The sequence below is a fragment of the Bufo gargarizans genome, chromosome 3 (genome assembly GCF_014858855.1).
Source record: "Bufo gargarizans isolate SCDJY-AF-19 chromosome 3, ASM1485885v1, whole genome shotgun sequence".
NCBI lineage: Eukaryota > Metazoa > Chordata > Amphibia > Anura > Bufonidae > Bufo > Bufo gargarizans.
Window position 1 is genome coordinate 161,121,787 of NC_058082.1, and position 144,179 is coordinate 161,265,965.

The following is a 144,179-nucleotide window of genomic DNA, read 5'->3' on the forward strand; positions in this document are numbered from 1 at the left end:
CGGGACGACCCCTCAGGAGGTGGGTCCAGTGTCGAAGGGATAGAAGAATCGCCCTGAGCTCCAACACATTGATCGGGAGCTTGGACTCCGACCGAGACCATGTGCCTTGGACTGTCCTGGGAGGGAACAATCCTCCTCAACCCAGGAGACTGGTGTCGGTAGTAACAACCGTCCAGGATATCAGAAGGAAGGGCCTTCCTGGAATTGGAACCGACAGCCATCAACAAAGGGACGACCTCACCAGAGGAGAGGGGCAGATGGGACAGTCCAGGCTCTCTGAAGATTTGTCCTAGGAGGACAGGATCGCTCTTTGGAACTGGGCAAAGGGAATCGCCTCGAAACAGGCGACCATCTTCCCTAACGTCCTCATGCAAAGTCGAATGGACGGAAGCCTGCAGTCGAGAAGGACCCACACGGAGCGATGTAAGGTCAGTCACTTGTCCGGAGGAAGCGAATCCGTGTCCAGAAGCATTCCCAGAAAGATCAGGCCTCTGGAGGGAGTTAGGGATGACTTCTGCAGATTGACCAGCCACCTGAAACGTGCCAGTGCTTCCAGCATGATTTTTACGCTGCTCGATGCCTGAGCGAAGGAGGGAGCCTTGATGAGGATGTAGTCCAGATAAGGCATAAGGAAGATGCCTCTGGAACGGAGCAGAGAAGAGGGGCTAAAATATTTGTGAAGGGTTGTGCCCGAAAGGACTTTTTTTGCATCGATCTTGGGAAGTAAACCCGCCTCCCCCAGCGGATGAGCTCGCCACAGGGCGGGAACTAGCGAATCAATGAAAGGGCCTGCCACATGGGGAACTTGACCTATCTTGAGAGGCCCGTCTGACCCTAGGCTGTGGGAGATGGGTGCTCTTGCCTCCCGTGGCCTCAGAAATAATTTAGTCCAGCTGAGAACCAAAGAGACGGGTGCCGGCAAAGGGGAGACCGACTAACGAACACTTGGAAGTCGTGTTCGCTGTCCACACCTTCAGCCAATGTTCGCTACGTAAGGTGACCGCAAGTGCTGAAGAGCGCACGATGAGGGCGCCAGCGTCTAATGACGCCTCACAGAGGAACTTCCCCGTCTGGATGAGCAACTGCGCTAAGGAGCAGAGAGCCTGAGCAGGGACCTCGGATACAAAGTCCTGGTCCAGCTGGCTGCCCCACTCACAGATTGCCTTTGCCACCCACACGGAGGCGAATATGGGGCTAAGGGCTGAACCCGTAGCTGCGAAGTGGGACTTCGTCAAGGATTCCATCCAACGATCTTCAGCGGAAGGAAGAGAGGATCCATCGGCTATAGGAATAGTCATATTTTTGGCTAGCCGTGCCACTGGTGGGTCCACCTTAGGAGGGGAAGTCCACATGAGAACACAGTCCGCTGGGAAAGGATATCCAGCTTTTTGGCGGCGGAAAAACGCATGTCTTGATGATCCCAAGCCTTGGAAACCACCGCCGAAAAATCATTATGGCAAGGAAACACCTTTGAGGCCTGTTTAGGATGCAAGAAGGATACCCCCTGTTGGTCAGTGGGGGGAGGATCATCCTGCACCCGGAAAGTGTGGAGGATAGCAGCAATGAGGCTATCCACGGTGGAAGCCAACTTAGAAGGCTGCTCTGTATCCAAATCCGAATTCTCAACCTCTCCTTCGGACAGCACGTCCCCAGGAGAAGAAAACCCTGAGTGTGACAGTACACGGGGTGGAGAGGGAGACGCGTCACAGGAAGAAATGTGGTCTACTCTGGAACGCATTTGTGAAAGCTGTGCACCGACGGAATCACCAGAGGGAAGTGACCTGGGGGGGGGGGGGGGTCGCCCGAGCAAGAAGCCCTAGAGGGTGCAGCCGGCGTAGGTGGTGGATTCTCAACCAAGCGACTCACTATAGATAGGGTGGATTGGGAGATTTTGGCAAGGTTTTCCACTGCCTAAGAGAGAGTTCTGGCCCAATTAGGTAACTCAGCGGGTGGAGGGGGAGGCAGCATGACGGGCTGAAGGGGGCCCCCTGCCTAGGTGTCTGACAAGCAGAGCAGACAGAATCCGGTTTCCCGCAGGGGAATTTTGGCTGACATATAGAGCAGGCATAATGGACAATTATTGGTAGCAGCTCAATGTGGCCCCGCCCCCTTGCACCCTATGCCGAAGTGCGATTCCTCTGACTAGTCTCCCCGAAGAATAATTCTCAGCAGCGCTGAGTAATCGTCAACTTGCAGCCAAGAGAAGTAAGCCGACCTGCATGGTGTAATTCCCTTTCCTGAGAAAGGATCATGCCAGTGGTCGGGCGGGCATTGAGCTGGCATCACTTATCTGTCCGGCCGTCTTCACCCTTCCTCTGGTCCAGCAGGGTCACCCCTTTAGTTACTGGCACCGTAGTGGCAGGAAGCTGGGAGAGGGACTTGATGTGTGACCCTTCTGCTGGCGGGATGCAGGGGAGCGAGGCTGCCCTGGTCCCCTTCTCTTCTTGTGGGGGAGGAGGCAGCGTGACAGACCAATGCTGGCGTGCTCCCCCGGGAGAACAGGGAGGTCTTGCCTCCTAGTGACACTAGAAAAAACTGAAGCTCTCTCTCCAGGCTGTAGGGGGTATAGCTGCCAGGGGAGGAGCTAACAGCTTTTACTAGTGTCAACGCCTCCTAGAGGACATAGCTATACCCACGGTTCCTGTGTCCCCCAATTAATATGGGCGAGAAATAAATTTAACTCACCCCATCCACTTGATCGCGTAGCAGATCTCCTTTCTACTTTCTTCAGGACCTGGCTAAAGAACCTTTGATGACGTCACTGCGCTCATCACATGGTCCATTACCATGGTGATGGACCATGTGATGAGCGCAGTGACGTCACCACAGGTCCTTTTCATCAAAAAAAGAAAGAAGACATGCCAGGCTGAGCGCCCAAGTGGATTAACGTGAGTTTATTAATTGTTTTTTATTTTTTAACCCCATTCATCACTATTTTACTAAGCATTCTGTATTAAGAATGCTATTATTTGCCCTTATAACCATGTTAAAAGGGAAAATAATAAAGATTGGGTCCCCATCCCGATCGTCTCCTAGCAACCATGCGTGAAAATCGCACTGCATCTGCACTTGCTCGTGGATGCTTGCGATTTTCACGCAGCCCCATTCACTTCTATGGGGCCTGTGTTGCGTGAAAAACGCACAATATAGAGCTTGCTGCAATTTTCACGCAACGCACCAGTGATGCGTGAAAATCACCGCTCATGTACACAGCCCCATAGAAATGAATGGGTCCGGATTCAGTGCGGGTGCAATGCATTCACCTTACGCATTGCACCCGCACAGAAATCTCGCCCGTGTGAAAGGGGCCTTAGAGTTGTCACAATACCAGAATTTTGAGCTTGACTTCCATACTGAGAAAAGTATTAAGATACCGTATTTTTCACCCTATAAGACGCACCGGCCCATAAGACACACCTAGGTTTTTGAGGAGGAAAATAAGAGACAAAAATTTCAACCAAAAGATGTGTTTTTGGTGAGCTTTGAACTAATGGTAGCCTGTGAATGACACTATTATGGGGGTCTGTGGATGGCACTGTTATGAGCATTTGTGAATGGCACTGTTATGGGGGTCTGGGGCTGACACTGTTATGGGGGTCTGGGGCTGACACTGTTATGGGGGCATCTGTGGATGGCATGACACTGCTATGGGGGGATCTGTGGATGACAGATAAAGAGCATCTTATGCTATTTGACATCCACAGATTCCCCCCCCCCCATAACAGTGGCAGCCACTGTGAATGACCCCCAATACAGGGGGTGGGGGCTGGCATTTACACTAGTTTTTAAATGGCAGCGGGGACCAGTGCAGTCACTGTATTCTATTGCACTGGGCCCCGCTCACTGTACTAATCGTATCTACTGTAACTGCAGGCAGGCAATGTTTAACTATAGATATGTTTGATCCAGCAGCCTGTACTTACGATCATGGAGGCAGGAGGCAGGGCGAGCACGGGACGTGCCTGCGCCATTCATAAAGTGGGCGGAGCAGGCACGGGACGTAGGACGTTACGCTGCCAGTGCCCGCCCGCCCTGCTATGATCGTAAGTATAGGCTGCCGAATCGAACATATCTATAGTTAAACATTGCCTGCCTGCAGTTACCGTAACCGTAGATACGATACTGCCATTACAAAACTAGAGGCTGGCCCCCAGACCCTCCTCGCTGATACACATGCCGGCCGCGATGTGCAGGCGGTGTATATCAGTGTAAAAATGGCAGCATTCGCCCCATAAGATGCACTGCCATTTCCCCCCCAATCTTTTTTTTTTGGGGGGTGCGTCTTATGGGGCGAAAAATACGGGTACTCAAAACCATTTTGATGCCATACAAAAAAATATCCACACGTGAATAAGTAGTTTTATTTAGAAGGGGGGATCAATTGCTCATTATATGAGGCGGTACATGATGGGGTCACTTACTAATAATATGAGGCACATGATGGGGTCACTTACTAATAATGCGAGGCACATGATGGGGTCACTTACTAATGTGAGGCATATGGAAGTCTAAATTGATAAAGCCATGTGCCTCACATTAATAGTAAATGACCCCATAATGTACCTTCTCACATAATGGACATGAGGTTAATGTGAAGTATATGATGGGGTTATTTACTATTAAGGTGACGCGCATGGAGGTCCGAATTGATAAAACCATGTGCATCGCATTAACAGTAATCCCAACAAGTACCTCCTCACAACAACGCCTGTTTAGGACATTTTACTCTCTGAAAAAAAGTCTTAGGTGTACCAATACGCCTTAAGCCTCTTTCACACGAGCGTGACGGATTGGCTCCGGGTGCGTTCAGAGTGCATTCAGGGAAACTCGCACCATTTTTCAAGCAAGTCAGTTTTGTCTGCGATTGCGTTTTTCACGCGCGTGATAAAAATCTGAAGGTTTACAAATTACATCTCTTAGCAACTATCAATGAAAAACGCACTGCATCCGCACTTGCTTGCGGATGCAAAACGTTTTTCACTGAAGCCCCATTCACTTCTATGGGGCCAGGGCTGCTATAGTCAGTTTGGGTGCTATGCGTTCACGTCACTCATTGCACCTGCACGGAAAACTCTCTCGTGTGAAAGGGGCCTTAGGCCTCTTTCACACGAGCGTGATGGATTTGCTCCGGATGCGTTCAGGGTGCGTTCAGTGAAACATGCGCCATTTTGCAAGCAAGTTCAGTCAGTTTTGTCTGCGATTGCGTTCAGTTTTTTCCACGCGGGTGCAATGCGTTTTGATGTGTTTTTAACGCGCATGATAAAAAACTGAAGGTTTACAAACATCTTGCTTCCGGATGCAATGCGTTTTTCACGCAGACCCATTCACTTCTATGGGGCCAGGGCTGCGAGAAAAACACAGAATATAGAAAACACAGAATATAGAGCATGCTGCGATTTTCACGCAACGCAGAACTGATGCGTGAAAAACAGCGCTCATGTACACAGACCCATTGAAATTAATGGGTCAGGATTCAGAGCAGGTGCTATGCGTTCATGTCACGCATTGCGCCTGCGCGGAAAACTCGCTCGTGTGAAAGGGGCCTTAGACTTTCCCCATCAGTGCAGGGCGCTCTGAATAGTGCAGGCAGTGCAGCGATGCTACCTGTGCCTAAAATAACCAATAGCAAAGCTCCGTAAAACAAGACCCCTGCAGCAGGGAGCTGTAAGGAGGAGGGGCATGCTCCCAGGCAGGCAGTGTAGTCAGGAGAGTAGGGTGTAGTAGGTGTGCTGTGCCCGAGGACACCAGAGAACATGGCGGCAGTGGTCCTGAAGAGGACTCCTCAGTAGTGGGAAAACTACAGCCCAGACATCCAGTGCAGAACAAGGTGACAACAAAGGGTGTAATGTATGGAGTGCAGTGTGTGATCATCACACGCTGCCCCACATACATCACACCATGCCCCACATACATTGCACACATCACACCCTACCCCCGCATACATTGCGCACATCACACGCAGTCCTGCATACATCACAAGCAGCCCCACATACATTGCGTACATCACACCCTGCCCCGCATACATCGCACCGTGCCCCGCTACATTACACCAAGTCTGCATACATCACATCCTGCCCCGCATACATCACACCAAGCACTGCATACATCACACACTGCCCCGCATACATCACACCATGCACTGCATACATCACACTCTGCCCCACATACATCACACCCTGCCCAGCATGCATCACAACTTGCCCCGCATGCATGGCACCCTACCCCACATACATTGCACACATCACACGCTGCCCCGCATGCATAGCACACATCACAACTAGCCCCGCAAACATCACATGCTGCCCCGCATACATCACACCCTGCCCTGCATACATCACACATATCAAACTTAGACTCGCACACATCACACGATGCCCTGCATACATCACTCGCTGCCTCACATAAATTACACCTTGCCCCGCATACATCACACGCTGCCCTGCATACATCACACCCTGCTCCGCATACATCACATGCTGCCCTGCATACATCACACGCATCACACCCTGCTCCGCATACATCAAACTTAGCCCTGCATACATCGCACACATCACACGCAGCCTCGCATACATCCCACCCTGCCCCGCATACATCGCACACTTCACACGCTGCCCCGCATACATCACACCTTGCCCTGCATACATCAGACCATGCCCCGCATACATCGTGCACATCACACCCTGTCCTGCATACATCACACTCTGCCCCGCATACATCATACCCTGCCCAGCATGCATCACAACTTGCCCCACATGCATGGCACCCTACCCCGCATACATTGCACACATCACACCCTACCCCGCATACATAGCACACATCACAACTAGCCCCCGCAAACATCACAACTAGCCCTGCAAACATCACATGCTGCCCTGCATACATTACACGCAGCCCCGCATACATCACACACATCAAACTTAGACCCGCACACATCAAACGCAGCCCCGTATACATCACAGGATGCCCTGCATACATCACACCCTGCCCCGTATACATCAACCTTAGCCCCACACACATCACACGCAGCCTCGCATACATCACACCCTGCCCCGCATACATCGCACACATCACACCCTGCATACATCGCACACATTGCACCCTGCCCTGCATACATCACACCCTGCCCAGCATGCATCACACGCTGCTACGCATACATAGCACACATCACAACTAGCCCTGCATATATCACACGCAGCCCCACATACATCGCACACAGCCCCACATACATCACACACAGCCCCGCATACATCACACGCATCAAACTTAGCCCCGCATACATCGCTCACAGCCCCACATACATCACACACAGCCCCGCATACATCACACGCATCAAACTTAGCCCCGCATACATCGCAAACAGCCCCACATACATCACACGCATCAAATTTAGACCCGCATACATCACACGCAACCCCGTATACATTACACGCTACCCCGCATATATCACACACAGCCCCGCATAGATCACACGCTGCCAAGCATACGTCATAAACATCAAACTTAGCCCTGCATACATCACACACAGCCCCGCATATATCACACACATCAAACTTAGCCCTGCATACATCGCACCCTGCCCCGCATACATCACACGCATCACACCCTGCCCCACGTACATCACACCTTGCCCCGCATACATCACATGCATCACACCCTGCCCTGCATACATCAAACTTAGCCCCGCATACATCGCACACATCACACACAGCCCCGCATACATCACATGCTGCCCCGCATAGAGTTGTGTTCAAAATAATAGCAGTGTGTTTAAAAAAGTGAATAAAGCTTTAATAATAGCTTTTATTTCCACACACACAAATGCATTGAGAACACTAAACATTCTGTTGCAAATCAAAACATGAAGAAAAAGATATCAAATTTGTGTTGTTTCTATAAAAATTTTTTGAAGAAAAGTGAATATTAGACTTTAAAAAATAGCAGTGTTTGTATTCTTCTTTACAAACTCAAACATTCACTATACAAACTGAAAAATGTTTGTAGATTTTGTTTTCCTTTGAATCACTTCACTAATATTTAGTTGTATAACCATTGTTTCTGAGAACTGCTGTACATCTGTGTTGCATGGAGTCAACCAACTTCTGGCCCCTGTGAACAGGCATTCAAGCCCAGGATGATTGGACTACATTCCACAGTTCTTCTCTATTTCTTGGTTTTGCCTCAGAAACAAATTTTTTTATGTCACCGACAAGTTTTCTATTGGATTAAGATACGGGGATTGGGCTGACCACTCCATAACGTCAATCTTGTTAGTCTGGAACCAAGATGTTGCACGTTTACTGGTGTGTTTGGGGTCGTTGTCTTGTTGGAACACCCATTTCAAGGGCATATCCTCTTTAGCATAAGGCAGCATGACCTCTTCAAGTATTCTGATGTATTCAAACTGATCCATGATCCCTGGTATGCGATAAATAGGCCCAGCACCGTAGTATGAGGAACATCCTCATATCATGATGCTTGTGCCACCATGCTTCACTGTCTTCACAGTGTACTGTGGCTTGAATTCAGTGTTTGGGGGGCGTCTCACAAACTGTCTCTGGCCACTAGACCCAAAAAGAACAATCTTACTTTCATCAGTCCACACAATATTGCACCATTCCTCTTTAGGCCAGTCAATGTGCTCTTTGGTAAATTGTAACCTCTTCAGCACATGTCTTTTTTTCAACAGTGGGACTTTGCGGGGGCTTCTTGCAGATAGCTTGGCTTCACATAGGTGTCTTCTAATTGTAACAGTACTCACAGGTAACTTGAGACCTTTGATCTTCCTGGAGCTGATTGTTGGCTGAGTCCTTGCCATTTTGGCTATTCTTCTAACCATTTGAATGGTAGTTTTTCGCTTTCTTCCACGTCTTTCAGGTTTTAGTTGCCATTTTAAAACATTTGCAATCATTTTAGCTGAGCAGCCTATCATTTTCTGCACTTCTTTATATGTTTCCCCCTCTCCAATCAACTTTTTAATCAAGGTACGCTGTTCTTCTGAACAATGTCTGGAACGACCCAATATCCTCACAATTTCAGAGAGAAATGCACTGTAAGGCCTCATGCACACAGACTTTTTTTTTGCGGTCCGCAAAAATGGTTTCCGTTGTTTCCGTGATCCGTTTTTTCTTCCGTGGGTCTTCCTTGATTTTTGGAGGATCCACGGACAGGAAAAATGAAAAAAAATCTAAGTAAAGTTTGCCTTTAAAATGATAGGAAAAAACGGACACGGATCACGGACACGGATCATGGATGCGGATGACAATCTTGTGTGCAGCCGTGATTTTTCACGGACCCATTGACTTGAATGGGTCCGTGAACCATTGTCCGTGAAAAAAATAGGACAGGTCATATTTTTTTCACGTAATCACAGGGTACAACCTGTTATAAAACGTAGCCTTTAATCTAATTTACACATAAAATAACAAACTCCCACAGACAAACATAGAAAAAGAACAAAAAAAATATAACTATGACGACATAAGGGATAATACTGTAACGTCCGATGGCATGGGTCAATGATAGTCATGGATTCTGATCTGTCCCTGTACCTAGCCCTAGACTCGGCACCCCTGCCTATGAACGGAATAGCCGCCCTGATAAGGACGATCCCGTGTTCTGGAACCTCCTTGTGGGTCCTAAATTGACCCTATGATGTTGGCAAGTCCCTAAATCGAGGCCTACTCTAGGTACGCAGAACAAAAAAGAAAATTATAAATTACAGTATGAAGATCAATGGACCACCCATGGATGCTGCATCTTGTGGGTGGACAAATGCTTGAAATGTTACGTCATGGATGGTACAAAGACAACCACATGTGTGATTATCTATGAATATATATATCATCAGGTAAATGATGTTAATGTGTAACATTCACACACCAAGATTATTAATATGTGATGTTCATACACCAAGAATTGCCATACACATTTGTACATGCGGATGTATAGTCAAGATATATATACACGCTAGGCACCAGAGCACTGCCTCCTAGGTTGGTGGCATACAGTCAGGCGCCACAAGTCCCAATATTTTTTTCACGGACTAGAAACATGGATCACGGACGCGGATCCCAAACGGTGCATTTTCCGATTTTTCCACTGACCCATTGAAAGTCAATGGGTCCGCGGAAAAAAACGGAAAACGGAACAACGGCCGCGGATGCACACAACGGTCGTGTGCATGAGGCCTAACCAGCATGTACAACATTTGCTGCCTTCCTTCCTTAAATAAGGGCAATAATTGCCACCTGTTTTTCAAAGAATGAATGACCTCACTCATTGAACTCCACACTGCTATTATTTTGAACATGCCCCTTTCAATTAGTGATTCGATTACACAGAATCAGCAGCATGCATGTCATGACTGTTGGGTTTCTATTACTCTACTACACCTGCTAGTAAATTATTTGCCATGTAGAAATATCTTTTCTACCAAAAACAGTGATTGATCAGGTTAGTGATGTCTGACTGCTATTATTTTGAACACAACTGTACATCGTACACATCACACCCAGCCCCGCACACATCACACCCTGCCCTGCATACATCGCACACATCACACCCAGCACTGCATACATCACATGATGCCCTGAATATATCACACACGTCACACCCAGCCCCGCATACATCACACGCAGCTCCGCATACATCACACCCAGTCCAGCCTCCTTCACACGCAGCCCTGCATACGTCACACACATCACACTCAGCCCCGCAAACATCACACACATTACGCCCGGCCCCACATACATCACACACTGCCCAGCATACATCGCACACCTCGCACCCTGCCCCGCATACATCGCACCCATCACACCCTGCCCCGCATACATCACACACATCTCATCCTGCCCCTCATACATCACACACATCACATGCAGCCCTGCATTCATCATACACATCACACGCAGCCCCGAATACGTCACACGCATCACACTCAGCCCCGCATACATCACACACATTACGCCCGGCCCCACATACATCACACACTGCCCAGCATACATCGCACACCCCTGCCCCGCATACATCGCACCCATCACACCCTGCCCTGCATACATCACACACATGTCATCCTGCCCCTCATACATCACATGCAGCCCTGCATTCATCATACACATCACACGCAGCCCCGCACACATCACGATGGATGTCTGTAGTGCAGTGTGTAGTGAAGGGAGGCTATTATAGCCAAGTGATAAAGTACAGGGAAGATCCACTGTATTGGACTGAACTTGGCTATAATTGCCTGCTGTTATTTAGACCCCTGCATACCCACCTCTAAGGCCACGTTCACACCACAGCTATTTATTTCTGTTGTTCTGCTCCATCAGATGAGCAGAACAACAAAAATAACAAAAGTGCTGGATCAGGCACTTAAGTCTGGGTTCATATCCGTTTAACATATACAAAAAACATATACATTAAACTAATGCCTCAGACCAATGCCATACAGTGGCATCCGTTCCACATAGAGTTCTATTTAAAAAAATAAAACGGGTTTGTGCAAGACACAAGAACGTGGTGTGCTGCATTTTTTTATCTTTTAACGTGTACGTCAAACAGGCATAAAACGTGATGTAAATCCACCCTTAGTGACAAAAAAAAAAAAGGATACGTTAACGGATGCCTCAGACAGGTGCCATACTGTGGCGTCCGTCAACATACAGATCCATTGTAAAAAGAAAAAAACGTATACTTTATTTTTTTGCAGGACTCTGCAGAAATGGAAAGTGTAGTGTACCACGTTTTTTCTATCCTGCAAAGTCCAGCAAACACTTTTTTTTACAATGGAACTCTAGTGACGGATGCCACACTATGGCATGTGTCCGAGGCATCTGTTAACGTTAAATGTGTGACAAAAATGTGATGTGAACCCAACACTAACTGACAGGAACAGAGCTGAACAGACCACATTGACCATGATGGAGTCCGTTCAGTTTCTGTTCGGGATCTGTCTTTTTACCGGACAAAAGTGCTGCATATAAGGCTTTTTTTTATCCGGTCTCTGACAGAATTTGCAACAAAGGCTCCAACTCCAAAGCAGATGTGAACAAGTGCAGGCCTACATGTTATATAACTGAATTACTGCAACTTTTGTACTCCCCTTGAGGTAAAAATGTAGTGCGACCTCTGTTATGGAGTTATTATCATTGTGAAGGTCATGGCTTTATCAGTTTGGACCTTTGAACATTAAATGAAAATACTTAAATATTACTTTATCATAAATATATTCCCAAATACCTTTCATTAGTTATAATGGCTCTTTTTTTTCTAGGGAGCAATCATTAGGAGAAATAAAAAGGTGCCGTCCTATTATTACACACAAAACCTGTCCTAATCACATAGCAAGACAAGTTACTTCACAGCACTGAGCTAAAGAGCTGCCTCATCCTCCTCTCTGCTCTACTTGTCAAGGATTATGATCCTGAATACCGTTTAATATGATCTTCAGCTTAATCTCCATGAGAATGGAGTTCATGAGGAGACATGAAGTACAGAGAGGACGGACAGGACAGACTGTGGTAATGGAGACTGCATACAAGTGCTGCTGCTCATTACTACTCCTCATGAACTTAATTCCTACAGAGATTCAGCTGACGATCATATTAAATTGTATTCAGGATCATAATCCCTGACAAGCAGAGCAGAGAGGCGGATGAGGCAGCTCTTTACCTCAGTGTTGTGAAGTAACTTGTCCTGCTGTGTGATTAGGACAGGTTTTGTGTGAACTAGGATGGCAGCATTTTATTTTCCCTGATGATTGCTCCCTAGACAAAATGAGTCATTATAAGTAGTGAAAGGTAATTGGGAATATATTTATAATAAAGTGATATTTACATATTTTCATTTTCCTGGAGAACCCCTTTAATAGTAAATAACTTCATCATGTACCTCACATTAACCTCATTTTGCCCATTATGTGAGGAGGTACTCGATGGAGTTACTTGGAGTTACTTATTATTAATGTGAGGGGCATGGTTTTATCAATTCAGTGTGCCTCACATTAAAGACTCCTACACACAAGCTTTTTTTTCCGTTTATGTTCCATTTTTTGCTTTCCGTATACGGAACCATTCATTTCAATGGATCCGCAAGAAAACGGAAGGTACTCCGGATTGCTTTCTGTTTCCGTATTTCCGTTCAAACATAGAAAATGTCTTATTATTGCCTGCAAATCATGTTCTGTGGCTCCATTTAGGTCAATAGTTCCGCAAAAAAAAAAAAAAAAAACTGAATGTATATGAAATGCATCCGTATGTCTTCCGTATCCTTTCCGTTTTTGCAGAACCATCTATTGAAAATTTTATGCCCAGCACAATTTTTTTATGTACTTACTGTTTAAACATTGTATGCTTCCGTTTCCGGATCATAAACGGAAACCAAACGGAAAAACGGAACAGCAAAACGGAACAGAAACACTACTGAAACAAAAAATGGATCAGTTTAAAACGTAACGCAAAACCATACAGTCGTGTGCAGGAGGCCTAAGGGTACATTCACACGACCATATAATTTTATCTGCGTCCGATCAGTATCCATTCCACATTTTGCGGAATAGATGCGGATCCATTCATTCCTATAGGTGAATAAAATGTGCGGACAACGTTCAGTATGTTGTCCGCATCCGTGTTTCCACATTTCTAGTCCGCAAAAATATGAAGCTTATAATACTATTGTCCGCACAGATCGGTCCGCAGCCCCATTCAAGTCAATTGATCCGCATTTCCATATTATTAAAGGCCTTAATAATTCATTTTTTTCCCTCTCTTTTTTTTTTTTTCCATTTTTTGAGGACCATAAAAAACGGAAGACATACGGAACACAAACTGAAGTCATTAGTTTGCAAAATGCTGACACACGGTTCCATTATTTGCGGACCGCAAAACGGAAAGGATTACACACGGTCGTGTGAATGTACCCTTATACTAAGTAACCTCATCATGCACCTTACATTACCCCATGTTTTCCATTATTGAGGTGGTACATGATCAGGTTATTTACTTATTAATGTGAGGCACATAGAGTTACTAAAGTAATAACACCACGTGCCTCAAATTAATACAGCCATACAGCAGTGTCTAGACTTCATGAGGTACACACCTCTGTTACCTCTTGTGAGGTATCTCCACAGAAGGAAATGTCTCCTGCAGCAAGGCCTGCTGGATGCTGGTACGATAAAGGACCTGTGATGACGTTTTGCCATGTCACCGGTAAGATATGGATGTTACTGGTCACATGGCAATTACGTCATCATAAGTCCTCCTTTATCCTACCAGCATTCTGAACCGTGAGGAGCATAGATCCCTCCTATACATAATGGTCAGTGACATGTCCCCTGCACTCCTATTCTTCACCCTCCTACGCCCCCTCTGCTCTTTCATTGGTGTAAGTGGCCGGCCCCCGTCACAGTGGGAAGGGAGGGATGCTCTCCCTCCTTCTCCACTGTGTGGCCGCTGATGAGAACATGGTTTTATCAAAAATGCATAATACCGTAATCAGTGTATGGAAAAAGTATTCAGACTTTGATACCCGGTGCAACCCTACCAACAGCTATTCCTCCAGACTCCACCATATACAGGTAAAACTAAAAAATTTGAATATTGTGCAAAAGTCCATTTATTTCAGTAATGCAAAATTTAAAGTAAAATTGAATTAATTCAGCTTAAAATTCGAATTTTGTGAAAAGGTTCAATATTCTAGGCTAATAAAATTTTACATGAACTCACCATGCCCCTCACGGAATACCTTGGGGTGTCTTCTTTCCAAAATGGGGTCACATGTGTGGTATTTATACTGCCCTGGCATTTTAGGGGCCCTAAAGCGTGAGAAGAAGTCTGGAATCCAAATGTCTAAAAATGCCCTCCTAAAAGGTACTCATTGGAATTTGGCCCCCTTTGCGCACCTAGGCTGCAAAAAAGTGTTTATATTTTCTATATAGTTCTGGCAATGTGTGGATCCGCAAAATGCGGAAAGCACATTGCCGGTGTCCGTGTTTTGCGGATCCGCAAAACACATACGGACGTCTGAATGGAGCCTTACAGGGGGGTGATCAATAACAGGGGGTGATCAGGGAGTCTATATGGGGTGATCAGGAGTTAATAAGGGGTTAATAAGTGACAGGGGGGCTGTAGTGTAGTGTGGGGATTGGTGCTACTTACAGAGCTGCCTGTGTTCTCTGGTGGTCGATCCAAGCAAAAGGGACCACCAGAGGACCAGGTAGCAGGTATATTAGACGCTGTTAACAAAACAGCGTCTAATATAACTTTTTGGGGTTAAAAAAAATCGCATCTACAGCCTGCCAGTGAATGATTGCTGCTGGCAGGCTGTAGATCAACTTCTCAGGTGCGCGCGCGTTCACACGAAATCTTGCCTCTCACGAGATGACGCATCGATACCTCTAGGAGGAATAACCCGTCCGCCCGCAGGACGCATCCCTGCGTTAGGCGGTCAGGAGGAGGTTAAACTACTTGAGTCTTATGGGAGATTGTCCGGCTATAAAGTTAACACCGCCAAAACTGAAGCCCTTCCCCTTAATTACCCCCCTGATGGATTAGATATTCTGAAGGCAAATTACCATTTTCACTGGACAGATACTAAACTCCACTACCTGGGCGTTAATCTAACACCGACTTATTCCTCACTCTATTCACACAACTTCCCTGCCATTTTCAGTGAGCTTAAAAACCTCATGAGCAAATGGATGCCTCTTCCCACATCCCTATTGGGTCGTATAGCATCTCTCAAAATGACTATTTTTCCCAAGCTGCTTTATTTATTTGAGACTCTCCCAATCCCTGTCCCGGAGAGGAAGTTGCATACCTTTCAGTCTTGCATGCTACGGTTTGTATGGAATGGGAAGAGGCACCGAATATTGTGTGCAACCCTCATAGCACCTAAGGTGCGGGGGGGCTTAGCGGTCCTGGATATCAAGTACTACTGGGCTGCCATCTTAGAAGACTACCTGATTGGTCCAAGTTATTTGCGTATTCTAGATGGTTAGAAATTGAGAAATTATGGATAGCACCTGTACATCCTAATTCGCTGCTTTGGTCTCCGCTCCCACCTTTGTTGCCCGATTTGTTGGGACCAATGTCCTTCACACACCGTATCTGGTTGCGTTGCAATCGTTTATTCTCTCTAGCTTCAGAAAAGTCCTCTATGGTTTCTTTTCTATTCAATCTATTGTTTCCGATGGGCATGCAAGCTTCCTTCCTTAGGTCATGGTTTCCCAACAAATTGTTCCATTTTGCAGATGTTATAGATTATAAAACCCTTGGATTTCTGCCATTTGATAGATTGCAATCCTTCTATCATTTTCCAGAAAATTCTAGATATCAATATATACAGATAAGGCACCTATTCTCTAGTGTATCCAACTCGAGCAGTGCTTCCACTCCTACGTCCTTTGAGAAACTATGTAAACTATCAGGTACCACACGAGGAGGCGACTCCCACGCTCCAGCATTCATACATGGCTAAATGGGAGACCATTGTTGGGCGCTCAATATCGTCTGCTGAATGGACCATGATATGGAATAGAATAGGGAAGACATCATCTTGCATTACTCACAGGGAAAATTCTTATAAAATCCTAATGTTTTGGTATTATACATCGCAATTGCTGAAACGCCTCAATCCTGCGCTCTCTGATAGATACTGGAGATGTGTGACAGGCGAAGGATCCCATATCCATATTTTTTTGGGACTGTCCGTTGATTCGGTCGTTCTGGAGGGAGGTGAGTTCAGTCCTCTTCCAGGTGCTGGGGACTAGATTTCCATTAGACCCCATTTTCTATCTATTAAATATGCTGCCGAGTAAATTGAAGAAACACTCCATGTCTATAACATTGCATGTTCTGACGGCGGCTAGACGTCTCACTGCGGGATTCTGGAGGAGGACTGATTCGCCTACTCAGCTAGACCTTATCGCGAGTGTTTTAGAGGTCAGAAAAATTGAGTATCTGGAAGCTAGTGTTTCTAATACGTTGGATAAGTTTAAAGTATAACTGTCATATATTTTTGGGGGGAGTATTGAATTGTGGTAATTAATATCTCCTTGGTGGCCCTATTTCAACTTTTCCCTGTACTGCCTATTTTTACCTGTGCTTAAAATAGGGTTGCTAGGCATGATCCGTCCATGTGCTGAAGGACGGAGGACGCAGAAGCACGCAGCTGCAAGGTCAGATTACTGACAGGTCCTCCCCAGCAGTTGATAACAGTGCCTGGGCTGTGTGCACTTCTCCCTGTCCCTGCGCTTGGCAGACGCTCCCTCACTCAGCAGACTAGGAGAATGCAGAGCTGAAGCAGCGCAGAGCAGGGAAGGGAGATCTGCCGTCTGCTCAGTGTATAAATGAAAGCAACATGTGGTAAGAGGACCCCTTTGTGCTGCAGGAGATGACTATGGGATGACTACATGGATCTCTGCGAGCAAAGAGCTGACTAAAGCCTAGATATGCTACCCTTCCCCCTCCGTGTCATGTCTTGCGTCTTTACCCCAAATGTCTTTTTTCTTAATTCTTTTTTTCTCTTTGTGTGATATTTTGAGTCCTTAAGGACTATTATCTTTTATAGTTGCATAAATGCATTTCTGTTCCACTGTATGTTTCTATCCATAGCCATTGATTGAAAATTATTTTGTCTGCTATGTATGGTTCTTTTACCTATACACTTGCAGTAACTATTGTTCACCTATTATATTTCATACCATGTGATTATTATATTGGACATATAGTGTAAGCCAATAATACTCTGTATTTGAGATTTGAATCTGTTTGGAAGGAAAAAAAAATGAAAAATTACAATAAAATATACAATTATAAAAAAAATTGGGTTTTGAAAATTTCTGAAAAATTTCTGAAAAAAAGCCTTGTAACATCCCCAAAAGATAAAATGTCATTCCCAAAATGATCCAAACATGAAGTAGAGATTTGGGGAATGTAAAGTAATGACTATTTTTGTAGGTATTACTATGTATTATAGAAGTAGAAAAATTTTAATTAGCAAATTTGCTAATTTTTTCTAATTATTTGGAAATTTGCAATTTTTTTTTATAAATAAAAATGATTTTTTTTTTTACTCCATTTTACCAGTGTCATGAAGTACAATATGTGATGAGAAAAAAAAACAATCTCAGAATGGCCTGGATATGTCAAAGCGTTTTAAAGTTATCACCACATAAAGTGACACTGGTCAGATTTGCATGGCCATATCCTTAGGGGTTTCGCACGCTGGTTGATCAATAAACACGGATTTATTTGAGAAGCTGGAGTGCTGCGTTTTTTTCCTACAATCTCTGCACCTGGGGGAGGGGATCTTTGAGGCCAGGATCTGACACCACAGGTACTGCCACTGTTTGGACCTACTGAGACAACTCAGCAAAAGGTAGTGCTGTCCTTATCTCTTTTTTTATATGACTTTAGCCTGAGGACGTGCACACCTGAACTCTGGATTTGGACTATAAAGGATCCAGGGCCTATGTGGTATTCTCTAAACTTGATTCAGCCAGCAGCCTGTTACAGTCAGGTCCATAGATATTGGGACATTGACACAATTCTAACATTTTTGGCTCTATACACCACAATGGATTTAAAATTAAACAAACAAGATGTGCTTTAACTGAAGACTGCCAGCTTTAATTTGAGGGTATTTACATTCAAATCAGGTGAACGGTGTAGGAATTACAACATTTTGCCTATGTGTCCACTTGTTAAGGGGCCAAAAGTAATGGGACAATTGCCTTCTCAGCTGTTTCATGGCCAGGTGTGTGTTAATCCCTCATTATCCCAATTACAATGAGCAGATAAAAGGTCCAGAGTTCATTTTAAGTGTGCTATTTGCATTTGGAATCTGTTGCTGTCAACTCTCAAGATGAGATCCAAAGAGCTGTCACTATCAGTGAAGCAAGCCATCATTAGGCTGAAAAAAACAAAACAAACCCATCAGAGAGATAGCAAAAACATTAGGCGTGGCCAAAACAACTGTTTGGAACATTCTTAAAAAGAAGGAATGCATCGTGAGCTCAGCAACACCAAAAGACCCGGAAGACCACAGAAAACAACTGTGGTGGATGACCGAAGAATTCTTTCCCTGGTGAAGAAAACACCCTTCACCACAGTTGACCAGATCAAGAACACTCTCCAGGAGGTAGGTGTATGTGTGTCAAAGTCAACAATCAAGAGAAGACTTCACCAGAGTTAATACAGAGGGTTCACCACAAGATGTAAACCATTGGTGAGCCTCAAAAACAGGAAGGCCAGATTAGAGTTTGCCAAACGACATCTAAAAAAGCCTTCACAGTTCTGAAACAACATCCTATGGACAGATGAGACCAAGATCAACTTGTACCAGAGTAAGGGGAAGAGAAGAGTATGGAGAAGGAAAGGAACTGCTCATGATTCTAAGCATACCACCTCATCAGTGAAGCATGGGGGTGGTAGTGTCACGGCGTGGGCATGTATGGCTGCTAATGGAATTGGTTCTCTTGTATTTATTGATGATGTGACTGCTGAAAAAAGCAGCAGGATAAATTCTGAAGTGTTTCAGGCAATATTATCTGCTCATATTCAGCCAAATGCTTCAGAACTCATTGAGCCAATGACCCAAAGCATACTGCAAAAGCAACTAAAGAGTTTTTTAAGGGAAAGAAGTGAAATGTTATGCAATGGCCAAGTCAATCACCTGACCTGAATCCGATTGAGCATGCATTTCACTTGCTGAAGGCAAAACTGAGGGGAAAATGCCCCAAGAACAAGCAGGAACTGAAGACAGTTGCAGTAGAGGCCTGGCAGAGCATCACCAGGGATAAAACCCAGCGTCTGGTGATGTCTATGCATTCCAGACTTCAGGCTGTAATTGACTGCAAAGGATTTGCAACCAGGTATTAAAAAGTGAAAGTTTGATTTATGATTATTATTCTCTCCCATTACTTTTGGTCCCTTAACAAGTGGGAGGCACATATGCAAACACCGTTCACCTGATTTGGATGTAAATACCCTCAAATTAAAGCTGACAGTCTGCAGTTAAAGCACATCGTTTCATTTTAAATCCATTGTGGTGGTGTATAGAGCCCAAAATGTTAGAATTGTTTCGATGTCCCAATATTTATGGACCTGACTGTATATACAAGTGAACAAATCTCGCATACCCTGCTTGGAAAAGAAGGAGAGGGAGCCTTTCTAATCACAATTGATGTGATTAAACGTAAGTGGGAGAATAAAAAGAAACACTATATCAACTCGGAGTTACAACTCTCAACACTAAGGGAGTACTACAAAATGGAACGTATCCCAAGGGGACTAAGGACACATCTCAGACCAATATTGTTTCCAAACAATCCGGATTTTTATGCGAAATTTACATACATCGCAAACCGATTCTCTATGGATATGATGCTGCTCAATATGGAATTTCTTCAGAAAGACCTGTTGGATATCAATAAAAGGATAGTGGACTATGAGATCCAATTAAAAGGTCTAATGAAATGGACAGGAATTCACAGTGCTACTGGAACAGTCTACAGTAGAGTTGAACAAATATCGCCTGAGACAAGTAAGCAACAAAAATGGTACAGAGACCAGGAGGACTATAATAAAGGAGATGTCTAAAAGAAAGAAGGACCAAAAGATACAAACGCCGGGGTACCCAGGGAGCGAAGGGATGCCAAATGAACCTCACGGATACAGAATCTTCAGGCGAGCAAGGGGATAAGACAGGAGCCGGAAGCGCCCAAGGAGGGGTGGACGCAAACACCGACAGAGGGAATGGACCCACACAGATAACTCGTTCGAGGAAACCACCGATGGGGAACCAGATACAGACACCACAGAGGGAGGGACAACACACAGAAGATATGCAATGATGAATGACTCTTCTTTAGTGGTAAATATTTTCTCATATGAACTTTCTCAAGGGGAACTGCAACTGTTAGGCAAGGGGTTGTCATTTTTCCCTCAAATAAGCGTGGATTGGTTTCAGAATGAGATTGATTTGGGACAATTTTTTAGACGGATTAGACTAAGTGTTTTTTAATGACAGAAATAATCAAGAGTTCCCAACTAGGGACCCTAACGGAAATAGATAGTAATATGCTAACATTAAAAGGGACAGGTCTTTACCTTAAAAGCTACTTCCAACCACCAATTAGCCACAAGGCAGTAGATACATACATTTCCTTGGTCAAATCGGAAATCAATGAATTGAGGAGGCAGTCAGTGAATGACTATGGTTCCAATTTGACCAAGGAAGAGAAAAGGCCCTTGGATTCACTTAAACAGAGGAGGAAACTAACAACCAAGGAAGCAGATAAAGGGGGCACCATTGTAGTAATGGACAGTTAAATATATAGCTGAGGTAAATAGACAACTGCAAGATAGGGAGATCTATGAACCCAAGTTTAAAATTATGTGTAAAATTAGACTGTTAGTCAATGATGCATTTGCCAGTAATGTAATTGATGAAAAACGACATACATATCTCATCGAACAACATCCTGTGACCCCTATTTTGTATATTCTTCCCAAAATACACAAGGACTTGGAGAATCCCCCGGGTCGACCCATAGTCTCAGGGATAGACTCAGTCTTCGCACATGCAGCGATTTTCCTTGATAAAATACTCAGACCCTATGCTATTGGAGTCAACTCATATGTCAGGGACACCACCAATTTTCTTAACAAATTGGGTAGTGTGGAATACGAGTCAGGAGACCTCTTGGTGTCCCTTGATGTTACTCGTTTGTACACAAGCATTGATCATGACCTAGGACTCAACGCAATTAGGTGGGCATTAGAACACTACAGAAGTACAAGACTTTTTATTGGCCCTTTTGGAAATTCTTTTGACTTGTAACTATTTTCGTTTTGGAGACCACTTTTATGTACAGCGCCGAGGGAGCGCGATGGGGTCAAACGTGGCCCCTACATATGCAAATATCTACATGGCCTGCTTTGAGGAGACACATGTATACCCATCCACCCTCTACAATCTAGTGAGGGGGTGGATGAGGTATATTGATGACATTTTCCTGATATGGAAGGGCACTGAAGTGGAATTGTATTGGTTCTACAGCTCCCTTAATGGAGTACATGCACAGCTAAAGTTCACTAGAGGTACACTCTAGACAGTCCTTACAATTTTTGGACACTTTGGTCTATGTGGAAGGTAACGGATTGAAGACAGATATGTATGTTAAGCCTACGGACCATAACAATGTATTAAGATTTGATAGTGCGCATCCCAGAAACATGCTTGACTCACTCCCATATAGCCAACTACTTAGAACCAAACACATATAGTGTCTGATGAGGGACGGGTGGACAAAAGATTACAAACAATGGGACGGAAGTTTGTTAATAGAAAATACCCCAAGAACCTGGTGAAAAGACATGTGGAAAGAGCCAGACAATTAGAACAGGTGGAACTTCTGACAGTTAGAGAAAGAGAAAAAACGGAGAGCAGAATCCAGTTTCTGTCAACATACACTAAGATTAGTGGACAGATTACAGGAATTCTAAGACGTTATTGGCATATCTTGACACAATCATTCCCAAGCATAGAGTAATTTCAATCCCCGCACTCATGTCCTATAAGAGAGCCAAGAATTTGGGTGACAGAGTAGTCCGCACAGACACGACAGACAAAGTGACAAAAATACACAATAGAACAGGATGCTACCCCAGTCTCAACTGTTGCAACTGCAATGCCCTCGTAAAAGGCAACACGTTCCCACACCCGAGAACAGGAAGGCAATACAGAATAAAAGACTTCTATACATGTTTATCTGAATATGTGATCTACACATTGCAGTGCCCGTGTGAGCTACTGTATGTTGGTGAAACTACACAAGCATGTAAAAATAGGATCAACCAACATCTGTACTCTAGCCATAAGATTTTGGCAAAAAATAATAGCAGTGAGAGTGAGTTACCGGTCCCTGAACATTTTTTTAAATACCATCATAGTGTTGCCCAGTTAAGGTTTAGGATCATAGACGGTGTCCCCCTCCTTGAAGAGGGGAAGGGATCGGGACCAGGTCCTAAAGAAATTGGAACTCAGGTGGATCTTTGAGTTGAACACTTTGGAACCTAACGGACTGAATCGCAAATTAAAAGGGGGTACCCTCTTTTAAACTACTCTTGTAGGATATGCTAAGATATATTGTAAATCAGAAAACAAAAAGGCGACCCAGGGGGGGCCACAAGGAAAGAGATGGGAAAAGGCAAGGGACCGTGCCCAACCTAGTATATCCACCAAACCACCCCTGTGGAGTAACTCGGCAACAACTCCCGAGTGCACATATCAGAAAACAAAAGAAAAGGAGCCAAAGCGCCGGAAGGTAAATATAATAAATCCTTTATTGGAATGAGACAAATATAAAATACATGTAAAAATGCGGGGGAACAAGAAGAAAGGGAAGCAGGGAGGTGAAAAAGAGCGTTACCCTGGTAGGACCACTCCGGTCTGGATAATAAAGTATGTGAAAGGTCAACGGGATGGAGAATATATAATGAGTAAATAACCTGCCCGCTGACACATATGATGGTATGATAGACAGGTGGGTCAAGAGAAGTAGCAGGGCCGAAAGACCAGGCTAGATATTAACACCCGGCCATGCAAAAGTCGAGCATAAAGATAGATGGATACATAAGTAACGGCCGGGGTAAATAATAGAGCGAGACCTCACCTTAGACAGAACCAGGAGTGGACCGACCAGGATGGCGCTACCCCAACGCGCGTTTTCGGCGTGCCTTCGTCAGGGGGTAACGCCATCAATGCAGATAGGATGTTTTTAAAACCTGTACCAGCCAATCCAAAAACAGCAGTTGCTGTTCCCCGGGTGCATCTGATTAGCGGCGTGCAATCACTCCGATGAGACCGCGTCCGGCCACCCCACAGCCGGCGTCAGGCCACAGACACGCCCACATCACATGGCTACATGACCGGGCGGAAATGACGTATGACGCACGAGCATGGGGTGCCGGAGGCGGCTCCAGATGATGCGCGCACACATCACACCGGGGGAGGAGCAATGGATGTCCATCCACCAGAATAGAAGTTTCGGAACACCGCAATTCATAAAGTATCCAAGGTAACAATGATACATAATGGGCAACAGGGTAAATACAACAGCAAAAGAGGATATTAATATAGACACGTGTGTCATATGTATATATTGTCTGGTCCGTTAGGAATACAATAATCATGATAATAAAGAAAAAATGAAATAAGCAGCAAAAAACAGTAATGTCATAGATCAACAATACATATGATATAAATAAATAAATAAATAGAAATATAAAATACATATATATACAAAAAGGTATATATGTAACATGCACAAATGTATACATGACCAGATTATGTGCATGTGTATGCAATAAAAAGGTACGAAAAAAATATATGGAACAAATTAACAATAAACAATAACAATAATAAAGAATGATCAAGAATGGCAGGCAGAAAGTAATGGAAAGAATTGGGAACTGGGGGGTGCATGTTATATAGGCCAATTCATAAGTTAATGCATAAAAGAATATTAGCATGATTACAAATCACACAAGTGAATCAATAGCTCCATGATAATACAGTGTCTAAACAGGAAACAACAGATGATGATCATCAAAGTGAAAAAAACACAGAACAAAAAAAAATATACAGACGTGGACAAAATTGTTGGTACCCTTTGGTCAATGAAAGAAAAAGTCACAATGGTCACAGAAATAACTTTAATCTGACAAAAGTAATAATAAATTAAAATTCTATAAATGTTAACCAATGAAAGTCAGACATTGTTTTTCAACCATGCTTCAACAGAATTATGTAAAAAAATAAACTCATGAAACAGGCATGGACAAAAATGATGGTACCCCTAGAAAACACAGAACATAATGTGACCAAAGGGACATGTTAATTCAAGGTGTGTCCACTAATTAGCATCACAGGTGTCTACAACCTTGTAATCAGCCATTGGGCCTATATATATGGCTCCAGGTAATCACTGTGTTGTTTGGTGATATGGTGTGTACCACACTCGACATGGACCAGAGGAAGCAAAGGAAAGAGCTGTCTCAAGAGATCAGAAAGAAAATTATAGACAAGCATGTTAAAGGTAAAGGCTATAAGACCATCTCCAAGCAACTAGATGTTCCTGTGAGTACAGTTGCACATATTATTCATAAGTTTAAGATCCATGGGACTGTAGCCAACCTCCCTGGACGTGGCCGCAGGAGGAAAATTGATGACAAATCTAAGAGACGGATAATCCGAATGGTAACAAAAGAGCCTAGAAAGACTTCTAAAGAGATTCAAGGTGAACTTCATGCTCAAGGAACATCAGTGTCAGATCGCACCATCCGTCGTTGTTTGAGCCAAAGTGGACTACATGGGAGACGACCAAGGAGGACACCATTGTTGAAAACGAATCATAAAAAAGCAAGACTGGAATATGCCAAACTACATGTTGACAAGCCACAAAGCTTCTGGGAGAATGTCCTGTGGACAGATGAGACAAAAATCGAAGTTTTTGCCAAGGCACATCAGCTGTATGTTCACAGACGAAAAAATGAAGCATATCAAGAAAAGAACACTGTCCCTACTGTGAAACATGGAGGAGGCTCTGTTATGTTCTGGGGCTGCTTTGCTGCGTCTGGCACAGGGTGTCTTGAATCTGTGCAGGGTACAATGAAATCTCAAGACTATCAAGGAATTCTAGAGAGAAATGTACTAGCCAGTGTCAGAAAGCTTGGTCTCAGTCGCAGGTCATGGGTCTTGCAACAGGACAATGACCCAAAACACACCGCTAAAAACACCCAAGAATGGCTAAGAGGAAAAAATTGGACTATTCTAAAGTGGCCTTCTATGAGCCCTGACCTCAATCCTATTGAGCATCTTTGGAAGGAGCTGAAACATGCAGTCTGGAAAAGGCACCCTTCAAACCGGACACAACTGGAGCAGTTTGCTCATGAGGAGTGGGCCAAAATACCTGCTGAGAGGTGCAGAAGTCTCATTGACAGTTACAGGAAGCGTTTGATTGCAGTGATTGCCTCAAAAGGTTGCGCAACAAAATATTAAGTTAGGGGTACCATCATTTTTGTCCATGCCTGTTTCATGAGTTTATTTTTTTACATAATTCTGTTGAAGCATGGTTGAAAAACAATGTCTGACTTTCATTGGTTAACATTTATAGAATTTTAATTTATTATTACTTTTGTCAGATTAAAGTTATTTCTGTGACCATTGTGACTTTTTCTTTCATTGACCAAAGGGTACCAACAATTTTGTCCACGTCTGTATATATATGTATACGCATGTATATACAAAAAATGTGACGCGTGTCACATGGCATGTGAATACATAAAAGTGCTATGTGCAAGGAGAGATATCCAGAATGTGAAAATGAATAAATCGATGGTGGAAAAACCATCGTTGGAAAAGGGGGAGTGTATAAGTCTGCCTGCCAAAAGGTAAAATGATGATAATAAAAAAACAGATCCAGTCTGGATTTACTCAAAAGCATCAATGATGTGATATATAAACCGGCTGACAAGGGAGGGAACCTGGTGATTTGGCCACGGAGCATGTATTTGATTTGGCCACGGAGCATGTATTTGACGGAAGCCTATCGACAACTTAACAACTCTATATGTTATAAAAAACTCACCTTTAATCCTACCATTTCTTTTAGAGGTGAGCTAATGGACATTCTGGATACCGCTTTGGAAAAGAATATCATCTCCAAACAAATGCATGAAGCCCTTATTATCCACGAACCTCTATACCAACCTTATACCTCTTACCCAAGGTCCACAAGAATGCTTCTGTGCCCCCAGGTAGGCCCATTATATCTGGATGTAATAGCATGGTGGAGAACATCTGCAAATTGTTGGACTTTCATTTAAAACCCATTGTAGAAACCCTGCCGTCCTATGTCAGAGACACCTCTTATTTTCTACAGAGGATACAGGGGATCACTCTAGACGAGGACAACATAATGGTCACGTGTGATGTAGAGTCCCTGTACACTAGCATCCAATATGTAGATGGCCTACAAGCAGTGGAGTTTTTCCTCTCTGCCAGCAATTTAGCGGGAGACTTTGCATCTTTCTTGCTCAGACTCCTTAAATTTGTGCTCATGAGAAATTTCTTTTCTTTTAACGGGTCCTTTTTCCTGCAGCTCCAGGGGACAGCTATGGGGGCGGCGTGCGCGCCGTCCTACGCGAACCTGTTCCTGGGGCTGTGGGAAAGGGACCTGTTCCTGTCAGATAGACATGTCGTCATGGACCGTGCCATTTTATGGGCGCGGTACATAGACGACGTCTTCTTAATCAGGGCACGGAGACCCAACTTCATGATTTCTTTAAACTTCTGAACACTAATTCTAGAAATATAAAGTTGACCTATACATACCACACACATAGGGTCGATTTTCTGGATGTATCAGTTCTCAGAGACATTGGTGGTCGACTTAGGACAGATGTCTTTCGCAAAGAGACAGCCGTCAATGCGTACTTACACGCAACCTCGCTACATCCCAAGAGCACTATTTCCGCAATTCCGGTGGATATGCTCCGACGATGCGACGTTTGAGAGACAGGCAAGTGATGTAAGGATATAGTCATCGGTCAATCAAAAAAGCCTACTGGCGGGCAAAGAAACAGTGCCAATCTCAATTGTTGCTCCCCAAAAAAGAAAGAGAACCGGACGGAAAAATAAGATTCATCAGTACCTATCATTCGCATTGGGATGTGATGAGGAATTGTTTGGCGGCGCATTGGCCTATTCTTCGTACGGATTCAGTCCTGGAAAAATTGTTGCCTGTACGACCCCTTGTCACAGCACGCAGGGCTAATACCCTGCGTGATAACCTGGTAAGAGGATACTTACAACGGCTCCTCCCCAACTTTTTCCCGGACAGGGGGGTCCTAGGAATGGCTTCAGACCATGCGGTAAATGTGCCGCATGTCCGAATATGGAACGTTCCTTTGATTTTGTTAATTCATCTGGCACCAGGACCTTCAGAATTAATCAGTCCCTCACGTGCTTCAGCACTCAGGTGGTATATTATGCCATATGCCCGTGTCCAATGATTTATGTAGGGCTGACCACGCGGGAGCTTAGGGTCCGTGTGCGGGAGCACGTGAGGGACATTCTGAAGGCGCAGGAATTGGAGGAAGTTGAAGCCACAAAACCCATTGCTAGACATTTCAAGGCCTTCCACTCATGTAATCCGAGGCTCCTTAAGGTGAGGGGCATTGATTGTGTTCGGGTGGATTTGCGTGCCGGTAACACATCTAAGAGACTGGCCCAACGGGAGAGCCGTTGGATATGGACCCTGGGGACACTTCGTCCCAGGGGCCTAAATGAAAACCTGGGTTTCTCTGCATTTTTGTAGTCGCTGGGTCCACAACTGTGGATTCCATCTTTCCAATTTCTTTTAACAGTTTGTACGTAATTATCTTAATCTGTACTGACCTTTGTTATTTTGCTTATTTTTCTCCTCTTTCAGCACTCCACCAGTTTTTCAGAGGACACCATTTCTACTGCTCCTTGTTTTTGATTTACTCATCTGATGTCTCCATGTGGCTCTTCTATTAATATTTGTGGCAATACTTTGGGATTTTGTACAACATGCATTTGTTTTTTTTTCCTTCCCCCCTTTTTTATTGTTTATTCTGTTCACCTTACGTTGTTACTCATATTATCTTATTGCATTTTATTTTGCTGCATGTCCCTCCCTCATTTTCTCCTCCTTTTTCCCCATTTCCTCAATCCCGCCTTCCATTTCCCCCCCCCCTTGTTCCATTCTCCTTCTGTTTTTTATTATCATCATTTTACCTTTTGGCAGGCAGACTTATACACTCCCCCTTTTCCAACAATGGTTTTTCCACCATCGATTTATTCATTTTCACATTCTGGATATCTCTCCTTGCACATAGCACTTTTATGTATTCACATGCCATGTGACACGCGTCACATTTTTTGTATATACATGCGTATACATATATATATATTTTTTTTTTGTTCTGTGTTTTTTTCACTTTGATGATCATCATCTGTTGTTTCCTGTTTAGACACTGTATTATCATGGAGCTATTGATTCACTTGTGTGATTAGTAATCATGCTAATATTCTTTTATGCATTAACTTATGAATTGGCCTATATAACATGCACCCCCCAGTTCCCAATTCTTTCCATTACTTTCTGCCTGCCATTCTTGATCATTCTTTATTATTGTTATTGTTTATTGTTAATTTGTTCCATATATTTTTTTCGTACCTTTTTATTGCATACACATGCACATAATCTGGACTCAGTCATGTATACATTTGTGCATGTTACATATATACCTTTTTGTATATATATGTATTTTATATTTCTATTTATTTATTTATTTATATCATATGTAATGTTGATCTATGACATTACTGTTTTTTGCTGCTTATTTCATTTTTTCTTTATTATCATGATTATTGTATTCCTAACGGACCAGACAATATATACATATGACACACGTGTCTATATTAATATCCTCTTTTGCTGTTGTATTTACCCTATTGCCCATTATGTATCATTGTTACCTTGGATACTTTATGAATTGCGGTGTTCCGAAACTTCTATTCTGGTGGATGGACATCCATTGCTCCTCCCCCGGTGTGATGTGTGCGCGCATCATCTGGAGCCGCCTCCGGCGCCCCATGCTCGTGCGTCATACGTCATTTCCGCCCGGTCATGTAGCCACATGATGTGGGCGTGTCTGTGGCCTGACGCCGGCTGTGGGGTGGCCGGACGCGGTCTCATCGGAGTGATTGCGCGCCGCTAATCAGATGCACCCGGGGAACAGCAACTGCTGTTTTTGGATTGGCTGGTACAGGTTTTAAAAACATCCTATCTGCAGTGATGGCGTTACCCCCTGACGAAGGCACGCCGAAAACGCGCGTTGGGGTAGCGCCATCCTGGTCGGTCCACTCCTGGTTCTGTCTAAGGTGAGGTCTCGCTCTATTATTTACCCCGGCCGTTACTTATGTATCCATCTATCTTTATGCTCGACTTTTGCATGGCCGGGTGTTAATATCTAGCCTGGTCTTTCGGCCCTGCTACTTCTCTTGACCCACCTGTCTATCATACCATCATATGTGTCAGCGGGCAGGTTATTTACTCATTATATATTCTCCATCCCGTTGACCTTTCACATACTTTATTATCCAGACCAGAGTGGTCCTACCAGGGTGACGCTCTTTTTCACCTCCCTGCTTCCCTTTCTTCTTGTTCCCCCGCATTTTTACATGTATTTTATATTTGTCTCATTCCAATAAAGGATTTATTATATTTATCATCCGGCGCTTTGGCTCCTTTTCTTTTGTTTTCTAAGATATATTGTAACCTAAAATGATGTTACCCAACATATGTTGTGTTTTCTGGCTGTGAGTGATTAAGTTAGCCCATTATGTTTGGTAATTGTATCACAGGCAGAGCCCATTGTGTTTTGGTAATTGTAGGGTGGTGCCCTTGTTGGAAAATGTGTATATAAGTCAATGCTTGTGTTCAATAAAGAGACCTGCTTTACCCCTTCATGAAGTTTTGGCTCATGTTTGGGGGTAACTACACTCTTGGGGATTGCTATATCACAATACTCCCCTGAGTATAAGCTCTTGTAAGAGCTTGTTCATGGTTCCTGCTCTCTGGATTTAGGAGAGATTCACCCACTGGAAACTGAAGACCGGTCTTGGGTCCAGTGTGGGTGGAGGATGGTGAGACTCCAACCAAGTTGCAGCGGTTCGTGGGGTCTGTGGTGGTTATGGTGTCAAGTTGAGTGCTTGGAGCCCTCGGGAAGCACTAGGAGCATCCATCAACGGAGGTACCCAGTCAGGGTGCCAGGAGATCCGTTACAGAGATCATGTCTGTAGTGCACACTATAGTTTAAAGACAGCCTCTGACAGCAATGATTATACCTCCCGTTTGCCAATACACTTTATATGAGGAGACGGTAGCTAGGCAACGGGAAGCTTTGCTTGTCATGTAGCCGGGAGTTACTCAGCGCTATTACCGGAAATACCGCTAGCGCTGGAGCCGGAAACTGCAACTGCATGTGCTATGGGACGCCGGCAGGTGCACCATGTGTTACGAAACGCCGCTCATTAGCAGGCATTTGTATGATCCCCTTCAGCCTCAAGTAAGTTGTAGATTGAATTAATGTCTCACAGTAACGCATATTGATGATGTCACCTCCTAAGGATATGTGGGTTGAGTCAAAATGTGGGAGGGACTGGCACTTTAGGGGTGGACCTCCCACCCAATCAGATTTAGGTGGCATGTATATATTTTGGTTATTGATGTATCACACTGAGCTTGATAAAGACTCATTTGAGTCGAAACGTCGCACGCTGGTTGAGAAATACATATGTTTAGTTTACCGGTAAATGGCTTTCCAGGAGTCCGGAATGACAGCACCCATGGAGGATGTCCTTATTGGCTTCTGTAGGGACAGGAAGAGAGACAGTTTAAAAGGCCCCTCCCCACCCCCTTTCTCCAGTGTTTATAACTTACTACACCGGATAGGCTGCCACATCTTTATTTTGAGAACAATGTTAATTCACACTGTATACAGTAGCAGTATAAGTCATACAAACCAAATAGTGTACCGGAAGGAACAAAATGGGGGGGTAGTATTGGGTACTGTCATTCCGGACTCCTGGAAAGCCGTTTACTGGTAAACTAAACATATGTTTCCAGGACATCCTCCATGACAGCACCCATGGAGAACTAACAACTTAGAACGTAATCTTAGGGGAGAACCACTGCCTGTAGGACCTTACAGCCAAAAGCTAAGTCCTGATTGGCCATTGAGTCCAGTCTGTAGTGTCTGACAAAGGTAGTGGAGGAAGACCAGGTTGCTGCCTTGCAGATCTGATCGATGGAAGCTCCGGCTTTCTCCGCCCAGGTTGTAGCCATGGCTCTGGTAGAATGAGCCCTCAACGCTATCGGGCAAGACAAATTCTGCAGTCTATAACATTCCCTGATGGTCTCCTTGATCCAGCAGGCTAAAGAGGTCTTAGAGGCTTTGCATCCCTTGTTTCTACCACCGAATTGGATGAAGAGGTTTGGTGATTTTCTCCAAGGTTTCGCCCGCTTGATGTAGGCGAGGACTGCTCTTCTCACATCCAGACAGTGGAACCGTTCCTCCTGTGTGTTTTTGGGGGCGGTACAAAATGAAGGGAGAATTATCTCCTGTTCTCTGTGAAACACTGAGACAACCTTGGGAAAAAAGGAATGATCCAACTTAAGAACTATCCTATTGTCTAGGACCTTCAAAAAGGGTTCTCTAACTGACAGGGCCTGAATCTCGCCTATCCTACGAGCAGTAGTGATGGCTAATAGAAACACTGTCTTGAAGGATAGAAGTTTGTCGGATATATCCTCAATGGGTTTGAAGGGAGAATCACATATGCTGTTCAGTACTACATTTAAGTCCCACGTGGGAACCGTTTGTCTTAGGGTCGGTCGCATTCTGGAAACTGCCCTGACAAATCTCTTGACCCACCTGTGTTCTGCTAATGGAAAGTCTAAGCAGCTACTTAAGGCTTAGATCTGTACCTTAAGTGTGCTTGGTTTTAACCACTTCAGCCCCGCTAGCTGAAACCCCCTTCATGACCAGAGCACTTTTTACACTTCTGCACTACACTCCTTTCACCGTTTATCGCTCGGTCATGCAACTTACCACCCAAATGAATTTTACCTCCTTTTCTTCTCACTAATGGAGCTTTCATTTGGTGGTATTTTATTGCTGCTGACATTTTTACTTTTTTTGTTATTAATCAAAATGTAACGATTTTTTTGCAAAAAAATGACATTTTTCACTTTCAGCTGTAAAATTTTGCAAAAAAAACGACATCCATATAAAAAATTTTCGCCAAATTTATTGTTCTACATGTCTTTGATGAAAAAAAAAATTTGGGCAAAAAAAAAAAAATGGTTTGGGTAAAAGTTATAGCGTTTACAAACTATGGTACAAAAATGTGAATTTCCGCTTTTTGAAACAGCTCTGATTTTCTGAGCACCTGTCATGATTCCTGAGGTTCTACAATGCCCAAACAGTAGAAAAACCCCACAAATGACCCCATTTCGGAAAGTAGACACCCTAAGGTATTCGCTGATGGGCATAGTGAGTTCATAGAACTTTTTATTTTTTGTCACAAGTTAGCGGAAAATGATGATGATTTTTTTTTTCTTTTTCTTACAAAGTCTCATATTCCACTAACTTGCGACAGAAAATAAAAAATTCTAGGAACTCACCATGCCCCTCACAGAATACCTTGGGGTGTCTTCTTTCCAAAATGGGGTCACTTGTGGGGTAGTTATACTGCCCTGGCAATTTAGGGGCCCATATGTGTGAGAAGTACTTTGCAATCAAAATCTGTAAAAAATGACCTGTGAAATCCGAAAGGTGCACTTTGGAATATGTGCCCCTTTGCCCACCTTTGCATCAAAAAAGTGGCACACATCTGGTATCGCCGTACTCAGGAGACGTTGGGGAATGTGTTTTGGGGTGTCATTTTACATATACCCATGCTGGGTGAGAGAAATATCTTGGCAAAAGACAACTTTTCCCATTTTTTTATACAAAGTTGGCATTTGACCAAGATATTTTTCTCACCCAGCATGGGTATATGTAAAATGACACCCCAAAACACATTCTCCAACTTCTCCTGAGTACGGCGATACCAGATGTGTCACACTTTTTTGCTGCCAAGGTGGGCAAAGGGGCACATATTCCAAAGTGCACCTTTCGAGTTTCGCCGGTCATTTTTTACACATTTTGATTGCAAGGTACTTCTCACACATTTGGGCCCCTAAATTGCCAGGGCAGTATAACTACGGCACAAGTGACCCCATTTTGGAAAGAAGACACCCCAAGGTATTCCGTGAGGGGCATGGCGAGTTCCTAGAATTTATTTATTTTTGTCACAAGTTAGCGGAAAATGATGATTTGATTTTTCTTTCTCTTTTTTCCTTACAAAGTCTCATATTCCACTAACTTGCGACAAAAAATAAAAAATTCTAGGAACTCGCCGTGCCCCTCACGGAATACCTTGGGGTGTCTTCTTTCCAAAATGGGGTCACTTGTGGCGTAGTTATACTGCCCAGGCAATTTAGGGGCCCAAATGTGTGAGAAGTACCTTGCAATCAAAATGTGTAAAAAATGGCCTGCGAAATCCGAAAGGTGCTCTTTGGAATGTGGGCCCCTTTGCCCACCTAGGCTGCAAAAAAGTGTCACACATCTGGTATCGCCGTACTCAGGAGAAGTTGGGGAATGTGTTTTGGGGTGTCATTTTACATATACCCATGCTGGGTGAGAGAAATATCTTGGCAAAAGACAACTTTTCCCATTTTTTTATACAAAGTTGGCATTTGACCAAGATATTTCTCTCACCCAGTATGGGTATATGTAAAATGACACCCCAAAACACATTCCCCAACTTCTCCTGAGTACGGCGATACCAGATGTGTGACACTTTTTTGCAGCCTAGATGCGCAAAGGTGCCCAAATTCCTTTTAGGAGGGCATTTTTTGACATTTGGATCCCAGACTTCTTCTCACGCTTTAGGGCCCCTAAAAAGCCAGGGCAGTATAAATACCCCACATGTGACCCCACTTTGGAAAGAAGACACCCCAAGGTATTCAATGAGGGGCCTGGCGAGTTCATAGAATTTTTATTTTTTTGAATAAGTTAGCGGAAATTGATTTTTTTTGTTTTTTTCTCACAAAGTCTCACTTTCCGCTAACTTAGGACAAAAATTTCAATCTTTCATGGACTCAATATGCCCCTCAGCGAATACCTTGGGGTGTCTTCTTTCCGAAATGGGGTCACTTGTGGGGTATTTATACTGCCCTGGCTTTTTAGGGGCCCTAAAGCGTGAGAAGAAGTCTGGAATATAAATGTCTAAAAATGTTTCCGCATTTGGATTCCGTGAGGGGTATGGTGAGTTCATGTGAGATTTTATTTTTTGACACAAGTTAGTGAAATATGAGACTTAGTAAGAAAAAACAAACAAAAAAATATATATTTCTGCTAATTTGAGCCAAAAAAATGTCTGAATGGAGCCTTACGGGGGGGTGATCAATGACAGGGGGGTGATCAATGACAGGGGGGTGATCACCCATATAGACTCCCTGATCACCTCCATCATTGATCACCCCCCTGGTAAGGCTCCATTCAGACGTCCGTATGATTTTTACGGATCCATGGATACATGGATCGGATCCGCAAAACACATGCGGACGTCTGAATGGAGCCTTACAGGGGGGTGATCAGGGAGTGTATATGGGTGATCACCCCCTGTCATTGATCACCCCCCTGGTAAGGCTCCATTCAGACGTCCGCATGATTTTTACGGATCCATGGATCGGATCCGCAAAACACATGCGGACGTCTGAATGGAGCCTTACAGGGGGGTGATCAATGACAGGGGGTGATCAGGGAGTGTATATGGGTGATCACCCCCTGTCATTGATCACCCCCCTGGTAAGGCTCCATTCAGACGTCCGCATGATTTTTACGGATCCATGGATACATGGATCGGATCCGCAAAACACATGCGGACGTCTGAATGGAGCCTTACAGGGGGGTGATCAATGACAGGGGGTGATCAGGGAGTGTATATGGGTGATCACCCCCTGTCATTGATCACCCCCTGTAAGGCTCCATTCAGAGGTCCGCATGATTTTTACGGATCCATGGATACATGGATCGGATCCGCAAAACACATGCGGACGTCTGAATGGAGCCTTACAGGGGGGTGATCAATGACAGGGGGTGATCAGGGAGTGTATATGGGTGATCACCCCCTGTCATTGATCACCCCCCTGGTAAGGCTCCATTCAGACGTCCGCATGATTTTTACGGATCCATGGATACATGGATCAGATCCGCAAAACACATGCGGACGTCTGAATGGAGCCTTACAGGGGGGTGATCAATGACAGGGGGTGATCAGGGAGTGTATATGGGTGATCACCCCCTGTCATTGATCACCCCCCTGGTAAGGCTCCATTCAGACGTCCGCATGATTTTTACGGATCCATGGATCGGATCCGCAAAACACATGCGGACGTCTGAATGGAGCCTTACAGGGGGGTGATCAATGACAGGGGGTGATCAGGGAGTGTATATAGGTGATCACCCCCTGTCATTGATCACCCCCCTGGTAAGGCTCCATTCAGACGTCCGCATGATTTTTACGGATACATGGATCGGATCCGCAAAACACATGCGGACGTCTGAATGGAGCCTTACAGGGGGGTGATCAATGACAGGGGGTGATCAGGGAGTGTATATAGGTGATCACCCCGTCATTGATCACCCCCCTGGTAAGGCTCCATTCAGACGTCCGCATGATTTTTACGGATACATGGATACATGGATCGGATCCGCAAAACACATGCGGACGTCTGAATGGAGCCTTACAGGGGGGTGATCAATGACAGGGGGTGATCAGGGAGTGTATATGGGATGATCACCCCCCCCCCTGTAAGGCTCCATTCAGACGTCCGCATGTGTTTTGCGGATCCGATCCATGTATCCATGGATCCGTAAAAATCATACGGACGTCTGAATGGAGCCTTGCAGGGGGATCAATGACAGGGGGGTGATCAATGACAGGGGGTGATCAGGGAATCTATATGGGTGATCACCCGCCTGTCATTGATCACCCCCCTGTAAGGCTCCATTCAGACGTCCGCATGTGTTTTGCGGATCCGATCCATGTATCCATGGATCCGTAAAAATCATACGGACGTCTGAATGGAGCCTTGCAGGGGGGTGATCAATGACAGGGGGTGATCAGAGAATCTATATGGGTGATCACCCGCCTGTCATTGATCACCCCCCTGTAAGGCTCCATTTAGACGTCCGTATGTGTTTTGCGGATCCGATCCATGTATCTGTAGATCCGTAAAAATCATACGGTCGTCTGAACGGAGCCTGACAGGGGGGTGATCAATGACAGGGGGGTGATCAATGACAGGGGGGGTGATCAGGGAGTTTATATGGGGTGATCAGGGGTTAATAAGTGACGGGGGGGGGGGGTGTAGTGTAGTGTTTGGTGTGACTTCACTGACCTACCTGTGTCCTCTGGTGGTCGATCCTAACAAAAGGGACCACCAGAGGACCAGGTAGTAGGTATATTAGACGCTGTTATCAAAACAGCGTCTAATATACCTTTAGGGGTTAAAAAAAATCACATCTCCAGCCTGCCAGCGAACGATCGCCGCTGGCAGGCTGGAGATCCACTCGCTTACCTTCTGTTCCTGTGAGCGTGCGCGCGTTCACAGGAAATCTCGGGTATCGCGAGATGACGCGCCGATGCGTCCAGGAGGAACAAATCAACCACCTCCCGGACGCATCGGCGCGTTAGGCGGTCGGTAGGTGGTTAAACCCATATCAAACCCTCTCTGAAGGAAATCTAGTATGTGGCCTATGGACGGATTTCTAGACCCTGAATGATTTTGAACTAGCCAAGATGAGAATTTCTTCCATATTTTAAGATATATGGCCGAAGTTACTGGTTTACGAACTTGTTGCAGAGTTGATATTACCTGATCGGAGAGACCCTTCTTTCTCAGGGTGGGTTCTCTTCTTTTTAAACAACTCCATCTTTTCTCTTAAATTGATTTGTTTCCTCTCCGGTAGAAAGGAGTGTTGTATCCTCGTATCCAGGAGAGTGCCCAGGAATTCTTTCCTCGTGTCTGGTACCAGGTCCGATTTTGGATAGTTCACGATCCACCCCAAATCTTTGAATAGGGCTAAAGTCTGATGGATGTCCCCCTCCAGCTTTTGTACTGAATCTGCTATCAGTAGAAAATCGTCCAAGTAGGGCACGATTGTAATCGAACTCTGGCGAAGGTAGGCCATCATTTCTGATACTATCTTTGTGAAGAGACCGGGGGCAGATGAAATCCTGAACGGCAGGCACTAAAATTGGTAGTGAAGGATCTCCTCCTTGTACTTGACCGCAAACCTTAGATACTGTTGATGTTGAAGATGTATGGGGATGTGGTAGTACGCATCCTTGAGGTCCAGTGTGCAGAGGTGAGCACCTGGTGGGATCAAAGGAGTAGTGGATCTTATTGATTCAATCTTGAACCTGTAGTAGGTCACCCACCTGTTTAGGAATTTTAAATTGATGATTGTCCTCACCGACCCGACTGGCTTCTTCACAAAGAATAGTCTTGAATAGTGACCTGTGAACTGCTGGGGAGGAGGGATCTGGGTGATAGCTCCCAGAACCAGAAGCTTTTGTATATGTGACGGCAGTTGTTGCTGAAGGAGAGGAGATTCGAAGTAAGTGACCTGGAAGGTTTGTGGAGGAGAAGTTCTGAAATCTATCCTAAAGCCGTCCCTGATGGAGTCCAGGATCCATTGATTGTGAGTAACTCTCTTCCATCTTTCCCAAAAGTGACGAAGTCTCCCTCCTACCTGTCTGGCGTCATGGCTTCCCTGTGTTGGTATTGGGGTTGAAGAGGAAACCTCTTCCCCTACCCCCTTTGGGGTAGCTCCAACGGCCCGATTTACCTTTCCCTCTATAGGCCTTGGCCTGACTTTGGCCCGAGGGTCTACGAAAGGGCTGGGGCTTTTTAGGTTTCTCCTCAGGGAACCCCTTCTTGTTATCCGCCGCATTCTGGAGGATAGAGTCCAAGACTGGGCCGAACATGAAAGAGCCAGAGAATGGAATGGAGCAGAGTCTGTTCTTAGACGCTACATCCCCAGACCAGGACTTGAGCCAGAGGGCACGTCTAGCAGCGTTAGTCTGAGACTGGGACTTGGCTGCGAATCTAATAGTTACCGCTGAGGCATCCGCCAGGAAACTTGAGGCCATCCTTAGCAGAGGGAGAGACTCTAGGATTTCTTCCCTGAATGTCTTAGCCCTGAGGTGACTCTCCAGTTGATTAATCCACAAGACTAAGGCTCTGGAAGCTGAAGTGGCTGCAATGTTATTGTTAATTGTAGCCGCCCCTGACTCCCAGGATTTTTTCAGCAGACCATCCAACTTCCTATCCATGGGATCCCTCAGCTGCGATAAATCCTCAAACTGTATTGAGGTCTTTTTACGACCTTGGCCACCTGGACATCTACTTTAGGGACCTCGTCCCAGAGATTAGTGTCCTTCGGATCAAATCGCAGTTGATTTTTAAAATCTCTGGGAATGAAGAGCTTCTTTTCTCCATCTGCCCATTCTTCTGTGATGAGATCTTTTAGATTTTTATTTACTGGGAAGACCTTCCTTTTCCTGACTTTAAGACCGTTGAACATCTCCTCTTCAACTGAGCGAGTTTGTTCCTCCTCCTCAATAGCCATGGTCTGCCTAATGGCGGTGAGTAGGGGATCTAAATCCTCGGATGAAAAGAAATATCTCCTTTGTTCATCCTGAGAAAAGGACACTGAGTCATCGTTGTCTGAAGCACATAACCCCTCTTCCTCTGAATCAGAGCCTGACTAGATCCTGGCTCTTTTGTAGGGGGGGATGGTACTGGGTCTGGGTTCTGGCTCGAGGTTGCCGCCTGCACCTCCTGTCTTACGATATCCCTCAAATCTGACAGTAGGGATGACCGTTCATCTTTCAGAATTTTGGAAATGCATTCTGGGCATAATTGTTTTTTATATGACTCCAGAAGTTTTGTTTGGCAGGTCGCACACTTCTTTCCCTTCTTTTTAGGGTCTCCATGTGGTCTGTGCCCTGACTCCTTAGTAGTCTAAGGGAAAAGGGAATAAGACTAATTTAGGGGATTGCTAAAAAATGCCCCTGTTAAAGCACATGACGCAGCTACTTACAGGGGCCTGGACGGGGGAGTCTGAACAAGTCTCCTGCTTGTTGGACACCTGGACCTCCATGATGCAACCTCACCAGGCTGCCATCAGACATTTAAATAAGTTTCCATTTACTTACCGGTCCACCCGTCGCCGTCTGGCTCCGCCTCCTCCTGCTCTTCCCAGGGGGACTCATTCCAGGGAAGAGTCAACCCCCTAGACATGCTAGACCTCCCGATTTGGAATGTCTCCAGCATGCCGATGCGCGCCGCCATGACACTTCCAGTGACGCGTGTTGGCTTCCGGTCACGTGGGAGCACTCGGAAATCCAGACCTAGCGTGCGCAGGAGCCGCTGCTGAGCCCAGAGCTCCGGAAGGGAGAAGCGACTACGGCGTCCCCGATTCCTGCGGCCAGAGAAGGGAATCGGGGACCTAACCAGGGGACCACTTCCCAGAGGGGTGCTGGTTCAGGGGCTGCAGGAGTCTGAAGAGGAGAGGTAAGCACCCCCCGACCAGACTCGCCCCATTCCCTACCTAACCTGCTAGAAGGGAACTGTCTCACTCCCCCTATCCCAGTAGGGACAGGAAGAACACTGGAGAAAGGGGGTGGGGAGGGGCCTTTTCCTGTCCCTACAAAAGCCAATAAGGACATCCTCCATGGGTGCTGTCATGGAGGACGTCCTGGAAAAACACAGATCTATTTAAGAAGCTGGAGTGCTGCGTTTTTTTCTACAATTTCTGAATCTTGGGGGATCTTTGAGGCCAGGATCAGACACCAAAGGCACTGCCACTGTTTGGACCTACTGAGACAACTCAGCAAAAGGTAGTGCTGTCCTTATCTCTTTTTATTTTATTTTATATGTCCTAAGAGGAAAAACAATATTACTTACCGGTAATTTCCTTTTCATGAATCCGCCATGACGGCATACCATGAGAGATGACCAGCCTCCATTCAGGTAGGGACAGTAAGAATAAATTTGACCCTCCTCTGGCTCTTCAGTGTCTTTCTGAACCGACAGCCTAGAGAGTCTTTCCTCTTTTTCTTTTTTATTCACACCAACACATACCGCCACCTATATACAATCCCATACCTATATAAAAGTAAATTACCGGTAAGTAACATGGTTTTTCCCCTTCATCCTCCATGACGGCATACCATGAGATATAACAGATTAATTTTCGATTTAGGGAGGGACTATGGCCTGCAACACCTTCCTACCAAAGGAAAGCTCCTGACTAGCGCTAGTATCTACTCTATAATGTTTAGTAAACGTAAGGGCTTGACCACGTCGCTGCCGTACAGATCTGCTCTAATGAAGCGCTTGCTCTTTCCGCAAATGATGTTGCGACAGATCTTGTAGAGTTGGCTGTCAAAGACTTTAGGAGTATCTCCACCTAGGACCTATAGGATTGATATGGCCATCTTTATCCATCTGGACAAGGAATTATTTGTGGCCTTATGACCTTTATGTGCCCCACTGAATTGTACAAACAAGTAATCCGATTTTCTGAAAGGCTTTGTGGTTTCTAGCTAGAACAAGATAGCCCTACGCACGTCCAGTCTGTGAAACTGCTCTTCCCCATTTTTGGATCTGAACAAAATGATGGAATAATAATTTCTTCCTGTCTGTGGAAATTGGATACGACTTTAGGAAGAAAGGAATTATCCAATCTAAGGTCTCTTGCATACAAACGTATTTTCATTCAGTGTACATTCCGTTTTTTTTTGCGGACCGTATACGGTCGTGTGCAAGAGGCCTAAAAACAATCCTGTCCGGGAAAACTATATAGAATGGTTCCACTATTTTTAGAGCTTGGATCTCGCTTAGGGTACTTTCACACTAGCGTTTTTCTTTTCTGGCATAGAGTTCCGTCCTGAACTGATCAGTTTTATCCCCATGCATTCTGAATGGAGAGCAATCCGTTCAGGATGCATCAGGATGTCTTCAGTTTAGTCTTTTTGACTGTTCAGAACAGAGATAAGGCTACTTTCACACTAGCGTTCGATCGGATCCGTTCTGAACGGATCCGATCATAATAATGCAGACGGAGGCTCCGTTCAGAACGGATCCGTCTGCATTATATTAGCAAAAAAAAGCTAAGTGTGAAATTAGCCTGAGCGGATCCGTCCAGACTTTTACATTGAAAGGCAATGGGGGACGGATCCGCTTGAAGATTGAGCCATATTGTGGCATCTTCAAACGGATCCGTCCCCATTGACTTACATTGTAAGTCTGGACGGATCCGCACAGCCAGGCGGACACCCGAACGCTGCAAGCAGCGTTCAGGTGTCCGCCTGCTGAGCGGAGCGGAGGCTGAACGCCGCCAGACTGATGCAGTCTGAGCGGATCCGCATCCATTCAGACTGCATCAGGGCTGGATGGAAGCGTTTGGGTCCGCTCGTGAGCCCCTTCAAACGGAGCTCACGAGCGGACACCCGAACGCTAGTGTGAAACTAGCCTAATACTGCAGCATGCTATGGTTTTCTCTCTGGCCCAAAAAACTGAACACTTGCCTGAATGCCGGATTCCATAGGAATGTATTAGTGTCGGATCCAGCATTTAAAATACCGCAATGCTGGATCCGCACAGACCGAAAAAAAGGTGAATAAAATAAATGCTGGATCTGTTTTTCCAGATGACACTGGAAAGACAGATCCGGCATTTCAATGCATTTGTAAGACGGATCAGGATCCGTCTTACAAATGCCATCAGTTTGCCTACCTTTTGACGGATCCAGCAGGCAGTTCCGGCGACAGAACTGCTTGCCGGATCACTCTGCCGCAAGTCTGAAACTACCTATACTCTACATGCTGAGGTAATTGCTATGAAAAATAGGGTCTATAGTGAAATATACTTCAGCGAGGCTTCTGAAAGGGGTTTAAAGGGGGTAATTGTCAAACCTGATAGAACTATATTAAGATCCCAGGGAGGAACTGTAGTATCTGCGCCTTTCAAAAAAAACTGATAACCCATGGGTGGTCCACCATTTTTTCATCAAGCACCGAACTTAATGCTTATATATGTACTCGTAAGGTATTTGGTCGTGGTAAAAGGCTTATCAAGCTTAGGAGTAACAGATAGAAAAGATTTAATCTCTTGTTGAGCCATTAGGGCTGTTTCACACGATCGGATGCCGTGCGTGGCACCCGCTCCGTGAAAGAGTGCCAAGACCCGATGCAGACTTCCGCATCGGGTCTTGGCACTTTTTCACGGAGCTCGTGTGAAACAGCCCTTAGTGGTACCTTGGAACCGAACCCGAGTTTAGTAAAACGTTTTTAACAGTAGAAATTCATTTCTGAAGTTATTACGCAAAGTCTCGCCAGACTTCGCGAAGTAATAACTTCGGCTCATCGGACCCAATACATTTTAATACTGTACGGAGCGCTCACTCCGTACAGTATTCTAGCAAAGTTTTATGCAAATCGACTTCGGAGGTTTCATTTGAAGTTGATTCGCTCATCCCTAGTGGTCATCAAACAGGAGGGAACCACAACAGTAGGCTTACCTTCCGTCAGAGCAAGAGAAAGGTGAAAAGGGGAGGCTGGGGACCCACTTCAGAGAAGAGGAGTAAAGCTGTGCACCAGCAAGCACAGCCTAAGGCCTTATGCGCATGAACGTATTTTGTTTCCATGTCTGTTCCTTTTTTTTTGGCGGATAGGATGCGGAACCATTCATTTCAATGGGTCCGCAAAAAACGCGTGCTGTCCGCATCAGTATGTCCGTTCCGTTGCCCCGCAAAACGCAAAAATAGTGCATGTCCTATTTTTTTCTAGTTTGCGGACAAGGATAGGCATTATTACAATGGATCCGCGAAAAAAACGGATGCCATACCGAACGTCATTCGTTTTTTTTCGCAGATCCGCAATTTGCGGACCGCAAAACACATATGGTTGTGTGCATGAGGCCTAAGGCCTAGTTCACGCTAAAGTCATTTGGTTAGTGTTTTCTATCAGTGACTGTGAGACAAAACCAGTATTGGAGCCTCCACAGACATAAGGTATACAGGTCCTTCTAAAAAAATTAGCATATTGTGATAAAGTTAATTATTTTCTGTAATGTACTGATAAACATTAGACTTTCATATATTTTAGATTCATTACACACCAACTGAAGTAGTTCAAGCCTTTTATTGTTTTAATATTGATGATTTTGGCATACAGCTCATGAAAACCCCAAATTCTAAAAAAATTTGCATATTTCATCCGACCAATAAAAGAAAAGTGTTTTTAATACAAAAAAAGTCAACCTTCAAATAATTATGTTCAGTTATGCACTCAATACTTGGTTGGGAATCCTTTTGCAGAAATCACTGCTTCAATGCGGCGTGGCATGGAGGCAATCAGCCTGTGGCACTGCTGAGGTGTTATGGAGGCCCAGGATGCTTCGATAGCGGCCTTAGGGTCCATTCACACGTCCGTTTTTTCTTTCCTGATCTGTTCCATTTTTTGCGGAACAGATCTGGACCTATTCATTTTCAATGGGTCCTGAAAAAAATTCTATTCTTTTCCGCAAAAATCGGATCCTGGTACAACACAAAGTCAATGGATCCGCAAAAAACGGAAGACATTCGTATGTCATCCGTTTTATGCAGATTCCGTTCCTGGAAATTAAATCCTGCAAACAGAAACTTTTTTTTTCTATTTTTTTTCAAAGAAATCCAAACAACTTTATTTGTTTATTGAAATTTATACATGTTTCCGTTTTTTGCGGATCCGCAAAAAACGGATGCCATACGGAAACATTTTCAGGAACAACGGATCCGCAAAAAACGGTCCGAAATTCGGGATATAGAAAAATACTGACGTGTGAATGTAGCCTTAAGCTCATCCAGAGTGTTGGGTCTTGCGTCTCTCAACTTTCTCTTCCCAATATCCCACAGATTCTCTATGGGGTTCAGGTCAGGAGAGTTGGCAGGCCAATTGAGCACAGTAATACCATGGTCAGTAAACCATTTACCAGTGGTTTTGGCACTGTGAGCAGGTGCCAGGTCGTGCTGAAAAATGAAATCTTCATCTCCATAAAGTTTTTCAGCAGATGGAAGCATGAAGTGCTCCAAAATCTCCTGATAGCTAGCTGCATTGACCCTGCCCTTGATAAAACACAGTGGACCAACACCAGCAGCTGACATGGCACCCCAGACCATCACTGACTGTGGGTACTTGACACTGGACTTCAGGCATTTTGGCATTTCCCTCTCCCCAGTCTTCCTCCAGACTCTGGCACCTTGATTTCCGAATGACATGCAACAGTCCAATGCTGCGTCTCTGTAGCCCAGGTCAGGCGCTTCTGCCGCTGTTTCTGGTTCAAAAGTGGCTTGACCTGGGGAATGCGGCACCTGTAGCCCATTTCCTGCACACGCCTGTACACGGTGGCTCTGGGTGTTTCTACTCCAGACTCAGTCCACTGCTTCCGCAGGTCCCCCAAGGTCTGGAATCGGTCCTTCTCCACAATCTTCCTCAGGGTCCGGTCACCTCTTCTCGTTGTGCAGCGTTTTCTGCCACACTTTTTCCTTCCCACAGACTTCCCACTGAGGTGCCTTGATAAAGCACTCTGGGAACAGCCTATTCGTTCAGAAATTTCTTTCTGTGTCTTACCCTCTTGCTTGAGGGTGTCAATGATGGCCTTCTGGACAGCAGTCAGGTCGGCAGTCTTACCCATGATTGCGGTTTCGAGTAATGAACCAGGCTGGGAGTTTTTAAAAGCCTCAGGAATCTTTTGCAGGTGTTTAGAGTTAATTTTTCATGAGCTGTATGCCCAAATCATCAATATTAAAACAATAAAAGGCTTTAACTACTTCAGTTGTGTGTAATGAATCTAAAATATATGAAAGTCTAATGTTTATCAGTACATTACAGAAAATAATGAACTTTATCACAATATGCAAATTTTTTTAGAAGGACCTGTATAATGGAAAGGTCTGCACCTGTTCTGTGTTTTTGACCTGCACCTGGGTTTGACTCACAATCACTGATGGAAATCACTGATTAAACCCTTTAGGGTACATGCACACGTTCAGGATTCATGTGCGGAGAATCCGCACTGAAATCCGCAGGCAACTCTGTGCGGTCAATCCGCATCAATTGGCGCGGATTCGGTCCGGAGTTTCCGCATACGGATTCTGCTAAGTGATTGAAGAAAATCCAGTCAGGAAAAATAAAATAAATTTACATGCTGCGGATTTAAAAATCCGCACCACAGGTCAAAATCTGTCCGGAAAAAATCTGCATCATGTGCATTAAGAATTTCAAATTCTCATAGACTACAACGTACATGACCTCCAGTGTGGATTTTCCGAACGCAATCCTGATTGTGTGCATTTAGCCTAAGGCGCCATTTAGACATCCATAGCGTATTGTGAATCCGCAATACACCCGACCAGCACCCCCATAGAACTGCCTATTCTTGTCCGCAATTCTGCCCCATATAACTGCCTATTCTTGTCTGGAGCTGCGGACCGGAAGATCGGGGCTGCGCTCCGGAAAAGCGGATGCGGAGAGCACATAGTGAGCACATAGTGTGCTCTCCGCATCCATTCCCGCATCCATTCCCTAAGGGCTGTTTCACACGAGCGAGTCCATTGCGGGAATCACGCTCCGTGTGTGAGTGTGATCCTCCGCTCTGGACTTGCAGGAGCGCACGGCATTATCATGATTTATAATGCTATGTGCCTCTGCTTGACCTTATTTCTACAGAATCATACTGACCGCTTTATGTCACTATGATTCTGTAGAAAAAAGGCCATGCAGAGACACATAGCATTAAAAATCATGATAATGCCGTGCGCTCCTGCAAGTCCAGAGCGGAGGATCACACTCACACACAGAGCGTGATTCCCGCAAATGGACTCGCTCGTGTGAAACAGCCCCTAAGTATGCACTCCACACGGAGAAAACAGGGAAAGAGCAGGCTAGTAACTGAAGGAACGGGAAGGGAAAAGAGGCTCCGATCGATCCCGGCTCCTGCTGTCACAGACAGAACAGCGCAGGAAAACACTGGCAGCAGGAGGGATGGGTGGGGTTTTTAAAGGGATTATCCAAGACGTGAAAGGGTTGACCTATCCTCTGAATAGTGCTTTTGAACCAAAATGAGATGCAGCTCTAAAGACATAACGGGTGCAGATCTTTCCCTTATAATCCTGGTTTGGGCTCATAATCACCGATCATACACTGACGTGTGAATGAGCACGGAGGGCTCATGCACACGGCCATAGCCCGGCCTTGCCCATATTGCAGCCCGCAAACAGTGGGTCCGCAATATATGGGCCCCGACCGTTTGTGCACTGCATCATGGATTGTAACCCATTCACTTGAATGGGTCTGCAATCCAGAAGGTCCGGTGCTGAACGGAGGCGCGGAACCCCACGGAAGAACTAAGGAGATCTTCAATGGGGTTTCTCTCTGTGCCTCCGGGTGCGGACGGATCACGGACCCATTGAAGTTGAATAGGTCTGCATCCGTCCGCTGAAACCGAATGGATGTTACCGAAAGGCCGGGCAACAGCTGTCTGCATGAGGCCTAAGGCCACATTCACACGACCGTAGTGTTGTGTGGATACGCAGATTGTGGATACACAAAACAAGGATACCGGCCTGTGTGTGTTCCACACATTGTGGACCCCCCCCGGCCACCGCTGCCATAGAAAATCCCTATTCTTGCCTGAAATTGGGCATGCTCAATTTTTTAGTGGGGCCACGGAACGTAACTACAGATGCGGACAGCACAAGGCGTCGGTATCTTTTGCGGCCCCGTTGAAATCAATAGGTCTGCACCCGTTACGCAAAATTGCAGAATGGATGCGGACTCATTCATACTGTCGTGTGAATGTAGCCTAAGGGCTCATGCACAAGACCGTACGTATTTTGCAGTCCGCAAAAAATATGTATGACATCCGTGTGCATTACGTATTTTGCAGAACGGAACGCTGGCCCCTAATAGAACAGTCCTATCCTTGTCCGTAATGCGGACAATAATAGGACTATTTATTTTTTTGCAGAACGGAAATACGGACATACGGAAACGGAACACACACGGAGTAACTTCCAGTTTTTTTGCGGACCCATTAAATTGAATAGTTCCGCATACGGTCAGCAAAAAAAATGAAAAAATGAAAAAAAAAAAAACACACGGAACGGACAGAAAATACATTTTTGTGCATGAGCCCTAAGGCTGAGACAAAACCAGTGGTGAAGCCTACTCCGAGAAAAGGTATAATGGAAAGATTTCCTCCGGTCCTCTTTCGGATCTGCAGCGTGCTCTCAGGCAGAGTTCTCCGGATCCGGCGTAGCCAGATGTAGATATGACTATAATGGGATTCAGGCCAACAAAAATCATTGTGTTAAACGTAGGGCAATAACTTATGGTCCTTGGTAGCGGAATCCATAACTGAATTCTTAGATAACACGAACCTTGTACGCCGAACTCGAAAACACAAGTTCGCTCATCCCTAGACACGTCCCGTCTTAGCTTTTAACCGCCGGGTTGCAAACCGCAGCGTTGCCTCCCATTGATAACAAGGGGAAGCAGACCCACTGAATTGGATAGGCATGAAAATCCAAGTAAAAAAAAATAGAAAATATGCCAGGAAAAAAAAAAAAAAGTATCCAAATTAACCTGATGCTCCGTGTGAACGCACCCTAAAAAATGAATGTCCTCAAGCGCAGTTATTTGCTGCGGTTTTGCTTATAGAGCGGGGACGTGTGGACTGACATTTCTGTCAGAGAGGCTGCAGTGTACACTAGTAATATTCCTGTCAGGTTTTTACTGAGGCGCCCGGACGCTCGCACTGCCACACGCAGCAGCCAGCCGTTACTAGCTGCGTCACTGCTCGTCTCCGCCAATCACGTTGAAGTTCCCAGTCTCCGGGTAATACCAATAGGTGGAGAAGTGGGCGGGGCCTGTGAGCCTAGAGCAGAGCCGATGTAAGCAGATACTGAGGTACAGTCGCAGCTCGGCGGAGACGTTGAGGTAAAGTGTCGGGGAGCAACGGTCCCTCTCTAATCCTTCTCTGGAGGGTGCGGAACCAGCTCGGGGGGCGCCATGCTGCCGGAGTATGGAAGCTGATCAGGATGTGTCGCTTAGAGAGCAGCTTTTCCACGAGTGGGTCCGGGAATGCATCGTAAGTGCGGGGTTTAAACTGTTAAACTGTGCGGGGAGGGGGCTGGGTTAACCCTTTGAGCTCCTGGTGTGTGCGTGCGGCTGCAACTGGTGCGAGTGCAGAGGAGTATCACTTTATCTCCACAGAGGGCCGGAAGCCTGTTGCTGCGAAGACCCCAGGACAGTGTTTGCTGGGACTTGTAGTTCTCCACCACCTTACCTGTTGGGTTTATATCTGGAGCTCTATTGTCAAAAAGTAGGAGGAATAGCACCAGTGCTGGGGCCTGACCTCTGTTTGCTGAGGGGCCTGGGGCAGCATCTGGAGGACAATTGTTTTTCTGCAGAGTGGGGGGCAGGGCCCCTCAGGTCACATCCTGTATCTTTACTAGTAGTATTTTTATTATTGTTTTACATTTGTCCTGTATAAGGCTACTTTCACACTGGCGTTTTGGCTTTCCGTTTTGTGAGATCCGTTCAGGGATGTCACAAGCGGTCCAAAACGGATCAGAATGCATCAGGTTGCCCCCGTTCCGTCTCCCTTCCGCTTTGGAGGCGGACATCAAAACGTCGCTTGCAGGGTTTTGCTGTCCGCCTGACGAAACTGAGCCAAACAAATCCGTTCTGACACACAATGTAAGTCAACGGGGACGGATCCGTTTTCACTGACACAATAGAAAACGGATCCGTTTTGAATGGATGCAGACAGTTGTATTATCTGAACGGATCCGTCTGTGCAGATCCATGATGGATCCGCACCAAACACGAGTGTGAAAGTAGCCTAAGGCATATTTCATCCGTCTGCTTTTGTGATTTCTGCGGATAGGGAACGGATCCGTTCTTTTCTGTCGGCTGTGCACACATCCACTAAAAATCCGGATCTACTGGCCGCTCTGCCAATTGTAGAGCGTCCAAATTATAGACCAGAATAGTTCTTTCTATACAGGGGAGCGCAAAAATATGGAAGATATTCATATTTTGCAGACCAAAACGTGAACACAAACGTTTGGACGAAACGCAGATCATCCCTGATTTCTAGAACGATTGACCCTCTGTTCACCGGAACTTATCGGCCAATTATTAAATATTTGTCACATCCGCGTGATCTGTACAGTGGATTTCTGATCCGTGTTCACTCGTATAGTGTCGTCAGTGGACATCTGTCAGTGTATCTACATGTATATGGTGGTGGCGGCATATAGCATGCACGGTCTGTAACCCTCACCAGCGCTGTCCATTCATGGTATCCTCCACTTACCAGCATTCTGTGCCACGCTGCAGAGTCGGCTATTACGTCTGACGAGTCCTACATGATCAGGGTTAGGTAAATGTCACTGACGACGAGAAGGAGATAAGCAGGAGAGTGCATTGTAGTAGCATTCATGGTCTGAGCAAAGGTACGGGGGTTACACAAAATGCGGTGATCGCCCCCTCTGTGTCAGGGAAGACGCTCCATACGGAGGCCTTTTTTGCCAATTACATTCACCTTATGTTAAGGGCTCATGTGCCGTCCCTTCCGTGCAAAATTGTGGCCCCCATTGCACGGGCACCATCCTTGTGGCTGGCACAGACGGATCCAGATCCATTCAACTTGAATGTGCCCGTGATCCGTCTGCACTGCAAAAAAATTGAACTTTTTTAATTTTCTTGTGGCACGGAGGCATGGGCCGAAAAGCCTTCCGCTCTGTGCCTATGCAGCGTATCTTCTGGATTGTAGACCCATTCAAGTGAATGGGCCCACATCCGTAATACGGTTTGCATGCGGCCAGTGCCTGTACATTACGAACCCGCAATACGGGCACAGGCCAACAACAGTTGTTGTGCCCTAAGCCCACAAGGACAGAGTCTGAAAAGAATTGCATTTTTTTACTATTTCCACATCCGGTGCAGGATTTGCATTTATTTTTTGATCTTAGGAGTGACCAGGAAATGTAGATGCCCGCCGCTCACCTTCACGAAGTTCTCCAACCTTATGTACGTTTTATGTCATTACGGCTCAGTCGTTGTGTACTGAAAAGTACGGCACGTTTTCTAATAGGATTTGTGATCGCAGTTTTCAAGATCTGCTTTTGCTGTCAGTGAACGGCAGCATTCCTGTTTACATCCAGAGGCTGCAAACCTGTACGGGCATTAGAGTAGAGCCAAAGGAGTTTTGTGTTGATCTGTCAGATCGGTGGGCGGTCTGCCGCCAATCAGCATGAACCTCTTAATTGTGGCACGTCTGATGCCAGCGCGGGACAGATTAAGACGTGTAATACGCTGGTCTTAATAAGGGCTCATGCACCCGCGCGTCAGAGCGGTCAGCAATATATGGGCACTGGCTTTGTGCACTCTGTGGCGCCGATGTTGACCCGTTAACTCGTACGACTGAAGATAGGCATTCACCTATCTTTTACGGATCAGAAGCACTACAAAGTGGTTCTGAGGGATTTCGGTCCGTGCCTCTGCACCACAAACAATAGAACATGTTCTGTTTTTTTGCGTTGCGGAACTTATCTTATGGACCGATTTCAAGTTAACGGGTCCGCATCTGCAGACGGCGTGCACTCTGCCAGTCCTATGCATTTCAGACCGCTATTTGCAGTCTGCAGCACAGGGCGCACGCACTTGTGTGCATGAGCTCTAAGGGTACATTCCCACAAAATGCAGATCCGCAAAAAATATGAATAACCTACTTTTTTTGCGGATCCATTGGAACTATGTCTATCCTTGTTGCAAAACTGACAAGAATAGGACATGTGCTCTTTTGCGGTGCTACGGGTGTGGACAGTGCACCGAGTGCTGTCTGCATTTTTTTTGAAGACCCATTGACATGAATGGATCTGCCTCCTATCCACAAAAAATGCGGATCAGAAGTACGATTGTGTGAGTGAGGCCTAACTGTAACACTAGACCTATAAAGGGATGTTCCCATTCACTGATACCAAGCAGACATTCTGAAAATACAAGACGAGAGATTGGAACAGAATGTATATAAGATGATTAGAGGGTCGCTGTCACTTTTATTTTCCTTTCTGCCTACATGGCCGTCTCAGATTTGTCTTGATGTAATAGTCTTCTGTCCCAGTATCCTTCCTTTGCCTGACTGCTAACCGCACCCCGGTTTCAGCTGGTGTTCCCTCCGCTCGTGCAGGCTTTACTTCAGCAGTTTCTCTCTGTCTCCCCCTCTGTACAGGACACGGAGTTCTTGGCCGCAGACCCTCAGAGTCCGCTCAGCTATGTCCTAATTTGGCTGCAATTAAAGTTGGTCCTCCATCATCCTGCGCTAGATGTGCACTGCCCGGCCACTAGCTTGGCAGTCTTCTTCAGGAGCCCTGACGCTGCAGACACCAAGGAGTATTTTGCAATCTCCAGTGTATATAATATATGCGCTGTAGAAGGGTTGGCTGTGACCTTACAGTACCCTATAGGATCTTATCTGTGAGTGCTCAGTGCAGGCAGCATTTTACCGCTCTCAGAAGGTGTCGCCGAGCCCTGGGCAGCTGAGAATGTTCCACAGACGTCACTCGGCCTCATACTTTGTGAACTGGCTCGTCTGTCTGCTGCGTCTAGTCTTCAAGTTGTGTTGGTCACCATATGTGTAAGCAGGGATGAAGTATTTTTTTAAGCAGCAGTAATGTGGTTGCTGTGCTTGGCTAGCTTTATCTGTGCCAGGGACCTTGGATGGAATTGCTCCGTCCAGACTCCTCTAGCTGCACTCTTGTGGCCGGCAGCCCTAGACCCTCATGTGTGATGTTCATATGTCTGTGTAGAACGTGGACCTGGAGACGTGGGCATGCTCTGAGTTTTTTGGTGTAGACCATCACTTGTGCCGAGAACGGTGGTGTAAATGGCACCCCTTACTACTATGGCTCTAGCCGCCGTCCATTTACTGTCATGTACTTAAAAATTTCCCCCATTTGCTGTGAGAGGAACGCAGCGTAAATTAACCCGTGATGTGGATTTTAACCCCCAACATGTGAATTTATGCTGTAATTTCAACTTTTGCAGTTCACAGGGTGAAATCTGTGGTAAATACACACAAAATCTGGAATTCGTGGAGATTTATCAAAACTGGTATAAAGGCAAACTGGCTTAGTTGCCCATAGCAGCCAGTAAGATTCCACCTTTCATTTTGCAAAGGAGCTTTAAAAAATGGTCGAATCTGATTGGTTGCTATGGGCAACTAAGCCAATTTGCCTTTACACCAGTTTTGATAAGTCTCCCCCAGTATGTCCTGTGTAAATGATACATTTAGGCTTTGCAGTCAAGTTCTAGGAGTTGAACCATGTGATTGGGCGAGGGTAGGGACACCTTATGACGTCCACATGCAGCCAAAACCCCCATCCACATGTGGTGGTCGATAGGCAAATGATTTTGCTGGTAAAAATAAGGTCTTCAAAAATGTGTGACCATCAGCCCCTACATGTGTGCACTTCCCGTGACGGTGAAGGGACAATGAACTGGAAGCCTGATCCGGCAGCAGATATCCTCCATATACTGGGATTCCCTGCCCCCACCCTCAGACCTGCACAATGTACACAGTTCTTCTGTAAACTGCTGACATGTTATCCCTGAATGTCCTGCCCGAGATACAGCGATACTCAGCATGTGAAGTATTGTGGATGTCACAGTTGACATGTTCTATATATGGGTCTGGGAGAAGGTACACTAGAGCCTGTATCCTCTGGCCTCCATCTTGGTAGCTGCAGGATGGTATATCGGGCTGAACTTTTACCTAATCTGTTGGAACGCCGTGTCTAATCATTTCCCAAGAAATCCTGGTCACGGTGCTCTGTCCTGTTAACCTTTGACACCTTCGCTTATAATATGATAAGGGTGTTACAGTTCTCGGCCCTGGGTCCACTCTGTCCAAACCCAGTTTTAGGTTTATTAATTTCCTATACACTGAAGTTGTTTTGTTATAAGTTTCCCAGATAATCCAATATTATTCTATGGTTGAAATTGCAAAATGTGAATTGGGATTGTCTCACTTCAGCAGATGACATTTATCATGTAGAGAAAGTTAATACAAGGGACTTACTAATGTATTGTGATTGTTCATATTGTCATCACATTATACATTGCTTGTTTCCAGTAGTTTTGGCCACCCTTGCAGCGCAGATGTGAGGTGGCCATGATGGGAGGTGCTGCGCATGCGTGGCTATGTGTGATCCCACGGTCCTGACTCGGCGTTCCATTTGGCTGAATGTAAACAAGTGGCCCCTCAAGATACAATGGCCTCAGGATGCAACAATTTCAACATACAATGCCACAGACTCCAGTCCAGCCAATCATCATGGCCATTTCTCTGGTAAAACGCCTGTATTGGTGTCTAGTAGCTCCTCTTTACAGTACAAAGCGGGGGTACATGTCCTGCACTCACCACGATGAGCTGCTCCTTTTAAGGTTTCGGGTGACAGTGTTTTTCTGGTGCACTGTGGGCTATACAGGACCCTGATAAAGCTCCTGTCCTCATCATAGAAAGTGAAGTGATTTATAGGCTCCAGAATCTATTCCTACCTGTTACATGTAAGGACGTGCTTCTTCTGTCTTATATGCTTATTTTTCTTAAAGGGAACCTGTCATCAACTTTATGCTGCCCATACTAACTTCAGTATAAAGTAAAGACAGGTGAGTTGATTTCAGCGGTCTGTCATTTATAAGTTAAAAGTAAGTGGTTCACGAGAAGCAACATCACAATCATTGCAGACTGGGCCTGGAAAAGAGTCCTGGCCACCTGAGAAGAGTCCTGGTTATTCATGAAGTCCTGGTCTTCTGCCCACCTGCTGATGGATGACAGTCTTCTACCTAGTTTTCTCCCTTTCTCTCTAGGAGAGAACTGCCAATCATCAGCAGATGGGCGAGAGAGCAGGAGATTATGGATAACCATGACTCTTCTCATGTAGATTTTACTCTTTTTTTCCAGGCCCGGTTCTCGGCAACCACTTGCTTTTAACTTATAAATGACCGCTGAAATCAACTCTACTTTATTCTACTGTTAGTATGGGCAGCATAAAGTTGATGACCGGTTCCCTTTTTAAATCTTCATTTATTTTTATTTTTATTATTTTGGGGTTTGGAACCAATTCCTATTTTTCCATAAAGTTATGGACTCGGGTTACAATAGTTTCAACATACAGTGGATGTCCAAGAACCCATTAATATTGTAACTTGAGGGACCACTGTGTGTATTCATCTGGAACGGGCGGCTTGCCTCCCGAGAGACCAAAAGGATTGGGCACTCCCCACACACATTAGACTGTTTGGCAGCCTTTAGATGTGGCTTGAATTATTATTTACTAATTTGAATGTAAGCACCAGAGGTCACGGAGTTACTTGGCAAACTTGCACCCACTGACCAAAAAACGCCATTAGGCATACAGTGGGCTGTGTCAGTCTGTTTTTAGGTTACTGGAAAAAATTGTAAGACTTATATAAATAATTTAGCAGTAAATGCAATTGGCGCACCTTTTAAGTACCATGTACTTGGCTCCCAAGTTAATGGACTCAAGTAGGACGCTGGAAACAGTCTATAGAGATTCTCCTCCATGTTCACATAATGGTATCATTTAGTTGCTTCAGATTTGTTGGCTGCACTGGCCATACACATTAGATCCTGGTCTAGCAAACTCGCCCCTTCACCAGGCTAATGTGTATGGTGGCCTTCTGAGTCTCCCCTGACGACAGATGTTGGAGAAATAAGGATCAGGCATGTTGTATTTCAGCTGGTCAATTATTTCGTTCTAGGGGAGATAAGTGGCTGCCAGTGGTGTCTGTCAGCAGTTTTTCCCCTGTTCACTATATATGTATGCTCAGCCGAGCATACATAAGTTTGAGAAGAACAGATGAGACGGAGTTCAGCCAAAGGTTCTCATGTTTGGCCAGCTTTACTATGACACATTCTTGAATCCTGCTTGAGATGATGTGAGCAGTGAGACATGGTGGGTCTAATGCAAAAAACAGAGTTAGGCCTCATGCTAACAATCATATTTTTTGGGACCATGTCCGTTGCACATATTTTGCAGTTCGCATGTGGGACCTTTTCATTTCTATGTGGCCTCAAAAAATGGGGACAGCACAACGATATCCTCTGTGCCGCCGTTCCGGAATTATAGAACGTTTCAATGATAGGAACTGAGGAGACTGTAGGATGCCCTCAGCCAGGATCCGTGGTTTGCGAACTGCAAAATGCATCCGGTGGTGTTCATATATTCGTTGGAGGCTCCATCAGCTCTGCTTGTATCGTCAGTTGGCAGATTGGCAATAAATGGGGTCTTCGGTTGCTGCCGGTGTGTATCGTGCAGCAGATCTTGGACCATGTTGTGTCCATTAATGTTGGCAACCATGACGCAGATGTGAACAGAGCCAAAGTCAGCACCTCCTAACAGATTGAAAGAAATGGGCAGGAGATCTGCTGTGACTACAATCTAAAAGCAAGCAAACACAAATATGTAGCTGAACTGTGTGAGCGTTAAGATTAGTGCAAGCTTGTAATCGTTTTATTACTTTTAATTATGTTACTGCTGTATTTAATATACGGTATTTAGAAAGTTATGGTTCTTGGCACACGTTTTTATTAAATTGTGTGAGCCCACCTACCACGGGGTTATCCTGCCTAGAGTATGGCTACTTTCACACTTGCGGCACGGACCTCCGGCAGGCTGACTATAATGGGGGCGGAGTTCCGGCTCGGCGAGAGGCTGCTGGAATAAATGTCGGACATGTCTTAGTTTTATTCCGGCAGCCTCTTGCCGTGCCTCCATGAGTACTCCGCCCCTATTATAGTCAATGGGGACGGACTGGCAGTCCGGGGCCACACTGTCACTAGCGGCAGGACGTATCTGACAGGCTGTTCACCCAACGGAGGTCCGTGCCGCTAGTGTGAAAGTAGCCTTACCATTAGATTATGGGTAGTCTGTAGCATTTTAAGAAGGATTAGTTGTTACAAATGTGTACAAAATGAAACTGTCTGGATGTAGACAGTATTAGGGCTCATGAATACGGCCATTCCCTGCGGACCTATTATTATTATTATTATTTTTTTTTTTTTTGCGGTGCGGACGGATCACAAACCCATTCAAGTTGAATAGGTCTGCATCCTTCTGCGGTCCCCAATGCACAGAACTGCCGGGCGACAGACGTGTGCATGAGCCCTTAGGCTGCTTTTACATGAACGATACGAATTGCCGGACCTCGCTGGATCTGGCATTGCCAGATTCTTCAGATCACCGCCAGATCCCTATTGACTATAATTTGATCCAGTTGCTTTCCAGCAGAAATGCTAGGCTTCTGGCTGACAATAACCTTTGCGTGCATGTCATGTGTGCTGGGTCGGCTTGCTGCAGATGACAACGTGGCCTAAGAGCCTGTGGTGATCGGCTATGTGACCTACTAACCTACTTGTTTCACTGGAGACTAGAGACTGACTGTACCAACCTTGTGGAAGACGATATGCATCGTTCATATTCGGGAAGTAGCCAGACCTGCAAGTCCCAATGAATACCGGCCGGCAGGACTCGCATTACAGGTCATGAAGGTGTTTGAGAGGCTAATGTTAGCTGGTCTTGGAAGCCACCCTCGTTATGGGCCAGCACAGCTTCTTCAGCAATAGACTTATCTGTGTCCGATGTAACAGAGCGGTACTGGAGGTCTTCCTACCCCTGGCAGTCTTAGGGTATCTCAGACTATGAATGGAGGGGGGATTGGTACCTATACTGTCTTTAGGTGGGTGTTCATATGTGAGTCTTTGTAATTGCATTCGTAGAGGTGTTTTTCATTTTTCTTTCATGTGGGAGACGGAGTGTATATTGTTACTGTGTAATAAATCTGCTACGTGTGCTGTACTTCCACTGCTATTTCCCAAGACTGAGATCAGTGACGTTATCTTGTATTACGGCTCTATATGCCGATGACTTGAGGCAAAACTGTGTATGTTGTTTGACCTCATGCAAACTTTGCCCCATCTCAACTACTGCTCTAAAACCAGTGTCCAGAGTTGTTTACGAGATGCCTCTGAAAGTCTTTCTTCCTGCGCTACATCTACAGTTTAAGGGCTCATGTATTACAGATAGGGAACGCACAGCCAACAGTGTCTCCATGTGTCTGATTTTACCTGGAGGCACTCCCTTTTCTTCTTTCTTACACATTATATGTGCATTCATGAGACAACAGAAAACATGGCATGCTCCATCTATGGGAGAATACAGAGCTGTTAGGATCCTTGTGCTTCTGTGAAGGGTCTTTGCCTGCTGTAGTGTCATGTGTATGGGCTCTAAACATCACCCACGCCTGTCCACCACCTTTGGTCCCTCTCTTGTTGTTCAAACAGCTTAGATTGTATATTTCATCATGAAGTAGTCGGCAGTGGTTCAGACATGAAGATCTTATTACTGGTGGGATAGTGCGTGCTGAGTAGTCACATTCTCTGCATACCTTTTATATCACACTCTGGTTTTTACATTTTGTGTTGTCTAAACATCTCAATTTTTTTACAGTTTTGAATTCATGCTACCACTGTGGCTTCCATTTATAATCAGAGCCACAGCGCTTTGCCAATTCTTCATGTGACTGATAACCGACAGACTTCATGGGGTCCATTGGGTTCTGTTGTGGCATGTAGCACTATTCTTTTCTTAACCCCTTAGTGACCACCCATACGCGTTATTACAGCGGTCACTAATGGGGCCTTAGGTGGGGCCGCCGCACGGCGGGGACCCGGCAATGGCGCCCGCCACATGTAAAGTGGTGACAGAGGGAGCGGACGCCCTCTGTCTCCCATTGGAACCCCTCAAATGTGATCACGGGGTGCCCCAGACGAGCCTTCAGTAATTTCCAGCCAGCTGTGCCTCTGGAAATGTTAGAATAGCATTGCCATTAAAATGCAATGCACTATAGGGATAATGCATTGCATTTTAAAAGCAATCAAAATACTGTCTATTATAGTCCCCTTGTGGGACTAATAAGTGGTGAAAAAAACACATTTATTAAATAAATGTAAAAAAAAATACGCTCCCCCCCCCCCCCTTCCCCAATTGAAAATGCACTTTTCAATAATAAAAAAAAATCTCCCCCCCCCCCCCATATATTTGGTATTGCCGCGTCCATAACGACCCGGACTACATAAATTATCCACTACGATGAATGCCGTAAAAAAAGAGAATTGCTAATTTATTCTTAGTAGCCACCGAAAAAACATAATAGCAAGCAATTGCAAAAAAGTACTAAAACTTAAAAAAAAAAATATTTGCATTTGGTAACTCTGTAATCGTACTGACTCAGAGAATAAAGATGATATGTTATTTATACAGAAAAATTAATGCCATAAAATTTATAACGTAAAAACACAGTGGCAGAATAAAAACAGTTATAGCTTCTGGAACGCGGCGAGGAAAAAAGGAAGAAAAACGCTTGGTCAGTAAGACCAAAAACAGGCTGGTCACTAAGGGGTTAAAGAAGCACTCCCACAAAATATTTTTTTATTCTCTGACCTGTTAGTATTTGTGAGTTATAACCTCCCTTCTGAGTCTCAGCTGTGTCATGTGTCTAGCACTCGGACTCTCCAGACAACACATCATCTTATCTGTGGACAGGAAGTCAGTTTCTCTATGTATTCCTATGGGAGCCTCAATGTCAGTTTCATAGGAATGACTAGAGAAGTAACTGACTTCTTGACTTCCTGTCCTGTGTCAGTTGGAGATCAGAGGGCTGGTCACATGACACAGCTGAGGATCAGAAGGGAGGTTATAACTCACAAATACAGTCACGGTAAGATTACCTTCACTGCAGATTATATCATGTACCTTTTCTAACAGATCAGAGAATACAAATTTTTATGAGAGTGCTCCTTTAAAAGTCTAAGGTGGCCACACACATAAGATGACTGTCGGTCAAACCCACCGATCCACTAACCAGCTAATGTGTATGGGCGAGTCCCGACTCTTTCCCCAATGCTTGTTTCTTTGTTCTGCAGCCACTTATTCTCTGCATTTGTATGAGGGGCTCAGAAGGAATAGCTGTTGATTGAGCAAGCATTCGGCTGACTGCTATCTAAGGTGTATGGCCAGCTGTAAATAAGTGTTTTTCTTATTAGACAGATATGCCTTGTGAGAACAGATCTCATTAGGCCTCTTTCACACTTGTGCTATTAATTTCTGTTGTGCCCCATTATAGGAACAGAACAACAAAAATAACAAGTGCCGGATTCTGCACATAGCTGACCCGCACACATCCCAATGACTAATGGGGTCCGTTCTGTTTCCGTTCCAGAGTCCGGTTTGTTAGCAGAGCGAAGAGTCCTGCATGCAGGACATCTCTCTGTGCTGCTTTTGATGGAATCAATGGAATGAAGCCTCTAATGCGGCTGTGAACAAGACCTCAGCAGTAGACTCCATGGAAAACTCCAGTTCAGATGACACGTTTTTTTATTTTTTTTTATGTTTAGGTTAATATTTGCTTTTCTTTTAGGATAACTTTTATTTTATTTTTGTAAATAAAAGGCCTCATGTTCCATGGTGTTTGCGGCACCATGTATGGACAGTCAATAATTCTGGTTACATATTTGTTCTTCTGCCACACAGTTTATGGGAGCCGTTTGGCGTGGAAAGTACTTAAAACGCAGATTTTTTTTTCTATTGAGTAATTGTATGTTTGTCTTGGTCTGTTTGTTGCCTATGAGATCGGAAGCATATGGAGGCACTGTGTGGTCACATCCTGGAGACCATTCTAGAAGCTCTGCATCAGCTTTGCCCCTCTTAATATTTTATTTAATATCCAGATAAAATTCACTATAGACAAAAACGCAAGTCCCCTAAGCACTACAGGCTGATATCGCCCTTATTCGTGGCATCGGTTGTGTAGCCTGTTATGCATAGGCTACATATTAAGTGCTTTTTATTTTTAACAGCCAGTGAATGGTGGCCGTCAGTTTTATTTTTGTTCGTTTTCACGGCCGGACGGACCCCTCTGAAATCAATGGGACTGTTTTTGATGGCCATTAAACAAAATTCCACCCCTCTAATGTCCATTAAAAATGGGTACACTAGTGCAAAATGGTCCTTTTTAAGAGTTTAAACAAAATGCCTTATTTTTCGGACTATAAGGTGCACTTCTTTTCCCCAAAGAGTGAGGGAAAGTGGCAGTGCGTCTTATAGTCTGAATGCTTCCATTATGGACGTGGTCATTGGCATGCGTGGGGAGGGGAGCGCTATGCAGTACTCCCTGGTTTTCTTCTGGGCCCTGCTCTGCACTATAACCCAACGCTGTGTGACATCAGGTTACAGTGGAGCGCTGTCAAAAATAAATAAAACTTCTCATTTGTTTCGAACGTCTGACCTAGGGGCTGATGGGTGTCTGATGTCACTCGTGTAATGACTGACATCACCACGCACTCCCAGTGATCATACTGCATTAGGAGAGGATTAACTGCCTCTGTGTGCGCAAGTGGATGAAGTGAGAGAAAAAAAACATTTTTTGGGGGCTTAAAAATAAAATACATTATTACAGCTGAAGACCACTATTGGGAGACATTACTGCTGGGGGACATTATACTGAAGGCACTGCAGGGGTTAAAAACGGATTCAAAACAGCCAGATGGTCAGAAAATGGATGCAAGAGTAGTTAAAAAATGGGTATAAAAACAGACAGTGTGGCCATTTTTCATGGCCATTTTTTTTTTTTTTTCACTGGGTTTCTTTTTTTTGCCTAAAAATACATGAATCACTACATGAGAAATCTGATTTATGTTGCTGATGTTTTCCTGGACAGATTTGTCTGAGTAAAATCCCATTGAACTGAATTGATCTGTTGAGGGGTTCTGCTGATTGTTTTTGTATTTTAATGATCCGGGTGATGAAGAGAAGCCTGCACAGATACAGTGAAGGAGCTGTGCATGTTCCCATTGGTCTGAGTCTTGCTGCATTGCTGTGTCCTGCTATCAGACAGCTGGAGGTCATCACATCTCTGCTACTTTCCTGCCTGGGCTGTAATCCTCTGATGTGTACTCATCCCTAGACAGCCTGTCGTGGGCCCGAATATCAATGACTCTGTGACCCATTTACTAGGATGAGAACCACCACCAACCACTGTTGCGTTCTCTATTGCCGAATGGCAAGTGGTGATTATTATACATTGTGTCTGTTACTATTTGTTTTCATGTCTAGATGACGTGAGCGGAGTCCTGTCGTTTTCGGTGTTCTAATCCTTCTGTCAGATGAGCAGAATTCCGATTCATCAGGTTGGGTGTTTCCATTATCTTTCTTCCTGTGGTGCCTCTTGACCAAATAATGTAACAATTAGGCCTCATTCACACAACCGTATATTCGGTCCTCATCCGATCGTAACTTTTTTTTTTTAAGACTTCATGCGGACCCATTATTTTCTATCAGGCAACAAAAAAATATGGAAAGCACATCGACGACATCTGTGCAGCCGTATTCCGCAAATTATAGAACCTGTCCTCTATTTGTTCGTTTTACAGACAAGAATAGAGTGTGGGATGCAAACGACCGGTATGTGCTTTTTGAGCCTTCCAAAAAAGTTAAAAGCTGGACAACCCCAGGAGAGGATATCCTGAGTGTGAGCTTAGCAGTCTGGACTATGTATTTTAGCGCAGCTTTGCCAGCATGGAAACTGGGGAGTATGAAGATGCAAAATGTCCATCCGGAATCTTTATCGATTGAGGACAGTCTGGTCAACTTTTGATACTTCACAGCGATTCCAGTCTTCACAAATGGCACCTACACATAGCAGGTCTCTGAGACAATCGCCCACAGTAGAGAATGTAATGCACAGATGCTGGAAGCACAGCACATGGGGCCCCTATGTGAGATATTGAGCAGTTTTGGGCACCTACCTGGCCACTTGTGAGCAGTTTTCCCAAAGGAATAAGGCCTGTTTCATGTTTGTGTTGTGGCCTTCTGATTTTGAAATCCAGCAGAGGATCTCAAAACTGGGCCAAAACGGATCATTGGGGACAAAACTGATCAGCATTTGTTCCGTTTTGTTGTGAAACGTAACAAACCAGCTTAAAATTTGTTAGCAAAAAAAATATGATCTGGCGCCCATTGACTTAGTGATTTTTCATACCGGATCCAGTCTGTTCAGTTTACATTTAATGCATCCGGATTTATTAAATGGCACCGATCTGTTTTAATTCCAGGTTTTTAGATCCTCTGCCAGCTCTCAAAACTGGAATGGCAAGTGTGAAACAGGCCTAAAACTGCTTTTCCTGGAGATTGCATTAGCCCACAAATTATGCAGGTATATTAGCAATGCTTATCCAATGTTCTGATGGCCATAACTTTTAGTTAAAAATAGAAAAATTAGGTGACAGACTCCCTTTAAGGGACATCCTACTGTGAGCGGGGCACTTAGGAGCATCATACTGCATAGGGGAGACACTAACGAGGCATCATATTGTGAGAGGGGGCACTAAAGGGGCATCATTACTGTCTGGGGGGCACTAAGCGGCATCACTACTGTGAGGTGGCACTAAGGGCACTCTTATTGTGTTGGTGCTCTAAGGCTAACTTCACACTTGCCCGTCGGTGTTCTCAAGATCCAGCATAGCTGGATAGCGCTACGTGCCGGCCAGACTCCATTGACTATTATGGAATCCAGCCGCTCCCCACCATAAGAGGCCGGATCCCATCATAGTCAGTGGGGTCTGCTGGGCATGCTGCACTATCTGTTCTCTGCTGGATAGCATTGCCACAAGTTAGCCTAAGGGGACAGGGTAAGATTAGAGGCATTTCTGCAGAGCGCTACACTCCACTGGTGTTCCTTCTTATTTTTATTTAATATTTTATTTTTTGTGTGGCTCGGACCTTCACCCGGTTGCAGACTCCAATATTTGGACTTTTACAAAAAGTACTTGAGTACCCCTGCCCTAGGAGATGTCTTTGCATAATAAAAGCCTAAAAACTTTTGTTCCAGTGTTTTTTCCCTGGAAAACATTTTTCCACATTCGAATCAGGAAAAGGGAACAGCCTTTGGAACCTGTCCAGTTCTTTGTAAGGCTCTCGCCTTCTCTATTACATTATACTATACGAATACACCCTGTGTATCAGAAGGATCTCTGGTAAAATGCCAGTCCACATTTGATCATAAATATTGAATGGACTGGCACTCTAACACAGGTGATTCACATGGATACACTGTGGATGTACCGTATATTTATTAAGGCATTAAAAATCTGGTATATAGATATATAAAAACAACTTTAAAACCAATACTAAAATATGCAAACTAAAAACATGTATATGGGTGGGTATACCCAAATATATAGTGGAGAGTCACTCTGTATATATCCTGTATCTCCACGTATATAAGAGCACCTATAGTCCCTTATATTAATAGACTTTGCAGTATTTCTTTAATTGTAGGATGATATGGTTGGTTCATATATAGAAAAAAAAACAGGAATGCAGCTTGTACTGTCTATTTTGGTATTATGTCTCTTGAATCAATATATGCCCGTTTAAATGGGTTACTCAGAGTTCCGTCGGTCAGCCCGTTGTGGCGTCCCACTTCAGTGGGCTTAGGCTGCTTTCACACTAGCGTTCGCTGGTCCGCTCGTGAGCTCCGTTTGAAGGAGCTCACGAGCGGACCCGAACGCAGCCGTCCAGCCCTGATGCAGTCTGAATGGAGGCGGATCCGCTCAGACTGCATCAGTCTGGCGGCGTTCAGTCTCCGCTCCGCTCGCCTCCGCACGGACAGGCGGACAGCTGAACGCTGCTTGCAGCGTTCGGGTGTCCGCCTGGCCGTTCGGAGGCGTGCGGATCCGTGCGGATCCGTCCAGACTTTCAATGTAAGTCAATGGGGACGGATCCGTTTGAAGATGCCACAATGTGGCTCAATCTTCAAGCGGATCCGTCCCCCATTGACTTTACATTGAAAGTCTGGACGGATCCGTCCCAGGCTATTTTCACACTTAGCTGTTCTATGCTAAAAATAATGCAGACGGATCCGTTCTGAACGGAGCCTCCGTCTGCATTATTATGAGCGGATCCGTTCAGAACACTAGTGTGAAAGTAGCCTTACCTGACACTGTACAGAGTATTTAGTATAATCGATGTTGGCAAGTGGGGAGATCAGGTCTCGGCATGAAGTTTCAGCCTGTAATGCGGCTGTGTCCGGTCTTAGCATCTCACGCTTTGCCTCGGCGTCTCACGTTATGCTCGTTGTTGGCGGTTCACGTGGTGAATCGTGTAATCGTAAGTATCTGATTTCTTTAAAGTTTGCTGAAGCGCTTCAGTTTTCAGAGCTTCTAGTTTGGGAACTATAGACCGAACAAATGTGGGAATAGAAAGAACATATGAAAATCGAATAAGTCTGAAGCGCTTCAGCAAACTTTAAAGAAATGTTTGTTTATAGGACAGCAATTACATAGTAACATAGTACATAAGGCCGAAAAAAGACATTTGTCCATCCAGTTCGGCCTGTCATCCTGCAAGTTGATCCAGAGGAAGGCGAAAAAAAACCCTGTGAGGTAGAAACCAATTTTCCCCACTTAGGGGAATAAAAAATTCCTTCCTGACTCCAATCAGAATAACTCCCTGGATCAACGACCCCTCTAGTAGCTATAGCATTGTTGGTTAGTTTAAATACCAGGAACAGTCACGCTGGGGTTTGAATGGAGGAACCATGCTGGCGATCCATGATTATAGTATATTGACTGTGTACTTTACTGTATGGTTGGGAAACCACATGAATGGGGACCGTGCTCTCGGACGCCGGTGTCTGTGACTCCGTACCTTCCTTGTCCCCCTTTTTTTTTTGGAAACTTGGACGATATGGATTCGTGATATGGTGGTCCGTTTTATAAAACAAAGTGATATAATTTATTTTGCTCTAAATATTAGGTTTATCCACACCAACCCCTTGAATTGGGTGGGTGTCTGGGATCACACAAAGGTGACACCCTGATACCCAGCCCTAATTGGTTTTGGAGGTACTTTCAAGTAGCCACTTGGGGGTTCTCTATATACCCTTGGGATTTGGCATGGTTGCAGAGATGCTGGCAAATCTAGAGGGATCGGCATTGTGGTTTCACACTCCATGATGCCCCCCCTGACATATACCTAGACACAGAGACTGATGATCACTCGTGGGTCTTCTATGGTCTGGCCAGTGGTATTCTGCTTTAACAATGGAGCGTTGAGCTAGCAGTCTCACTTTGATCTGTTTCTGCACGATTTCCACGTAAGACAAGGGGTGTGCCAGCCACTATGGGCAGGAGCATGCGTCCTGTACACAAGTGAGCAAGTGGACATTTTTGATGTGGTTCCCACACCTTTGATGTATAATCTCGTGTCTCGCGAGAGCATGATCAGCACCTCTAAGCAGGTTCCATTTGGCCATCGTGACCGAACGTGACGACTCCATATGTTTTTAAGATTTTAATCATGCTGTAATTTACACCTCCCTGAGTACTTTGTTTTCACTTTACAATCATGTGTTTTTACCAACATTACTATTGTATTTTAAAACGAGATGCACTTTATTATGAGGTCACCATTATGAATTATGTTAACACTATGGACAGATGAATTATGTTTTTTAAAATTTTATATTTATGATTTATTTAGCACTTTATTAATTATGGATGTTAATTGCTATTTATGTATGACACTGTGCACATGTCATTCTGCTGGACAAAGGCTCCATAGAGAGAGCTGAAACGTTGCTGCTAGATGGGTTAATAAACCATCCACTTCTTTCATCACAATTTTCTGGAGTGCTGCCTTTTTTCTTCCATATATGCATTTGGGACCTTGGTCCCAGGCCCCTAAAAGGAGTTGCACCCGTGTCTAATGTGTGCTGCTTTTTTCTATATAGATGAGAGATAGAGAATGAATGAAAAAAAAACATATATATATATTTACATTCATTCTCTATTATATAAAAATAATCCTTATCTGCAGCACTACTCATGTATTACTATGGATAATAGTCCAAAATCTACTATTCTGGGAGCAATCATCAGGGGAAACAAAATGGCCACCGTCCTATTAGTACACACAAAACCTGTAATCATAGTGGAGGATAAGTTACTTTACAAAACTCTGGTAAAGAACTGCCTTATCCTTCTCTCCTACTTGTCAGGGAGGATCCTGAATACAGATGGTAAGAACTTGAGGAGACATGAAGTACAGAGAGGACGGACAGAACAGCCTGTGGTAATGGAGCCTGCATACAAGTGCTGATGCTCATTAGCCCCTCCCAATCCACCTCTCATGTCTCCTCATGAACTTCATTCCACAGAGATTCACCTGTATGCAGGATCATAATCCCTGAAAAGTAGAGCATAGAGGAGGCTGAGGCAGCTCTTTAGCTCAGTGCTGTGAAGTAACTTTGCTTCCTGTGTGATGAGGACAGGTTTTGTGCCTACTGATAGGATGGCGGCCATTTTATTTCTCCTAATTGCTCCCTAGACAAAACTAGCCATTATAACTAATGAAAGGTATTTGGGAATATATTTACCGTAAAGTATTTTCATTTTCTTAATTCCGGGAGAACCCCTTTTAACCCTTCGGATACCAGCGCCGTACATGTACGGCGCAGAAATGCCGGACAGAGATTCTAGTGCAGTACAGGTACGGTGCGCTGATCGGGCTGGTGCAGGAGCTACCCACGCCCGATCAGAGGCAGGGGCCTGGCTGTCACTGATAGCCGGACCCTGGCTGTATGCTCAGGTATCGGTGAAAACATCGATACCAGTGCATTAACCCTTGCACAGCCGTGGTCAGGTCTGACCGGCACGTGCGGTATGCTCACGGGTGCCGGTATCCATGGGGTCCCCACGCTGCTGTGACCCCATGGCAGGGAAGGCAGCCCGATGCCTTCCTTAGTCATCGTGGCTGCCTTTCAGGAGGGCCTGTGAGATCCAGCCCCCTAGATCTCACAGGCAAGCAGGCTGTAAGTATATTACGGTGGTAATACACTTACAGCCAATGCATTACGATACAGGTAAAAAATAAAATAAATAAAAAACGTCCTTTTCCCAAAATAAAGCTTATAAAAAAAAAAGACATATTAGGTATCGCCACGTCCGTTTCGACTGGCTCTATAAATATATCACAAGACCTAACCCCTCAGATGAACACCGTCCATCACAAAAAGTGTAATTCCAAGCGATCAAAAAGTCATATGCACCCCAAAATAGTGCCAATCAAACAGTCATCTCATCCTGCAAAAAATGAGCCCCTACATAAGACAGTCGCCCAAAAAAATAATAAACTATTGCTCTCAGACTATGGATACACTAAAACATGATTTATTTATTTTTTGTTTCAAAAATGCTTTTATTGTGTTAAATGTAAAAAATAAATAAAATAAATTTACATATTGGGTATCGCCGCGTCCGCAAGAACCTGCTGTATAAAAATATCACATGAACTAACCCCTCAGGTGAACACCTTAAAAAAAATGTAATAAAAACGGTGTAAAAATTATTTTTTTTTGTCACCTTACATCACAAAGAGTGCAATAGCAAGCAATCAAAGTCATATGCACCCTAAAATAGTACCAATCAAACCGTCATCTCATCCCACAAAAAATGAGCCCCTACATAAGACAGTCGCCCCAAAAACATGGCTTTCAGAATATGGAGACACTAAAACATAATCTTTAATTTTTTTTCCAAAAATGCTTTATTATGGAAAACTGAAACAAACAACAAAAAAGGAGTACTGTTTGGTATTGTCGCATCCGTAACAACCTGCTATATAAAAATACCACATGATCTAACCTGTCAGATGAACACTGTAAATAACAAAAAATAAAAACTGCCTCACAAAAAGTGTAATATAGAGCAACCAAATATCAGAAGTACCCTAAAATAGTACCAACAAAACCGCCACCTTACCGTAGTTTCCAAACTGGGGTCAATTTTTTTTTTTTGTAGTTTCTACTCTAGGGGTGCATCAGGGGGTCTTCAAATGTGACATGGCAGCTTAAAATTATCCCAGTGAAATCTGCCTTCCAAAAACCATATGGCATTAGTTTCCTTCTGCGCAATGCCGTCTGCCCGTAAACTACAGAATCAGGGCAATAAATATTGAGTTTTGTTTGGCTGTTAACCCTTGCTTTGTTAGTGGGGAAAAATTTATTAAAATGGAAAATCTGTGAAAATTATGAAATTTCATCTCCATTTTTCCATTAATTCTTGTGGCACACCTAAAGGGTTAACAAAGTTTGTAAAATCTGTTTTAAATACCTTGAGGGGTGTAGTTTCTAAAATTGGGTAATTTTTGGGGTGGTTTCTATTATGCAAGTCTCCTACAGTGACTTCGGAGCTCAACTGATCCTTAAAAAGTGGGTTTTGGAAATTTTCTGAAAAATTTCAAGATTTGCTTCTAAGTCTTCTAACGTCCCCCAAAAATAACATGGCATTCCCAAAATTATCTAAACATGAAGTAGACATATGGGGAATGTAAAGTAGTAACTTTCTGGAGTTATTACTATCCATTATAAAAGTAGAGAAATTTGGGTTTATTTTATAACTAAAAATGAAGAAAAAAAATGTTTTACTCAATTTTACCAGTGTACAAGTACAATATGTGACGAGAAAGCAATCTCAGAATAAGTAAGTGTTTTTTAAAAATATTACCACGTAAAGTGACACATGTCAGATTTGCAAATATCGGCCTGGGGTTTAAGGTGGCTCGGTAGTGAAGGGTATAGAATACTATATTTTGTATTATTTATGAAGAAATAATAAAACCTACAGTCCATGGAAGAAAAGACCCTCTGACTCCTTGATTTAGGACAAAGCCTATGTAACAGACCAGGTGGTGGAATAATCCTGGAAGGAAGCGGTCAAGTGTTTACTCGCTCTTGTCAGTGCTTCCCCATGTCTTTCGGCTGGCTGCACTGGGAACATAAGATTCAGTATTTTCTCTTTAGCACCCTAAAAATAGTTTAGGACTGTCGCCTCCTCGTAGCACTCGGGTTTATGTATGTTTGCAATGCAGATGAATGATTTTGACAGTTACAGTTACCTCCTTGGCTTGTGCTTATGGCATCGTATGAGCTTAGGTTCAGGGCCGGTGCTACCATAAGGCAGACCAAGCGGCCGCCTTAGGGCGCACCCTGGGGGAGGGCGGAAAAATGTGACATGGAGGGGGAGAAATGTGACATGGGGGTCTGATGGCTGACATTGGGGGCTGATGGCTGGGGGATGATGTCTGACATGGAGTTCTGATCTGAGGTCTGATTAACATTGGGGGTCTGATTGGGGCTGTGAGCTGAGGTCTGATTAACATTGGGGGTCTGATTGCTGATCTGACCTGAGGTGTAATGGAAAATATTTTTTTCTTATTATCCTCCTCTAAAACCTAGTGTCTTAGAGGGAAAAAAATATGGTACTTAAAAACCAGCGATTGTCTGAAGCCGAGAGAAGATACCTGGACCACAGAGAGGAGAAGCGTGGGAGGGGGGGGGGGGGGGGGGGGCGCCAAAATGTAGCTTCGCTTGTGTTGGCAAAAATCCTTGCACCGGCCCTGCTTAGGTTCACGCCTTTGCTGCCAGAACATGCATGCTTTTTAAAGGGATCCGGTCACCATGAAAATGCAGAAATGGCTACAGGCTGCATGTTATAGAGTAGGAAGAGCTGAGCAGACTAATCTATAGTTTTATGTAAAATTATTGGGCACAATTTATACATTTAAATCCCTGCACATTCTGGCCTTTGTAGTCACAGAGGCGGTCTGATCAGTGACCGACAGCCTGTCCTCTGACTGTGTATACACAGCTGTCAATCACTTATAGGACCGCCTCCTGGACTTCAAAGCCCAAAATGAGCAGGGATTTAAATCTATAAAATACAAGTTTTACAGAATCTTCTCCCATAAAACTATGTTAATCTGCTCAGCTGTTCCTGCTCTATAACATGCTGCCTGTAGCTCAGACATCATATTCAACGTGACAGGTTCCCTTTTTAAATTTTCATGGTAGATTCATATAGGAAGAAGCTTTACTATAAAACAATAGCTAGAAGGAAACTCTCCCCGCTGGGTACTCTGTTGACCTGCAGTTCTGCGTTTTCGTCTGCATCCTGTTTTGCACTAATGGCTTTTTGTTGCTGTAATAGGAAAAGAGTGTAACAACCTGTTCCTGTTCTCTTGGCAGATCTGCACCTTACTCTTCTCCGCTCTCTACCTCCTCTCGTACATGGTCATCACCAAGTTCAAGAAGCACGCTGATTTCACCACCGGTGAGTCACAAGCTACTGCTAACAGTGCAGCCTTTAATCTGGTTTCTTTATTTCTGCAAATGGCTGAAATTTATCGTTCTTTATGAACATGCAAGATTCTTATTTAAAGGGAACCTGTCACCGGGTTTTTGTGTATAGAGCTGAGGACATGGGTTGCAAGATGGCCGCTAGCACATCTGCAATACCCAGTCCCCAATGTGCTTTTATTGTGTAAAAAAAAAAAAAAAAAAACTATTTAATACATATGCAAATTATCCTGAGATGAATCAGGGACAGGACTCATCTCAGGTTAATTTGCATATGTATCAAATCGTTTTTTTTTTTACACAATAAAAGCACACAGCGCTATGGGGACTGGGTATTGCGGATGTGCTAGCGGCCATCTAGCAACCTATGTCACACAAAACTATATACACAAAATCCCAGTTACAGGTTCCCTTTAAAACTGTCTCCAATGTGTTTTCTATTGGGTCATTGGTATTTGCACACTTACAGCAGCATGAGGGTTTGTTCACACGGAGAAAGTCCACTGCATTAATGAGATGGTGTGTGTTTTTTATTTTAACCACAATTACTTTCTAGGGGAAATGCAGCTAAAATCCACTTCAGAGAGGTGACATGCCACTTCAGAAGCAGATTGGAAATCTGGGCTGGAAGAAAAAACTGCCGCCGCGTGAACAGGGTGGCATTTCTCTCACTGAAGTCATTGGGAAGCTGTTGGCGTTTTATTTGCGGATCACGTCACAGAAACAATTTATTTTCCACAACTTAATTTTGTTTCCTTGTAAGCCTACTTTCACACTGGCTTTTTGGTTTCTGTTTGTGAGATCCGTTCAGGGCTCTCACAAGCGGTCCTAAACGGATCAGTTTTGCCCTAATGCATTCTGAATGGAAAAGGATCGGCTCAGAATAAATCAGTTTGTCTCCATTCCGCTTTGGAGGCCGACAGTTTTGGTGTCCGTCTGATGAAACTGAGCCAAACAGATCCGTCCTGACACACCATATAAGTCAATGGGGACTGATCCGTTTTCACTGGCACAATAGAAAACTGATCCGTTCCCCATTGACTTTCAATGGTGTTCAAGACGGATCCGTTTTGGCTTTGTTACAGATAATACAAACGGATCCGTTCTGAACAGATGCATGCGGTTGTATTATCTGACCGCATGCGTTTGTGCAGATCCATCACTGATCCGCACCAAATGTGAGTGTGAAAGTAGCCTAAACATAGCCTGGCTATCTTGTAGAGGAAGTAATTTACAAAAAGAGACGTGTCAGGAGTGGTGACAGGTCCTCATTAAGAATAATAGGCTGAAGTTAAATTCCTAGTTACTGAATGCTTAATAATTTCAGTCTATTAAATGAGTCATGTTGTTGCATCTGAGTCAAGGCTGTCCATCTTTCGGGTTGATCTAGCTCTAAGCTCACTTTGAACAGTGTACTGATTTGCTCAACATTTCTCATCATCAATCAGTGCTCTAGATCTAACGTACAACTGCAGAGCAGGGCTTATTTCTATTACATATACAGAGTGAAAGAGGTTGTCCGGTCTTGGAGCCTCCAACCCCCATGGGTCCTGTTCCCCTGAACATGTAAAGGAACACTCACCTGTACGCGGTCCTGCTTCTGCTCTGTTCCTGGCCCCTGCTTAACCCAGAAGCGGCTGGGTCCAATAACCTCTGCTGCCTATCGCAGGCCTCACATTCATTTGAACATTCTGTCACAGCTGTAAGGTACCATTCAGGCCGGTGATTGGCCTGATTGGTCACGAGACTCAGCCGTTTCCTGTTCCTGTGGGGACCAGAAGCAGCCGGGAATGGTGTAGAGGCTGGACCGTGGACAGGTGAGTCTTGTGTTTTGTTTTTTTTTTGTTCAGTGGCACAGGTCAATAGCATTTAGGTTTTTTACTCCAAGGCTTTAAAGTAAGAGTCTACAAAACGGCTATCCAATAGGTTATATATCCTTAGTGGTTACCTGTTTGGTCCAAGGGCCACCGTATGACTTAAAGAGGTATTAACATCAAAGGTATGCCATAAATGGCTGATAGGTGCAGGTTCAACTTCCAGAGCTACCACTTGTCAGGACAGTTTGGGTTCCCTCCTCCCCAGTTAGGGCTCCAAAGTGGAGGAGACCATGCATGCAGGAGGCTCTCTGGATTGTAGATTATGGGTGTTGTGGTTTTTGGTAGCAGCACAGCATTTCACAACGTCCATAAACTACAGTGGAGAGAGCCGCATGACTAGACAGCAACTCTTATACTCTGTTCTGTAGTGTCAGAACTGTCAAGGGACCCCATTCCCCCAATACATGGCAGACCAGAGATGGCTACACAGTATACCACGTGCACCTGCTTTGTGTTGCGATGTTAGCAGCAACATAAGACAAGCATCTCTCCGTCCAGACAGTTGAGGGCTGCGCAGGATGGCTTGGTGGCCATGTGACCCCCCCAGGGCACAGGTTGTGTACCCCTGCTTTAATCAGTAATGTCTATATACCAGTGAAATTTCCTTTGGTTACGATGTCTGTGGTCAACTAGAACAGCTGTGTTTTTAAGACATGGGCCCCATTGGAGACTTGTAGTGGATTGACGTTTTGCATCCGTATTTCATGTTGGGGCTGGAGTCAGCTTCCTCAGATCATTGGGAAGCATGTGGCCTTTGGAAAGTCAAATTCGGCTGCATCTGTGATCTGTCTGCTCTTCATTACAGCTAGCTAATCAATGCTATCTGCTCTCTTACAGTTGATGTCGAAGATGCTGCCGTTAACAGAATTGCGTAAGTGTTTTATTTATTTTTTTCTCTCTCATCTCCCACTACAACTAATGAACAGTAAATATGTGATTCCTCACTCTGGTCAAATATTTATCAAAGCGTTTTCTGGGGTTTAATGAATGTCTGCCCTCTCTAGAGAAGTGAGTTCTGAGGGTGTTTGGCTGCTGATCATCCTCCATGTCACAATATAGAGAGGGGTCTGATACATTTCATTGTTCCCTCTCTCCCTTTTTTTTTGGGGGGGGGGGGGGGGGGGTGGTGGTGGTGAGGGGGTACTACCTCTCCTTGTGAAGAGCGCCTTAATAGGTGTGAGAAGACATATAAGCCATACACGCTCCTCTGGAATTCTGGGAAGAAAGGGATGCAAATGAGCTCTTGACAAGCTCTGCCTCTAATGCCACCAGATGTAAGATGGCCTTCTTACATCTGGTGGCATTAGAGTCAGAGTTTAAGAGCTCATTTGCATCCCTTAGGGCTCTTTCACACAAGCGGATGCCGTACGGGTAATCTGCTGCGTGACAGAGCCAAGCCGCGCTCCATACAGCAGAGACACCCCCCCCCCCCCCCCAGCTGTATGCAAACTTCTCTGTGCTCTTTTAGATATATGGCTATAGCTAGCAGAGAGGGGTCGTTGATCCAGGAAGTCATCTGACTGCCTGAATAGAGTCGGGAAGGAACTTTTTTTTTTTTTTTTCTTTTTTTCTTTTTTTTTCAAGTAGGAAAATTGGCTTCTACTTCACAGGTTTTTTTTTGTTTTGTTTTTTTGCCTTCCCCTGGATGAACTTGCAGGATAACAGGCCAAACTGGTTGGACAGATGTCTTTTTTCGGCCTTATATACGATGTGAGAATGAGAACCTTGGGAAGGAGGACAGCAGCTCCACTTTGTACTGTCTTGTGTGTATTCATGCTGATTAGCTGTGATACTTCACTACCTGGTATAGAGGCGGCCACATTTTTATTAAAATCGTTTTTTAGTCCAAAAAATGCAATTGAGCAAAAAAAATTGAACACAACAATATCATTCTTTCAGGGATAGGCCGGGTTATGGCCACAGCACTCTTCCAGATGGCTTTTGTGGGTGCACGTCCCTGGGTTGGTCTCCTTCCAACTGGGGATCAGTATGCAGTTGCACTTTGATACTTATGATGGGAGACGGCACACCAGTTATTTGATTTGCTTCTTTTATTTAATTAATTTCATTTTTTTCAACACCAGTGATATAAAGTATATATCAGTGCAAAATTTACATCAGAGCAACGTTTCAGACCCTTTTAGTAGGTGGCCTTGTTGAAGCTGTTCCGATGCTCGGCCGGTGGTCAGTGTAATGTATCGGGGTATTGATGTTGTAGACTTGAAGTTGGTTTCTAAGCTGATTAAGATGAAACTGCTGAGAGGTGGAGTTGTGGAGATCTTGAGATCACTAATCTTATCTCCACACTGTCACTATTCGCTCTCGATCCTCAAGGCAAAGGACACGTGTGGCACCTAGATTGGCCATAGCTCGGATTTAAAGGTGTTGTCCAGGATTAGAAAAACATGGCTGCCATCTTACAGAAACAACACTACCCCTGTCCACAGGTCGTGTGGGGTCTTGCAAGCTGCAGTACCAGAGATGGCTCATGGTGCTGCTTTTGGAAGAAAGAAACCATGTTTTTCTAAGGGCTGTTTTACATTTGAATTAAATCTCTCTGTATTCCGGCATTGCCAGAAGCAAACATGTCGCCGTCCGGCCCCATTCACTATAATGGGGACCAGCGGCGGTCCGTCCGGATGTCTGCATGTTTTCCAGGTTATGACCAGATCTCCGCCGGTCTAATGGGACTGCCGGATGTCGGTTTGCATCCTGCAGAGCTGGATCAAGACATCTCCTGCTGGAGATGTATAACGCAAATGTGAAACGAGGACGATCCCTTTAATCTGACTTGACAGGGGATGCAGAAGGCACACCGACCCCTCTTGATGCCAGAGAATTCTATGAATTGTCACCGCTGGTAAATAGTAGCAAAAAACGAAACCTCTTAACGACCGGTAAGAAGTCTGCCCATGAATGCAGTGAATGTGTCCTGGTTTTGCTGTGCTTTTAGGCAGTTGTTTTGCAGTTGTTGGCAGGTTGCGGTGTGCTCATCGGGCATTGATGTAATAACTGCTGTGTTGTCATAGATGTTGATCTCTTCCTATGTGTCTGGCCTTTGCTCTTCCACGCAGTCCTAGGATCTGAGCTCAATGATCTGGCTTTAGACTTTAATCTTGCTGCTGTGTGGCTTCCCTTAGACTCCTTAGCCAGCTGATGTTAACCCTGTATGTGCTTACTGATCATCATGCATACTATATGTTTTTTGCACTTCTGCTGATGTGTGTTAAATATAATTTACTGCACTTAGTGAAGGTTTTAGAGGTCAGTAAGGGGCCTATTGGACTGCGCAATTGTCACTTGAATTCTTGTATAATTGTTTCAATTTCAGAAAGTATTGGCACATGTAATACTGTGCAGGGATGGAAAGATGAGCAATAAGTTGTTTGTTTTCTGTGAATCGGACGAATCTGCCTGACTGAAAAATTATCATTAGTCATTATCGCATTTCCTCGTCTAATCAGAAATCTGATAGTCCTCTGGATAGGTCATCAGTATCTGATCAGTGGGGTCTGACACCCGGGACCTCCGCTAGAAAGCTGTTTGAAAAGTCACCGGCACTCGCAGTAGTACCTCAGCCTTCTCCAGCTATTCCTAGGTCGACTGATGTCACGTTCATCAGTCACATGGCCTATGCAGTTCGGCCATATTGAAGTGAATGGGGCTGAGCTGCAATACCAAGCACAGCCACTATCAAATAGACGGCGCTGTGCTTGGTGAGCAGAGAGAAGGCCACATCGCTACAGCGAGCATCGGCGCATTCTCAAACGGCTGATAGGCTGGGGTCCCACATGTTGGACCCCCTCCAATCGGATCCAGAGAATAAGTCCTCAGTGTAAAAATCTCGGAAGACCCCTTTAATAGTTTGTTGCTCATTTACTCTCAATAGTGAACAAAGGATTTATTTTGTTTAATTGAGCATCTTTAAAATGCAAGCAACTTGCTAAATCGGCAATCACTGCTCATTAATAAAAAATTATCCTCCCGGTTTTATGGGATTTTTTAGGGCTCGTGCACAGCGAATCCACAAAGCATGAGCCCCGGAGGTTTTTGCACTTTTGGATCACGAATGCAGACCCATTCACTTGAACGGCTCTGCAATCTGGAAGGTGCGGTGCACTATGGAGTGCTTCCGTGGGGTTTCTGTCTGTGCCTCTGCACTGCAAAAAAGTAATGCATGCACTACTTTTTTGTGGTGCGGACCGCTGGATACAGATTGCGGACCCCATTCAAGTGAATGGGCTGTCACACAGGGAAACTATGGTCAGTGCCCGTGCATTGCAGCATTGGACCGGCCACCGCACGTTTGTGTGCATGAGCCTTTAGGCCAATTTCACATGACTGTATGTAGCCCGTGTAACGGAAGTATTTCCCGGACTGAGCATTGCTCCTGCGACAAGAGCTTGCAGCATTATACTGGCTTGGCTGTACTGAATTGTATTTACATAATGTTATCAGTACAGTTCAGTGCAGCCTGAATACATGTGTGAAATTGGCCTAAAGGCAATTAAGGTAAGCGATTACACAGCCTGATGTGGCAGCCGGTTGCCGGGAAGAAATATTTCCCTCCTGACAATCGGCTGCTCGCTAGCGTAGGAGACCGCTGCTATTGCATGCAGTGATCTCCAACGCAGATTGGGGAGGAGCGATCATTATGCCATCGCTCGTCCCCATGCTGTACAGTGGTTTGCCGGCCACAGATCGCTATTAGACACCACAATCTGTCGCCTGCAAACAATGATAATTTTTTTTATTTGGATTACCCAATGATCGAGCATTCATCAGGCAATCAATGGCAGTATTACACTGCCAGATGACCGCTAATGAGCAGTCATGTGAATGTTTGTTAGTGATTATCTGCTGAAAAATCGGGCATTGTAATACAGGCTTTAGTGTGTTTGCCCAAGTGGCAAATGATTGACTATATTCACCTGGCTATGCCATACAGGTTACAGCTAACAATGGCATGAAATATGACCTGCCAGATCACAGGAGCCTATTGTCTGAACAATAGGAAATGTCAGATAAATTGATGTAAATCCAGCCCATTGACTACATTTCCTCTATTGTCTGCCATGACGTACTGAACTGTGTTATAGTGAGGCTACACTTCACTGTATACCTGCAAAAAATGAGCATCACAAATCCATGGAGCTTCATAGTAACACTGCAGACTTCTGAGGTTCACGTGGCACACTGACCCCAGGGCAAAATACTTCTGATACAGCATGTGAAAGGGCACACTATGGTCTACATGGTTGATAACAAAGCCGTGCGTATGGACCCTTGATACCTCCGTCGTTTAGTTTTTTTCTTTTACTTATGGTCATTACTTTTAGTCTTTTCCGTCCCTCACCTCTCATGGCACCACACTTGGTGACTATTTATTTATGGCTTTATTGGTAGTCCGCATAAATGGCACCACTTCTTCTTGTCATTTCTGCTGTTTCCTTTCTTGGTGATCCATGACGATTTTTCAAGTTCTGTCGTTGTTTTCATTCTCTGGAGTATGAATACTTTTCACTGCACTTCATGTCTCTTGGCTTTTTAAGATGTCTTTGAAATGTGATCTGTTCCTGCCTCTTGTAATCTTCATGCTGGAAGGAATGAAATGTTGAGTGCAGTCATGGAAAACTTTTGTGCGTTTTATGCTTTAGACTATAGTTGTGTCACGCAAAGGACGGGCCTATATGTTATACACTTCTCTGGCATGATCTTAGCGGGGTCATTTTAATACATCAGAACGTTCATGAGTGGCCCCTCCTTACTGTCCACACACTGTAGAATGCCCCCTTCGTGCTTCCTCACATCAGTTATGCCCCCTAAGTGCTCCCTCACAGTATCGCTGTCCCTTAAGTGCCCCAATAGTGATGCACCTTTACGTTACGCTAAAGCCCGCCCATCAGTGCCGGAGACATCCCCGGGTACACTGCTTGGTGAAAATGGGGATATGCACAACCCCTTTAAAAGCGATGGTTTGCTATAATCTATAACACGGATCAGCAACCTCCAGCACGCCAGCTGTTCAAAACTACAACTCCCCAAATCCTCCTTTTGCTTCTATGGGAGTTACAAGACCAGCTAAGCAAGTGTGCATGCTGGGAGTTGTAGTTTCACAGCAGCTGGAGTGCCGAAGATTGCTAACCCCGGATCTATGTTGTACATTATATTTTTAGATACATTTTGCTGTAGTTGCACCAGAAAAGTCATGTTATTGTGTTGATAAATTTCCCTAATAGGTAATAAACGGTTGAATTATGAAGGCCACCCACTTCTCTAGAAGAGCTATGCAGAGGAGGCTAATATGACTTTTTGTGGAGGCGGCATACAGAATAGCAGAGCTGAGGTTTTTAGCCAGTAATTCTGTGACGGGTATGTCCGTCATCTCTTGTTTTTAAGCCAGAAGCCCAACTTGTGGACCTATTGACGCCCATATGTCAGTCCTGCTGCATCGACTTGTTTGTTGATGAGTCAAACCGCCTACCTCAAGGGTTACTGCCCTAATTAGTGATGATTTTTACTGTCCAAAAATGAGGTGCAGGGACTGGATGATCTGGGTGTGACCCCCTGAATAAAGTTCTACACAATTGAACATAGAAGAATTGTGTTTGGGAAGTCTGATTGCTGGGCTGGTAATTATAGTATGAAACAACACGTATTCGACGTACGCTAGAGTTTACCTTTAAAAAAATAAAAAATCATGTTAGCTTCTCGTCCCAGTAAAGGCCCTTTTTACATGGCCCAATGTACAGGCAAATTGAGGCAATTATTGGGAATGACCCAAACGTTCCTGGTAATTGCCGGATTGTATTTACGTGCAGCGGTCATCTCCTCTGTATGGGAACAAGTGATCGCTACTGTGATTCATCCCCAACCAGTTTTATTGTTTGGCGGCAGTATATCTCTGTTTGCATAGGATGTGCTACTGGCATACAGTTATTTTATGTGGTGCTATCACCTAATGTATGAGGGATCAGTGCCACATTTAGATAGGGCAGTTATCAAAAATGAGAATTCAGACAAAAGTTCGTCCTTGTTAATTTGTTACAAGCGTCAGCCCATACCATCTATAGTGAGTATGGAACTATTGTATTTACTTTATTTGTGCTGTTACATTGTGTTTGTTTTTGCTTTTTTGCCTTCAGCCATGGCAGTGTGCGCCTGCGCATTGGGATGTGCTGACTAACCCTGGCACCAGGAGAGGTATAGGACAGTGTATGCTCGGCATGCATGTGGCACCAAATGAGGTAGTATTTAATTGTAGGTTCCTGTCCTAAGGAGGCCACGTTACCATTAGTACACTTTCTATAGTGAGTATGGCACTATTACTGTTGCATTGTGTGTGTTTTTGCTTTTGAAGCCTCAGCCCATATAAAGGTGTCATAAAGGGGTTTTCCAGCCTTATGCGCATTTTTAAAAAGCCCCAGCTCTCCTGCTCCACACTGCTTTATTCCAGCTACCTGGCTCTACGATGATCTGGTCCTCTGATCTTTAAACTCCTGGATGGGATCCTGTGTGTGACTGCAGCCATTGACTGGCATCAGCTGTAACGTGTCCCCAAGCGGGACCTCACTGCTGAGACGTGTGCTGCTTGGGGGCACGTCACAACTGATGCCAATGGTTGCAGCACCACACGTGATCCTATCAAAATATTTATAGGCAGGTGGCCCAAAGATCGTGGAACGGAGTGGCAGGGAGAAAGTGAGTGCTGTGTGATATTGCTACCATATGAACTTTTACGGTGGTCATTGGGCCTGTTTGGGGATGAAGGATCGCTAGTACGGTGTTTACACAGGGTGATGTGCTGCTGACAATATTTTTAATTTTTGTGCTACATAAACTTAGATGCCTCTACATGAAGCGTTTTGCTTGTTCGTCAGGTGATCGGGGGCAGTCATCTCGATAATCATCACATCTAAATGGGCCCTTAAGTGTTATTCTTACTCAGGGTCCCTCTTAAGAAGCGTGTGCGGCCAGTGCAGTTCTCTGACAGATGAACCCTACCCCACTGCAGTTTGGCGTTATGTGCATGGCCATCACATGAATCATTAATGATGAATGCCTTATACAGAGCACTCTCTCTCCTCTCTGTAAGAGACGAGCACTAGACAGAATCAGACTTTCTATTGAGCCCATCTCCAGGAGAGAGGGCGCTCTTTGTGAGCACTTCTCTCTCCTCCTAGCCATTGGTTGGGATCTCAGCACTGATCAAAACCTTTGATATGTCCCTATGGAATATCAAAAGTGTGTGTGTGTGTGTGTGTGTGTGTGTGTGTGTGTGTGGGCTATTACCTCCACTACTTCATGAGTAATACTGCAGAAAAGAAGTCGCACTTCATTTACCTACTGCCCCCTGTCCCCCCACTGTTAGCTTATCAGGACTGCTGAGCACACAGGAGTCCTCTCCGTTACGTGAGCACAGCAGTCCGGACTGTGTATTTCAGTGCAGCTTTAAATACTGACAGCGGGGGAATGGGGGGCAGTAGGAAAATATAAAATGGCAAACTAGAGGCCTTATCTGTAGTACTGTAGATAATAGTCTCAGATCGTGATGACCGATTGCCTTTTAAGGGAACAAAGAGAGCCCTGTGGGCTTCCATTTCCCACCTAGATATGGCAGCCAGCAGCCCCTTCAGGCTGGAGACGTCCGTCCTGTAGTGCCCACCCACTAGTCATGACTTGAGAATATCCCACAGAATGAATACCTGACGTAAGTCCTGATGAACTAATTTCTCGCACATTCCATTGGGGGACACAGACCATGGGTATAGCCTAGGACCTAGGTCATTACTAGGAGGAGACACTATGCAAATAAAAAAAAAAGAGCTCCTCCTCCCCGGGCTATACCCCCATGCTCCACCGGGAGGACCCCAGTCTTGCTTGGTGTCGGATAAGGAGGCGACATTTTAGACTCTCTAAGTTTAATTTTTTTTCAGCAGAGGATGCAGGGTCGCAATTTTGCTTCCCTGGTCTCTCGGTGGAGCGAGCGCCGAGGTCGAACTGGTGTCCCCGGCTACCTCCCCCTCCCCGAAGAAGTTAAGTGGAACTGGGCTCGACCTGCAGCTCCGGTGGCCTACCAGATCTGGGGTCACCTATCATGCCCTCCTACCAGATCACTGCCACTCCTTGTGCCAGCTGACTGAAGAGGTGACCCCCGCTGGTGTGGAGCAGAGGGCGATGACTGCAGGACGCAGATAAGTACACAGCACTCCTGCAGAGCCCCCTGCCCTCCCTCTGTCTCCCGGTGTGACACTTAGGGCCGCTTGGTGGGTGGGTTGAAGGGGGGGAAGGATTTCTGTCTGGGGCAATCGCTCTTGCAGAAGTGGCAGCTTCCTCGGCTCTCCCACAGCGGTGCTCTATAGGAGCTGGTTCTCCTACCCTTCTGGCGGCCGCGACTCTATTATTTTTCATACTTCCCGCGGTTTTTCGTGCCATCCTTGATGCAATTTTGTGGGTGGAGCCCTATTTCTTCAGCTCCGGCGCTTCCGTCTCGGGGCTCTCCACACGCGGCTGTTCCCGGCTCCACACTTGTCGTGGTAGGATAGTGTTTACTCAGCGTGCTGCAGGAACGGTAGGAGACCCTGACCCCTTTCTTTGCAGGGATTGCTGCCATCATGCCGAAACCTGGGACCCCCCAAAAAACCAAGTCTGCTCCTCAGGCCCCACTGGGACCATGTAAGGTCTGCTGTTTGCCATCGGTCACTGGATCCTGTGACTCTTGCCTTGCCTCTGGACAGGATCATCCTCCCCCTTCTCCTCTCACTCAGCCCAGTCCTCCTTCCGCCCCGTCTGAGCCCGCAGAACCCGCTTGGGCCTCTGCCATTTCTAGGGCGGCCGCTGTTTTAGCCCAAGTCTCTTGGGCCGCCATGGCCTTCATGGAACGCATGGCGTCCACGGATCCTGTGGCTAACACCAATCCACTTCCCAATGGTTCCCACAGAGGACGCTCGGCCGCTAAGAGGCAGCGTACACAGCAGCATCCTTCCTCGGATGATTCTGCTTCCCCTCCTCGCCTGGAGGCCCATTCAGACACTTCTCCTTCTCGCAGGGACCATAGATCGGAAGGGGAAAGATCCAGTTCTGACGAGGACACAAAGCTGAAACCCTCGCCCAAACTATCCACTATAGTGGCAGACTTGGTGGCGGCGGTCCAGGATACTTTTGATATCCAGGGGGAATCTCCTTCCGCTGGTAGCCAGGAATTCCCTCTTTTCTACTCTAGGAAACCACAAACGGTTGTTTTCCCCATCCATGGCGAATTCGACAAGGTCCTCTCTAAGGCCTGGGACCGCCCTAATCACTGGTTTTCTGCCACGAAACGCATGGATACTCTTTATCCATTTCCGGCAGAACATGTGCAGCAGTGGTCTTCTCCTCCTAGGGTTGACTCGCCGTTTGCCAGATTGGCTAAGAATACGGCCATACCTGTCTTGAATGGTTCATCTCTACGGGACTCGGTTGACAGGCGTTTGGATTCTCTGTCTAAAGCCATCTTCACTCTGGCAGTCACAGGCCTGCGGCCTGCTTTTGCCTCGGCCTGGGTATCCAGAGCGCTTTCTGTATGGTTGCAGCGCCACCATCAGGACCTAGCGGAGAAAGGTGCCTCTGCGGACACCTTGAACTTTGTCCTCCTGATGTCTCAGGTGACGAAGTTTCTCTGTGAAGCTTCCTTTTGATGTTGGCATTCTCTTTGCGCGGGTTTCGGCCCTTTCGGTCACTCAGCGCAGAGAAGTCTGGTTGAAGGTTCTTTGAGTCTTCTCACCTGGAAGGTGGTCTTTTTGGTGGCCATCACCTCGATCAGGAGGGTATCAGAGCTGGCCGCTTTTTCCTCTAGGGAGCACTTTTTGCTCTTCCACCAGGATAAGGCAGTGCTATGCCCGATCCCTTCATTTTTGCCCAAGGTGGTCTCCGCCTTCCACCTTTAATGAAGATATAGTCCTGCCCTCTTTTCGTCCATCCCCGGCGAACCGCAAGAAGCGCGCTCTCCATTCCCTGGACGTTGTCCGTGCTCTGCGGGTGTGCCGGTCGGTTACTGCCCCTTTCCGCCGTACGGGTGCCCTTTTCGTGATTCCTCGTAAAGGTCTGGCGGCTTCCAAGGTCTCGGTGGATTCGGTCGGCTGTTGCCACGCCCTATCGAGCCCGTGGCAGGGTTCCCCTAGCTGGGGTTACCGCGCCCTCCACCAGGGTGGTGGGGGCCTCCTGGGCTAGGCGTAATTGCGCCGCGGCATCTCAAATTTGTAAGGCGGCCACCTGGTCGTCCTTGCAAACCTTTACAAAGTTTTATCAACTGCACTCTTTGGCATCGGCTGATGCTGTCCTTAGGCGCAAGGTATTGCAGGCGGTGGTTCCTGTTTGACCGCTGGGCGTTTCCCCCTGGAGGTGCTGATCTTTTTCCCACCCCATGGACTGCTCTGGGATGTCCCATGGTCTGTGTCCCCTTAAGGAATGTGCGAGAAAAGGATATTTTTTTTATTTTTTTGTAGAAATCACCTGTAAAATCTTTTTCTCGTTTTTTCCATTGGGGGACACGGCTCCCTCCCATTTTTGCCTGTTGCAGGAGGGGGTGGCTTAGTTCTTCGGGACCTTAGGGTTATCTGTCCGATGGCGGTATTCCTTTGTTCTGGTCTCTGTAGTTTTTTGTCTCCTCCTACTGCTTTTGGACATGCTGGGGTCCTCCCGGTGGAGCATGGGGGGTATAGCCCGGGGAGGAGGAGCTCTCTTTTTTATTAGCATAGTGTCTCCTAGTAATGACCTAGGCTATACTATACCCATGGTCTGTGTCCTCCAATGGAAAAGACGAGAAAAAGATTTTACAGGTGAGTTTCACAAAAAAATCTCCTTTTATATCACCTAGTCAATAATAAAGAAATCCCGAAAACATGACCAGCAGGTGGGCTTTGGGGACTGGAGTTGAGGAACCCTGCTGGAGTGTATGCCAGGAATGCCCTGTAAGCCAGTCTGACCATGCACCATGCGCTACTGGCACACAGGACTGAACAGAGTGCCTTATTTGTAGAGCTTTCATGGCGGGAATATATTTTTTCTACGTGATGAGCTGTTACTGTCCTGTGCTCTCAGCCTCAAAGTCCAGACACGAGTTCTCTCTGACTTGTTTAGGGCTGGTAAACCACAGCAACTCTTACTCTTTCATAACCTTAGTAAGATACCACAGATAAAAGGATTTCTACCAGTTTATGAAATTACACAATTTACTTTTAGCATAAGATGGTAAAGGCACAAGTATTGCAGGATATGTTGTCTCCTTACCCATACACCATTATTGTATATGAGCTGCTAATGACTTTACCCACTGAATCAGTTCATCCTGGTCTTTCCATATCATTACATAGTAAAAACCTCATGGTGCTCTTGCTGTGGAAGGCTTTATGTCCTGAAAGGAGGACATGTTGCCTCTACTGACATTGTGTTTTCTTCTAGAAGTTATGAATGAATTGCTAGCACTTTGCAATGAAGGTCCAGATGGATGTTTCCAGCTGGGGGCCGTGTCTTTGGACAGTCTGACACTGGCCGCACTGATTTGGATAGTGTCGGACTGTGGAGGGACACACCCACAAGTGGGTAACACCTAGTTGGATCTTTAATGCAAGCTACTAGAAATTCATTCATACAGTCTAGCAGGAATAATAAAGGAATGGTACATTATGGTCAGAAGAATAGATCCTCCCGCTATTGGATCCACTACAGATTGCTAGAATGGGAGATCCCAGACCACAGGGAGACCAAGGGGCTATAGCCACCACGTTCCCCAGACTTGTCCACATTCCATTTATTTATTTTTTTGTGGGGAAATTTAAATAAGTGTCTGCTAACATTCCACATCCCCGGGATGAACTCAAGGAGAACTTCACAAACGCCATCCTCAGCATTGCAAGCCGTATCATCTTCATGCTCACTGGCCTCCCATAAACTGGCAGTAAAATGCATAGAGAGGAATCTGTGTGAAACTTGAAGTCCTCTCCATTATATGCATGCGCCCAAGAGTCCTGTGAATGCATGTTACCGCCGGTTTATGAGAGCACAGCGTTGAGATGCCAATGAGTATGAAGATTAAATTACATAATCAAGATTGGTGTCGTTTACATCATAAACCTTCTTACTGTGGTTTGGCCAGAGTGTTTCTGAGCTGACTATTCGCTTTAAAGGAAATCGGTCACCAGGATAATCGCTATTTCCAGATGTGCCATTGTTTCAGCAATGGAGGTTTTCTATCTTCTGAAAATCCAGTTTATTTGGTATGCAAATGAGCCAGTAAGGTGCCCAGAGGGGTGTCGCTCGTGCCTGGGCTCCTTCCTGCCAAAATGTGTCCACCCACCCCTCCTACGTCACATTCAAGCCATAACTCTGCCCCCCTTTACTCCCTGCTCCCAGCATGAGGGTGGGCTTGGGCACTAGCAGGGGGCGTGTCTGGGCTCCTTCCTGCAAGAGTGACGCCCCTCTGGGCACCTTACTGGCTCATTTGCATACCAAATAAACTGGATTTTTAGAAGATAGAAAACATCTATTGCTGGAACAAAGGCACATCTTGAAATAAGGTACTAAGTGCTATTAGGCCATGGCTTTACTTCAATAGCGATTATCCACGTGACAGATTTCCTTTAAAGGGGGTTTCCCATAAATGCCATTTATCGCCTTTACCGAGGATAGGTGATAAATGTATAACTGCAGGGGATCCCACAGTGTACTCACTATTTCACTTAGTCCCATACACGGTGAATGGAGCAGTGGTCCATTCACACCGGGTACTCGTTGGTTCGATGTTTAGGAGTTGCATATTTAGCACCAATCATGTGGATTGATGCCAAATTTTCTTATGGAAGTACCCCTTTAATGAAGCTAGAACACAATACACCACAGTATTCTGAATATCTTCAGCAAGTATCGCGGTGCTGAGCATGAGAAGTGGAGATTTGGGGGGGGGGGGGGGTAGGTAGGTAATCGTAGTGACGTAGATTTTAGTCCACGTCCTGTTAATCCCTTTGACGACCAGTCCGCCTGTACTTCACCTGTAATGGCTGGTAAATAGGAAACCATACACTGTATTCAACTGCTCTGCAAATAGCTGTGACTAATCTTTGAAGCTGATGCGTAATGTCCCTTTAAAAGAGAATTTTTAGAAATGAAGTCGCAATGACCTCTCTATGAATATCCTACTGAGGTAATTACTTGCGTTCATTTCCTCAAAACTGCTTTTACTGGCTTGACTTGAACTTCTGCTGAGCTTTACCTACCTGTGACAGATCACACCCAGTGCGTGAACAGGCGGCGTGTCTCCGCTTCCTGTTATTTTTCTGGCTCAGCGAGCGTACATGGCCTTGCATCATCACTCTCCCCTAGACGTCACGTTGCTCTCTCAACTACTTAGCACTAGCCATTGTCGGCAATAGTTCGAATTCTCTCCGTACAAGACGTTCAATCACAGTGATTGTCATATTGACCCATGGAATCTCCTCTCGGCTGTGAAATGTGATCCTTTACTATTCAGGTAAAATGCATTATAACTATAGCGTAGTAATGCCTTAACGTAACCTCTATCAACTTATCTCATATATATATATATATATATATATATATATATATATATATATATATATATCTCTTCACCAAATTTGGCACACAGGTACATCAGGTGTCCGGGAAGGTTTTAAACCGGGTCTCGGCTCTTTAGCACTTAACGTTCCTGAGACTTTTCCCCAAAAATTACCTGTATTAGCCAATAGAAGTCAGCAAGTCTTTCACCTAAATCCGAACTGCCATTTACACAGTCACATGTCTCTTATCAGCCAATAGAAGCTCACAGGTCCTAATCCAGGTTGCCATAACAACTGATCCCAGGTTTTAGCAGTTCGGAGGTCCTTAAATATTCAGTCATATGACGTATGATGGCACAACTACACTGCTACATGCATGGGGGGCAGGGGCCACTATTAAACATTTGGGCGCTGTGGAGGGCATTCAAAAAAAGGGGGGGTATTGTAAAGGTCACTGTTATGGGGGAAACTGTTGATATCTTTTTACGACACAGGGAAACATTAAAATGAAATATACCCGTGCAAAGCCGGGTCCTTCTGCTAGTGGGTAATAAATCCTGCATTAACAAAGCAGCCATGCATCATGATATGGGTTCTACATCCTTAGGCTTTATCGGCATGTGGTTACGAAATACAAAATAATTCGCTTTTGGCTAAGCAGTTCTCCGAGCACAGCCGGCAATGGGCGTCTTTATTCTTGTTGCTATAGGTGTACTCCGTCTACCATAGCATGTATTGTGTTGTAGACTATAGGTATTTGCTCTTTGTAATATGCAGCCCATTTATAAAAATTGTAGGTTGACTTCTATGAACTATGAGGAGGATTGACCTGTCTCATGTTCTAACATACTCTGGTATTATGGACTTATTTTGTCTATACTGTAGTGTGAAGGATTTAATATTAATTACAGTAAATGGCCCGCTTGATCTCAGGATGGCTACACCCACAATTTCAAGATGCTACATATAGGATTAGGTGAGTCACAATGTATTTCCATACAGCTCTAAAAAAATAGAGAACCGGACTAATTATCTGCAGTACTTTTCATGTATTATTGCAGTTAATACTCCAAAATTGTAGTGACAGAGTCCCTTTTAACACAAATCTGGTCAAACCATTCCTCCATGTATATACTGACATCTGAGTGTAAGTGTTTGTGGGTGGTATCCAGCTATAGCGCAGTTCACATCTACGGTGGAGGTTTCTTTAGGAGCCTTCATCGCGGATTCCAGTAAAAAAAATCTTGACAAAATACTACTGCGGCAGTGTTTTTGTCTGGCAGCATGCTTGAAACCCAAAAGACCTTGTGATAGTCGGTGGCGTTTGAGAAAGTCTGGTTAGCCGAAACGTTGCATCTGGTATAAACCAGAGGAGTTGCATTTTCTCTGGAGTGCCACCTCCGATTCTCTTCCTTTTAGTCAATGTCGTTTGTCGGGTGCTGTCTGTGTCATATAGGCATATACTGGATCGGGCACATCCAATAAAAAAATATTTTGGTTCTCTACCTGAACAGGTATGCAGATTAGCTCTTTTTCCAACAGAAAAGGAAGATGTACCTATGGTGGCACGAGCTGGAAAGTAGCTTTTCCAGAGATTAATGTTCAACCTTTTCAAGCAGGCTTTGAGACATAATTTAGGATTCTAGTCACGCCAGTACCTCATCTGCAGTCATCAGTGCAGGAAAGAGATCTGGCTTTCAGAAAATCTAAAATGTACCTCATGTGTGAGCCTAGTCTTATCCGATTGTCGGGCAGATTAATGGGGGTGAACGTTTCTACGAAAGCGGAGTCCCAATAATCTGCCCATTAAAAATCTGCCACAAAAAAAACCTTCTGGTAAAGAGAAAAAAACAGAACCCATGGGCTCTGTGGTCATGTATTCCTAAGCCACCCCTCCCAAGACATTTTAGCGTTTGCAAGATTTGAGTATAACACCCCATCGTGTACGTGCCTGCATTGTGCGTTAATGCACAACAGGTCATGTCTAGTAGAAACTGCCCAGGAGATGGGAGAAAGCGGACATGTGCTCTGATCACAAATATGTGTGCCTTATAGCAGTCATTCTCTAAATGTACCTGTTTGCTGTAGTAATATGATCTTGTGTGTCTATACAGGCTCTGGATGTGCACATTTACACTTGCTATCTCCGTGGGGGCCGTACTCCTGCTGCCCTTCTCCATCATCAGTAATGAGGTCCTACTCTCCATGCCACACAACTACTACATCCAGTGGCTCAATGGATCCCTCATCCATGGTAAGTGCAAGCTAAACATTCTTGGTACTTTTATGGGAAAATAAAAATACCGATCACTGGCTCTTCAGAGTAAAGCCTCTATTACACTGACTGTTTTTCGGCAGATGATCGCTAACGAGCGTTCACATGAAGTCTCATTAGTGATCATCTGTCAGTGTAATACTGCTCAATCATCGGGCAATCCAAATCTTTTGACATGTTAAAAAAAAAAATTATCGTTTGCATGCGGCAGATCGTGCTGTCTAATAGCGATCTGCTGGCAAACCACTAGACATTATGGGGACGAGCAATGGCATGGCAATCACTCATCCCCGTGCTGCAGAGATGATCACTGCATGTAAATATCCAGCGGTCTCCTCTGCTAGCTTCCCTCCCGACAATCTGCCTTTCCGGCTGTGTAATACAGCCTTAAAGGCAAGACCAGACCTATTGCTTGGAGTGAAGTGGTTCAGCGAGTAGTGCGATCTGCGTCTCCATTTTCATACCAGAAGTAATTTCCACGCCATACTTCTAGGAACTTATGGAGTGAAATATCCAGCAGTACAAAGGACCCACATAAAGATCTCCTCATGATGCGATCACTGGGCCATTTGTTTAGTATTACAGCTGCTTGTTTGCACACTTCCCTTTTTCTTCTTTTGTTTGTTCTGTTTCAAAGATTCTGTTCATGAGCAACTTAAAGGGAACCTGTAACTGGGATTTTGTGTATAGAGCTGAGGACATGGGTTGCTAGATGGCCGCTAGCACATCCGCAATAGCCAGTCCCATAGCTCTGTGTGCTTTTAGTGTGTAAAAACCCTGATTTGATACATATGCAAATTAACCTGAGGAGTCCTGTCCCTGAAGTTTTAAGGGTATGCAAATTTAAAGGTAACCAATCCCCAAGACAGACCCTCGTTAGGTTAAAGCATCCTTTCAGTGCCCTCTTTAAAGGGATTCTGTCACCTCCCCTAACCCAAAATCGGATTTTAAAGCAGTCATGCAGCACAGCTTACATTGAATAGGCTGTGCTCTTCTATCTTGTAATCCGTCCAGTAGTTTATGAGAAAATCGACTTTTATGAGCACTGTAAGAGGGGCGTTACTGGGCACACTAGGGGGAACAAAACGCCCCTCTGGGCACCTTCAGGGCTAATTTGCATAATCATAAGTCGTTTTTCTCCTAAACTACTGGACGGATTACAAGATAGAGGAGCACAGCCTATTCAAGGTAAGCTGTGCTGCGTGACTGCTTTAAAATCCGATTTTGGGTTAGGGGAGGTGACAGAATCCCTTTAATGGAAACTAGTGCATGCAACTCACTGAATGGACTCACAAAGGTGTCAGTAAGCACTTGTTCCCAAACAGGAAAGGGGTTGTCTAACCCCATTATAGGCCATCGGTATCTGATCGACAGGGGTCTAAGGCCTCTTTCACATGAGTGTGGCTAATTGGCTCAGGGTGTGTTCAGCGAAACTTGCACCATTTTGCAAGCAAGTTCAGTCAGTTTTGTCTGCGATTGCATTCAGGTCAGTTTTTTTTCTACGCGGTTGCAATGCGTTTTTCACTTCTATGGGGCCAGAGCTGCGTGAAAAACGCAGAATATAGAACATGCTGCGTTTTTCATGCAATCCAGAACTGTTGCATGAAAAAAAAATGCTCATGTGCACAGACCCATTGAAATTAATGGGTCATGATTCAGTGCGGGTGCTATGCGTTCATGTCGCGCATTGCACCCGCGTTGAAAACTCGCTCGTGTGAAAGAGGCCTAACACCCCTGTTCTGCAGCAGTCGGAGTATACAGTTCTGTCCATTGTGCAGTGGAAGGAGCTAGTTCTGACTCTGCAGCTACTTCAGAATAGCTGATTGGCATGGGTGTCGACCTCCACTATCAGATAGTGATGGCATATGCTGAGGGTAGGCCTTCAAAGTCAGGGCAGTAAGAAATTATTCATTTCACCCACAAGCTGGTGAGGGATGTGGAGAGAACGACCATATGTGGCAAGCCATTCACCAGCCCTCTAGTAAGTATTTTAAATTAGTGGGTAGAATTGCACCCTCAGCGTTGTTTGGTATTAGTGAATCCTGATCAAGTCCCCATATCAGCAGTAATTGTGGCAAAGCTTCGAGCATGGATAGGGTGGCAAATAGAAATTAGAAGAGATGTAGATGTAGGGGGTGCAGCACTGTGGTTAGTAAATATTGACCTATTCTCACGATAGGCTATCAGTATCTCTGGCATCTGCACCGATCAGCTGTTTTGGGCTGCCAAAGTGTAGGACACCAGCAATCTGATGGTGATGGCCATTCCTGTGGATGGGCTATCAATATTAGCAGCCCTTTAAGGACTGAGAAACGCGTAGGACAATTCCCTGAAACTAATAATTGGCCTACAAATGTTCATTCATATAGGATGTAGCACTTTATCCACCACCAGTTAACACTTTTCCTTTCCTTTTGTAGGCCTATGGAACTTGGTGTTTCTCTTCTCGAATCTGTCATTGGTATTTCTGATGCCGTTTGCATATTTCTTCACTGAGGCAGAAGGATTTGCAGGATCAAAAAAGGTAAAAACTGTCATCCTGTGCATCTTCCCCATGTTTGTGTGCCTTAGTGGCGATTGTGAACCAGTGCTCATACAGAATCTGTCTCTAGTCTTAGAACTGTTGTGTGAACATGCCCTATGGTAAGGTGTTGTGGGTGCTGTTCTGTGTGTAGTTATAAGTCTTTAACCATTCCTGTTCCTTTTTTTTTTTTTTTTTTGTCATTTCTCTAGGGAGTCATGTCCAGGGTATATGAGACCTCAGTAGTTCTTCTGCTTCTCACCCTCCTGGTCTTTGGCATCCTATGGGTGGCGTCTGCAATTGTAGACGATGATGCTGCTGGAAGAGAATCTCTGTATGGTATGTCTTTTAGTTAACAAGTTAGAGGCTGAAGCGTTTTGTATTAAGCTTAATTAACATTGGCATAGTTCTTTCCCTTTCTGTTCCATTCTAGGAACAGAAAAACTATGCTCTGTAGTGTGAATGAAGCCAATGGCGCCTGATAACCCCCATTGATTGGGTCAGGGAGGTTTTCTCAGAAGGAATAGCATGGCATGATTCTTCAGCTGCACCTTTTACAGTGAATCAGAAAAATGCCAATATCTCTGTTGGCAAAATGAGCATTATTGCCAAGCTACCGTCACTGACTTCTTCTGTTTTTTCGTAATGTAGGCTATGTTCATAGATTGTAAGCTCTTGCGAGCAGGGCCCTGACTCCTAGTGTTTGTTGCATATTAGCCAGTTTTGTTTCATACATAAACCCTATAAATTTGTAACGCACTGCTGAATATGGTGGTGCTAGATAAATACATTTTATGTTCATTTTGGGTGGAACTCCTCTTTAAACGCTGGCCCTAATGGAGAAGTGACAGCCTTGCATAGCGTCTCTCTCTTCTTTCAGATCTCTGGGAATACTACCTTCCATACCTGTACTCTGGCATCTCACTGTTCGGCGTACTGCTTCTTTTATGTAAGTATAATGTAAACATACATTTTCCTACCAAAGAAAGGATTCAAATCACCGAAATGGCATTCTGCATGTTAGCAATTTAGCTATTTCTGTGGATGTACTGATAATCTACGTAGCAGCATTAGTTTAAAAGCTATGTACACCTTCTCTTTTTTTTTTTTTTTTTTTTTTTTTTTTTTTTTTTATGATTGCATTCAACTAATTTTGGGCTAAAAATCATATTTTCAATTGGCCTTTGTTAAAAATATTAAGCTGTTAATATATATATATATATATATATTTATTTTAACTGGTACTTTCACTTTGTGCAGGTCATCTAATTACCCTTATTTCTAAACTACTAACAGGTCATAAACTCTTATTTAAGGGTACTTTCACACTAGCATTAGAAGAATCCGGCAGGCAGAATCCATATGCGGAAATCTGTATGCAAATGGATATAATTTGTTTCCGGATCTGTCTGACAATTGCAAATACATTTCAATGGAAATTAATGCCAGAACCGGCAAGTGTTCCAGAATTTTGGCCGGAGAAAATACCCCAGCATACTGCAGTATTTTCTCCAGCCAAAGGCCTCACGCACAGTCCGCAAAAAAGAGTTCTGTTGTTCCGTGTCCGTTTTTGTTTCAGTGTGTCTTTCTTTATTTTTGGAGGATCTCCAGACATGAAGGAAAGTAAAAAAAATATGTAAGTCAAGTTTGCCATGCAAATGATAGGAATTAAAATGGATGCGGATGACAATCTTGTGTGCCTCTGTGTTTTTTCACGGACCCATTGACTTAAATGGGTCTGCGAACCGTTGTCCGTGAAAAAAATAGAAAATCACGGAAAACGGGACATAACGGTCGTGTGCATGAGGCCAAATACTGTAAAAGGGACTGAACTGAATACATCCTGATGTATACTGAACGGATTGCTTTCCATTCACAATGCATTGGGATAAAACTTAAGCATTTTTTTTCTGGTATTGAGCCCCTATGACGGAACTCAATACCAGAAAACTAAAACGCTAGTGTGAAAGTACCTTAAGCCACATTTTTATCAGTAAGATAAGAACTGAGCTATAATGAGTGTTTATAATGTCAGAGAGCAGATATAAGAAGTCTGTCGGAAAGGACAAAAAATCCACAGGCAGCTAGTGGAGCATGTCGGCTCTGTACAGAAAAAAAAGGATTCCATGTTGTTAATAAAGACCAATTGAAAAAAATGATTTTTAGCTCAAAATAAGTATAATGCAATAATTAAAATAAAATAAAAATCCCCCCAAAGGTGTACATGGCCTTTTTAAAGGGCTTTTCCGGTTTGCATATATTGATTACCTATCCTTAGGGTAAGCCATTGTATGCGATTGGTGGGGGTATCGCTTAAATGGTATCTGAGCTCCAGTAACCTGACACGGCCACTGCAGAGAGATAGTATGTCTTCCAGCATTTCTGCACTTTCTCAGTTATCCAATGATGTTTTTACTTTTGTGTATGTGTTCACTGATTTTTAATTATTATTTTTTCTCCTTTGCAGTTTGTACTCCATTAGGACTGTCCCGGATGTTCTCAGTCACTGGAAAACTGCTGGTCAAACCTCGGGTGGGTGTATATTCTGATCACAGCTTCACATTGTTTTAGCCTTCCAATTAAAGACTGCAATAGTGACTGCATCTGCATGGGAGCATAACATATCCCAGCCATCTGCACACGTTTCACTCTTTTGTGTTTTTGCCTTCCCAGCTTTTGGAGAACTTAGAAGAACACCTGAGTTGTACGGCATTTGAAGAAGCGGCCATATCTCGTAAGATCTCTAGTAAGTACCTGCTCTATCAAATTACTATTGATGGTTGACAAACACTTGGAGTTTTTTTTTTTCTTATTACTTTATGGGCTTTTATTTTACAGCTAAGGCCTCTTGCTGGCTGAACCTAAATATGGAGGCGCTACAGAAAAGGCTTTTGGCCATAAAGAGCCATAGAATTACATTAGGTAAGACTTATTGATGTGCTTGAAGTAATGATGCTTTTTTCTAAAATAGATGTTCACTGTAAATTATTGGGGCATGCACCAGTAACTGCCATAGACTTCACTTTCTGGTGCCTCCTTAATACATTTTCTGATTAAGCCTGGCATATGAAACACTAGTTTTAATAAATTCCCCCTATATCGTTTAAAAGTTGTAAGGGTTGTGTGCACATGAAATATTTTTATTCAAATTATTGACTTGTCTGCCCTGTCCCATTGTATGTGAAATGTCACAAAACCAAAAAGACGGCATTTATGTCACTTGTAAAAATGAAGTAATCTGGTGTCTAAATTATGTCATAAAGACATTTCAATTCTGAGTCGGTATACAATATAAGCCAAGTAGTCCAAAAGTAAAACTCACGAGTAAAACTCTGCCATCTAGAGGCCACGTTTGGTATGCCTAAATGGAATGAATATGGAAAAGTTCAAGTGGAGATGTCGCTGTCTAGTTATTTCTTAAACCAAAATGACTTTGTTTGAAATAATAACTTTATTTCCTTTTAGAGATGAGAAGAAAAGCCTCTCCTTGGCAACGTAATTTGGTCTACCCCTTGGCCATGTTACTACTTCTTGCACTGACGGTAGGTTCCTCTGATTTACAGAACAGCCTTTTTATAGTTAACTATCTCTGATCTGATAAGCTTATATTAGTTCCTTGCAAAATGCATGTGATTGCATTTGGTAGTTAGTAGAGATGAGTGATTCGAGATGCCTAATCTAGCAGAGTTCTGCACCTGCGACCTGGTGTCCCCTGAAGCTGCGGACACTCACCCTACCGCTTGATTGACGGTGCTTACGCTGCTGATCTGAGTAGTGCCGGAAGTGCAGAAGCTCTGCTTCTACTACTGTATCAGTGGCTGCGCATGCTCCAATACACTTCTGGGTAGCAGCGCATGAACAGTCTCTGCATTGTGTGGAAGCGGAGCAGTGGCCCCGGTGTGAGATTGTCAGGGCCAGCTTTGATGTCCCTGTCAATGAAGTGGCAGAGGGAGCTTCCTTTACAATATGCCCTGTGTTAGCTGTTAGCGACAATAAGAGTTTGTGGGTTTGATTATTTTTTATTTTATAATTCAGATTTAATGTTGTCAGAAGTATGAGAATAGTCCTGACAGCAAAGGGTTTTAAACTGATGACTGTGTGGGACCTGACACAACCCGTTTTCCCCCTATTCACAATGCCATTCGTCTTGCATTGTCCTAATGTGCACTTTATTGAATCTCCTAAATGGATCCCAATGCAGAAAATGCAGTTGGTCATTACATTAGCAACTGATTTGGCCACTTTATCATGAGACTTATAATGGGTGCGTTGGGTCTCTGGCATGGCGTCCATCATTTAAATGGGAAGAATACTGCAGCATCAAAAATGACGGCTCTAAAAGAGTTTCCGATGGAAATTTGAACAGAGCTCTACTGGTCTGTCTTCTTACCCAAGCACTGATGCAGCTTAGGCCTCATTCACACGACCGTGCCGTTTTTTGCGGTCTGCAAAACGGAAGCCGTCCGTGTTGCCTTCCGCAATTTGTGGAACGGAACAGGCGCCGGCAATATATAAATGCCGCAAAGCGCAGACAAGAATAGGACATGTTGTGTTTTTTTTTTTTTGTTTTGTTTTTTTGCGGGCCCACAGAACGGAGTCACGGATGTGGACAGCACACGGACAGCCAAAACGGCGGCTCGGATGCGGACCCAAACAACGGTTGTGTGCATGAGGCCTTATGCTGTGTTATGTTTTATATGTTCCAACAAGCATTAGACCAGATCAGTCACATTCAATTTCTATGACAAGGTTTTTTTCCTACTTAAAATGTCTAAATTGTATCATGCATGCAATAGAAAACCTCTGAGACCCGCCTCCCACCTACCGTATTGTCTAAACTGCCTGCAGGTTGCTTCAACAGAAGTGTCTTCTGGACATTACTCCTATAGAGTCTCATGTTGACTATTTATTATCTTCAAGGGCATCTCTGTACTGATCGTCTGCTTCCATGTCTTGGAACTTCTTATCGATGACGCAGCCATGCCAAAAGGGATGCAGGTACTGTTACATTTTAGCTGTACTAAATATTTTTTTTTTTCCTCTCCCCAATGCCAAAAATGTAGCTGAAAAGACTAGGACCACACATCTACATGTTATACATTGATCTATTCTGCATTTATGTACAATGTTCTATTATTGTCCAGAATCTTAATAATGAAAGTTTTTGTGTTTTGCGTTTCACAGGACTCACGGCTTGGAAAAGTATCTTTCTCTGTCTTTGGGTCATTTGGAGCTGCTGTGCAAGTCGTTCTCATATTGTATCCTTTGAAAGTAAAACATGTGAAGATGTAGACATAGTTACGTGTCTCAGTGCCATGTTAAAGGCCAGCTGGTGCCACAGAGTGTTTTCCCACAAAACCATATGATCAGTATTCTCCGTTCCCGATGAAATAGTATAAAACTGTAGTATGAGTGGATTGGGATCCTTAACCTCACGCCAGCTACTTGATGGCCGCGTCTGTCGTTGGGTTTTACAGCTCTCCTTTCTTCATGCGACTCCTGCCCCAGAAACATAACACAACCATGACCAAAGTAAGAACTTCTTGTTTGTCTTATTTTTCAAGTTGTAAATGCATAATTCCACACGAGAACGCAAGATCATATTCATGTCCAGCATTGCCTGGAAATATTTGACCAGTCTCAACCTCATGCCAGATAGCTGGACCATCTACAGTCCAAGGTCTAATCTAATTCTATACCACTAAATTTCTGTTCAAGTGTATGAAGTGACCTATAACGCAGAAGTGGTAGTCGCTAATCTGATTAATTTATCATTTTAACTACATTAGGCCACTGTTTAGTGTATATACTAATGGTTGATAATATTGGTGGACATTTTGTATAATAATACCTGATTGAGAACGTTGGCTACTGATCTTCCCTCAGTGTGAACTTCTTGTCTAAAGAATTCACTCAGAATGACTTGGTATGTTCAGCTCTATAGCAGATGGCAAATCCTATAGAGTGTCATCTGTTCATTTTTACTCAATTGTATTTATATTAATACAGTAGGTATACACCTGCGCTGCCGCTAATGTGTGTGTCTTATTTCCCTGATATCTATCAGGGAAATCGCCGCTGGGTCTCCGAAACAGTCTTCTGCCCAGACTCTCAGAAGTATATGCATACAGGTTATCAAAGGTTAATTAGATCCCCGCGCTGATAAAGACACTTCTTATAATATTGCAGCTCGTGTATGGATGATGAAAAACACTCTCTTATGTGCTCAGAATTAGTATATTATAGGTCCTCACCTCTGTCTAATACTCCGAAGATCGTTGATGGTTTAGTGCAGGTGATCTTGTTATTCCTTCCCGAGTGTTGGTGGTAAAGCACTTGGTCTTCTCGCTTCCCCTCTCCTGCGTACGCCGCCCTGGCTGGCAGCTGGCGCAAGCGCGGGGAAGCAGACAGGAGTTAGTCGGAGAACGTTCTTGTGTGATGTCACACTTGCAGGTACGGATGCTTTGAAGGATAAAACAACCTCCGACACGTTTCGGAACATGCGTGTTCCTTTTGTCAGGGATGGGTAGATGTTAGTTCTCCTTGTTAAATAGGCGTCCCGTTCCCGTGACAACTCTTGTATAGTTCAATGTGGGTTAACTATTTACCTGCCTTTTGTTGTTCCCAACATGCCTCCAGCAGTCATCTTTTGTTTTTATTATTCTGAAAGCAGTTTTTAGAAGTCCGTGCAGAAACTTTTTTTTATGGGTAAAATCTTCCCATATATCTTATTTGATTAGAAATTAGATAATTATTGGAAAGCGAATAATTCACAATTGGAGGGATTGAGAAAGTAAAAATAGACGTGAGAGGTGGTGACTACATAAAACAAATGTCACGTTGTGAAAGCAGGTGGATTTATAAACGTAATAGTCTGGCACCTAGAGGCTTAAATCAAGAAATTGAAATATTCGCTTTCCAATAATGATCTGCTTTCTAATAAAATAAGATATATGGGAAGATTTTACCCATAAAATAGTTGCTGCACGGACTTCTAAAAACTGATTTCAGAATAATAAAAACAAAAGATGACTGCTGGAGGCATGTTAGGAACAACAAAAGGCAGGTAAATAGTTAACCCACATGGAACTATACAAGAGTTGTCATGGGAACGGGAATCCTATTTAACAAGGAGAACTAACACATCTACCTATCCATGATAAAGGAACACGCATGTTCCAAAACGCGTCGGAAGGTTGTTACCCTTGGAGGCATCCGTACCTGCAAGAGTGACGTCACACAAGAACGTTCTCGTACTAACTCCTGTCTGCTTCCCCACGCGCGCCCCAGCTGCCAGCAGGAGAGGGGAACCGAGAAGACCAAGTGCTTTACCACCAACACTCGGGAAGGAATAACAAGATCACCTGCACTAAACCATCAATGATCTTCGGAGTATTAGACAGAGGTGAGGACCTATAATATACTAATTCTGACCACCTATATGAGTGGTTTTCATCATCCACACACGAGCGCCAATTTTATAAGAAGTATCTTTATCAGCACGGGGATCCAAATCACCTTTTATAACCTATATTTTTATTGAATACTGCACAGAAATAAGTTCAGGCTAGAACAACCAGATAAGTAAGAGACCGTTGACAATGCACCAAAAGCAATTTGTCTATATAATATACATAGACTGAGCAAATGGCATCACCCAAAGAATGATAAACTGTCAAGGTTGGGGGGGGGGGGGAATACACAAGCGAGCGAGCTTTATATATTTATCTCCATCACCACTTACAGTTTATACAGAGTAGGATAATTGTCTCATAAAACAGGGTGTAGTCCAAGAAGAGGAGGTAAACCTTTCTTTCAACGTAAACAATTGCCATGGGCACCAAAGGTGCTTAAAGACTTCAGGAGTAATAATCTGTTCATTTTAAAGGGCTTCTGTCACCCCACTAAACATTTTATATTTTTATTTATTTTTTGTGTACTTATAATCCCTGTACTGCGATTTATCCATACATAATGTGATTAATCATTTTGGTTCAGTAGATTTTGCTAAAAACATACTTTTATAATATGTCAATTACCTGTCTACCAGCAAGTCAGGCGGCTACTTGCTGGTAGCAGCCGCATCCTCCTCTCATAATGACGCCCCCTCCGCATGTTGATTGACGGGGCCAGCGAACGGGATCGTTCTCTGCTGGCCCTGTTTGCATTCAAAATCTGGCGCCTGCGCCGTACCTGTCTTCAAACGGCGCAGGCGTACTGAGAGGCGGACGCTCGCTCGGCCGCTCCATCCTCAATGCGCCTGCGCCGATTACGTCACATCTACACCAGGCGCATTGAGGATGGAGTGGCTGAGCGAGCGCCTGCCTCTCGGTGCACCTGCGCCGATTAAAGACCGGTACGGTGCAAGCGCGAGATTTTGAATGCAAACAGGGCCAGCAGAGAACGATCCCTTTCGCTTGCCCTGTCAATCAGCATGCGGAGGGGGCGTCATTATGATAGGAGGATGCGGCTGCTACCAGCAAGTAGCCGTCCTACTTGCTGGTAGACAGGTAATTTTACATATTATAAAAGTAAGTTTTTAGCAAAATCTACTGAACCAAAATGATTAATCACATTATGTATGGATAAATCGCAGTATAGGGATTATAAGTACTCAATAAAAAAACTGTTTAGTGGGGTGACAGAAGCCCTTTAAGCCTTTTAAACTAGAAGGTCTGTGAAATCATAAATCTGTAATAAAATCCTGATTTATGGTGATGGCTTCCTCTAGTACTGAATGGGTGGTCTGGTTATAAAACCCTTTTTATTTATTTTTTCTCATGTTGTCCCGAGTGGTCACAAAGAGCATTTCTCAGGTAAGGCTACTTTCACACCTGCGTTAGGTGCGGATCCGTCTGGTATCTGCACAGACTGATTCGCACCTATAATGCAAACACTTGTATCCGTTCAGAACGGATCCGTTTGCATTACCATGAATAATGATTTTGTTCATGATAATGCAAACGGATCCGTTTTGACTTGCACTGAAAGTCAATGGGAGGCGGATCCGTTTTCAATTGCACCATATTGTGTCAGTGAAAACGGATCCGTCCCCATTGACTTACATTGTAAGTCAGGACGGATCCGTTTGGCTCTGCGTCGTCAGGCGGACATCAAAACGCTGCAAGCAGCGTTTTGGTGTCAGCCTCCAGAGCAGAATGAAGGCTGAATGGAGGCAAACTGATGCATTCTGAGCGGATCCTTATCCATTCAGAATGCATTGGGGCTGAACTGGTCCGTTTTGGGCCGCTTGTGAGAGCCCTGAAACGGATCTCACAAGCGGACCCAGAAATGCCAATGTGAAAGTAGCCTAAGACAAGTGGAGAATGGTATTTTCACCACACATAACCTCTGCTTTCTTTTATAGATCATTGGAAACTGTGTGTCCTTGCTAGTTCTCAGCTCTGCTCTCCCAGTCTTCTCCAGAACATTGGGTAAGTCTTACAAATGTTCAGATAAATCAATTTGCAGTAATGGTGTACATTCTTCTGGGAGATTTCTTCTCACAAAAACAGACGTTCATAATGTTACAGATAAACTCAAAACAATGTCTGAATTTTGAGCCCTTAATTCAGCTTTTTCATCACCTCTTTGCTTTCTTTACTCTTCCTTTCTCTCCTTTCTTCTCCTTCTGTAAAATTGCAGAAAATATTGTGCCGCATAATAATTAAACCAATTTGCTCCATAAGACGCACCTTGGATTTAGAGGAAGAAAGTTTTTCAGAACTCAGATCAGATCCTGATTCCTCATTAGACCTCAGATCAGACATAAAATAAATAAATGACCCTCTCTTGCTCTAGACACTCTTCCTGCACTCCCTGGTCTTCTCCAGACACCTTGCTACGCTGTGACCTGACATTACACAGCACCAGGTCATAGTGCACACACTACATACTGACCCTGTATGCGGTCAGGACAGTGCATCTCCCGGAGAAGACCAGGGAGCGGTGTGTGTATAGCCAGCACCAGGAGAGCTATATTGACTGGTCCTAATGTGTACAGAGTGCTTCCATAAGGTAGTAGTCTTTCCAGAAGATGCACTGCCATTCTCCCACCCCACCACACGCACACAATAAAGTGTGTCTTATGGAGAGGAAAATACTGTAACACTGTGTTTCTAAGTAATTGTTTTTTTTCCCATGTACAAAGGTATCACCAGATTTGACCTTCTGGGTGACTTTGGACGTTTCAATTGGCTGGGAAATTTTTACCTGATCTTCCTGTACAACATCTTGTTTGCCGGACTCGCCACGCTTTGCCTCGTGAAAAAGTTTACCTGGGCCATGCAAGCGGAGCTTATCCGTGCATTTGGTAAGAGCGCTGTCTAGAAAAGCACTGAGCCATTAAATACATGAGGGCAGAGTAATCGCTAGGCATTTCTTATGAATGGCTAAAATCAAGTTACACTGGTTTTTGTTGTGCTCTTAGCAACCATGATATATATAATTTTCATTCATTCTTCTCTGTGGACTAGCTATATATGATATGTAATACAGCACCTTGGTCTTTTTCCTGCAGGGGGCAGTGAGGGATTATATAGGTTTACCTCCTATTGACATTGGAATGTTGTAGAGATGATATAATTTTTCAGATTTCTGACTAAGCACATTTTGTGCTGTGCCTGGTCCTGCATAATCACCACTGCTTAAGCGCTTTCCTGCTCCAATATTCTCATTAAAAAAAAACTGCTTAAAAAAGGGGGTATAAAACATACCTGGATTTGTTAGAAGGTAAACACAGATCTGACTCCTCACAATAAAGTTACATTTGCTTACACTATGGGCTCTTGCATTTGTTTTTGGCCATCCACATTTGATGAATGCCGGCTGATTCTGTCTAAATAATTCTCCTCCTCCTATTAAAAGCTCATGCATACTCGGCCAAGCACGCATGTGTGCGGTGGAGTTGGAAGTAATAACTGGTGCAAAAAAGTGGAGGCGTTCCCTTTACAGCCTATCGGAGTGCTTATTTTGAGGAAAATTTTAATCTAGAGTATGTTTGGTCGCTATGGGCAACTGCTCCAGTTTTGATAATCCTCCCCCGATCTGTTTGATACCGGCCGTATGGAGAGTGTTCTGCTGACAGTCCTGCAGTACAACAGCACAGCGTTTGTTTTCACAGCCTAGGCTTAGATGGTATGGGGACTGTAAAGAAGTATGTAGTCAGGTTTGGTGGTATGTAGAATGTTTATCTCGACTTGATCGTCTTAAAGTGACCCTCCGGTTCAAGAAATATTTATCAAACTGGTGTAAAGTAGAACTGGCTTAGTTGCCCTTAGCAACCAATCAGATTCCACCTTTCATTTTCCAAAAGCGTTGTCCAAAATGAAAGGTGGCATCTGATTGGTTGCTATGGGCAACTACGCCAGTTCTACTTTGCACCAGTTAGATAAATCTCCCCCAAAATTCATATTAACTAGGAAACTAGCAGAACACTTAAGATTTCCGGGCTCCTCTTCTCTCATCCAAGATGGCTGCACTGCCTCTCGGACTACCTGATGCACACTACCCGTTTTGTAGTACAAGACACTTCCTGCAGTGCTGGCCAATCATAGGGCACGGTATGCATGAGGTAGTCTCAGAAGCAGGGTGGCCATTTTGGATGACAGAAGAAGAGCCGGGAAGTTGACGGATCTTTAGCTGGAAAGGTGAAGTGTTCTGTTCATTCCCTAGTTAATGTGAATTTTTTTTTATTTTTTTTTCTTGATCTGCAGGATCGATTTGATTAATCTTTATGCTTTTTCTTTAACCTAATGCCTTAATGAAAAAGAATGGCACACGTATCTAAAGACCCTGTGTAGACAAGCATTTGGGTGTGCATTTATTACTCTATGCAGATATTTATGGATAGGTAGATATGGACAATAGTCCTGTTGTCTGATCACCATTTTATTTATTTTATTTTTTGTCTTCTTTTAGGACTAGACAGATTATCTCTGCCTGTGAACAGAATTCGTACTCAAGGAAAGGCATGACTTGCTTTCAAGGAGTTCTCCTTCAATATGATAAGCACCTGGTATCCAGGTGCTCAAATCTACGGATGGTCAGTCGGCTCAGGCGGTGGTTCAAGCTTGGCGGACCTCAGTGAAGACATCCCATGAATGACTTCATGGGACAGGAACGTTGGATCGGGCACTATCTGCTGGATTTATCAAGATGACATCGTTAGCATTTTCTTGCTAGCTAACTGGAATGAAGATCTGATGATCCAAAATAATCTGAGCCAGTTCTTGCAGGGGTGAAGTCTCCCCCTTCACATTGTTTGAATATGATTTCTGCTGCTAAAGAATAGGACAGGAGTAGAGATAGACTTGTGTTGGTTTTCCCATATTTTTATTACATATTTTTTTAATTAAGGGTATGTTCGTTGACGAGATACGTGCAATGCCAGCATTACTCCGTGGACCACCCTTGTTTGGTTGTAGCAAGAGACTTGGAAGTTTTATCCTCTGAGATGAATAATCCATGGAACTTTTTTCACAGCACCATCTCAGATGGATGAAACTGCTGGAAATCAGTAGACTTTGTCCGTCTCCTTCACTCTTCCAGTGCTTGTTTACATGAACTCCACTCCAGCTTGTTGGGCGTTTGTTTTTTTACCATCTCATAAGATGCTGGTGGCATTCAGTAATAAGAGTTCACCAGCTCATTATAAAGTAAAGCCTATAGACACTCTCCTGCCCCTCACATGAGGAGGGGCCTGGCTTCTTCTGTGACTTTATTTGATTGAGATTTTTATGTGTTTGTACCTGGATCTTGTCTGTTTCTGAATGTGTGTAGTACCCTGGAGTCTCTCATAACTCAGTTAGGATCTGTGAATCTTTGTCCTGCCGTGTCTTTCTCTATTTATTAGTCCTTCACTACCTTTCTGAGGACGTATTTTACGTCTGCTCCGTGTTTAAGGAGGGACCTACAAACTACCATCATAAGAATGACCTAAAATCACGGCCATCCACCTTTTAACCTGCATATGATTTTTACCACAAATAATAGTACACACCCTAAAGTGTAAATCAAAGAGATGTAGTTCACTGTGTCAGCAAAGAAATTCACTTGTCTATAGGTGCTCACAGGTTTTAAAGGCCATCTGTCAGCAGATTTGTACCTATGACACTGACTGACCTGTTACGTGTCACTTGGCAGCTTAAGGCATCTGTGTTGGTCCCACGTAGATATGTGCCCACATTACGGAGAAAATGTATGTTTTAACATATGCAAATGAGCCTCTTGGAGCAACGGGGGCGTTGCCATTACACCTAGAGGATCTGCTCTCTGCAACTGCCGCTCCCTCTGCACTTTGACACCAACAGGCATGATCACATTTTCACTGCCCGGCCCTATTAAAGTGCAGAGGGCACAGCAGTTACAGAGAGAGCTGAGCCTCTAAGAGTAAAGGCAACACCCCCGTTGCTCCTAGAGGGTTATTTGCATATATTAAAACTTTATTTTTCTCCACTATGCAGGCACAACACGGGTGCCTTCAGCTGCGCACATGCGATAGATCAGCCAGTTTCATTGGTACAGATTTGCTAACAGATGCCCTTTACTAGGATGCCACATATCAGGGAGTGTTGTTCACCCTGTGGTGTATATAACAATCACTTTTCACATTTGTAAAATGTATTTTAACTAAAGGAAATTTTATCGGATTCTGTTAAAGGAGGAGATGGCACAAGATGGATGCACTACTTTTAGCATATATGAATGTTTGCTGTAATAAAAGTTGCCTTTTGGAGAAGGCATTTGTGTTTGGCAAATTGGTGTACAATGTGTAGATCTGAGAATGTTACTAGGTGACTTTTCATTAGCAAACAATGTACTTATTCGTGTATCCACCTTTCAGCAGGCAGAACATTTTACATATTAAGGCCCTTTGCAGAAGAGCGTTAGCGGATTAGGTCCAGATGCTTTGCGGATGCGTTTCACTGAAAAATGCGTGATTTCGCAAGCAATTTCTTTCAGTTTTGTCTGCGTTCGCGTTCAGTTTCTATCACGTGGGTGCAATGCGATTTAATGCATTTTTGCACACGCATGATAAAAAAACCTGAAGGTTTTCAAACAACATCTCTTAGCAACCATCAGTGAAAAACGCATCGCATCCGCACTTGCTTGCAGATGCGATTTTCACGTAGCCCCATTCACTTCTATGGCGCTAGCGTTGCGTGAAAATCGCAGAATATAGAACATGCTGCAATTTTCACGCAACGCACAAGTGAGGCGTGAAAACCAACGCTCATGTACATAGACCCATTGAAATGAATGGGTCCGGATTCCGTGCAGTGCGTTCGCATCACGCATTGCACCCGCGCGGAATACTTGCTCGTATGAAAAGGGCCTAAAGCTACATTCACACGGCTGTGGGTGTGTGTTTTGCGGTCTGCATTTTACGGAACGCACATGGCCACCCCTATGATAGAAATGCCTATTCTTGTCTGTAATTGTAGACAAGAATAGGACATGCACTATGTTTTTTGCGGGTTATTTTCCCGTTGAAATAAATGGGTCTGCACCCTTTCCGCAAAATTGCGTAACAGATGGGGACACAGAAACACGGTCGTCTGAAAACTCTGAATGCAACCAATCAGGTTTTTAAATATATTTTTTTAACTATAGAAAATGACGCACATGTTATCAGACCATTGCAAATTCCGCCACTAGGTGGCAGCAGACTATAAGTTTAATGTTCTCGCAACTGACATTGATTTCATACAAGCCATTGAGTTTTCTTTTGTCGACTTACTCAGCTTTTAAACATTTTTGTTAAACAAATATTACTCTGTAAGCTGTAGTTTTGATTATAGATGGTAAAAGAATACGTAAACATGGTCCATGTACACTGAAACGTCCCAAAAATAATTGTGGGAGCAGAAATATGACATTAAATTTTAACAGAAAATATCACCCTCTCCCTTCTTTCTGTGACCCCAATCCCAGAATTGGGACTTGAGGATGAATTGTTGAGTGTTTAGTTACTTTATTTGTTGTATCCTTTTTTTTATATATATTTTACTGTAGAAGACATTTTAGACCCATAGCACCTATAGACGGAGCTCTTTCATTTAGGCTTTAGGGAACATATTGGGCGCATCTGATGTTCCACTGCAAATGTGGTACATAACAGCCCAGTGTTTCTGATATGGCTGGTGGGGTCTCATTCTCCCTCCAGTTGCTCGGATTGCCCAACCTTTATTAAGTGATAGCCTATCACTAGCTGATTGCAGTCGGTGCAACCCTTTAGTATCAAGCTCCCTTCACTAGAAGTTTTGAGCTGTGTCGTTCAGGCTCCAGCTTGTGCAATGGAGCTACACCAAACAGCTGATCAGACGGAGGTCTGTCACCCTGCACCCCTGCTATCAACTATTGATGGCCTATCCGGAGTATAGGTCATGACTTGGAAAAGGCTGGACAACCCCTTTAAGGTACACCCACTATGTTCCCTTAGTATAGTATCTGGTGACCGATGCCCTTTAACTTTAATAGTCTTATTGCATTGCCAAATGGGAAAACCTTAGTCTTCTCTTTTTATAAATAGAATGGCATAAGTGGCATCTAATGGAGGTAGACTACCCCTTTAAGGGGATGATCACACACAGCAGATTTGTTGCAGAAATTTCTCGTACGCCATTCATGTATGCAGAAGTTTCTGCAGCAAATTGGCTGAGTGTCATCATACTGTAATCTATCTAAGGCTACTTTCACCCTAGCGTTTTTTGCGGATCCGTCATGGATCTGCAAAAACGCTTCTGTTACAATAATACAACCGCGTGTATCCGTCATAAACTGATCCGGTTGTAGTATGTCTTCTACAGCCATGACGGATCAGTCTTGAACACCAATGAAAGTCAATGGGGGATGGATCCGTGTTCTATTGTACCAGATTGTGTCAAAGAAAACCGATCCGTCCCCATTGACTTACATTGTGTGTCAGGACGGATCCGTTTGGGTCCGCTTCGTCAGGCGGACAGCAAAACACTGCAGGCAGTGTTTTGGCGTCTGCCTCCAGAGCGGAACGGAGGCAAACTGATGCATTCTGAGCGGATCCTTTTCCATGCAGACTGATCCGTTTTGTACCGCTTCTGAGAGCCCTGAATGGATCTCGCAAACGGAAAGCCTAATACGGAACTTGTTTGTTTTTGTTTCTATTTATTTTCTTTTGTTTTTGTTTTGTTTTTTTCCACTCATTTTGAACACAAAAGTATCAGTTTGTGTTTAATGAGGACACTAAGCATTCAGTATAATGCTAGCACCCCCAGCAGCAAAGTACTGTTCTATTGAAGATCATTTACAGCCTCCTAGTGGAGGCTTTAGCCAACTGCAACCTGTAGCATCAATTAATAAACTAACCGCTGTCACTACTATGATCAATTCCGATTGAGTGCAATAAGTTACCAAATCCTCCACTTGTATTTGTGGCTGTGTAATTGAAGTTTGACCACTCGGTTCGTCTGTCGTGCAAGCCCCAGCGATATAATAACTCGTTAAACGCAGATGTTTTATTCATCCTATATTGTTAATGGCCGTGTGTTAACTGGTAACATCGCATGGCCCTTCATGTAGACTGAATAAACCACACTAGGGCCTCTTTCACACGAGCCCCCATAGAAGTGAATGGGGTTTCAGTGAAAAACGCAGTGCATCCGGAAACAAGTGCGGATACAATGCGTTTTTCACTGGTTGCTAGGAGAGGTTTGTAAACCTTCATATTTTATATTTATCACGCTCGTGAAAATCGCATCAAAACGCATTGCACCCGCGCGGAAAAAAACTGAGCGCAATCGCAGACAAAACTGAATGAACTTGCTTGCAAAATGGTGCGAGTTTCCCTGAACGCATCCGGACCTAATCCGTCACGCTCGTGTGAAAGAGGCCTAATAGAACACTGCTACGGCCTGCATGGCCATGTGGTGCTACATCTAAAATGCGTCAGTCGCACCGTGTTGCCTGTACTTTCAATTGATTTCCCTTCACAATAGTAAGTCTTCTAGGCCAGTTTCACAGGAGTGTGTTCCGTCTGGAAAATGTAGTCCATGTGACAGCCGGACCTGAGTGATCTAGGATACTAATGTTCTACTATTCTGCATCATGTGAATGTGGACAGTAGACCTGGGGCTGGAACTCGGCATTATAGATCAGTGTGATAGTGATTTCTGGTCGGCCGAGCCACGCAGGCCATGTTTTCTGGACCAAACACACTTGTGTGAAACTGGCTCTTGGCTGGATTTACACAGGACCTTTTTTGAGCCATCAGAAAAATCATTGTATGCTTTTTAACAACTGCATGTGTTTTTACTGCTCCAACATCGGGCACAATTTTCAGTGAAGATGGTGCTCGTGGTTTCATTTGTGAAATCTCATCATCTGGTGGTAAAATCGCATGCGTTATTTCCGATGCCTCAAGTGACCTGTGTAAAGCCAGCCTCTTGTTTGGGCGATTCCTTACAAACCAAAATCTACAACCCCTTTCTACCCGTCCTTGCTGGTTTATCTTCTGTCCATGTAATATTTCAGGGCGTTGTGTAACTTGTGTGCAATTCCCCACTTCTGCCTGGCATATGCTGCCCTGCTGTGTATTCATCTGTGATTGGGTAAATGAGTGACTTTTTTTATTTTTTTTTATATTGGGTTTTAATTGTACAGAATTGTATTTTTGACTAGAAAGAAAGTTTCCGAAAGGAGAAAGTGAATTCAGTGTTATCTTTCCCAGCACAGTGTCCCATACAGTGAAATGTCCTGGATGATTCTTATTTTGTATGGAAATGAAACAATGTGTTTGGTTGTAAATTGCTTGCTGTGTAAGAAATGACTCCCCTGCTGATTTTTGGGTAGCCCCAGATTTGGATCTTTACTCTCCCAACTTTTTAAAGGAAGCATATTCCACTTCACAGCCGTGTTTGCCTTTGGTGAAACATCCATCTGGATAAACCCAAAGCTGTCAGCAGACTTATCCAGCTCCTGGAAAATGTCATTGCATAGTACCTGAGCAGCCATGTCCTTAAAGGGGTTGGCCAGGTTATATGACTAGATGCACACGCATGCAGCTAGTAATTACAAAGTATTATTAAAGTATATGCACTGATGTCCGTTAGTATAATATGAATAATTCATGTTTACATGGATGTCCCCTGACCTGCGTGCTGGTGCTGAGCCGAGAACATGGCCGCTGATGGAGGGTTCCATTCATGTACACTGGGGATGCATTGGGTATCTAGCACTTGAGCAGTCCTTTCCCAGTATAAGTGAATGGAGGCCGCTGATGAACGGATAGTTTTATTCCTATTAAACTATTGGACATTGGTGTTGATAGTTCATTACTGTTTATTAGCTGCATGATTGTGTTACCAGCAGATGTGCAGCTAGTAATATAAACTGGCTTACCCCTTTAAGCATTACAATGGTTATAAAGCCAAGTGGTATGGAAATCCTGCTGGCATTTGTAGTTACCAGGGGCTGGTCATACTGCACAGGAAATGTCTAAAGAGGGTAATACAAATGATGCATGATGATGTATGGTGATTGACGTATATATCTATTTTTTTGTTTTGACAAATTTCATAAACATTTTCAACCAAATAAAATCTCCTTTTTGTACATGAGCGTGCGGCAGTTTTTTTAATGACCGTTTTCTGGCATTGGTGCAATGACAAATGGCCCCCATGGAGTCCTGATTGCTGTCAACTGGATTACATAGTCCAGACTAGGGATCGACCGATTATCGGAAGTACCGATATTATCAGCAAATATTTTGGATTTTGTACATTCCATGCCGATATACAGATAATGCGTATAAAGCGAATACTAGTGAGCACTTCCATTATGGAAGCGTGCACTAATATGCATCGGGTGCCGGGAAGAAGCGCAGCAAGCGCTTCCGATACTCGCCCTCCTTGGTCTTCTTTCATGGGGCATGCGCTGCATAGTCCTGACTCCGTACAGCGTCAGGATGTAGTGCGTGCACTATGACCTGATGCTGCATGCTGTCGGTTGACAGTGCAGCGGGGGCCAGAGAACCCATGGGAGAGAGACGCCGGACCCGGAGATGAAGAGGAGCCGCGGCACAGGAGAGGTGAGGAGTTTTTTATTTTATTGATCTGAGGTCTGATAGGGATTAATAAAGTCAGTGAGGAGGGGGGATGGTGTGAAAATTGGCATTTGGCACTAGTATATTATAAATGTAAATTATAAATTGACTACCAACTAAGGGCTTTATTAATTTATAATATATATTATGAGATATAAAATATCGGTATAAATTATCGGCCTCAAAGTTCACAGATTATCTGTATCTGCTCTAAAAAAAAAAAAAAACAGATGTGATCCACATGTGATCCACATGTGATCTAGCACTTTCCAGTGCACAGTGAGGGAATGGGGAGTAGCATGAAAATTAAAATGTGCAATCCGGACTTCTGTATGAGTAGTCCTGCATATATAGTAGTACTTTACATTTTCACTAGCTTCAGTGATGTAAATTACATACTGCTTATTTAAAAAAATAAAATAAAAATTGTTTAGTTCTAGACTAGGCATGCTCAACCTGCGGCCCTCCAACTGTTTCAAAACTACAACTCCCAGCATGCCCAAACAGCCTATAGCTATCAGTCTACAGCAGGGCATTGTGGGAGTTGTAGTTTCACAACAGCTGGAGGGCTGCAGGTTGAGCATGCCTGTTCTAGACAAAATAACAGGGCCACAAAAGAGTTGTCCTTTTCTCACCTTCTTGCTTAAGTGACTTGCACTGTTTGACACCAGGAGATCTGCTATGCTCCTGCAGAATCTGTTGCAGATTAAGGCTACATGCACACAACCGTATGTGTTCTGTGGTCCGCAAATTGCGGATCTGCCAAAAAAACTGATGACATCTGTATGCCATCCGGTTTTGTTTTGTTTTTCTGATCCATTGTAACAGTGCCTAAAACGGACAAGAATAGGACATGTCCTATTTTTATTTTATCTTTTTGCGGGCCTACGGAATGGACATGCGGATAGCACACTGTGTGCTGTCCACATTTTTTGAGGACACTTCAAAATGAATGGGTCCGTACCCTAACTGCAAAAAAAAAATGTAACGGACACAGAAATAAAATACGTTTGTGTACATGAGGCCTAAATGACATGAAAATCAAAAGTTTCTTCAGCAGTTGATTTGCACTGCTGGCTGCAGAACCTCTTTTTATATCAGTGATTTGATCTCAAGCGCGCTCTTACTTTTCATAACGTTTTCTAGCAGTAGCTGTTGTATATTGTGTACTATACATTTTATGTTCATACCCCCTTCTCCTGCTGTGCTCCTGCAAAGCACCTCTGTGACACACACTAAGAGTAGTGTAGTACTGCTCCTAATGATGCTTGAGGGAGGTGACAAGACTACCTTTAACCAAAAGGAAAATACTCCATCTTGGTCAGGACCGATTGATATAAACCTACTACCTAAAGTGAATCCACAATCCCTTCTACAGTTAGAGGTTATCCCTGGGAAAATATTTAAAAAATTTTAAACCAGCACCTGGATCTGAATTCTTTTGTAATTTAGTAAAAACTTACTATAAGTCAGTGAGCTATTCAATAAAATGTATCTGTACAGCGCCACCTGCTGTTTGCTCCTTTTCTGATATCTGTATCCTGCACACTGAGATGGAAGCACATACTCCTTTCCATCCTTCAAGTGTCACTAGCTGCAGCAAAAAGAACGCACCACCTGAAAAAGTGCTCACCCTCTGAGCTGCCGGCCTGAAATAAATCTAGCAGAGCAGTGAGAGAACCAGACTTTTTATTAATTTTTTTAGAAATGGACTGTAATGTTCTAGATGATGCCCGATTCTTTTTTTTTTTTTTTTTTCTTTCTTTATTCATGGAATAACCCCTTTAAGTGTATTCTTCAACTAAAGTACTGATCCAATATCAAACAAGTTTTTGGACCATCTGGGCCCCCTACTAAATAAGGTGATGGACACAAGAAAGCTATGGACAGTGAGCGGTTACGGTAAGATAGAACCGTATGGCTACAATATGTAAGTTGGTGTCCTCACCTGAAAGCGGTGCTTCGTACATACAGGGGGGCATCTATCATTGCGTGTTAAAAAGCTTTTGAAAAGTGGCAAGAGAAGGTAGAGCTTAGAGGAAGGGGACAGGGCCTACCACAGCCCACTGAATTTGCTGTATCTTATGCCAGTCCCTGGCTGGCATAGATTTGAGGTTGTGATGTGGGGTGCCAGAATTTACACAGAATGTATTAAGAGGCATCAGCCGTTCAGTAAAAGATCATATAGAAGCATTCTATCTTCTATTTAAATAACCTTACATAACCCAGAAATGAATAGATTTAGAATCGATCCCATGTCATGATCACCCAAATACTGCACACATACAATTGCATTAGTCAGGCTCCCGCTGTAACAGCCGAAATATATAAAATCCATTCATTTAAGGGCATCTGTCGGCAGATTTGTCCCTATGACACTGGCTGACCTGTCACATGTGCGCTTGGCAGCTGTGCACATCTGTGTTGGTCCCATGAACATGTGTGTCTGTATTCTAATTTTTTAATAGTTCTGTTGCCACGGCTCAGTTTGGATTTGCCTACAACATGGGGCCAATTTTTTATTTTATTTTTTATTTTTTTTCCAGGGCCACTTTAAGTTCCCAGTTGGCCCCTGCCTGAAGCGACAGGTATGCTGTAAAGACTGTCTCTGCAAAGCCAGATAATGTTATATTAAATATTGTTTAGTAACTTTTTTTAGAGTCCATTTCATGGCATACAGACATACTAGAACATCCGGATTGCAGTGTTCTCAAAACCACTACTCATCACAAAAACAAGCCATTGTACGTATATTTGTTGATGAAAAAGTTATACAGTTACCGCTTTTGATATGCATTGATGGGAAAAATTTAAAATTGCTGTCTCAATGGCCCAAAATAGTCTGGTCCTTAAGGGGGCTTAAAACAAATAAAAACTGGTCAAGTGGGACAGTTTAGGACAAAAGCAATATGTGATTAATCCAGCTACCTTCTAGTGATCCAGCATTGTACTTTACATCACTTACACCCCTTCCTGCAGGCACTATATGTAATGGGAAAAATGTCTTGCCTCGCTCTCAGACCTTGCGTCTTATTCCTCCCTCTGGTAGAAATCTCCTGGCAAGATCTCCTTGTTTGTTCACCAGCCGTAATAATTGTGAATGCCAGCCGCATCCCCCTTACTGACTGGCACCATCGTTTGTTCATTTTTCCTGTAACAGAGATCTCAGATTGGATAAATTTAGGCTGTAGCAATACAGCCAGCTCCACGGACCAGGAACTGGAAATAATCAGTCTGCTTCTGCTCCGCCATACCAGGGGCCTTTCTGCAAATGTCAAATAGTTATATACTGTATTTCGCTATACTTTGTATTCTGCATTAGACTAATCTGATGAAATCCATATCAATGGAGATCTGATTCAATATTAGGCCTCATGCACATGACCACGGATCCGCAAAAAAACTGAAGCCGCCCGTGTACATTCCTCAATTAACGGAACGGGCGGCACATTGTAGAAATGCCTATTCTTGTCCGCAAAACGGACAAGAATTGGACATGTTCACATTTTTTTTTTGTGGGGCCACGGCGGCTCGGATGCGGACCCAAACAATGGCCGTGCGCATGAGGCCTTACTGTATATTCCTAGCTGTAGTTCCATAGTGAGCTGAACTTGTGAACCGTGAGTGAGCTCTTGGTGACGTGCTTGCCTCCTGGAAGAAATACTGTACTTTTCTTATTTTACAGAACTGGGCTTTGAGTAAGGCAACCCCTTTAAGGGTACTTTACACTGCCCGATGGTTGGCACATTATCACTGAGTGTTCATACCTGGCAGTGTGAAGGTGCTACCGGTTACCCAATGAATGAGCAAAATGCTCATTCATCTAGAATCATTGGTGCAGACACCTAAATCATTGTTTGCCGGCAGCAGATCGTTCCGTCTCAACAGCCTCTGCTGCCGGCAAACAATGATTCTGTACGGGGAGGAGCGATGGCATCAGCTGTGGTAGGAGATCGCTGCATGTAAATGCATTGGTCTCCTACACTGACAAGCGCTCCTTCCCTGCAATCGTCTGCTCAAGTGAGCAGGCGTAAGGCCCCTTTCACACGAGCGAGTATTCCACGCGGTTGCAATGCGTGATAGCCCGCATGGAATCCGGACCCATTCATTTCAATAGGTCTGTGTACATGAGTGTTGGTTTTCACGCATCACTTGTACGTTGCGTGAAAATCGCAGCATGTTCTATATTCTGCGTTTTTCATGCAACGCTGGCCCCATAGAAGTGAATAATGTTGAGTGAAAATCGCATCCCATCCCCAAGCAAGTGCGGATGCAGTGCGTATTTCACTGATGGTTGCTAAGAGATGTTTGTAAACATTCAGTTTTTTTTTCATCACTGCGTGAAAAACGCATTAAATGGAATTGCACCCACGCGATAAAAACTGAACGCGATCGCAGACAAAACTGAATGAACTTGCTTGCGAAATCGCGCATTTTTCACTGAACGCACCCAGACCTAATCCGCTCACGCTCTTCTGAAAGGGGCCTAAAGGGGCCTTTACACTGGCTGTAGTCCAAATCAACAGCTCATGGTCCTGTTTCGGCTGCGCGGGAAAGGGGAAGGATCCCTATACAAAATCCAAATCGAAAAATTCCCAGCCGCCTTTCTTACTTGAAACTTAGGACTTTATTATCAAAAAGTAGTCCTCTAACGGAACGCGTTTCGGAATATATAGCTTTCCTCAGCCGGCTGAGGAAAGCTATATGTGCCGAAACGCGTCCTGTTAGAGGACTACTTTTTGATAATAAAGTCCTACGTTTCAAGTAAGAAAGGCGGCTGGGAATTTTTCGATTTGGACCTTTACATTGGCTGACACAGCAGGCAATTATTGGGAACGATCCGTTCTTTCCTGATAATTGCCTGCTCATAAGAGGCAGTGAGAGACGTATTTTCATGCAGCAATCACCTTGACTGTATGGGAACAAGGGATCACTGCTGATATTGCTCTTCCCCATAGAGAATCGCTGTTTATAGGCAGGGGATCGCAGTTTAGACAGAAACAATGATTTAGGTGACCGCATCAGCAGCGCTTTTACATCTGTGATTTTGTATTCCAGTTATGAGATTCGGAAAACCGGAGCAAAACGGTTCAGTTTGATTGAATGCACCAGGATGCATCCATTCCATTAGGATGCGGTTGTATTAATTCGAAACGGAACAAATCAGATCTGACATTAAAATCATGGTAAGTCAATGGGTGATGGATCTGGCACCATTGACTTGCATTGTTTTTTGTGCTGCATCCGTTTTGCAGACCAGACACAAAACGGCAGCTTGCTGCGGATTTGTGTCTGGTGTATAAAACTGAACAAGCCAGAACTGATGCATCCTGAATGGACTTTTCTCTATTCAGAAAGCACGGGGACAAAACTGAAGCATTTTGCTCCGGTTTTGAGATCCTCTGCCGGATCTGAACACTGGAATACAAAACTACAGATGTGAAAGCGCTAGGAATGCTCCTTCTTGAAAATTGTCCCGATCATTGACTCATGTAAAGGGAGGGAGGGGTTAAGTCAGTACACAGAAACAACACTTATCTAGCAGGACTTTGGCCAATGGTGATAATAAACCTGCTGTGATTGTTTCCTAGATCTAGGTTAAGATAATGGTGTCTGTTGTATAGCAAGTGTGCACTGGCCACTGTAACCCTTTTCTTGCTGGTTTAATCAGCTGTAGGAGTTGCCTTCTCAAAGGATAGTGCAGAACCGGAAAGTGCGGGGCGCACGCGGCCGGTATCTGTGCTTTGCGGATCTGCAGGCTTTAAACAGTGGAATATTGTTAAAAACAAACATTAGTCTATGTTCAAACTGCATGTTGGTGTTTAGGCTCAGTGCATGTGTTTAGGCTAATGTATGAGCCTATACATTATATATGTCATTGACTGCAATTCAAAAAAAAAAAAAAAAAGCATACCATTGTATTAAAAGGGCCTCCCGTTACCCACAGTGCAGTTGCCAAACTTCTTGGTTTTTTCACCTGCACTATGGATAATGGGAGGCCTGTTTTTGGGGCAAGGGTTGAAATCTTCTGCGATGACATATGTGCTTTGATCACTGGAAAATAGAACAATCGCTACACGTTCTGCTTAGGAGAACGTCATCCTTCACCTGACCTGTACAGGAGAACAGATACTGAGATCAAATAAAGTTACAATGACATGAAGGACACCATTATTTCTTGGTGAAATTCTCTATCAGTTTGATGTATCACACGCCTACCATTTGAAACACTGAAGCTGAAGATGGCAGCATTCAAGATAACTGTCATGTTGGTGACATGGCCTAACGGGTTTCTTCTTCAAACCGTTTTAGATGTGTGTTCCCTTACTGGTGAGACACCCTGTATGAGGGTGAGTATATGATGTACACACTGCCATTGTGCAGATCGCTAGTACCCTAGGTCCATAGTATACGCCTCATACCGTTACCTCTGCCTACCTCCAGTTTTCATACAGTTGGTTTCTCACGGATTCCATATGAACCTGTGAGAGAGAAAAAAAATAATGGAGTGTGTTATTTTGGAGGCCCCAATCCTTCCCAGAATTATATGCTACCTCACCAAATATACTATAAAAATGGGTAGCACGGTGGCTCAGTGGTTAGCACTGGTGACTTGCAGCGCTGGGATCCAAGTTCCAAATCTAACCAAGGACAACATCTGCATGGAGTTTGTATGTTCTCCCCGTGTTTGCGTGGGCTTCCTCTGGGTTCTCTGGTTTCCTCCCACACTCCAAAGACATTCTGATAGGGAGCTTAGATTGTGAGCGTCATTGGGCACAGTAAGTGATGATATTTTCTGTAAAACTCTGCAGAATATGTCATCACTAGTGAGTAAAATAAATAATTAAATTGTTGAGGGTGAGGCCCTGCGTCAATTTATCTTGTGATCTTTTGCGGAAAAAAACAATGACCTCCTTATTAATTATTTGGTCTTATTTTACCTTATTTTAAGTTTGGCATTTGTATATGTGTCTTTATGCCACTGAAGTGGAAATCCTTAAGTGATTGTTTCCTTGTCCTTTATGTCATACAGTCTCCGCGATGGGGGGTACTCATGTATTTCCTGCCACTGATTACATTGTCTAGGGAGGGTGCGGTGTGCAGCACTGACAGCTTTGTCCGTCCGCCTGGCAGCCCCTGGCACGAGTCAGGAAACCCGGAAAGCTGTGTTACACCACTGCAGCTGCTGTCTAGCGTCTGACTGCCACCCCATACCATCAGCCCGGAGTATGGAAGAGAGACTTGGTTATCACCGGTAAGGATGTAAATGGCAGTTACTGTATGGAAGCGTTCCGATTCTGTAAATCCCCGAAAGTGTGAAATGAAGTAAACAGTAGATAGAGGCACCTTTTTAAATAGAGGAAAAACGTGGATAGATCTGGCACCCAAATAAAAACAAATTCCTTTATTCAATAAAGGAATTTGTTTTTATTTGGGTGCCGGATCTATCCACGTTTTTCCTGCCAGCCCAGATTGCGTGCACCATACCTGTATGGAGGTGATCCAAATGTATTTTTCAGGTTTTAAAATCTTGATTAATACTATCCTACCATTTTGCATATACAGCTGCTATACTTATCTATCCTGTCGAGGTGCCCTAAACGTTTAGAAGGGACAACCTCTTTAAGGTGTCTTTCTTCACTAGGAACCCTAAAAAACTCAGCAGTGATAGTCATGAAATATTGACTTGGTTGCATTGTTTTTAGAAAAATGTAAACTTTCCCGGGTGCTCTGTTTGCACTTGCATCTGAAGCCATCAGCAAGCTTCGATTTTTGAAAGCAAGGACAGTGCAGACTACAGCATTGCTGTCAGAAAGACTGGGACCCGGTGGAAACTCGGCAAACAACATTAAAGTCACTGGAGCCTGTTGGCAACCGCCATCATTTGGAGCCATTGAACAACAGATCTGTCAGTGTCAGGACTTCTGTTAAAAACATGTTGGAAAGAAGGTATGACTTCTGGCCTTGATATAAAGTCAGTAGAAAAGTAAGAAAGGAGTTAAACAGAGTTGGGATTTTATCCTTCATTCATTCACTGTGGCTGCTCCATCCCACCCCACTAAACTAATAAAATCTCCTTACACCCAAGCATGCCTCACTGTGTGCCTCCTGTAATCATGAAAGGCAGGAAGCAAAGTTATATGTGAGGAAATAGCAGACCTGCAGTTGCCCTTCTCTAAACATAGGAGGTGACCAGAAGGGGAAGAAAGAAGAAAGAAAACAGACGGAACTTTCTACCATGTTTGTAAATGTGTATGAGGACCATCATGGACATACAGTACGGACCTGACCGTATACAAAGTCTTTGTTTAGTTTCTCACAGTGTTTGGGAACTTTCTATTCATTTTTAGTTCACTAGAACATTGAAGAAAAAAAATACGTGTAACGGCTATGCATAGTTTGCAAGGCTGAAAATAAGACATCCATCCACTTCAGACTATTATCCTGCAAATTTGATCCAGAAGAAGGCAAAACAAAGATGGGGTTCAAGCCAATTTTAGGAAAAAAATCCTTCCTGACTCCATATCTGGAGATCAGAATAACTCCTCCGACCAATCACCCTTCTACATAAATCTAGTAACTTTAACCTGTTGGGGACACATGATGTACCGGTACGTCATGTGTATTTCCGATCACCGCCGCGTGGCGGGCGGTGATCGGAACTGGGTGCCTGCTGAAATCAATTAGCAGACACCCTGGGACAATGCACGAAGGGGGGAGGAGGGGTATCGGCGATCGCAGCAAACCACAGGTCAATTCAGACCCGCGGTTTGCTGCGTTTCCAGGTTATTCAGGTCTCTGGTGATAATACACCACCAATCACCATCCTGCGATCCTGAGAGGTGATGGTGACATCACCTCTCAGGATCGCTTCTTTATTTTTTTCTGTTAGGTTTAGGGCAAAGTCCGCCAACACCCGTGCCCCCACACACATGCACACTAATAAAGTTTTTCACGTACACACACGCACACACTCCCCTACGGCCCGCCGGATGTTATCGGCCGAGGAGGCATACGCCCAGCTTGCCTCAGACTCCGAGAGCCCCAGTGAGGACGAGGATGACCCCACTTTCCTGTTGTCATCCGCATCCTCCTCATCATCTAGCGATGATGATGAACCCCCAAGGCGGCAGAGACGCCGCCAGGCGGAGCAAGGGGATCCTTGCCAGAGACCCTGTGGCCCACACTAGTACGAGCAGCTCCTGTGATTCCTGATTTTGTTGGCCAAGCAGAAATCCAGATTTCCACAGTGGGCTTCACTGAATATGACTATTTTAGTCTTTTTTCAGTGACCACTTTGTGAATCTGATGGTGGAGTAAACGAACTTGTACGCCCAACAGTTCATTGCTCAACACCCGGGCTCCTTTTTGGCTAGGGCCGGTGGCTGGACTCCGGTCAGTGCAGCCGAGATGAGGACGTTTTGGGGCCTAGTGCTGCACATGGGCCTAGTCAAAAAACACAGTGTCAGGCATTACTGGAGTGGGGACGTCCTCTACCAGACGCCACTTTACAGTACGGCCATGACACGTTCCCGTATTGAGGCCATTCGGAAATGCCTGCATTATGCAGATAATGCAGCATGTCCCCCCCAAGGTGATCCTGCCTATGACCACCTGTACAAAATGAGGCCGGTCATCGATCACTTTGGGGCCAAATTTGTGCAGGCCTATGTGCCTGGAAGGGAGGTTGCGGTTGGGGAGTCTCTCATCAGTATGTTCACTCTAAGCTGGCGAGGCATGGCGTGAAGCTGTAAAAACTTTGTGAGAGTACCTCAGGGTACACTTACAAGTTTCGTGTGTACGAGGCGCGGGATTCCTGTATTGAACCCCCAGAATGTCCCCCCACTCTGGATGTTAGCGGGAAACTTGTGTGGGACCTTATGCACCCACCCTTATGCACCCACTGCTAGATAAGGGTTACCAGTGTACGTGGATAACTTTTATACTAGTATCCCCTTGTTCCGGTCCCTCGCCGCCAGATTCACGTCCGCTTGTTGGACCGTGCGGAAAAATCAACGCGGCCTCCCTACCCACCCCCCTCCAGATACCTATTCCCAGGGGTGAGACCCATGCCCTTACCAGTGGAAACCTGTTGCTGGTCAGATATAAGGACGAGAGGGATGTCCTTGTACTGTCCAAAATTCACGGTAACGGCATCACCCCTGTCCCTGTGCGAGGTACCGCGGCAACGGTCCTCAAGCCCGATTGTATTGTTGACTACAATCGGTATATGGGAGGAGTTGGTCTCTCTGATCAAGTCCTCAAGCCATATAACACCATGCGCAAAAAATGTAATATAGAGCAACCAAAAATCATATGTACCCTAAAAATAGTCCCAACAAAGCTACCACCTTATCCCATAGTTTCCAAAATGGGGTCACTTTTATATGTGTTTCTGCAAACTAAAGAATCAGGGCAATAAAGATTGAGTTTTGTCTGGCTGTTAACCCTTGCTTTGGAAAAAAATTATTAAAATGGGAAATTTGCCCAAAAAATTTAATTCTTACATTTTATCTCCATTTGCTAATAACTCTTGTGGAACACCTAAAGGGTTAACAAAGTTTGTAAAATCAGTTTTGAATACCTTGAGGGGTGTAGTTTCTTAAATGGGGTCACTTTTATGAAGTTTCTACTCTAGGGGTGAATCAGGGGGGCTTCAAATGGGACATGGTGTAAATAAACCAGTCCAGAAAAATCTGCCTTCCAAAAACCACATGGCGCTCCTTTCCCTCTACGCCCTATCGTGTCCCCGTACAGTAGTTTTACAACCACATGGGGGTGTTTCTGCAAACTACAGAATCAGGGCAATAAATATTGAGTTTTGTTTGGCTGTTAAGCCTTGCTTTGTTACGGGAAAAAATGGATTAAAATGGAAAATTTGCCAAAAAAGCCAAATTCTGAAATTGTGGAACACCTAAAGGGTTAACGAGGTTTGTAAAATCAGTTTTGAATACCTTGAGGGGTGTACTTTCTATAATGGGGTCATTTTTGGGTGGTTTCTATTATGTAAGCCTCACAAAGTGAACTGGTCCTTAAAAAGTGGGTTTTTGAAAATTTCTGAAAAATGGCATTCCCAAAATGATCCAAACATGAAGTAGACATATGAGGAATGTAATAATGAATTTTTTTTACTCCATTTTACCAGTGTCATGAAGTACAATATGTGACGAAAAAACAATCTCCGAATGGCCTGAATAAGTAAAAGCGTTTTAAAGTTATTCACACATAAAGTGACACTGGTCTCTCCATGGAGTTTCTACGTACCGGAGCTCTCCATAGGGCTGCCAGGAAGCCTGGTGACGTCACCTACACAGATGGGCCGAAGCCCCGAAGTTCAGGGTCGCGTTCCGGAAATGCGGATGTGGAGAGCACATAGTATGCTCTCCGCATCTCTTCCGGCCCCATAGAGAATGAATGGGTCCGCAACCGTTCCCGATATTGCGGAATGGATGCGGACCCATTTGCAGGGGACGGGAGAAGAACATAAGCCTCCTCTGTAGCCTTTAATGTCTGCTGAAATGCCATATCTTTGTCGTCTCTGTCTTTAATTTCTCTATGTATGGCACCAATGTATAGGCCTCTAAGAAACTCCTTCATAGCGTCCCACACCATATGGGGTGAGGCAGTACCTTTGCTTAGCCTAAAAAACTTGGATTAGCCTTCTCTAATTCTGTCCTCATCTCGCACCACCTTTAACCAAAATGGTTGTAGGCACCAAACTGAGGGCCCATGTTGCATCTGCTCCCCAAACAGCAGAATTACCTATAAAGGATCATGATCTGACAGGGACCTAGGCAAGTAGTCAATTGCCCACACTGCAGGAAGTAAGAACAGACTGTGTCAGGGTCATGTTGTTCGCCGTGACACGATAGCCGTGGATGATCGCTGCCTGGGGCAACGTGTTGTTTGCAGCATGTGTGTACACTTTACCTTTATGGTTGGTTTCCCTGTCTGGTGTGTGTGGGGGTTAACTACCTGGCTGGGTGTGGTCACTAGGTGCTTATATTGCCTGTGGCTGGTAGCAGGAGTTTAGTTGTACTCCAGCCTTGGCGTGTGCTGGAGTTATGCTCCTGTGCTGGAGATTCCATCTGTCTAGTGTGAGGGCCACCTAGTTTGACATCAATGTCTCTCCAATGTCTTCCCGTTGTTGTTATGTCCTCTACCCTTCCTTACATGTCTCTTTGTATGGTGTGGGTTTTGTTTGCGGTTTTGTTGTATGTCTACTTGTTTTGTTGTATGTCTAGCAAGGTGCTTCAGGGGTTCCGTACATGTTGGGTCTCCTTTGGGTAATGTTTCAAGCGCGGGTGTGCAACACTACAGGATACTTCTCAGGATGCTTTATTAAATATATTTATTTAGAATTATTTTTCAATTTTCCATGTCACTATCTATATATTATTATTATTTTTTTTATCCCCAAATTGTCACGGAAGGTGTACAGGAAACAAGACAATGCAAAATGAATATATGACTCACTAGATCCAAAACTAAGGAACAAAAAGGGAGAGCCCTGCATCAGACCTGGCTCTCTCCCTTACTACTCAGCCTATGCAAAAATCCCAATGGTGGATGATCGCATATCCTCATACCTCGACTATATAACACCTGAACACCTTACAATAGTGAAGGGACACGACCACCGGCTCCCTACACTAGACACGGAGGGAGTCAGGGTCACCTGGGATTCAGCAAACAGAAAATCACAAATTAATGTACAACACTTAACTTGTAGAAGACTGATAGGATCAGCATGCACACACACTCCAGGAAGCTGTATAAACCGCGCACTAATGCATTATGGGGAGGAATTTAAAGGGATGCAATCAGTCCAACTACATGACAGCTGAGAGAGGCTAACGAGATGAGGAACTGAAAACCAAAAACAAAGAAAACTCAAGGTAAGAGGTTCTGAAAGGCTTCTGTCAGAGCTTCTCAGCTGTCTGGTTGTGACACAAATCCTGCAATTTTCATACTGGCAAAAAATTCTAGCCCCCCCCCCCCCCCCCCCCCAAATATCTGATTTAATCAATAGGTTATTTTCTGATTATACATTCCCTTTAAATATTTATTATGGTCAAATTTAGAGCTTTATCTTTCCAGATCATCCTCAGAAGAAAACAATATTCACACATTAAAGGGCTGTTCAACAGTACAACCGGGGGGCGTAGTCATGTTGGAATAGGAAATGGTCTTCTCCAAACTTTTTCCACACATTTGGAAGCATGCAATTATCTAAAATGTCTTGATATGCGGCAGCCTTTCAATTAGTAGACAACGGAAATAAGGGCCCTAACCCGTAAAAAGGTCCCATACTATTATCCGTCCACCATAATTTTCAGCAGGCACTATGCTTGAGGAGAGGGCTCAGGTCCTGAGTTTGCTTCTTATACCCCTTCCTCTACCCTTCCTTACATGTCTCTTTGTATGGTGTGGGTTTTGTTTGCGGTTTTGTTGCATATCTACTTGTTGTTACATGTCTTGTCTGTTGGTGTTTGTAGTCCAGCATATTTGCTAGACATTTCCCCTGCCTGTCTGTGCCTTCGGTGAGAGGGCTCCTGAGTTCCCCGGAGGGGGAACCACAAGTCAGTGAGCAGTTCTGCCTGGTGTCATCATGCATCCTGTCCGCATGGTGGTCCAGGTAGCTATTGTTATCGGTGTTCCATCCTGTTGCTGTGGCAGGTAAGTGCTAGTTCTTCTGGTGTGTTGTTGTATCACTGGGTTCTTACCTGCCGATCCAGTTGCTGTTAACTGTCTTCTCCTCTTCTCTCCTTGCTGCTAGGCCTGTATAGACTCCTATTCATCATTGTTGTGGACGAACAGGGTGTCTCAGTTCTGACTTTAGTTCAGGGTTATTCAGGGTCAGCTAGGGCCCAGGTTCCTGTGTATGAGCCCTTCTACCATCTGGGACCGCTCATACAGAGCCAGGGCGAGGTTTAGGGATGCATTAGGAGGTTCCATGCTCCCTTTCCCCTGTGTCTAAGCCTAGTTTCTGTACTGTTTTCCTTTCGGTGTATGGTGTGGAGTTTCCCCCCCACTCCACACCGTGACACTGGACAAGGCAAGGAGGAATACGTAGAAGAGCAGCAAGAGTATTGGCATTTGTCACCATGTATAGCCCTCCAGAAATCCACTAGGCCCACTTCAGATACCAATCGGTCAAAGGAAGTAACTTGTGATGCAGGTCCAGAGGTAGCAAATCTACATTGGTCCAGGGATTCATTAATAACGTTACTAAATGTTCTAACCACTAGGCATGGCACCTCCGGATATTGTGCAATAAATGCCAACACCCTGTTAAAAGGCATGTTAGTAAAAGGTGTGGAACTAGTATCATCTGCACCTCATGTACAGAACAAAGCATGCAGACAAACTGCCCCTCTGGATCTGCAAGAGCCCTCAGGCATTGAAAACTTACATTCTTATGCACCATGACACTTACGCCTCTAGAGTGACTAGTGTGCATAGCATGTAAAGCATACCCCTGCCAGGTGGACCGTGTTTCTTGAAGACAATGTGGGCATGTGGCACAGCAAAAATTGAAATATATCCATCTTCTTAGTGGGGTCTGCTATCCCCCGAACATTCCAACTGAGAATTGGAACAGACATCGCCATGGTGCATAATCCTACAGTGCCGTACTGTAGACAAATGTTTAACCCATCTTTCCCACAGCCACATCAGCAACCCAAGACCAGAATAGGAGAACCACACCCACTGCTTCCCATATCTCAATTACCGAAAATAACACAGTAAGCATAAATTGGCATACCCTTCAATGGACCATTACTAAATACCTAACTGAGTACAGAACGAGAGTCTAGAAACTCTAACAAAAATCTCTGAAAAGTAGAAGTAGGAATTACTCTAGAAAGGCACTGTTATACCCATGCTCCCCTCCGCGTAAGCCCCTATCTAGACCTTTGGAGGCCTAAGATGGTAAATATTATAGTGCTGCACGATATACCCAACATTAATACAGATATACTTTGTCAATAATAAAGGAAATGCTCTGCCACTTCAAGTAGAGTCCATGGAGTGCCGGATTTGCAATTTGTGGTGATCCAGCCATTGCAGCGCCACTATATGATCCTTAAAGAAATGTTTTCCTCCCAGCACCACTATTCTTAGCTTGGCAGGAAAAAGCATAGAATAAACTCGCAGCCATTTTTTTATATCCAGAAATCTCGCTCAACGCTTTTGCACCTCAGATAAATATTCCAGGTAGACAGATATTTGGCTGCCATTTATAGTGAGATCAGGGTGATCATGGGCTTTCTGCAGAATAACATCCCAGTCCTGGTAATGAAGAATCTTGGCTAAGATGGGCCGTGGTGATTTGCCAGGTGATAATGGCCGCATTGGGATGCAATGAGCTCTTTCCACTGCATACAGAGGCCATGTTCCGTAAACTTTTGCGCCAACCATTGTTTAATAAAATCCGTGGGGTTGTTCCCTTCCGCTTTCTTCAGCACCCCCACCAATCTCACATTGTTATGACGGGATTGGTTCTTCAGATCATCCGCTTTAAGAAATAATGCTGCTACAGTATATCTTGGTCTGCCCTCTTAGTTGTGCTTTTAAGAGGAGGAACTACATCTTCCAGATCGGAGACCCTTTTCTCCACCTCCTTTGTACATTCTGCCACTTTGTGCAAGTCATGCCTGAGGAGGGAGAGGTCTGAAGGCATTCAAAATGCTATCAATAAAATGCACCTGTGTTCGTTGTCCATAACATAGGCCTGCCCATACCATAACCCCACCGCCACCATGGGCTACTCGATCCACAACGTTGACGTCAGCAAACCGCTCACACAACGCCACACATGCTATCTACCATCTGCCCTGAACAGTGAAAACCGGGACTCATCCGGGACTCTTTTTTGCAAATTCAGTGTTACAAAATATTAACGGTGCAAAAACAATTGCAATAGGAAGGGGTATAAGAAGCAAACTCAGGACCTGAGCCCTCTCCTCATGCTGCGTGTACCGACTATATAATACAATCAGACACGACAATCACCTGCAATGGACAAGACTGGAGATAACTCTGAATGTGGCTGCTTAACCCCAGTCAATAGAGACCACAGCATCTGAGACAGATGATGGGGGATCCCTCTGTCCCTAATCATCTGGAAGCAAAAAGTGCGTTGCTAAAGGGACAGATTTAGTTTCACTAGTAGCCTGATGAATGAATCTGCTGGATGCTCAGAGAATGTTACCTACCGAAATGCATAGTGCCTGCTGAAAATTATGGTGGACGGATAATAGTATAGGACCTTTTTACGGGTTAGGGCCCTTATTTCCGTTGTCTACTAATTGAAAGGCTGCCACATATCAAGACATTTTGGATAATTGCATGCTTCCAAATGTGTGGAAAAAGTTTGACGAGATCCTGAGGCCCATTGTTGTGCCATTCATCCACGACCATCTGTAGTGTCCCACTAGGTAGGGGTGGGCACTACACAAGGGTCATTTGGTGTGCGCGTTACTCCTACTCACAAGGAACAGAAATGTTATATTTAATTGTGCATTTACTGTATTTTCTAATGTGTTTTTATATGCAATGTTCCCCTGTATGATGCAATAGCAGGCCTAGTTGGGTGTAGTTAGACATCCCAGACACTAGAGGGAGATAGGGAGCCCCTAGTATAAATGTCCAGGCCTAGACAGGGAGAGTTAGTGCAGAGTCAGGAGTCTGAGAAGACAGAAGTTAGAAGGCACCAGCCAGAGATATGCTGAGGGCCTCCTCCTGACATGCAGCTTGATAGCCCTGGCTGCTAGCTATGACCAGGAGGCTAGTGAGGAGACCTAGCCTGCCTGAAGCCAAGAGAGCCTTAGTTAGCTCTGAAGTCACCCCAGTAGCAGGACAGAACCTCCTGGGAGAAACCCACGGTCATTCACCAGACAAGTAAGGATATCACAGGCAAAGATAAGTAACCATGATGGGCAGATGCATTAGAAAGTAAAGCAAGGATTTAATACAAGAGGAAGATATATTTACCAAGGATTTAAGCCACCATTTAGGCATCCGGGCCTTGGGATAAAAAGCCAGACAGGAGTTCTAGAAAGAACAGTGTACGCTATTTCTGAGGAAAGGTACAACCTGATTCTGAGTGCATTGTGAATTTACCCTCTGAGTATCTTGCATAATCAATACCTGCCATCTTGTGAAATAAGCCTGCTTGTAAATCTGGGAACTAAGAGACTGTGTCACCATCTGCATGTACAAAGTTGGACTGTTTAGTAAAGCAACGTTTGGTTCACTATACCACCTGTGTACCTCACTTATTCCAACTATCAACCGGTGTGCCACCGTCAAAGGCACTGGCGTCACGAAACCAAAAGGGACCTTGCCCCAGGCACTCAAAATACCCGTAACATCTAGGGCACCTCATCCACCATCAGGCCTGGTCCCTACATACAGAGTGTGCCCCAGAGGAACCGTGTCTACCTCTCCTTCACTGCCACATGCCTGCCCAGGGTTCTCCAATACAGTGAGCAACCCTCGTTTGCCCATAACCGTGACCTCACTTCGCTATACCCTGCAGGTCTGGCGTGTTGCACATCACCTCATGTTGCAGCATGATAATGCGCGGCCCCATATTGCAAGGATCTGTACACAATTCCTGAAAGCTGAAAACATCCCAGTTCTTGCATGGCCAGCATACTCACCGGACATGTCACCTATTGAGCATGTTTGGGATGCTCTGGATCGGCGTATACGACAACGTGTTCCAGTTCCTGCCAATATTCTGAAACTTCGCACAGCTATTGAAGAGAAGTGGACCAACATTCCACAGGCCACAATCAACAACCTGATCAACTCTATGCAACGGAGATGTGTTGTACTGCGTGAGGCAAATGGTAGCCACACCAGATACTGACTGGGTTTTTGCCCCCCCCCCCAGAAAAGGCAAAACTGTGCACATTTCAGAGTGGTCTTTTATTGTGGGCAGTCTAAGGCACACCTGTGCAATATTCATGCTGTCTAATCAGCACCTTGATATGCCACACCTGTGAGGTGGGATGGATTATCTCGGCAAAGGAGAAGTGCTCACTAACACAGATTTAGACAGATTTGTGAACAATATTTGAGAGTAATCTGTCTTTTGTGTATGTAGAAAATGTTTTAGATCTTTGAGTTCAGCCCCAGCAAAATGGGAGCAAAACCGAAAGTGTTGTGTTTATATTTTTGTTCAATGTAGAAGATTCATTACATTTTTTTTAAATATTTATTCAATGGTTCAAATAAATTTTTATTTTAAATATCTTTTTGATTTATTGTTAAAATGTTATTGTCGTGTGAGGACTATCTATTTTATTTTGACTATAACATACTGGTATATTTCTGTGTAATATCTCTAAATGAAAAATAAAATCACATCATATTTCAAGGACAGGTCCAGGGTACATTCATACAGAGAGCGCTGAGCCACTAGGAGTAATGACAACGCCCCTGTTGCTCCTAGAGGCTAATTTGCATATATTAAAACATCATTTTTATCAGCAACGCGAGCACATATGAACATGGGACCAACACAGATGTCTTTACCTGCCAAGTGCACATGTAACAGGTCAGCCGGTGTCATAGGGACAAATCTGCTGCCAGATGACCTTAAAATGATAAAACAGAATGCTGCAGTTAGGGTTGAGGGAAGCAAGTTTCGGATTATAGATCCAAAATCGCTGCGGTCGAAACCTTGTTTGAACGCTGTACAGAGGTCCGTCTTCATACAACATTTAAATGTATGGGCTCCGGTGAGGTCAAATTCGTTATCTCTGAAGTCTTGCAAGATTTTGAATCTATGATTCGAGGCTTGCTTCTCTCAACACTAGTTGCAGTATTAGCACACCATACAGACAGATTTGCCACAATTATTTGCAGTTCTAAACAGATACAGTTCTAGAACACATCAGTTACAGTATGTGTAGTGCAGCGTGTTGGCTAGCAGCCTATGGTCATGCCCATACTAGGTGGGCTGCACCACCTTCTCCCCATTCTCCATCAACATTGCAAAACAAAAATACAAACATTTAGGTTAAATTAATCTAACTGACCGGAATGGCCAATCCTACTATTATTATTTTACTCACTTATATAGCGCTGACATATTCCACAGCGCTTTACAGACATTACCATCTAAGTATGGGCAAGACCAATAACATAGTAGCCACCACTATGCACTACATGTTACTATGTGGCTGGCACCCTACTAAAGCTTTATCTGGTTGCAATTAATCATGCCTATACATAATAATACGCTATTATCGCCAGGCAGGTTGCCTTTCAAAAGACCTAGGCTGCTTGCATGAAATTGTGAACCGTGGTGATGACAACGCTGGGTTAACACTTAGCCTTTGCTGACAGCATTAATATCACTGATTGCAAGGATCACGGTCACTCTCTTACTGCTGATTGTGCTGCTACAACTGCCATATGTTAATATTATGTAAATGCCACATCAAGATCATATACTTTCGAAATATAGGGTGCTTGTTTGTGCCATCACGACAACACATGATCATATATATGTCCTTTTTGGGCATTTGGAGGTCATTGAAGGAGGTTCAGTTCCGTAGCTCAAGAGACCCATCTATTATGCAAAACTGTGACTCCCACTCTGGCAAAATTAGGTCATCCATGTATCACATGGACATTCATCTGAACTGCCCTAGTGAATAATAATACTACATTTATAAGGGTATGACCACATAGCGCATGTGACGCGGCCACGCTGAAGAGCCGTGCAGAGGATGGGAGTGGCAGTGGCCCTGATGAGGCTTTATGTCATGGTGTACTTCTTCAGGCAATTGCTCCCTGGGGATCGGTGCAGTGGAAAGGTAGTGGAAGTAAACATTTAAAAGTCTCTCTAATGCTAAATATACTGCACATCCAGCAGTATTTTTAAGTACAAAGTGCAGATTCTGGTACCAGATGAGCAGGTATGGTGGCTGGTTGGATGGCAATTTAATGACACTTGAAGGCACTTGTGGAAATACAGTCAGGTCCATAAATATTGGGACATGGACACAATTTTAACATTTTTGGCTCTGTACACCACCACAATGGATTTGAAATGAAACAAACAAGATGTGCTTTAACTGCAGACTGTCAGCTTTAATTTGAGGGTATTTACATCCAAATCAGGTGAACGGTGTAGGAATTACAACAGTTTGCATATGTGCCTCCCACTTGTTAAGGGACCAAAAGTAATGGGACAATTCTCAGCTGTTCCATTCTCAACACTTCTCAGCTGTTCCATGGCCAGGTGTGTGTTATTTCCTCATTATCCCAATTACAATGAGCAGATAAAAGGTCCAGAGTTCATTTGAAGTGTGCCATTTGCATTTAGAATCTGTTGCTGTCAACTCTCAAGATGAGAACCAAAGAGCTGTCACTATCAGTGAAGCAAGCCATCATTAGGGTGAAAAAAAACAGAACAAACCCATCAGAGAGATAGCAAAAACATTAGGCGTGGCCAAAACAACTGTTTGGAACATTCTTAAAAAGAAGGAACGCACCGGTGAGCTCAGCAACACCAAACGACCTGGAAGACCACGGAAAACAACTGTGGTGGATGACCGAATAATTATTTCCCTGTGAAGAACACACCCTTCACAACAGTTGGCCAGATAAAAAACACTCTCCAGGAGGAAGGTGTATGTGTGTCAAAGTCAACAATCAAGAGAAGACTTCACCAGAGTGAATACAGAGGGTTCAGTACAAGATGTAAACCATTGGTGAGCCTCAAAAACAGGAAGGCCAGATCAGAGTTTGCCAAACAACATCTAAAAAAGCCTTCACAGTTCTGGAACAACATCCTATGGACAGATGAGACCAAGATCAACTTGTACCAGAGTGATGGGAAGAGAAGAGTATGGAGAAGGAAAGGAATTGCTCATGATCCTAAGCATACCACCTCATCAGTGAAGCATGGTGGTGGTAGTGTCATGGCATGGGCATGTATGGCTGTCAATGGAACTGGTTCTCTTGTATTTATTGATGATGTGACTGCTGACAAAAGCAACAGGATAAATTCTGAAGTGTTTCGGGCAATATCATCTGCTCATATTCAGCCAAATGCTTCCAAACTCATTGGAGTGAGCGAAGGAACTGCCTGCCGGATTCCTCTGCCGCAAGTGTGAAAGTACCCTTAACTTATATGCATTGGACTGTTCGCACTAATATATGGAATCAAGCTCTTTATAGGTTTCATAGTAGTCATGTTGAGTGTGGCTTATACTTAAAGGGACCCTGTCATATTGATATTTGATTATAATCTAACTAATTATATACAATCATTAACTATTAAAAAGTACCTTAGATGTATTCACTTACTGGTGTGACAGATGGTTACCTCATAATTTACACACAAAGATGCCACATGCCGCATGCTAATGAGCTGATTTGAGTCCAGCGTGATGTCATTGAGTCCAGCGTTTATTTAATTAACAGTTATAGCCACTCTCCTGCCCACCTGCTGCTGATTCATATGGAAAATAACTGACAATCATTAGCCGGTGGGCGGGGAGAGTCAGGAGCTCATAAATATTCATGACTCATCATTATCAGCTGGAGCTTTTCAATACAAGATGTTGGCAGATTGACTGGGTCAATTAAAGAAAGTGACCCAGCATTTTGCTAAGAGAATCAGTCACTTATTTATGTTGCCCTTAGTTAGGACACCCTCAAACTGGTGACAGGTTCCCTTTAACTGGAATTTGCACCAGTAATGCATTGTTCTTTTTACATTTTGAGTGCATTCCTCACTTTTCATGTGTCAAATTTCTATTATTCTAGTAAAAAAAAGATGATTGTGAAGCTCTCCAATAATGGTATACGTATAAACATAATTTTGTTGTAATGCAAAATTCCTATCAATCCCCTTCCAGCTTCCAAAAACAGAGACAAGAAGCAGAATAAGAAAAGAAGTGTCTGTCGAGCTGCGGTGTTGAAATGTAATGTGGCGTGGTGTTATACTGATATAGTGAAGGAATGCAAACAGCTTTCCAATTGTTCTCTGTAAATGAAATAGGCATGTGAGGCTCGCAGACTGTGTATGTCAATGTATATCAGGGAATGTTACATAACAGACTTTTTATGCTATTCCTGTTGTTAGAGCCACTGAAAACAAGCCAACCCCGGCAATTCAGTGCTCTGGCAGTGACCTCAGACAGCTTTACAGAAGGGACCCTACAGTATGTGACAATCACATGTTACTAACTGTAGAATGGAACAGGATACAAAAAATTCACTTTACGACACCCCTGATTCCCTCTCTTATCTCTCGGCCTCTGTCCTTTTATTCAATGGGCATTTGTTTACCAACCTGAGATTCTTTTGAGCTCTGACCCATGCAGTCTATCACCTGTCCTCCTCTAAACCGCCCAAATCACCTTTGTCCATTTGACTCTTGGATTGGGATATTGCTGATAACAAGGCTACAGGTAAAATAAAATGACTCAGCTCAGTAAGTACGGCTACTTTCACACTCGTGTTTTGGATTTCTGTTTGTGAGATCCGTTCAGGGCTCTCACAATCGGTCCAAAACGGATCAGTTTTGCCCTAATGCATTCTGAATGGAAAAGGATCCGCTCAGAATGCATCAGTTTGCCTCCGATCAGTCCCCATTCCGCTCTGGAGGCAGACACCAAAACGCTGCATTGCTTGACAAAACTGAGCTAAACGGATCCGTCCTGGCACACAATGTAAAGTCAATGGGGACGGATCAGTTTTCTCTGACACAATCTGGCACAATCGAAAACGGATCCGTCTCCCATTGACTTTCAATAGAGTTCATGACAAATCCGTCTTGGCTATGTTACAGATAATACAAACAGAATCATTAATGACGGATGCATGTGGTTGTATTATTGTAATGGATCAGTTTTTGTAGATCTATGACGGATCCGCCCAAAACGCAAGTGTGAAAGTAGCCTTAAGGTCCCTTTACATGGGACGACATTACAGCAGATTGTCGGAGGAGACTAGTGCATTTACATGCAGAGATCCCCTCCAGAGTATGAGGAGGAGCAATCGCATCGCTAATGCCATGCAATGCGTTTCATTTGTTCATCGGGTAATCGGCAGTACATTTACACTGCCTGATCATCACTAATGAGCGTTACTATGAATGCTTGTTAGCAATAATCTATGCGATTCTAGGTCCGTGTAAAGGGCCATTTAAGACTGTAATGCCTAATGTTCTGGTAGGACAAGCATCGATCGGCGATAAACACATTGATCGGCAGTCGTTTGCATCCGCCCATAACACAGGCCAATGAAAAGTATATTGGGAGAGGAACAATCTACTGCAATTGTTCGACCTCCATTCAGTTGCACTGATTATCGCCAGCACGTTCTTGATTACACAAGGCAATGTGCCCCCGATAATGAGGCATCTTTCTTCCTGCATAAAAGATGCAATCAGACGACAAAGGAGCGTTTGCTTGTTTTTCTGATATCGGCAGCACAATTACCGTGCCAATTGTCTGGAATGAACATTCCTATAAATACTTGTTCTCAATGATCGGCAGCCTTAGGCCTCTTGCATACGACCGTATGGCTTTTTGAGTATTTTGCGGTCTGCAAAAAAACGGATCTGTAAAAAATACGGATGACGTCCGTGTGCATTCTGTTTTTTGCGGAACGGAACAGCTGGCCCCTGATAGAACAGTACTATCCTTGTCCGTTATGCAGACAATAATAGGACATGTTCTATCTTTGAATGGAACGGAAAAACGGAAATACGGAAACGGAAGGCATACGGAGTACCTTCCATTTTTTTTTTGCGGATCCATTGAAATGAATGGTTCTGTATACGGTCCTTATACGGAACGCAAAAAATGGAACGTAAACGAAAAAAAAAAACTTTTGTGTGCAAGAGGCCTTAAAAGGGGTGGCCACCTTTTGGTATTTCTTTTTTTGCAAACTCCCCTCCAGGCCAGACTGGCAAAAGGGAAGCTTACTTACCTGCTCCCCGCTGCTGGGTTCTGGCTCCTTCACTCCCCAGCCTTGGCTGCCTTGTTCTGGTCCCCCGCTGTCAACAACTGCTTTGACAGTGATGCAGCCAATGACTGACCACAATGGTGACCTGCCCCACTTGTGTCAAGTGACCAAAATGACATAATCCAATGCTGAGGGGGGGTCAAAGCAGATGGTGACAGCGGGGTACCTGAATGAGGTAGCTGAGGCTGTGGAGTGAAAGTGCTGGGACCCAGCAGCAGGAAACAGATATGTTTGCTTCCCTTTTGCAGGCCTAGCAAGGAGGGGAGTTTGACAAAACCTCCCAAAAGGTGGCCAACACCCTTAAGATGCATAACAATAACACATATGTCATTAATGCAGTAATTGTATAGTGATTTTTGGTACATTATGGTGCAAATAGTTATTATAAAGTTATTATAAAGATAATGGGGGTCAATTACTCAAACTGATGGAAAGTAGAACTGGCTTACTTTCCCAGAGCAACCAATCAGATTCCACCTTTCATTTTGGACAGATCCTTTGGAAAATGAAAGGAGGAAGCTGATTGGTTGCTATGGGCAACTAAGCCAGTTCTACTTTACACCAGTTTGATAAATGACTCCCAATAACTATTGCCAAATGGCAAAATGTTTGGAGCCAAATGACCCAGTTGCTAAGATCTTACTGTTAAGCCAGTGATTCCCATTGAAGAACTCAAGAGACCTCATTGCAAAACTTTGAATGAGACCTGATGCCCCTATTCATGACTATCATCAAGTAGGTATGGAGGCATGATCATTATGGTCTTCTGTATCATATTATTATGTTGGGGCTTTTCCCTATTTTATTACCCTCTTACTCTCCCTTTCCTTAGTTACCTCTAACTATACCTCACCTCTGAGTTGAGGAGGAGCCCCTTATCCGCTGTGCCAAATTGTAGCCCCATCGCATGCCCCATCGCATGCCCTTAAATGAATCTCTAGGAGATATTTTCCATCAATAAAAACCCTACTATCATGGATCAGTCACTGCCATAACTCATTGCATGGATTACACAATCCTTTTTTATACTGTTGTATAAAATTAGGACAAACCTGAAACCATATGCATCAGAGAAAGTCAGAGCAGTGAAAACATGAAGTAGTCCACACTTGATGAATGTTTTGTTCGCCCTATGTCAGTTTTCCAGCAGTGAACCCCTCAATGAATCATGGAACCCTGGATGTGAAACACTATCCTTGTGTGTAAATGGCCAGCTTGCCTGACAATAACCCAGTTCAGCTAGGATGCTCCTATACCGGTCCTTCTAAAAAAATTAGCATATTGTGATAAAGTTCATTATTTTCTGTAATGTACTGATAAACATTAGACTTTCATATATTTTAGATTCATTACACACCAACTGAAGTAGTTCAAGCCTTTTATTGTTTTAATATTGATGATTTTGGCATACAGCTCATGAAAACCCCAAATTCCTATCTCAAAAAATTATCATATCACGAAAAGGTTCTCTAAACGAGCTATTAACCTAATCATCTGAATCAACTAATTAACTCTAAACACCTGCAAAAGATTCCTGAGGCTTTTAAAAACTCCCAGCCTGGTTCATTACTCAAAACCGCAATCATGGGTAAGACTGCCGACCTGACTGCTGTCCAGAAGGCCATCATTGACACCCTCAAGCAAGAGGGTAAGACACAGAAAGAAATTTCTGAACGAATAGGCTGTTCCCAGAGTGCTGTATCAAGGCACCTCAGTGGGAAGTCTGTGGGAAGGAAAAAGTGTGGCAGAAAACGCTGCACAACGAGAAGAGGTGACCGGACCCTGAGGAAGATTGTGGAGAAGGACCGATTCCAGACCTTGGGGGACCTGCGGAAGCAGTGGACTGAGTCTGGAGTAGAAACATCCAGAGCCACCGTGTACAGGCGTGTGCAGGAAATGGGCTACAGGTGCCGCATTCCCCAGGTCAAGCCACTTTTGAACCAGAAACAGCGGCAGAAGCGCCTGACCTGGGCTACAGAGAAGCAGCACTGGACTGTTGTATGTCATTCGGAAATCAAGGTGCCAGAGTCTGGAGGAAGACTGGGGAGAGGGAAATGCTAAAATGCCTGAAGTCCAGTGTCAAGTACCCACAGTCAGTAATGGTCTGGGGTGCCATGTCAGCTGCTGGTGTTGGTCCACTGTGTTTTATCAAGGGCAGGGTCAATGCAGCTAGCTATCAGGAGATTTTGGAGCACTTCATGCTTCCATCTGCTGAAAAGCTTTATGGAGATGAAGATTTCATTTTTCAGCACGACCTGGCACCTGCTCACAGCGCCAACACCACTGGTAAATGGTTTACTGACCATGGTATTACTGGGCTCAATTGGCCTGCCAACTCTCCTGACCTGAACCCCATAGAGAATCTGTGGGATATTGGGAAGAGAAAGTTGAGAGACGCAAGACCCAACACTCTGGATGAGCTTAAGGCCGCTATCGAAGCATCCTGGGCCTCCATAACACCTCAGCAGTGCCACAGGCTGATTGCCTCCATGCCACGCCGCATTGAAGCAGTGATTTCTGCAAAAGGATTCCCGACCAAGTATTGAGTGCATAACTGAACATAATTATTTGAAGGTTGACTTTTTTTGTATTAAAAACACTTTTCTTTTATTGGTCGGATGAAATATGCTAATTTTTTGAGATAGGAAATTTGGGTTTTCATGAGCTGTATGCCAAAATCATCAATATTAAAACAATAAAAGGCTTGAACTACTTCAGTTGGCGTGTAATGAATCTAAAATATATGAAAGTCTAATGTTTATCAGTACATTACAGAAAATAATGAACTTTATCACAATATGCTAATTTTTTGAGAAGGACCTGTATAGGCCTCATGCACACGACAGTATTTTTTCACGGTCCGCAAAAACGGGGTCCGTAGGTCCGTGATCCGTGACCGTTTTTTCGTCCGTGGGTCTTCCTTGATTTTTGGAGGAAGACAAACGGATCCGTCCCCATTGACTTTCAATGTAAAGTCTGGAGTCCCTTTTATACCATCGGATCGGAGTTTTCTCCAATCCGATGGTATATTTTAACTTGAAGCGTCCCCATCACCATGGGAACGCCTCTATGTTAGAATATACTGTCAGATATGAGTTAGATCGTGAAAACTCATTTCCGACAGTATATTCTAACACTGAGGCGTTCCCATGGTGATGGGGACGCTTCTAGTTAGAATATACTACAAACTGTTTACATGACTGCCCTCTGCTGCCTGGCAGCACCCGATCTCTTACAGGGGGCCGTGATCAGCACAATTAACCCCTCAGGTGCTGCACCTGAAGGGGTTAATTGTACGTATCATATCCCCCTGTAAGAGATCAGGGCTGCCAGGCAGCAGGGGGCAGACCCCCTCCCCTCCCCAGTTTGAATATCATTGGTGGCCAGTGCGGCCCCCCCTCCCTCCCTCTATTGTAATAATAGGTTGGTGGCACAGTGTGTGGCCCCCCCGCCCCCCCTTCCTCCCTCTATTGTAATAATTTGTTGGTGGCACAGTGTGCGCCCCCCATCGCCCCCCCTCCTCCCTCTATTGTAATAATTCATTGGTGGCACAGTGTGCGCCCCCCCCGGCCCCCCCCCCCTTCCTCCCTCTATTGTAATAATTTGTTGGTGGCACAGTGTGCGCCCCCCATCGGCCCCCCCCTCTATAGCATCAACAACATTGGTGGCCAGTGTGCGGCCTCCCCCCCCCGATCATTGGTGGCAGCGGAGTTCCGATCGGAGTCCCAGTTTAATCGCTGGGGCTCCGATCGGTAACCATGGCAACCAGGACGCTACTGCAGCCCTGGTTGCCATGGTTACTTAGCAATAGTACAATAGTAAAAGATTCATACTTACCTGGGAGCTGCGATGTCTGTGTCCGGCCGGGAGCTCCTCCTACTGGTAAGTGACAGTTCATTTAGCAATGCGCCGCACAGACCTGACACTTACCAGTAGGTGGAGCTCCCGGCCGGACACGAACATCGCAGCAGCCAGCAGGTAAGTATGAATCTTCTACTATTGTACTATTGCTAAGTAACCATGGCAACCAGGACTGCAGTAGCGTCCTGGTTGCCATGGTTACCGATCGGAGCCCCAGCGTTTAAACTGGGACTCCGATCGGAACTCCGCTGCCACCAATGATCGGGGGGGAGATGGGAGGCCGCACACTGTGCCACCAACAAATTATTACAATAGAGGGAGGAAGGGGGGGGGGGCGTGGGGGGCGCACACTGTGCCACCCACGAATTATTACAATAGAGGGAGGAAGGGGGGGGCGGGGGTGCGCACACTGTGCCACCAACGAATTATTACAATAGAGGGAGGAAGGGGGGGCGCACACTGTGCCACCAACGAATTATTATAATAGAGGGAGGAAGGGGGGGGCACACACTGTGCCACCAACGAATTATTACAATAGAGGGAGGAAGGGGGGGGGCGCACTGGCCACCAATGATATTCAAACTGGGGAGGGGGGGGGGTCCGCCTGGCAGCCCTGAGCTCTTACAGGGGGATATGATAGTACAATTAACCCCTTCAGGTGCCGCACCTGAAGGGGTTAATTGTGCTGATCACGGCCCCCTGTAAGAGATCGGGTGCTGCCAGGCAGCAGGGGGTAGTCTTGTACACAGTTTGTAGTGTATTCTAACTAGAAGCGTCCCCATCACCAAGGGAACGCTTCTGTGTTAGAATATACTGTCGGATATGAGTTTTCACGAAGTGAAAACTTAGATCTGAAAAAGCTTTTATGCAGACGGATCTTCGGATCCGTCTGTATGAAAGTAACCTACGGCCACGGATCACGGACACGGATGCCAATCTTGTGTGCATCCGTGTTCTTTCACGGACCCATTGACTTGAATGGGTCCGTGAACCGTTGTCCGTCAAAAAAATAGGACAGGTCATATTTTTTTGACGGACAGGATACACGGATCATGGCCTCGGCTGCAAAACGGTGCATTTTCCGATTTTTCCACGGACCCATTGAAAGTCAATGGGTCTGCGAAAAAAAAACGGAAAACGGCACAACGGCCACGGATGCACACAACGGTCGTGTGCATGAGGCCATAACGTGTGAAACGAGTGCAGAGAAAGTGACCATGTGACACTGGATGCCAGCATCGTTGTAACCACATGTACCGTTTACATTAGTAGTAAATTGCTTTGCAACATATGTATATCTTGGGAAAAGACAGGAAATAGAAGTAAAAAATGCTAAAACGTAGTGAAATCTGTAACAGGCCCCCCACCTAGCATTTGCCATGTCAGTACAGTCTCTGGGCCACCTCTGCACCCCTATAGCTGCACCTCTTACTTTTAGGTGATAGACATTTTTTAAAGGGGACCTGTCACCTCTCCTGACATGTTTGTTTTGGTGGCTGCTTTGGTAGCTTCTTGCATTCCCCATGTAATAGCAATTCTAGAGCATCTATTCTTATTACTCCATGTTGTGCCATTTCTTTATTATTCCTTCTAGAAGTTATGAATGAATTACTAGCAGACTGCCATTACACTGGGTTCACACCTGAGCGTTCTGAAAGGAGCTCTGTATGCGCAATTGTACCGGCGTTTACAATCGCGCATACAGAGACAAGCAAACGCCCATTGTCACGCGTTCCCGAAAGTCTATGTACGGGAACGCGCGACAAAACGCCCCAAAGAAGCTCAAGAACTTTTTTGAGCGTAGGGCGTTTTTCAGCGCGTTCAAACGCGCTGTAAAACGCTCAAGTGTGAACCAGGGCCATAGGGAAGCATTGGTTTTCATGTGTTGAGCGTTTTACAGCGTGTTTGAACGCGCTGTAAAACGCTGAGGTGTGAACCCAGCCTTACGGTTCATCTGGATGTTACCATCTTGGGGGGTTCTTGCAGGCTGACACTGGCAGCAGAGATTGGATAATGTCAGACTGTGCAGACACACCACCAACTGGTAACTTCCAGATGGATCCTTATTGCAAACTGCTAGCAATTCATTCCTCACTTCTAGCAGGGATAATAAAGGAATGGCACAGCATACAGTCATAAGAATAGAGGCTCCCGAATTGTTACAAGAAGGATGCAAGTAGTTACTAAAACAGACATGTCAGGAGCGGTGACAGGTCCCCTATAAGCAACGTTTTCACAATGCTGCCATTATGCAGTCAGTAGAACCTCTTTGATATCCCCCAGCTGAATGAGCAGAGCAAATGACAATGATTACAATGACCCAACCACAATTACCACCGACTGTGAAGTCATGAAACAATATGGCCTCTGGTATATTACCTGTATGACACTGAATCCTGAAAGAGCCTAAATGTTCATTCTTTACAGTTTTTTAAATTCAATCAGCAAGCACTGTTGAACCTTAGGGCTCATTCACATGAACGTGTGATGCCCGTTGCCGTATTGCGGACCGCATTTGCGGATCCGCAATACACGGGCACTGTTTTGTGGCCATTCCGCATCACGGATGCGGACCCTTTCATTTCAATGGGTCCGCAAATCCGGAGATGCGGAACGGAACACTACGGAAGCACTACATAGTGCTTTCTGGGGTTCCGTTCCGTGCTTCCGCACCGCAAAAAGATAGAACTTGCTCTATCTTTTTGCGGAAAGGAAGGTTCACAAACCCATTCAAGTGAATGGGTCTGTGATCCCCATGTGCCTTCCCCACGGATGGTGCCCATGCATTGCGGACAGCAATTTGCAGTCCACAGCACCCCTATTGGGGTGTTGCCCCACTATTCTTTTCCAAGAATGTTTTTGGCTTGTAAAAACAGCAAAAATTCATGGACTATTTTCTATGCAGGGGAAATAGGGGTTAACAATGCAGGTGAATGTTGAGCTGCTGCCCGCCCACCCACAGAAAAGGAAGAACGTCCTCTAGATATGTGAGCAAAAAAAGAGTTTTACATTTGTGAGGTAAAACTGATACACATGCCTAGTGCAGAGCAGGGGTGGACTGGAAACTTAAAGCAGTCCTGTAAAAAATAAAATAAAGTGGCTTCATGTTTTAGACGGGTCGAAATTGACAGAAGATGGAGCAACACAAATATGCAGGGTCTGGAATATCATAGTGTAAAATAACGTCCCTGCAGAACCATATACCATAGTGCAACACAATGTATTGTCTCTCTGTGGTGACCATCAATAGCTGCTACATTCTGTTCTCATCCTCCAGTTGTCTCTGATTAAAATATGGAGCAGGGGGCTTAGGAGGTGAGATTCGGGCCACAGCAGTTGAATTCAGGAGGACATGAGCGGTCACTGGCTGCGTGCATGGGTATCTGATTCTCACAGCGTTAATGTCATGAATACAGAGGAGAGGAGGGACACAGAACTAGGCCTCAAGGCTAGGGAGATGAAAAAGGTCACCTCCTAGGAAGCCCCTAAACCTGGCCCTGACTCCTGTCAGTATGTATAGACCCTGAAGGTGGGAAAATACATATGCCGGAACCTAGACCCTAGGAGCCCTGAAATGTCCTCGGTAGTAGAGGGAGTATTATTTACTACCACTTGGGTGGGGGAGCATTATATATTGTCACAAGAGTGGGGAGAGAGCATTATATACTGGCACTGGGGTGGGGAGGACATTTTATAGTGGCACTGGCACTTGCAAAATCTGTGACAGTCCCCCATCTACCATGTGTCATATAGTAATACTGGTGTCTTATGTGGCAGATGGGGCTGTATACCCCTGACCAAAGGCATCTGCCTGTGATGGTCTGGACCAAATGGAGAAGGAAAGTGAACAACTGAAATCCATGGCGACGTCACCTGTAAGTCACTGGATCTGCAGTCCACTGCTTCTTTTACCTGTGTTTTAATATTTTTATTAGTTAGTAATGTCGCTTTTAATTGTTTCACTTTCAATCTGCCTGCTCCGCCTAGGGTGCCAAAATACCTTGACCCAGCCCTAGCGTTTTTGGAATCCTTATGGCATGCCTTTAGGCTGGGAACTATGCCTTGTATGCACATTTTCCAGAGCATTTCTCTAAAAGCAATTATGAAGACTATAATATTAATGGCCTATCTGAGCCCCAACTGACTGAATGGGCCGTGCACTCCAGTGAGCACGGAATCCCCTTCATTTACCAAGCACAGCTTCACATATTTGGTAGTGGCTGTACCTGGTAATGCCCATTCAATAGGACTGAGCTGCACTGGACTATAATACCAGGCACGGCCACTGCCAAATATACAATGAAGGGGATGCTGGTGCACCATAGCCCTTCCATCAGCTGATCAGCAAGGTATCACCAGTTGTTATTCCAATGATCAGATGTTGGCAACATCATAGTCATGGAAAACCCCTTTAAGGCTTTGTTCACATTTGTGCATTGGCTTTCTTTCAGAATGAAAGCCACAATGCTGTTCTGGATCTGCTTCATAATGAATACCAGTGGTGCCCAACAGGACCCGTTTACTTATAGGGATCCCTTGGGGTTCCATCAAGGGTTCCCTGGTTAGCACAGCATGCAGTTCTGTTCCTGCCATCAATATAGACGGAATGATGGAACTGCTGATCTTAATGTGAACAGTGCCTTATAATGTTCACACAAAAGCGATTCTACTTTTTATGGAAGAATACCAAGTTAGATGTGTCTATAGTACCAATTTGATAAACTGATTTGAGAAACTTCATCTGAAGTCATCATAAGTGGGTTGTGAACCTTTATGACCCGGATGATGAAATATTTACTGTGAATAATTCCCACATTTTTTGTGCCTGCTAAGGCTACTTTCACACTTGCGTTCGGTGCGGATCCGTCTGGTATCTATAATGCAAACACTTGCATCCGTT

General features: G+C 44.4%; 1 protein-coding gene across 2 annotated transcripts; it reads left to right on the top strand.

Annotated features, from left to right (window-relative positions):
* The first annotated feature begins 48,709 nt into the window (after positions 1 to 48,709).
* On the top strand, positions 48,710 to 105,318 carry LMBR1L (limb development membrane protein 1 like). Of its 2 annotated transcripts, none has more exons than XM_044286125.1 (17): positions 48,710 to 48,913; positions 70,999 to 71,083; positions 73,824 to 73,857; positions 89,650 to 89,789; positions 92,231 to 92,334; positions 92,544 to 92,670; positions 93,212 to 93,280; positions 94,799 to 94,863; positions 95,005 to 95,077; positions 95,170 to 95,253; positions 95,797 to 95,873; positions 97,252 to 97,329; positions 97,516 to 97,589; positions 97,773 to 97,863; positions 101,699 to 101,765; positions 102,482 to 102,643; positions 104,251 to 105,318. In XM_044286125.1, the coding sequence occupies exons 1-17, from the start codon at positions 48,848 to 48,850 to the stop codon at positions 104,304 to 104,306; spliced, it is 1,452 nt and encodes a 483-aa protein (XP_044142060.1). In that variant the 5' UTR covers positions 48,710 to 48,847; the 3' UTR covers positions 104,307 to 105,318. The 2 variants fall into 2 exon arrangements, with proteins under 2 accessions (XP_044142060.1, XP_044142061.1); XM_044286126.1 differs by lacking the exon at positions 48,710 to 48,913 and adding an exon at positions 88,447 to 88,511 and having other exon boundaries at positions 70,998 to 71,083.
* Positions 105,319 to 144,179: the final 38,861 nt, after the last annotated feature.

Bases quoted from the DNA above. Each gene is read 5' to 3' on its own strand.
- LMBR1L (XM_044286125.1), top strand. From the start codon at position 48,848: ATGGAAGCTGATCAGGATGTGTCGCTTAGAGAGCAGCTTTTCCACGAG. The intron at 92,335-92,543 runs GTAAAAACTGTC...TCATTTCTCTAG, and splicing joins GATTTGCAGGATCAAAAAAG to GGAGTCATGTCCAGGGTATA. The intron at 93,281-94,798 runs GTAAGTATAATG...TCTCCTTTGCAG, and splicing joins CGGCGTACTGCTTCTTTTAT to TTTGTACTCCATTAGGACTG.